Source organism: Chamaea fasciata, unplaced genomic scaffold (assembly GCF_029207755.1).
Source record: "Chamaea fasciata isolate MVZ Bird 193981 ecotype frontalis unplaced genomic scaffold, bChaFas1.0.hap1 SCAF_5, whole genome shotgun sequence".
Classification (NCBI taxonomy): Eukaryota; Metazoa; Chordata; class Aves; order Passeriformes; family Sylviidae; genus Chamaea; species Chamaea fasciata.
The window spans coordinates 52267523-52403550 of NW_027094090.1; the positions used below are offsets into that span (position 1 = coordinate 52267523).

A 136028-nucleotide genomic window follows, 5' to 3' on the forward strand; every position below is an offset into this window, starting at 1 on the left:
GACACATCAAATGTATTATAAATTTGCTCTCAGCATAAAAAGCAGATTAAAACATTAATTTTTGGTCTCAGCATGTTTTTCATTCAAGCACATTAACTGTCTTTTTTTCCCTGTATGTTTTCAAAAGAATGACTTGTTTGTAACAGGTTTAGGCAAGCTGGTGTTGGAAAGGGAATATGACCCTTCCTTTTATTAAATATCAAGATCTACACTTCCCCTGTTGAAAGTAACCACCACTAGATTTATTTATACCAGAGGAGGGCAACACAAAACTCAGAGCACACAGAAAAAAAACCCAGCAGTTTCCTTGAGAAGTAATAACCATCTAACCAGGGCAGCATCAGCTAATCCTCTCAGCACTGGTGGCTTTTTCCTAGCCCAGGTCATATGCCTGGAGTCACACACTGGACCTGAATTCTGATCACCAGCATGGGGAAAGAGGTTCAGGACAGCTTCCCAGGAGGAAAAGGCCACACTGCTACCAAATCCCTGCCCAGCCCCTCCTGCCCAACCACCCCTGCTCTCCACAAGCCAGATCCTGGGTTTAACTGCTCAGTAACAATTCATTCTACAATGAATGCATGTTTTATGTGTTACAGCAACCTAAAATGCTGTGAAGCAAGAATGAACTTCTCAGATTTCCCAGTTGATTCATGGAAGCCCATTAAGGAATCAAGCAAGGTGCCTATGGGGACTTGCAAATGAAAGAACCAAGTATTCTTTACTTTAATTTTTCAGATCAGCATACCCTTGGCTGGGGAATCAAATGATCTTGGTAGCTCATTGGCACCACACATTGTATTTTTCTCTGCAAAAAAAATCACGAGCTAATTCTTGGTGCAGAAGGGATTGGTCTCAGGGCAGTTGGCACAGCTCTGTCCTGCAGCAGCTGTGCAGTATTATCATTTTCAAACAATACATCAGCATTGTTATCTAAGGATCTTCCCTGGGCTGCATGATCCAGAGGTAGACACAACAAATTCTCCTCTGTAAATGTCAGCACTGGCACTCAGTGAGCTCTGGTTTCCCATTAACACACAGATGGAGGATCAGACCAGAGATCAAATGTCAGAGTTACCGATGGCAGGAAATTAAATCAGTTTAGACGGAAGTAAAAAAAAAAAAAAAAAAACAAAAAAAAAAAAAACCAAAAAAAAAACCAAAAAAAAAACCAAAAAAAAAAAAAAAAAAAAAAAAAAAAAAAACACCAAAAAAACACCACCACAGTGAAGCTTTTTTTTTTCCTAATTATATCTCTAGTGTTATGCAACATGACATAAGTTGAAGGTCAAGAGAGCAAATGGAGGTTTTGAAATGAGTTCTGATTTAAATCCCCCAAGAAAGACGGAGGATGACCGTTAACAAATCGTGGCTACCTCGATGCATCCAGAGGAAACTGCTGGGAATCTGGGGATAGAGGCTGGATAAATTCACCTCGGAGAGCCTGAGGAGTTTGAGATGATGCAGCCGTCAGAGGTGGTGGGAAGCTGAATTCACTGCTCACACCCAGAGTGGCCTCTACCTCCACCAGCTGCAGAGCCCAGCCAGCATCTGCCCACCTCTTCCTGCAGACAAAGTGCAGATGTGTGACTCCCTCTCACAACATGCATGACAGGGATTGGCATTCCTGCTAGCCAGAGTGCGTGTCAGGGCTGCAATTGGAGCTGGACATGATTTGGCACTGGCTTAGCGAGGAAATAAGGGCATCTTCCTACAGCTGTGTAGAGCCCCTGTTCCTGCACAGCCTCACACCAGCATATTGTGCTGAGTGCCTTTTCCATATTGGAGCAAATGAGCACTGAAACATTTATGAAACACTTGGTAAATTCAGAATTCATTTTTGCTATCTATTCATTTGGCATCCAATTCATATCCTCTTGTCTTGACAGCACTGGCCACCTCTCTAAAGCAGCTTTTGAACTTCAGATGTGTCTCAGCCTTCCCACTCTGGTGGGTCTTTCTCCTCTCTAGTTTCCCAAATGACTTCCCAAAACAGGAAAACAGGGAGAATCCAATAACTTTCAAAGTCACCTTCAGGAGCAAAGAACGCAGAGCCCAGAACAAACCAACACACGTTTAATTTTTTTGAGGTATTGGGGGGGCTCAGAGAAAACAGAAGGCAGGATCTGGAACAAGAGCTACAGCCCTAGAATTACACAGTACACCAGCTATGGACACACATTTACAATTGCTCAGGCAGTGTATATAAAATCTTGCATGAACAACACATTTGCTAATGCATTTGTTAACACAGCAAGTATCAAAACACCAGTGCATGCCCATGAACAGTGGCAAACAGAGCTGGGAATCCAAAAACCACACTATGGCCTTCTAGGAGAAGAAAATAAACAAAAAAAAAAGACAGCTCAAGATCTTGGCCATGTTCTTCATGCTTCTTTGGGTCTATATTTGGAATACAAGCAGTACAGAACTCTCATTATAGTCTTCGTATGTCCGTTCACAATATCTGTGGATACACAAACCAGAGACAACAAAACCAGATGGGAAGTATTAGCAATCCCTGGAACAGGATGAGACTGCACCTGCCAAAGACAATCTCCCACCTTTCCCCAATTATAACGTGAACTTGGACAATTGAATTGCGACAGGCAGCAAAATGGGAACTACAGAGGTAGAAACTAATAATTAATTAAATTAACTTGAAGAAAAGGGACTTCTGCTGCACTCTATTACTGGAAGACAATTAAGAGCAAATAAGAAATTAAGGGCAATTAAGGGCAGAGTAAGAAATCCACTAGCAAAGAACAGAGTAGATAATTTAATAGGGCTTCATATCTTGAGGTTTTTTATGATTATTCTGTGTCAGGAATCATGTTGGAATTACCTGACACTTCATTTTTTGTTGTAATATTTCCATCATGTTTTGCTGCCTTTGATGCATTGGGTTTTGTTTGTTTTTTCAATTTTGTTTTTATTATTTTTTTTTAATTTAATTTTCAGCTTCTTTTTTCTTGGCTATATAAACTGCTTTTGTATTTAAAAGTTGCCGTGGAAGAGGGTAATGGATTCAGAGGGTTTACTGTTCATCCTATGGTGCTGTAAATCACTGGGAGAAAGACTAACAAAGAAACACTAGTAAAATTAGATCCTTGAAGAGTCTAAATAGTGTAACTGTAGCAAGGACTCCTAAATCATATTAAATCCACTCACTAGCTGAGAATTTCCCCAGCGAAACTAAAGGACTTGCAGATGTTGACACCAGTATTTCTTATGCTGATCAGCTCTGTGTTTGAGGCAGTGCAGAGCAGCCAGAGGGGAGGAAGGAAAGCACACATTTATTGCTTTTCACACAAAAGGTGGATCTCAGCATGGAGACCTGAGCCCACACCAATTACTCTGTTTATGTTAACATAAGTAAAAGCTCGTTAGCTTTCCAGGCTCCTAGCTCTGTGCAGCACAGCAAAAAGCCCACAATTCATGAATGCCCAGCTTGCAAACTTCTGACATCACCAAAGCAGTAGTGGGAAAAGAGAATGAAGGGAAAAACAAAGGAAGCCCTAAATCCTCTCTTTCCCTCTCTATGATGCCACGTGTTACATATCCAACACATGCACCCACTCACAAATAACTAACAGGGAGCTAGAACCGGAAAAATGATTTTTATTTTTAATAAAAATTCGACTTCCTTATTCAGCAAGAAGCTTGTAGAGGAATGCTGGGATTATGTGCCCAGCAAGAGGTCAGACTTTGCAAATGCAGCACCACCCAGTAATTAACCACATCTCTCGTCCCACCGGGAGCTGGCACCAATTTTTTTTTTTCTGTGGAGTATTTTAATTGGAAAACTGGACTCATCCAAATGGAGCTTTTTTGTTTGTTTGTTTTTGTGGCAGAGAAAAAAAAGAGAGGCATGCGAAAGTCGCAGGGGAACCCCGATAATGGTGGGAAGTTGGCAAGCGCAAACGCAGATGCAACCAATATGATCAATGCTACGTTTCTCCCTTTATTGTGTGTAAGATGGCAGATTTTATACACTCTATGTGGTTTATAGTTACAGGTGAATTCTCATTGGCACACGGCACAGGGAAGAATGCAAACACTTATTGTTTAATCAACTCTTAAGGCAGCTACTGTGTCGACACTAATTACTATACTTGCTAACTACTACAAAACCCTCTGACCCTTGCCAACACCTTAAGTTACAGTTCTAACTGCGCCACACTCTTGGCACTGATTTTCCAGGTGCGCCACTAACTCCTACAGGCCTCAGTGCTATGACCTAGAGGCCTCAGCACTGAGGCTCAGTCTGGGTGATTCAATTACAGCCTATATCTCCTACAGGCATGCACTGAATCACATTGTTTCAGTGATGGAAGTATTCACTTGATTGAAGGAGATCAAGATTCAGCTTCCAGGTCTGAATCAAGCATAATAGCAACTAAAAACCTGTGACTTTCATATTCAGGAGACTGACCCACCAGTCTTCTGAGTTTGAATAGACTGATCAGTTTTTTTGATTTTCCAGACATATTCCTCAAGGTATCTTCCCTCAGAAACAAGCCTGCTTTTAATGCACTGAAAGTTTTTATGAGACAGGAAAATAGCTTTGCCTCCAGCTCAGCTGCTGTCATTTCCCTAGGAGCTGTCACTGGTTTAAATCTTTAACAAATACTGAATTACTAAACAGCTTAAGTTTAGTATAAAGTTACTAAACTTACAACAATCCAACTTTCTTATTATAGAAATAATGATTTTTTTAAAAAAAAAATCTTGTTACCTCTACCGTTCATTCTGCATGAGGAGCTGTAGGGCAGCCATATAATGCAATGTGTCAGTGTCATTTCCAGAACCTGCTTCCTGCAATTACCCAAACTTTTGCTAAGCTGGGATGTTAAAAATTCTGTTCCAGGTAATTTTGCATGTCATGACTCACCTTCAGAGTTCACAGGAAAATTCAGAAGACCTCCCTCTGCTAGCAACTCCAATGCCAGGTTAACATTGTGGAGCTGTTGGAGAGAGGGATATATTAATATAGCTGACAATATTATATAACCAAAAGAAGGTTTTAAAAAGTATTTCTCCAGTAGCTGAAGATACTGATTCATAAATATGTACTCATATTCCTCTCCTTAGTTTTGATGAAGTGCTTCTTCAGAATTTTTACCAATTATCATATAAAATTAGATGCTAAAATCCATCTCCAGCAAAACATATCCCTTGAGGTGGGCAGAAGAATCCATTTATTTAAAAATAGACCTTGCATGTGAAAGACTTGTGTTAATAGGGAAAACAGGCTAGATTCCTAACTGGATCTAATGGATGCATGGAGTCTATTTCTGGGTATTTTTAAAAAATGCCCATGTGCTTACCACACTTACAACAAACAAAAAGGAAAAAGTTCTCCATGTTTCATTCAGAATTACAAAGATCAGGTATTTTTGTTAGCTAGAAGTTTCTGCTGTACTTCTAAAATGTCTATTCACATTAATAGTAGTGATGATATCCTTAATGACACTCATCAAAATTAAAGCATATGGCTATGAATGAAGGCTGAGGGTTTTTTTCATTTGTCCTTACTGCTTTTTCTCTCTTCCCTACATAAAAGCACACATAAGCAGTAATCAATTTTTTAAAAAGTAATATCCCCCTCTAACATCTTAAGGGTAGTTGTTTTCTTGGCTGGTATATTAGCAAATTCCCTTCCTCTAAAGGAGTAAGAAGACCTGAATGAACTTCAGATTCTCCCTCCCTGCCTTCCCTGAGCTACTGAGCAATTTATCCTTTGGGAGGCTGCTCTTCCCTGTGATGTTGTGACAAGAAGCACAGAAGTCCCTGCTGCATAAGCCAAGCAAAACCCCTGTGCTCTGAAGTGAAGCAACAGATTTATGTTTCACCTGGTTCTCTGGTTCACAAGTAACTGAGACTGCCTGTTTGGATTCGGCTTTGTTTTCTTCCTCTGCTACAGACAGGAGAGATTAAGACCATGCAGTTCTACACAATTTGCTGATTGGAATGAATAAATCAGATGTTTCCTTGGTGAACCAGCAGAGGCAAAAAAGCACATTTCTCTCTCTTTAATGTGTTGGGGATTTTGAAGGAATGACAACATGCACATTTCAAAAAGCATTTTCAGACAGAAATAACCATTAATTACCCAAGAAAGGAAAACCTGGGAAAAAACGGTGCTTTGTCCAGCTGTGCTCCCTGACTCAAAAAAGCTGGACACTTTTTTAGAATTTACAACTGCACAGCAGCCAGGACATCTGGGGTGTTATCAGCTCTGGGCCTGTTTTGGCAAAAGTACTGAGTTCACAGGGTTTTGATAAGCACACGAGCCCTCCATCATCATCATCATCATCTCCTAACTGCACAGATATCACCCTTAGTTTCAGCCTGAACTGTTTTGTGGTCATATCCTTTGTTACAGAAAACACATGCCTTTCTACACTCATGAGCACCCAGAGCTGCCCTTCTTTACAGTTACCTGTAAACATTTTTTTTGCAATAAACACCCCAAAAAACCTTGCAGCAAACCCACCCATGTGCAGTGTTGTCTTCTTGCACCTCAAAATTTAGGATAACATCCTGAATTTCAGTCGTGGAATGGTTTTGGTTAGAAGGAACTGTAAAAGTGGATGCACCACACTGACCCCAACAGTGCATGTGGTTGTCACCATTCCAAAAACAAATGAGATCTTTTAAATCCCAGCAAAGGCTACATCTTTATACTTTACTGCACCAATTAATGTCTAAAATGACAGGGAGTTAGAAAGCACAGGGGATTTGAAAGACATGTTTTGTGTACAAACGACAGCTGAACTATGGTCGATCGATATTTTTAGTTGTAGTGTCATCCCACTTTTCATTTTGTAATGAGCATCCGAGAAGAAACAAATGGGAAATACCACTTTGACAAACTGTTCAACAGCAAGTCCAGTCCTTGGACATAATTTTGCTAAAATGAAATAGCTACAATTTGTAAATGTAGTACATTTTATGTAAAGAACTGTACCGAAGCAGTACCCAACCCCATTCTATTCTTCTCTGATGCCAGTGACAGGCAATGTGAGAACTAGGAAGTCTGAGTTTTGATTTGCACCAGAATTTTAGGGCTATCTGATTTCCAGAAAGACATCTGTGAGGCTAGAATAAGGTTGAACCAAAAAGAAAATGGTTATTTATGAAATTTTAAATAAGAAAATATTCTGTCTTCCTCTGAATAAAGCTAATGGAAATGTTAAAAATTTCTGTCCAGCTCAATGGGAACAGACCAAACAATTTTGAAAACTGAGTGGAAAAGGAAGAAAAAGAACTCTAGGGAAATGCTTTGATTATGTCTGATTCAACCCTTAAAAATATTTTTTTCCCTGTTCTTAGATTTAAAAAAACACTTTTTTTTCCCTAATACCTTAAACAGTTACCAACTGACAGCAATGAAATTTTGACAGCATTTGAACCTAGGTGTCAAACAACTGTGCTTTTAAACTTTCTGATGAAAAGTTCCATGGGAATATTTATTTGTTAATGTAGGACCTCTGAGAATTTTTGTTACAAATAAATATTGCCCAGGGGCATTAACTGTGCTAAGGTTGGGAATAAGACAAAAGCTTCATCTGTGCAGGGAAGCCGTAATGCAAACCATGCCAGAGGAAAGATTTTCTTCTCCGGCAGCTCTCAAGCAAAAAAGATCTGACACATTTCACTTCCAGAGATTTGAGCATAAACCAGGAAAAACAGCTACACTTTTAAAATTTTCAGAGCTACTCAGTGGCCCAAATGAAAAAAAAAAGCCTACCCATACCAGAGCCAATCTGAAAATACCTCAAATATCTCAAAATATATCAACATTCCAGACCTGTAGAGGAGGCAGCCCAGCACACACTTCCTTCTGGCTGGTGATAGCTTTTACTATTAAAGCACAGATGAAATCTGCCTGGTAGAGGTGGAAAAAAGTGCCAAGCAGGTCTGGCTGAGTATGTTACAGCCCCCAGCTTTGGGGGAGGAAAGGATGTAAACTCTCAAGAGCTTCCCAAACACAGAAGGGGCCTTCAAAATGTTCTGGCTGTCTTGATTAAGGTACATTTTTAGGGCAGCATAAAGAAACTCACATGGATCCAGTTCTGCCAAGCAAGAGGTGTCATCCTCTTCAAATCCTGTTTGCAGGACAGACTGGTAGAAGAGAACATACCCATTCCCTACCACAGAGAGCCCTGGATTTCACCATAAGGTTGCAGAAACATGGCCATGCCAAACAAATGCAAGTAACAGGTGTTTGCCTCCCATGAGATGCTAATTTTGAAGAGGACACCGACCTGTTCTGAGATATTTTGACAGCACTGGGCGCCTGTGTTGGCACTGCCCCAAACCCCCCTCCTGCAAACACTGTGGGCATGGGACTTCACACACAGCAGCAGCAGTGGAAGCAAGAGGCAGAACACACAGTTTGATGGCTCAAAGTCTAAATAATTACATAACAACCTACCATCTCCATGGTGCTGGCCGGAGTCAGGAAGAAATTCCTTAAATTCAGAAAGTAACCCTCCAGTTGTCCAATTAAGAGAAGAAAGATAACCCCATCTGAAAACTAGATAAGAAATACTTGAAAATTATTTGGCTTTAGAAAACTATTCCAGTAAATGCCATTCTAGCAATAAAGGATTTTAAATGTTATTGGAGCAAGCAGAGGGTCTAATGACTCAGCTCCCTCAACCTCTTCCACAGTGAATTTCACATTTAGTTAGATAAGGCTCCCAAATTCATACTTGTGAAAATACAACCTTGTAAAAGGACAGTTATTAAAAAAATCTATTCCAAATACGAAAATACTTCAGATGAGCACAAATACATAACTATAGATAATAGAAAATTGTGCCTAGTTATGTATGACAAAACACTTGAAAACCTTCTTCTCTTACAGTTGCTCACTGGAAAAATCCAGAAGAACACCCCGTTCACCAGAGTCCAGGGTGCCCAGCCCAAATTCTCTTGCAATTTCATACTGTAAAGAAGCTCTGCATTCAGAGGATGAGACTCTGAAAATGTGATGAAAATAAGGCCTTTATACCATGAAGCAAATGCTGCATCAACAATCACTAAATGCAGCAATCAACTTGGCTTTCATTTTAATGTTCAGGACACCTTGATTTCAATCCTGACAAAGAGAGCACCCTTAAGAGTTGGACGGACTCTGAAAATTATTCCCTGTAGCATTACAAGGGCAGCATTCAATACAAAGGCTGTACTTTCGCATAAATTCTTAGCTTCAGAAACTTCACAGACCAAAGCTTAATATCTTAACCTAAACCTGGAAATCGTTATGTTGCCAAATTTCAAATTACTGTAATAAAAGGAGAATTCCTAATGGTGAAAGGAAACACCCAAATGGTGTTTGGAAACACTCAAATGACAGAACATGGGTAACATGCAGCTCAGAGCACACTACCTGAGATTCGATGTCTTTTACATTTAATCCCAATTTTCCAACATGCTGGTCAACAAATTGCAAAAGTGCCTAAAGAAAAAAGAAAGGGGAAAAAAAGGCTTTTCAGTATTTAAGTTCAGCCTAACAGATTTTGATGTCTACTAAAAAAGTAAATTACCTTTTTTACAGCATCCAGTTTATCTGGAGCACAGCTAAATAATTCATCAAAGGCATCATCTTCTGTATCAAAACAACATTAATTGGTTTTATTTTGAATAACTGAGAGACCAGAGCTTTAATGTGGTTCCAGAAGGAGAAAGGTATTTGCAACTTACAATCCAAGGAGGAAAAGAGTAGCAGGGAGGCAGAGAAAGACGCTGCTTTTATATTTATCAGAGAACAGGATGACAGGCTTTCATTCAGTCTGACCACATCACAGACAACAATTTACTTCATTCAACTCTGCAATTTTCACCTGCAGAGGTTCTCAGTTTGTGCTGCCACCAGTCTGAGCACTGGCTAAGTTTCACGTCACTGGGGTTTATCTCTTTTCACTTACGTTTTTTAACCCTGAACCTCTGGGATAAAATGCAGGGAGCAGAAGAGCTGTATGTTTTCCTGCTCCCCCCAAACAGAAATGCCAGTTACACCAAATTTGCAGAAAAACACCAGCCTCCTTCCTTCAAAAAAACACAAGCAAGATGTGGAAATGCTGCCCTTCCTCTGAAAACTCAGAGACGTCAAAAATGGTCAGTTCTGCCACCCAGTTTAAAGCAGGCGACGAGTTGGTGCCAGCAGAGCTGTGCCAGAGAACTAGCAGGAATCCAAAGACTTCCAAGGAAATGAGATCCATCCAAGTCCTACCCTTACCTCCCCTTTCTGCCCCAGGTGCGGCAAAAACAGGATCCACCTCCTCCCCCAGCCACAACACAGCTCCGGTTCAAGCATGAGCAAAATATTTGAAAAAATACTTGAAACACCACAAGAAACGAGAGAATTCTGGCAGCACAGTTAAATGAAGAAGCAGCTTCTACAGCACAGAAAAGAAAAGGCAGCTTTGCTTAAGGGAAATTCCTCCCAAAAGACAGTGACAGAAGAGCCTCCTTTGTGTAAGGGATTCCTCAGGTTTCTCTGTTCTGCCTGTCTGGGGGATGCTGCAGGAGCAATGTCAGGGAATGGGTGAATCCATCAAACAAATCAGAGAGAGCCCTCTTCTGGAGCCACGCTTTGGGATTTCTGCCTTTGCTACGAGAGCTGGGTCAAAAATAGAGAGAGAGCATCTTGAAGAGTGAATTGCAGATTTCTCTTCCCAGCAGAATCGGCCCACTGCAAGAAACACCTAATTATGGGCTGGGTTTTTTTCTTACTTTTCTTTTTCTAATTTCATTTTCTTTTGTTGCTGTTGTTTTTTGGGGCAGGGGGCTGAGTGTTGGAGGTTTTTTCACAATTTCAGCCCACACTAGAGAACACTCAGTGGAATAAGTGATAAATACATATCAAATTATACAGTTTGCACCTCTGCAAAGGATGAAAATGCCAAAATAAAGGGCACAACAGAGAATTCAAATGGTTGCTTTGGTTCTCTGGGGATGCAATGTGCTCCTTTGCAGCAGAGAAGAGCAGCTCACACTGAAGCCTAAGCAGTGCCCAGACCTTCTGCAGGCTTTGCAAACGGGGCCATTTTTCACCTCAAGTGTTTCCCAGCTCTCAAAAGCCCTAAGGGTAAAAGCTCTGGGGATGTTGGTTTGACTGAGCTGCCATCTACAGCTGAGCACCAGTGGATTTCAAAAACTCATTTGCAAACCGTGGGAAGGAAAGTACAAAAACCAGTTGTAATGAGAACCACAGCTCTGAAGCTTTTATAAGTAGTTCCGACAGTGAACATGGTCCAAGCTGCATTGTGGCCCCAGCCAGGTTTCTTTTTTGGGTCATCGACCCACCCTCATGCCCTTGTCTCCCCTCCCATCTGTTGCCTGCAGTCCACAGGCGAAGTGACCACCCAGTTTCCAAGCCGTATTTTGTTGGTATGAACAGGCATTGACAGAAGACATTTGGAGAAAAACACCAGGAAAAGATCCATGAGTCTCCATCAACTTTAGTGGGAGCATACTGATTTTATCATGGTGTAAAAATGGATCAGGACATGGTGTATAAAAGCACATAATGAAACACTGAACTTGGCAATGCCAGCACTTACTTGACTGCGCTTCTATATTCTCTCTGGAAGTGCAATAAAAAGCAAGAATTAGAAAAATGATTTAGCAGAGCTGATCTTTTTCATAAGCTTTGCTTATCTGCTATCCTGTAAAGCAGAAGATAGAGTTCAAAGTGGCATTAACTTTATGCCAGAGTGCTTTCCCAACAGACATTTTTAAGTACCCTGTATATCTGTGTAGGGTCTTGAAAGCATATGAGATTTTAACTGGCCCATACACCAATGAACATTTATTTTACAAGCACAATCATCAATATCCTCTTCCAACAAGCTGCTCATGATATTAGAGCTTGAAGATGTTCTGGCATATAAAAAATGATAGTAGGAAAATCTGTTTCTACTTCTTAGAATTATGTCCACATTTTTTCAGTATATAAATGGTATCCTACTTAACTCCTTTAATAATGACAGTACCTCACACACTCAGCAAGCTAAAACATTACTTTCACAGTGAAAAAAGAAAAGGATTGCCTCATTCCTCTTTAAATAAAGACAATAGCAATAAATTAGAAGTAGATTTAAACCTTTGTGGCTTTAGAAAATTTCCAATTTAGTCTGTCACAGGTAAATTTACAGTCCTGGAATTTTGTTACTGTATTTGCTATGAAATTCCGTGTCAGTGACAAATGCTAAGCTTCGGGAATAATCATGTTTATTGGTTTGGAGAAGTTTATATATAGAATAACTAAAAGTATTGCACCATAATGCCAAACATGAAGAGGGGAATTAAAGAAAAAGGGAAGAAATCAGAAAACTCACATGCATGTGCATGCCTGGGCTTACACCTTTTTCATCATCATGATCCCAGCTCCTTTTTGTAAAGGGGGAACACACCCACAATGTTTCTTTTCTGATTGACAGTGTAAAAACCAGACATATCCCCTCTTACTTGTCTTCTGTGATATATTCCACTGCATTTGATGTCTTTAATCCTCTGGAGGTGGTCTGTTGAAAGGACAATAAACAATGTTGGGTTTGTCTCAGAAAAAAATATTCCATGAACAAGTTTTCATGACCTGTTTGCTGCCTTAAATGATTATCAGAGGGCATTTATTCAATAAATCCAGTACAATTAATACAGGTACTTTGAGAGATTTCTGCTTCCTTCTGCTCTCTTCAGTCTCTAACGAGAAATCTCTTACTTCCCCATCACTCCTTGGTGTTTGCTGCTCTTCTCTTTCAGGCAATGAAAAACATTCTGTGTTTACATACACTAGTGGTACTAATTTTTGCAATTATATCCCAAATTGTGGGATATTCAATATTTTCCTAGTGTCTCAGAAATGACTTTAAGAAACAAAATAGAGGAAGAAATCGTGTAGATCTCTGCTTATAGAGAAAAATACTAAGATGTGACCCCAACAGTAAAAACTCCTGTCACCTAAAGAAGGAAATCTTCAGCATTAAAAAGAACTTCATGGTTTATGAATACAAGCTTCTATTTTAAAACATAACAGCAAAATTTCTTCATTTTCCTCTTTACAGAGATCAACAGCTGCTTTCAGTTTGGACCATTCCCTTGTTTGACTGGGGAAGAAAAACAGCATAGTGCTTTTCCCCTTTTAAAGAAAGAGAATCGGAACAGAAAACCCAACAAACTCAGAAACTGAAAGGTGTGGCTCACAGAAAATGCGAGCATCTCCTTCACAGCTGCACACACACTTCTAATTCTAAGCAGGTTGGCCTTGTGAAAGGACTCTAGGAGCTACTGTAGCAAATACTGAAGTTACAAATACCTCGATGGTGATTGTCTCCACTTGAACGTTTGGAGGCAGAGCCAGGGTGGGTTCAAAGTGCTTTGCTATTGCGACCAGAAGATGCAGAGTGCTCAGTAAGTCCTTTGCCAAGATAGCTATTGAGTGTAAAGGAAGAAAACAATGCTCAGCATGCAAAACACATGAACTTCCCTCCACCATCATGAATTCTCCCTCTGCAGAGGACCCCAAAGTCAAGAAGGGCCATAACACAGCTGGGACACCAGACTGGGGTTTGTATAATATCAAAATTTAGCAATAGCACAGCTTAAAAGTGACACATACAGAGATGCTGATCACTCTTAAGTGATCCACAAGTCACACACTTACAGGGGGCAGACCCAGGCAGGGTCAGATATTTCTGCCTCACGTTTGATTCAACTAGTAATTGAAAACAATTTTTTTAGTTACTGTTCTGGCAGCACATTGCCTCACAGCAGCCTTATAGCACAGGAAACCTGTGATGGATAATTTTCTTCAATTTCACTTCTGCACCTACATTCCACACTCCATTTCAGCTGACTTTCTTCCAGTTGCAAACACTTGGCCACAGCTTCCAGAATCACAGAGAGTTTCTGTCGCTGTTTCTTTTCTGTTAATGCAATCTTGTCAACATCCAGCTTGAGAGATCCTAAGTTTTCTTTTACAGAGGGTTCATAGGAAGAAGAAGGATGCATTTTAACATCGTTGTTGGGAAAAAGAAAATAATTAAAAACACAAAATGACAGTGAAGCATACAAAGTCTTGTTTTAAATGTTAAATATCGTTTAAGAGCTCTGCAAAAGGGAGAGGACTCAGGTCACTAGCATCATCCCCCAGCCCAAGCACTTTACATTCCTTCTACAGAAATCCAAGGAGTGAATCTTTCCTGTAGATAATGTGCAAAGTCAATATCAATTCATATAGAAGAAATCTGAGCTCATTGCTCAGACAAGTAAACCATGAAAATCAGCCAGTCCTGCCCATGCTGCTGCTCTCAGCCTTGGTGGAAAGGAGGCAGATTTAAAAGGCCTCCCCAAAGAGAGTGAAAAGTGAAAGAAGAATGTAGTAGAGACAGGAGAGATGGAGAAATAGAAATAGCTAACAGGCTTCTCCGGGACGTCACATTTTATACAAGCACCACATAGTGCCAAAAGCCTCTTAGATTTTTACCAGTTCCAGTACCAGAACAGGTCTTTGGACCCAGAGCTTTTTTTTTGTTTGTTTGTTTGTTTTTTGGTTTTTTTTTTGTTTTTTTTTTTTTTTTTTAAAGACAGGAAAATATATACTACAATGCTGATTCCATCCAATGTTGTGTTCCTGGTTTATGAAATCCTCCTTCATTTTAGAAGCACCGAATTTCAGACTTCATAGTTAACCTTTTTAATATGTCAACTAGCAGGTAATGAGAATCTCTTAGAAGCAAAATAACCATGTAAAACAACTGGGAAATTGTTCAGAATTGTGATTTTCACAGCTGGTCCCCAGTGCAGCAAGAGGTGATGGCAGGTCCCCTGCGACTGTGATTCCTGAGGTTTATTCTCTGATTGGAAAACTCCTCCATGAGATGTCTGCAAGAACTAAACTCAAAGGAGCACCTCACCCAGGAGATGATGAAGTACCAGCCCATCATACAGGTCTTCCTCCAGACTTTTAACTACTATGTGTTCCTCTTTCAGAGTTCTGTTGATCCACTCAGTCAAGAACTGCGGGGGAAAACAAAGCAATTATATTCCTGTTGTTTAGACAAGAGAGCACTCGGTGCTATATTCTGTTCCACCTCTGTCTTCAGCCCCTCATCTCAGATCTTGGTTTGCTTTCAATCTCCTCTTCCTCTGTGCTTTTTGGATGTTTTTCATAGGGTTAGTTCTTCCTAATTTTCAAGTGAGATGGACACCTCGCTACTTATATTCTAAGGAATTCTGTCATATAGCTGGGAAAAGACATCCTCTTCCCAGTTCCACCAGGGAAAAAGCTTCACAGTACACTTCCCATCCCCTGCCTTCCTCACACATCACAGAATTCACACAAATTTAACTGCCAGGCAGAAGTTTGTAAGAAAAGAGGCTTGGCTCTTTCTGTGGGTAGTTTCTTGCACTCATTCACGCTACTAGCACTCCTCCCTCTCATCTCTTGGTTTTGTTTTCTTTTTCTTTCTGCAATATTGTACCACTCAGTCCCCAAGCACCTCCTTGGAACTTTCTTACATGGCAGTCCTCCCACTGGCCTTCCAACATCCTTCCTGCCTTTGCAAGGGGAAGCTGCTCAGGAAGCCAAGGTCTGGCTACAAAAGGAGAGGAACCACATGTGCTCCTAGACAGGAGAACAAAGCAGCCCCTCAGCACTTCTCCAGGCATGTGTTTTATTCACATGTGCTGAGAGAAAGGGAAGACGGCCTGGTGAAGGAGAACAGAAAAGCAGTAGCCCCAGCTGGCTGCCAACCTGAACATCCCTCATGTAGGGGGGAAGGGCATTGCTTTTATTGCTGTGATTGTTATGAGTGAGTGTCTGGAGTGGATAATATCCTTCTCACTTGCTGTAAACAGAGGAGAAAATTTGTAGCAGATTCCTGTAAGCTTGCCAACATTAACAAAAATGTAAGAAGGGTTTGAAAAGAGAAGTCTCTGAGAAGCTTGGAACTGCACAAGAAATAAAAAGGCCTGAACTGAGAAGCTGGCAAACTGTAATACACATCCTCTGCTAAGAAGTAACAAGAGCAGGAAGCTGTGCGCTGCAGCTGATTCTTGGGGACACTTTGGATGTGCAAGGGGTAGAGCAGTACCCCAAACACAAGAGTACAGCCAGATGGAATTCAGGAAAGCAGCAAGTACTGCTGAGCACAGACCTATGGCATCCCTGCTTTGCTCTCCCAGCACAACACAGCCACATCCACAGCCTGCAGCTCACACAGCTCTGCTTTCTGCCCAGCTGAGGGGGCCCCACTCAGCTGCAGAGCAAAGCCTCATGTCTGAAAATGAGTAAACAGGGAAAGTAGAAAAGGAATTCTTTAAGAAGTTTGCTGCTGGCTTCTGAATGTAACCATCTCCTATTTTACATGCAGCCGGATATTTATAGCAACTACAGGGAACTATTTCATATTTCTCAGTTCTCCAAAGCCACCTGAAAATGAAAATGCATGAAACAGTCTCTCTCCCCAGTGAGTTTCTTTGCTTCCCTTATTCTTCCCTTGAAGGCTCCTCCCTGTCCCTGTCTCCATTCCAAATGTTTCCCTAGAGAAGCCATCAAATCTTTAGATTTAGAAGGCAATCAAGGGGCACTGATGGGCACCCAGAGGACTTGGTCTCCCTCAGGACACAATTTCCACCTCCTCATCATCCAAAGAAAATGTGTTAGACAGTGATGAACATCGTTTCAGGAATCTCTGACAGGAAATGGATTAATCATTGAAACTCACAGAAACGTTCCTAACTGAGGAAAACTTTTCATTTTTGGCAATCTCAAAATAACAAATCCAGTCTTTCTGTAGAAAACATAGTTGTATTTTGCAGCTCCACCTTTCAGACTTTTCCTTTGGTATAACAACACCATGAAATCTTGACACAAAATCAAATCTTTTTGATCAAATGTGCATGAATACCTAATATAGAAACACACCTACTTACATGTTTATAAATGCTACAAAATACAAGCAACAGCACATACCTTAAGCTGCTTTTCATAATATTTATAACAATTTCAGCACCTCCATACTGCAAGGAGTGGTGGTCTCATAAGACACTTTTCTTCCAGGAAGTTTCATTACATGGACTGTGCCATTAGAGAAATTGAAACAGTGGTTGAACACACCGAGGGGACTTTATTTCCATCTTATTTTGAAAGTACTTGCCTGTAGGATGGGATTCATCCTTCACAGTTACCTCAAGCAGGCAATGTACCACACAACACCCTGAAAGCTCTCACCCTGAATTCCTGGTGACTTGCATACTCTTCATCCCATCCCCCTCTGCCCCCTGCTAACCTTGCCAGCTGAGTCAGCTGCTGGGGAAGGCTGTTGCAAATCAGTAGAGGAATCCTACAAGCTACCATGGCATCAGTGCAGCAAACCTGCGCCATATCTCTCTTTAGTCACAGCACATGCTGACATGGCTCTGCCTGTGGTCCCAGCCCGGTGTTTAGGCTGGATTCTCATAGCTGCTACGTTACCACCACAATGAAAGAGCAACTGGGTGCTTCTGATGTGGCTCACCCACACAGCCCAGGCTGGGAGAGATGCCACCTCAGAAGACACTCAGGTTTGTGTCTGCGCTCCACACCCAGCAGTGTTCACTGCATTAGAAGTTTGATCCTGTTTAGCCCCAGTCACCCTGATGCTGTGCTGGAACAAAAGCTTTGCTTCATTTGTGTGGAGCCCAAATGCCAAAAGCAGAGCTCATTCCCATCTGTAGAGAGTGGGGGACTAGGGTCAGAGAGCTGTGGCAATTTACAGGGCCAAAAGAGATCAAAGAACCAGGTTCTTTGTTTCCTTTAACACAACTTGAGGTGAGGGTTAAACTGTACAGTAAAAAGAAATTATACCAGTTTCAATTCTTCCAGTTTGGGGTTGTTGCTTGAGGTCGGCTTTATGAGTTTCCTCTTCTCGCCTGTGGAAGGAAGCAAACAAGATCCATCACAATTATCAGATATAACTCAAGCAAGTTTGCAGCTAAATCTGCTATTAGTTTGATATTCCCAATATGGCTAATTGCCCAACGTAGAAACAATCATTTTTCATTTTAACTAATTCCTTATGAGCAAGAAACTGGTATAGCAGACTACTAAGCCTGCAGTTGGGAATTATGCACCAGTGTACTTCAAATCAGTACAATCTAGATGGACAATTCTAGAAAGAGGAAAACACACTTGGCCAGATCCACGTGTGTGAAACTTAAATTTCAGTTAAAGAACAAGCTGGACTTTGCGTTGCTTCTTCATGATCTGCCCCTAAAGAGTCAGCAGCCAAATTACACGCACAGAGTTTACTCATTTCTGTTACAGCCATGGGATCACTGCTGAAAAATACACAGTTCATTTGTACAGCGCATTTTCTGTTTGGCCCTTCAGGCAGTTCTTGGGCCTTTTTTCTGTCCTGGTTCATAAAGCACTTACCTTTAGCAATGACATCCTCAGTTAGGAATTGTTTAAGTGTAGAAGGCTGTGTAAATGCATTTAAAAAGTCTGGATCCATTGTCTTTAACCACTCCTGGTAAACTGGTAAAAAACATTGGGGGGAAGGGAACATGAGTAAAGGCACATAAAGATCCAACTTAGTGCTAAGAAAACAAATGAACTGAAGGAGGGGGGGAGTTTATCACTTACTATGTCACCACTAGCTGCTTTAAAAAAAACCTGAAAATATACTTAAGTGTGTGCAAAGAAAAAGAAGTTAAAAACAATTTTCATTTTTTCCCGTTATTCATCAAAATGTAGGGGAAAAAAGACCTGAAGACCTGAACTAAAACTTGCTGTAATTATGTCTAACTGTATTTTCCCTGTATTAGATAAGTAAAATCCTGTTTCAACTGAAGTGAAAGAGAAGTTTTCAGCCCCTAGGTATTAATGGATATATGCTAGAAAATATAAAAATGACCAATACTTAAGGTAAAGAAAAATCAAGAACCCAGTAGTTCAATTACTGAGACAACTTACTAATACAAGCAGCTTCCTTTATTAGACCAGCTGGTATAGCTGTGGGGAAACGAGGGCAGCTATTGGCATCTGAATAGTCTCTTTTACAAATTCTAGTATAGTCATAGAATCATTTAGATTGGAAAAGACCTCTGAGATCATTGAGTCCCAGCTGTTCACCCACCACTAAACCAGGTTCCCAAGCGCCAGATCTGCATTGCTTTTGAATCTCTCCAGGGATGGGGACTCCAACCCTTCCCTGGGCAGCCCCTTCCAATGCTTGACCACCCGTTTCAGTGCAAAACTTTTCCCCCATATCCAACCTGAACCTCCCCTGGCACAGCCTTAGGCTGTTTCCCTTTGTCCTGTCCCTTGTTCCCTGGGAGCAGAGCCCGACTCCTCCCTGGCTGTTCCTCCTGTCAGTTGTGCAGAGCCAGATGGTTCCCCCTGAGCCTCCTTTTCTCCAGGCTGAGCCCCACAGCTCCCTCAGCCCCTCCTGGTGTTCCAGCCCCTTCCCCAGCTCCGTTCCCTTCCCTGGACATGCTCCAGCCCCTCAATGTCTTTCCTGCCCTGAGGTTCCCAGCGCTGCCCCAGGATGTGAGGCGTGGCCCCAGCAGTGTCCAGCACAGGGGACAGTCACTGCCCTGGCCCTGCTGCCACACCATGGCTGGCACAGCCCAGGTGCCTTTGGGCTCTTGCCCACCTGGGCTCCTGTCCAGCCACTGTCCCCAGCACCCTCAGAGCCTTTCCCAGCTTTCCAGCCCCTCTGCCCCAGCCTGGAGCTGCAGGGGGTTGGTGTGGCCCAAGGGCAGGAGCCAGGACCTGGCCTTGTAGACCCTGTGACCAGTGGCCTGGGCCCATGGATCCAGCCTGTCCAGATCCCTCTGCAGAGTCTTCCTGCCCTCCAGCAGAGCCACACTCCCATCCAGCTGGGTGTCATCTGAGAAATGACTGAGGGTGTACTTGATCCCCTTGTTGACATCATCAGTAAAGATATTAAACAGGACTAGCCCCAGTCCTGAGCCCTCGGGACTCCACTTGTGACTGGTCACCATCTGGATTTGACTCCATTTCCTACCACTCTCTGGGCCCAGCCTTCCAGACATGCGAGAAGCAAGATGGCTCTTCATAAACTAAATGCATATTGATTTAAGTGCCAGAAATCAGAATTACAAACTGCAACTGTGCTGAGGCCTGTAGAGGTGAAAGAGTTTACGGGAGGATGAGGGCTCTGGACACCTACAGCATACTAGCTGAGTAAGAGAACTCATTCTTCCCAATAGTCCAAAAATCCCTGGAAGTCAGAGCAGAGCAGATGTGATGACCAGGAAGACTTTTACTGCTGGGCCACTGTAGAGGAGGGGATGCTGACAAGTTTTGTGCTTTTTTAAACAGAAAATGAGATGCTCCATATTAGAGGTTCCCTCAGGAGAGGACTCCCACTCTCTACCCAGGGTGCCCACATTGGGAGCCCTGTTTCCTAAGGCTTCCTGTGAAATGAGTGGGAATGGCCCTTTTAGAAAACAATCCAGAGCATTTAAATGGGTGGCCAATGCTAGTTTTAGGAATGGAGTTCCCTCCATTCTGATATCAGAGACAGCCTTGGCTGCTGCTGCAGGTGCCTGAAATGAGATGCTCCCACAACCCAGAACAAGGCACCTGCTGAAAATGCTGTGGGGCACAGAGCATCTCCAAAGTGACATTCCTCTGCTTGATAGCTTCATACACCAAACAGCACCGTGCTGCTCTGAAGGCTCTCACATATTTCTTACAGGCTCCAGTCAAAGTGCGTTACGAACACGTATTTGAACACAGATTTTGCCAAAGCTGAGAATATCAGTAGAAAACAGCAACTGGATGCCTTTGCACATCTATCTGTTAGAGCAAATTGGTACAAAATTGCCAGCAAGGCACTAGGAGAAAGGGTCACAAGAGAATTCATTTCATTATGGTGGCAGCAAAACTGAATGCCATCTCTAAAACGGTGCTTGATAAAAAAAGGATAGGAGAAATTGAGTGATGTACTGCCTGAGGAACAACTGAACTGTCTGAGATAAGACTGCCCAGATGAAATTAACTGAGAGAAGTTAATTAACAGAGAGAAACCCGAGGACAACTTACTTTTAAATTAGGTTTGTGACAGCTGTGATGCCTTGGGGAAGTCCAGCACATGAAAGGAATGGTCTGTGTAAACCACAACTTACTCTCACTCAGCTTTGCAATATTCAACTTGTGTATCTCCTACTTCCTTCAACTATCAAAGTGGTGTGTGCTGCCTGCCACACCCTCAGGCTCTTTTTGGCCAAGGAACCTGAACATCAGAAGCCGCTCTAAAATGTGGAAACTTGTAAGAAAAGGCCTGAAAATCAGAATTTGCAATAATGTAGCATAATACCCTCTAGGGCCTCAGTCCTGTGTATCAATCAGAGTTAAAATTGCTACCCTGTGTAAGATCACCTTGCCTGCCATCCAGTCCCTTTCAGTACCTTAGGGAAAAAGAACCAGAACCCCAAAAACTATAAGCAGTGCAAGGGTACAGAGACACTTCTGCAAAACACTTTATAAGTCTGCAGTTCAGCTATCCTAAAGCAAAGCCGGGGGCCTGGTCACTAGAAGCTGCCAACACGTTTACTCCCCATGAACTCCCCACTCACCCCTTGAACCTGTGTCTCTCTCACCACTCAACAATGAGGACTGGACTGTGGCCCGACGTCTGCTGAAGTTCCATCTCCTGTTTCTTGCTCTGACCCACCAGCTCCCCCTGAAGGCACCATGCAAAGACCCACTGATCCACATTTTTCACACCGCTGTGTTAATGCTCTGTGTCATTCCTGCCCTACTATCCCAAACTCTCCGTGTTCATCTCTTTCTGAAACCAAGAAAAGACAGCCTACAGTAATCCTTCCCTGCAAAACCAGCTGGTCATCCTCAGTGCTCTTTTCTAAGCTTCCTCCAGCACGATCACAGCCCTCTGGAAGTGCTAGGAACCAGACCTGCCCAGATTTAGAGAGGTGCACTGCAGCATTCACAGTGGTCTCTGCTCTTCTCCTCCGAAGTCCTGTTCGCTTTTTTCACCATTGCTGACCCTTTATTGGGAATTAGCTATTAGGTCACCAAGATCTTATTCCTACATAGCAACACACAATTGAGAGCCCACCATTTATTGTGTGTCAGCTCACATTTATCAATATTGATTTCCCACAAGCATTTCAGAGCCTGAGAACTGCAGTGCTTCAGCATTTAATAGACTCATTGCTTATTATTCATAATTAGCATTCACAAGCAGCCCTCCATGTGGCAGCATATTGGTGAGGCTTGGTCAGCCTTTCAGAGAGTTACACACTGCAGGAACGACATAAAATGGAACATGCCAGGGTTGGGACACCTCCTTGGGTGAGGTGTTTAACGAGAAACAGGAAAGGTCAGAAGAGTTGGTTCTCACACACAAATTTCCGTATTTGCTGCAACCAGCCCCTGCAGCCCATCAGTCAAATTTGCTGCTCAGACCTGCGGCTGACATCCCATTTTTTCCAGCTGCCACGCTCATGCACAAGACTTTTATCAGTACTTGGAGTACATTGTAAGAGACAACTGCTTGAATCCTGACCGTACAGGCAGTTCATCATGGCATCTTTAAATAAAATTGATGCTTAACTATGGGCTATTCAAAGGAAATGGCATTCCCTGAACAAAGCGCTCATTTTCTGAGAACGCCATGGATGCGACAGGTTTTGCTTTAAAGCTGAGGGGTGTTTGATTTCTTGTGTACCACCTGCAGTGGCTGCCAAGGAGTGAAATGTTCTTAGGTCAGGAGCTAGGCTATTGCACAAACTCACAATGTCACAACTACTGAGAAACAACTAATTCTCAAGTTGTGTCACAGCAGCTCACTTCTCCTCTGTGCGTCTTCAACAGGGTCTGGCTCCCAGATATCTATCCCAGATATCCACCACACAAAGCACTAATGGGGGTCTCTGACTTCCCAATCAGCTGTAGAAAATTCACAAGGCGCTTTCCAATGCTACCAAACTGCTTCATTTCCTGTTTAACAAGACAAAAGCCCTACTCTGCCTAGCTCAAACACATTTTCTAAGTACATCCCACGAAGGAGGGGGGAAAAACCCAAATGGGAATGTTAATAGCGATATTTCCACCTTTGGGAAACCAGAATTAAAAAATGAGTAAGGAAAAGAAGACAATGAACATGGTGTGCACAGTTTAAAACTTATTTTCACTTCCCTGTGTAGTGTCAGACTTTTCGGCAGCCATCTTTGCTCATAAGCATGAGGAGAGATGTTAACTTAGTAAGAACCATCCACACAAAGAAAATCTTCTTGTTAAGAACACTAATTATGAAAAAAAACACCCAAGGGAGTCCCATTTTCCAAACTTACTATTCTCTCCTTCAGTAACTCTCCAGAAGCTCTTCCAAGACCTTGTCCCAGCAGTCAGGGTGCAATTTCTGGGGAAGAGGGCTGAGGCCAGGCTCGGAGGTGTCCCACGCAGGGCAGCACAAAGCACACAAAGCACACAAGGGGAAGTTGTGCCGCAGAGCTCTGCTCTTAAAAACGAAACCATGGCCCCATCCGGAACTTAATTGTCTGTGTGCTGGTCCCTGCGGCAGAGGCTGAAATAAACAGGAATACAAGGGCAGGAAACATGCAGCCCTGCAACACCAGAAAGTATTAACAGATACGGTCATTCTTAGATGGCACTGCCCAGCGTAACTGGGCTACTCTGCCTCAGGGGAGACTCACAGAGCACTTTTGATTTGTATATAATAAAAAAACTGGCCAACAGCAGGCAAGATCATGTTCCAATGCACCTTTTCCTTGTGCTCCTTCAAGTATTTTATAAAGCAGATCAGGACCACTCTACCTAGCTGGCAGAAGGAGAAACCTAGAAAATTAATTCATTCGTCCTTAGAGAGGACGTTAGCCACACCAGGGCTCAAAACCCTCATGTGAGACAAGAGGTATCTTGAGCAGGCAGTGCTGCTGCTCTTCCTCCCTTTTTACATCACTGATTAAAGAGGAAGAGCTTCCTACAGAAACCACCATTCCTGGGCCTTTCCTCCTGGTATCAGTTGCATTTATTATCACACCTTTCTTCCTCCAAAACCCAATGTAGTGACCAGTGCACGGAGTATCCAGACTTCTGCAGAACAGCAGTAGTCAATCCTGTATGAGCTGCATTTGGTTTCATGTCTATGATGCCTAAAGATTTTTCTTTTCATACATTTTTCATGTATTTGTAGCTTTGCAGACTCTTAATATATGGCTAAATAGTTCCTAGAATTTTCCCTATCCTTTCTCTTAGATTTTAGAGTAACAAGCAAACCCTTTTAACATTCCTGAAATTCTGTTGAGTCTTATTCTCAAGAAGAGAGCCTCTAACAAGGACATTTTGTTTGGCAATCAGAATCTGAGGAGACATCACAAGAAAATAGGGCAAAGAAGCCCCTGGGCAAGCTCCAAGAGGCTGTTGACCCAGGGTGGGTGTTTCTGTAAGTTCTCAAAGCACATCTCATGCACACACCCTCACTACAAATACCTGGCCGCCACTGAAGAACAAATCAATGATTCAACAGCAATAACAAGTTCTGAAAATGCATTTTCCTGCTTCTCCACACAGCCCTGCTGTATTCTAGAGCCACTCTGCACACCAGAGCAAAGGGAAACTCACCATTCATAATTTCTTCCCACAGATTTTTCCATTGAGAGAAGAGAAAAAAAACATAGAAAACATAGTGATCATTATTTTTTTTTTATTTGAATAAATAGTACAACTGTCAAAAACCATGCATAAACACTCCTGTTGTGAATTTTAGCAAACATAGCATTGCATTGTAACTTGCTTACAGTACACAACTCTTACCACTAAGATGGATGTCTCCAGCATATGACAAGTCCAGAATTTTATCTGCAAGGCTGGTTTTTAGTAGTTAGGAATTCAGAATAAACACTGTTAAAAACAGTAGAAAAGACTCTTAAAAAATACATTAATACTGAAAGCACTGGGGTGTGGGGAAGAGGAGTAAGAAATCCTGTAAGATTGAAATCTATTTAAAAAATCTGCCACTGTCAGTTTTTCACCTTGAAAAACAGAATGCAGCTGAGGACTATCTGAGCTTCTTCTGTGGTAATACAGCTCACCGTAACTGAGTGCACCAAGTAAATGCACCTAAAAGTCAAGTTGTATCGACTGGAAAAGACAGACATTCATGAAGTACTTAAAAATGTGGGAGCTTTAATGCTGCAGAGTATTCAGCATTCCAGATGAATTCAACAGGATTCAGACTGGTACCCATATGTAAAACCCCAGTATAACACAAAGACATCATGAATAACATTTTTAACACTGACTCAGCTTTCTGAGAGGCAAAGAATTATCACGCATGTGTCACAGAAAGTTATGACAAAAGCAGGTGTTCAGAGAAGCTTTACCTACATGGCTCCTCCTGGAAACTAGGCCAGCTGGGATGAAGCCACATTTCAGCTCAATCTGCCCTGCTCACTAATCTGGTTAACAATAAATACAGTGTCTGCAGAACAGTGAGCTGGCCAGACAGCCAGGAGCCAAGGAATGAAAGAAGTATTTTCCCTGTGCAGCATCTACCAACGAACAAGACCACAACGGTATGGGCTATGACTCCTGATGCAGGGAGCAGTCCTGGCTGACAGGGATATTCACAGAAGGAATGCTAAATGAGACCCATGGTTGTAGCAAGGGGACCAGAAACACATAATTCAACAAAACTGACACTCTTTAACCTGTCACAGCCTGCTCACATGCCCTGAAGATGCCAGCTGTATGATCCCAGCTCAGAAACAGCCATTCCCCTTTCCAAAGCCAAATTACCCTCACCAATCCATTATTTTTATCTTCTGTTTGCTTTTGATATTAATACTGCTTGCAATCTAAAAAACTACACTCTCTGAAGGACTTTCCCAGCAACTCAGAGCACATAAACAGAGCTTGCACCTCCACATCACCTGAAGGACGGGGGTAGGAATGACAACCTTTTAACAGGCTTGCTTCCTGCAAACAACCCTGCATTAAACAAAAAGCTTGAGAGATCTTTCAGTTCAGTAACCTTCCAGCCTCATGATCCCTTTATTTTTCAGCACAAAGTTAGACCAATTTCATTCACGTGCCAGAAGAGCCGTCCCACTAGGCCTTAGCACCTGCACAAGTCTCCTCTGCTGGTGTGGTGGTGGGGTTTAGTGGCCCCATCTGAACTGCACTTGTTCCAGGCTCAGTACAAACAGTGAGAGGTCAGCTCCTTCCTAAAGTACAGGAAAGCAAAGATTCCCCAGAGAGCCTTGCAGAGCACAGGAGATCCGAATTTTCCATGCAAAGAAAGACGGGAGAAAGTTGCCCCCCCCCCTTTTTTTTTTAGAGGTGTGAGGGGAGGTGATCCAAGTAATCCAAATACTAGAACTCAGAGCCAAAAAATACAAAGCGAAGAAGCAGTAGCTAATTTCTCTCCCTTTTAGATGAAAAAAATGTTTGAAAAAGGAAGGAGAAAATCCCAATTGTAAAATTATACCATTCAAATAGCATGTTTCCTCTTGAACCTGAGCTCAAAGGCAAATAACATTTGGTGCAAAAAAATCAAGTTTTAGGGAAAAAAGATGCCAACTTACAATACGACTCAACTGAGCCCATGGAGCAGAGCAATTCTACCTGCTCTCCTTCAGGGCACTCTGCCTAGTGTTACACCCAAAGGAATGGCTGCCCATAAAACAAAAGTTGCTGCTGTGATACATAAAAGCAGCAATGAAATCTCTCACTTATGTGCTCAAAAGAAAAGGGTGATATTGAATGTATATTGCACATATCTACTTGGGAAATGCCCATCCCATTTCCTCCACAAAGCTCTCCACAAAAATCCACTCAGAGGGCTCCTGTTCCAGCACATTCCCTCTATTAGTTTCAGGAAGGAAGAAGGACTAGAGAAAATGCACTAATCCTGCCTGTGCCTGTGTGACCAGCTCCTGACCAACCTGACTGAAGCTGCCTGCTTAACAGGTGACAGTGGCCCTAGCAACCAAATTTCTCCTAGAAAAGAGATTAAATAAAAACAAGATATCAAAAGATTAGTTGGTCATCCCATTGCAAGACTTACTCTGTGTAAACACTGAATGGAAGTAACACTGAGTAGAAAGGGGTGAACACAGAAACTGAAGCTTTTGCCATTAGCCTCAGACAGCACCTGTAATTCCCCTCAGCTCAACTCACCCAACAGAACACACAAACCCTTATGTAATAGAAAAGGCTCAGCTTCAAAATAAATTCTAATGGTGATTTTCTATTGTTAACACTCTAAGCTTGGAAAACCATCAAATGCCAGTTGCAGCCAAGGAGTATGCAAAAGAATGTCTTTTGCAGAAGCAAAGAATCTCAAGCCATGAGGAAGGTCTCATGTTTTCCCTGCTTATTAAAGTAGTTAGTGGTATATTTCCTTTCTCAAAAGAACATCTGTGGATTATAGCAAACAACAGATCCATTTGGCAAAAGTGTGAAATACCTACACGTTTTCAAGTGACCTAGAGAATACACATGCATCATTTTTAGTGGGATTGTCTTACAAACAGCTATGGAGAGAACACATCAACTGTAGGAAGAATGCATGAAGTACATAGCATAAGGCACAATGGGAGCATGCAGAGGGCGTGTTTATTGTAACTTCTGCCTGAGGAGGTTGAAGGATGAAGAGACCTCAGCAGCTTTCAGGATCACTCAACATTCTTGTACTTTGTGAAGAGGTTGTACAGAACCCTGAGGGTAGACTTCAGGTCCAAGTTGACAACATCTGTGGAAGAAAGGGAGAAAATCCTTAATTTGTGTTTTGTTTTCCCTCATTCGTCCTGACATGAACAGAAGTCCCCACATCTCTGAGCTGATGGAATTGTGAATAAAAAAAAAAAATTAAAAATTCAGAGTTCTGATCTTCCGAAACCTCTTTAATGTCCTGGATGATGTGCTTCAAAGCAGCTTTACAATCATACAGCCACAGCTAACTTCTCTCTGGGAAACAGAAGGTAATTCCCTTCCTCAGCTAAAACTGGCTACGGAGAAAATCTGCTTCTGTCAGAGACCTGGGATAAAGGCTCTGGGAAATACTCCTGATTACTTCCCTGGCCACAGAAGCAGTGAACAAGCAGTCACACACATCCTGAGGTACTGCACCACATCCACAGCTCTGCCATGATAGGTCCATGAATTAATTGTTAATACAAAGCCTGAATCCTTAGCAGACTCCAGACTTTTTATTATTTCATAACCATTCTTATCACGCTAGGACAGGGAACAGGTCTGGAACAACTCTCAAGAAAAAGCTTTCCTGTTAGCACCTCTCCACCTATACTGCAATAACATGCCAAGAATGCAGGGATTCTGGGGGAGGCAGAGCACAGGGAAGGCTGAAGTGGTAGAAAGAAAGTCCGGATATAACATGTAAGAAATGAGTAGGAAGAAGCAAAAAATAAACAGTGAACAATATATACAGAAGCAAGGAAGAACAGATAATTAAAACATCATCAAAAGTCCTGGGAAGACAGCAAACTGTTAACAGACCAAGTACGATTAAGGTGATATCCAAGGGAAACCCCCTCTGTCTGCTTTGAAGAATCATTGCCAGGACCTCTCCACCCTTCTTTCCCACCCCACACTAGACACCAATAACCCCCACACTTCATCTGATACATTCAGTAATCTCTCAAACATTCTTTTCATCCTTTTTTCCTGTATTATTTTCCATATTTCATTAATAATTTTCAGTTCCCATTTGCAGAAGAATCTTCTCCTGCCCCAAAGAAAGATGCTAATTGCTGTGAAGTCATGCACCTTGAAAAAAGCAATGTCCTATCTGTATAACTGAAATAAGAAATTTCTAATTTTTCCAGGTATCAGAAAAAGTTGATACCCAAATTAAAACAAGGCAACCCAGATTAAAACACAAACTTAACATCTAATATTTTCTTAATTACTTTTCATTTTTTCATCTTCCAGTAGTGGAAATTCCATCTCCATTCCTTGACAATGCAGACCAATGGTTAATTACCACTGTTGCAGAAGTTATATTGTAATTCCAGTTTGCCATTTTCCTAACTTTCAGACCTAGCTATGTCTTTGACTGCTGCATTAAAGAGTACAGAGTGTGCAGTGCATCCTCCCTGTGTGGGCGACTGCACTGTTCCTTATTGATCAGTGTCTAACAGGTATTTCCAAGAATAAGCATATTCTCAGCCTCCTGTTTCTTATAATAAGATAAAACATGCACAGCCATAACATTACCAATAACAGTCAATAAAATATTAACTGAAAGTGGCCATACACTCTAAAAGTAGTTTAAAATATTCCATTCATTTAAAGCTTCCACAGTCCATAACAACCTCATTAGAGGTTAATCCACCACAATGTAATTCTGCTGCAGTAACTCAGCATCAGGTTCTGCTGCTGGCCCAATCCACTGAATCTGGCTGGAAGAACAAAGAAGAGATGACCTGAATGGTCCTGCTTTTGTTTACACCTGTACACAGGCACGCTACATTTAACAAGGCCTATTGCTTGCAAGCATTGCAGAAAGCATGGCATATAGGGATAAAAATTATGTTCTGCTCTAGACAACATTTTTCTTTAAATCCTACAACTAATTAAACTGGTCATACAGCCAGGTCCACCATCTCAAATCCTGGGGGCAACTTTGGGAACCTCACATCAGAAAAGACACTGAGGGGCTGGAGCATGTCCAGGGAAGGGAACAGAGCTGGGGAAGGGGCTGGAGCACCAGGAGGGGCTGAGGGAGCTGTGGGGGCTCAACCTGGAGAAAAGGAGGCTCGGGGGGACCTTCTGGCTCTGCACAACAGACAGGAGGAACAGCCAGGGAGGAGTCAGGCTCTGCTCCCAGGGAACAAGGGACAGGATGAGAAGGAATGGCCTCAAGCTGTGCCAGGGCAGGTTTTCTCAGTTGGGTATTGGGTTGTCAAGCATCAAAGCAGGCTGCCCAGCGAAGTGGTGCAGTCCCCATCCCTGGAGGAATTTAGCAGCTGGGTAGATGTGGCACTTGGGGATGTGGCTTAGTGGTGAACACAATGGTGCTGGTTAATGGGTGAACTCGATCTTAGAGGTCTTTTCCAACCTTACCAATTCTATGATTCTAATCTAAGAGGCATTTGCTACCCAATTCATGCTAAAGGGCCTGGATTCACCTGACAGGTTTCCCAGCCTACTGATGAACAAACAATGGATCAGAGTATGGCATTAATGGAGCATAACTACACACAGTTTTTTTGTACAGCTTCAGATTCTCTGCCAAAATGAATTATTGTTCTGTGAAACACATACTGCAATACATGACTGGCAAGATCTTACAAATGACACCACAGTGACAAGCCCTTCCCAAGATGTTACTGTCCTCTCCAAGGGAGAAGTTTTTCAAGAGGCACAGTCAGTTTCAGGCACAGAGATAGCACACTAGGACACTCACTCCAACAGCTGGGAACTACTGCTGGGAATGGCCACACACAGAGAAGAGGAAGGAAAACACACAAGAGATGGTACATCCTGCAGCAGCAAAAAGCAAAAAAGGATGAGCTAATTTGGCTTTCCAGCTTATATCAATAATTACATTTTCAATCAGTAAAACACTTAAAAGCGTATTTTGCTGCTTATTGAATCTACACAAGCAAAATCTGCTACAGTGTTTTACCATTCATTGACAGTGTTAGGATGTCAGAAAGCCTTATGGACAGGTAACCTCTTCTGGTCTTCATCATTCTTCTCAGCATTTTCAGCATTCTTCAGGAGCACTTTTCATCCCCCAGTTTACAACAACAGTGCTGACAGCACATATATGCCATTTAAAACTGTCTTTTGCCTTCCCCCCCCCCCGCCCCCAACCATCTCCACTGTTTGTTAATCTATTTACTATCACCACTTTGTCTCATTTTAAGTCAGACCAAATGTTTCTTGGGGGGTCTTAATTTTCCTTTGTTCTGCAGAAGCTTGTAACACATACATAATCTGTAACACCAGGAACAAAAACTGCTCATTTAGCAGTCATAAAGTTTTAATTCCTCTTTTTATCCCTAGCGCAAGGAACAATGCAGGCTTCATCAATAATTAATGTTAAAGTCCAGAGACTTAAAGGGAAAACTTGGGTTTTACACTTTTTAGTTCTGATTTCCACATCAGATAAATCAAGAAGATCTTTTGCTACTGGTTCTCCTTAAAAAAAACCCTGAAGCCTTCCAGTTATCTGTCACTGAAATGTGATCACAGGAGTCCAGACTAGCACCAGCTGTAAGAATTACAAGAATCAGACCATGAAAAGCTTTCTGCTTGGATTGTTATTGAAAACACCAGCTGAATTTATAATGTAGCACTGAACAGGTCTTGAATGACTCACTAAAACTCCACTTGGACACCTCAGTGAATCTGCTCCAGACAAGAAGCATGGGCAGGATATACCCCAGGCACAGACAATGAATCCTTTGGAAAACTCTCAAGGGGCCCATTCACAGCTCCACTTTGTGGTACTATTGCTACTTGGAATGGAATTGCACTTGAACTACACCTGCTCTGATGACTTTATACACAGTTTAAAGCCACATGGCACATCCATACCTTCAGGGCGAGCTTTTGGCTTCTTCAGGCCTCCATCTTGCATCAGCTCAAAAGCAAAAGAAACATTGTGCACCTGGAGGAGGTAAAGGATTTAGATTCTCAGAGTTATATAGGCATCAAAAGCTTTTAATCAAGTTTTTTTTTAGATGCTTTATTCTCTCCATACTTGATAATTCAATTTAAATCAGTATTAAACATTTATATGTTTAAGCATAGCAGAACCATAACATGCTTGGTGATGGCAGTCCCTGGACTGGTTGTGCAGAGAACCTGCAAAAGAAGCTAAGGCCAACTGTACATAAGGAGCTCCTGAACAAGCCCCTTACAGGTCACACAGGAGCATCAATTCAGAGGAAAGAAAATAGACAAAAAGGGAAAGTGAAAGAAGGCAGGTGTCTTCATTTAATCTCTCCTTTGGGGAACAAAAACTACAATTTAAAGATATCTGCAAAGCAGGTTTCTTATCTGCATTTACTGAAATTTAGGCAAGGTAATTAGCATTATGAATTCCAAGCAGTTTTGTTGCTGCATATGAACGTTCTGGAGATACATCACTTATTATTCAGGATTTTATTAATCGCCTCTACCTGCTGCAGCTCCTCATTCACTGTGACAAAACCAATCACTTTCAACGTGGTATTTTTTCCCCCCCCACAAAACACAGATCCTACCTCTCCTTCTTCTATTTACAAATCCCCATTCCTCAAGGCTGACTCTCCACACACAACCACACCATGACTTCAGGAATACTGGTTAATCTTTACGAATTTCAACCATAAATAATAAAATTGTAACCAGACACTGGCTGCAACTCAGCACCCTGCATTTCTACAAGGGCAAAAATTGAAGCTAATGGAATAAAGAAGCAGGAGGAAGCTATAAAAGATGTGTGAGACGCAACAGAGAACCATCCCTCCCAGAGATGTACCTTTGCTGAGGGGCTGACAGCAGCAATCTGTGTGGAAGCTGTTATGAAAACCCCATATTTAACAGAGCGCACAAAGCATTCCATCTTTTAACTTTAGCCAGTGTTTACACTCCTGACCTTGCCCCTCTCCTGCTGCAGCTCAGCCAACACAAAACCCGTCCTCTGCATTGCAGAACAAAAAGCAGGGGGCACTTGCAGGACTGCAGCAGGACCAGGCTCGGGGTATTGTGATATACTGACACCAAATATACACAGAGGCATGTGCAGGTCTGGGAACAGCTGCAGACAGAGGCAAACTTCTGGCTGTGACATTAAAACACATCCTGAACAATTTTCTCATTGTGAACACAAGGAGGGGCAAGTGTGGGGCTGACAGCAAGAGACCTACACACAAGAACGCTTCAGGCAGTACTACAATCTAAAAAATTACTTTGGTTATGCAAAGTGTTACACAGTACAGAGCACTCAGTATTGTATTTATTCATCCTGGATATTCGTGAGCTTTATGTGCTGTCAGGTGCCAGGAACAGAACGCCTTTCTTCTTCAACTGTGGGGAATTTACCCATTCGTTTCACAATTTTTTAGTGATTTTAACCATCAAGGGCCACAGCCCCTTAGCTAGATCTCCTGAAAAGAATGTACCAGGTTCTATTTCACTTGGCATAAGGAGAAAGGATAAAACAATTGAAAAATAACATGTGATAATAATGCAGAATGAACACAACCTGGAGTTCCCACCCACCTTTTGATCAAAATTTTCAGGTGTTAAGTAGAAGTTGTGAAGTGGAACAAAATAGTCCTCAAGGAGACCCATGAGCAAAACCAAGTAAACACCATCTGCAAACTAAAGAGAAATATGAGGAGAAAACATCTGTTTATAAATCAGCATTCATCAACAAGAACAAAGGATGCTTGGCCCAAATAATGTGGGTCTGTTGGTTTTTTTTAATTATTATTTCCTCACACAGAAGTGTGAGATAGTTCAGGAGTGTGTTCTTGCTTTCCTCATGTTCATTTAATTTGCTTGAGGAATCCTGCCAACTTCCCAGCAGTAGTTAAAAAAAGCCCCAAACTTCCTGGGAAACATGTTTGCACATTATATTCTACAGAATCTGGTCATTTCAACCCCAATTCCTCTTCAGTTGTGGGTGTTAGACATGAGAATCTTTGTGCTTACTCAAAACTTGAAATTAAGTCTCCCCTGTCACAGGTAGGAAGTCAAATTTCATAAAAGAATCTTTTCCCCCAAGTCAGAATAGATTGTTTATGGTTTCAGCAAACACTAAATAAAATCCTACCTATTTTCAGCCACTCTATTCAGTGTTTCTTACCAGACCAGATGGCTAGTGACTGGGTAAGGGGGATAATGCTAGGCAGTTCAAAGACTTCCCACCTGTGATCCTGATATGGCACGTGACATCCTCTGAAAATAAATTACTGGGTATCTCTAAGGTATGAAGCAACAATTTCTTGTGACAGATCAGATCCAGTTGCCCAATTATTTCAGCAAAGCTGTAAAATAGCAGTGAATGAATGACTGGTACTATACCAAGTCAGGCACAAATGAATTACCCATACTGCTGGTATAATTCTCTGGATGGTGTGTTTATCTTTTTGCCAAGACAATAAGATTACCATCTCTCACAGCTCAATAAACTCTGGAAACAAGACCTGATTCTGCTTAGCCAAGCCCACATCTGAAAATCTGCAATTTACAGAGATTACATCCAAGAAGACAAAGACTCCTACCTGGGTTTCCAACTCTGTTACTTCCAAATTCAGTTTATTCAAGTGTTTGTTCACAAAGGTGATCAGAGACTATTAAAAAAAAAAAAACAACAGAAAAAACAACACAGTAGAAACAGTGATTTCAGACACTGCATTCAGTGCTGATGTGAAAGGATTAACATAACCTTTAAAGACATTTTTAAAACCACAACATCGGTGTTTGCTGCCTGCTTTTGCACAAATAAGCACACAGAACTTCTGGTTTTGTTGCACCAGATGCCAGCCCTCAGCAGATGGTGCTGTTACATGCAGCCTTCCAGCACATCAAGCAAACTTCAGTGTCCTGGGAAAATGCTGTGATGACATTGGTGCCTGAAGATGAAGCGAGCAGTAGCTGCATTTACTGTCCCCACTAAGTTTTTCAGGTCTTTGAAGGTGTCAACAGCACAGTGTTGTGCACAGAACTCCATTCCTGGAGGGATGTGTGCAGTCAGCACACAGATTACAGCCAGGATGTAGCACAGGTCTGCAATTTCTATTCCAGATGCAGATCCTGCCATTACAAACCAGATCTGTGCTAATGGACTGAAGCACAGAGATCTGTCAGCTCACTTACACCACTTCCAGAAGGGACACAGAGCAGAGTGTTACCACTTTTATTGTGTGGAAAGAGTTAAGTGAGTTCTCTATCCACTAAAAAAAACACTTTTCCAGAAGACATTTCAGGTCAGAAAGATAAAAATCTTCCTGAGACTTCAAAGCATTATTTTAAAAGCACACATCTTTTATTAGACACAAAGGGAAGGGACAATTTACAACACTGATCTTCACATACTGCTCTCCTAATAAGCAGCTTAACAGCCAGGCTGAAACTATCTGATGGAACTACATGGAGTCTTATATATTCACTCAAAGCAGCAAGAGCTGGCAGAGAGAGATAAACAGCTCCATTACCACTCTGCTCTGTCTAACACTAAGCCATGTCAAAAATACGCCTGGATGGACATGTTGTGCAAGCCTGAAAGGACAAACCAAGTGACCAAGATGCTCAGCCTTAAAGGACAAACCAAGGGACCATAGGAATAAGTGCTTAGCACCTGGACAAAAGCAGCTCTCTTGTAAAAGCTTTATATTCAGCAAACTTCTTTATCGGGGAATCACATTTCAGGCTACTACGGAAAATATCACCTGGCTTTGAAACAGTACTCCTTGGGGACAAACACCCTTTTCACTACTTCAGATTCCTCTTCTGTTATTTGCTGGATGTTTCTGAATATCTTCCCAAGAGCACAGAAAAAAATTGTAATGTGGAAATTAAAGCCAGGATTTTACTTCTTTACCTTTTTGACTACACTGAGCTTGTCTGGTGCGTGATCAAAAAGCGTGTCAAAGGCATCGCGCTCTGGTTTGGGGGGGAAAAATTAAAATCAGAACACTTGCAACACTTCAAAAAATTAAAATCAGAACACTTCCGACAGCACAAGAGTGGGAAGCAGGTTTCCTGTCCAAAGCTTAAAGGTTTTTCTCCTCGGAAAGTCACATAACAGAGACCCAAGCTAAAAGTCAGCACCCTCTTTTGGTGGTGCAGACTGGGAATTCTAGAGGTAACTAAAAATAAACATATTCACTGGTTTCCCTTTTCTGCCATTCAAAACTGGTACACAAAATATGTGCGTGAAAGAAAAATTAAAATTCACAACAAATTCTGACTATACCCCAGTCCTAACTTAAATAGCTATGGTTGCATCCACATTCAGCATCAAATTCAGACATTAATTTGGTTAATTTAGAATTACTGGTAGTACCCCTTACTTCAGTAAAGCTTAGAACTGAGCTCGAGTGAATTCTGATTCAGTAGTGTATGAAGAGCAAAACCTACAGACGGTATAAAGATTTAAATTATGTTTCCATCTTCAAAGCACTGTCTATCAATATCTAATCCGATCTTTATTCAACATAGTTTTTAAGAGCTTTTCCATGATCAAATACTATTTATTTACAGAGCAAATTTGAATAGTTTTCTGCTGTCAAATAAACAAATACATTTATTATCTAGATTCCTTTGGTATCCGAAGATACATTATTTAGCCCCTATTTTCCAGTGCCTTATTAATATTTAATGTAGATACATTGCAAAAGGAGAAATGACAGTTTTGACATATTATAATGGGCAAATTTAAAAAAAAATTACTTTTTTCATCCTTTACAGGAGCATTCATCTTAAAAATGAGAAATGACTTAATGCCACTAAAAAAAAATAAATGCAAAAAGGGAAATCTCTTGGCAGCAACACCAAAAGAAATGGGTTTTGTTTAGAAGATGAGACAATCAGTTGGTAAGGCCTAAACGTCAAAGTACAGCAAATACAGAGGAGATAAGATCCTCCATGCAAAGAAATTAGATCTGGTCCTACCCATTATGCTCCACATTCGCATGGAGTAACAAAACCTGCCCCCACAACACATTCCAACCTCATGGAATTTCTCAACCCATTGTCTTGATCTGCTGAAAGTAAAAATGACCAGATTTCTGTGCCTGACACAAATCAAACAAAAACAAAACAAATTCAGAGTCAACTTTATTACTTACCAAATCTTCCCATCATCATCCTGAAAGTCAGAGAATTCAAAAACACTAAGTTAGTTCATGAACAACCAATTTGGGAAGACAAGAGAATGGCCCTAAAAGGAGTTCTCCTTCAATATGCAGAGGGCCAACAACTTGTGCAAACCTGGGGCTGAGCACATCACAGACCAGACCCAGCATGCTGCAGGAATACCTCCAGCAGAGCACCAGTCAGGGAAATCCATTATTAATTCCAAATTAATGGAAATGCTAAATTACATTTTACACACAATTATGACTTCTTATCCATACCTTTTATGATGAAGGGTGAATGACTGCATGTGCTTGTGCATGCATTTCCACAAATATCACCTAAACCACACAGCTTACAAGAAGCAAAGCCATCTATCTCACTTCGAACTCTTTTCTCTGAACACATTCTATATGAATGTCATGCAAACAAAACTGCCACATATGAAATACATACACAGCCATATGTGACATCACCAGACATACGCGGATGTTTATCAGCTGAGATTTAGGCCCTGATTGGCACAGAGGAATTTGAAACTATTCAATGAATGTTGGATTCTGCTGATCACTGCGTTTTCCATAGGGGCACGTGTATCTGGATATGCAACACATTAAGCAGTAACCTCTTAATACTGTAATTACTGTGTAATATTAATTAGCACCGTAAAATACGTGTATAAACACACGTGTAAATCTGCAAATATCCTTCTTGCTAAAAAATGTCCAAGCCCCAGCCTGCAGATCACATCTTGCAAACCACATCTGCAGGAGAGCACAAGCTCACTGCATTGTTCAAGGGCACAGGAGAGAGGGGAGGAATTTTGGCCCACAAATCTGAGCCAGAGCTCTGATCCTAGAAAAACCACTGTGAGATCTTTAATGTCCACACAGAGACATTGTGATCTCATTTCTGAACACTTCCATCTGAAAGATCTTCCCCACTAAGCACCACATGGTGCTCCATTTATCTTCAAAGCCGTGGGAAGCTGAGCCAAGGCTACAGGGAGCCAATACACTGATAAACTGAGGGAGGGCTCATGTAAGCCCCTCTTAGAAAAGCTGCCTTCGGGCCATGTGAAGGAAACCCTCAGCTTTCAGTTGAAGCCAAAATGCAGGCCTAACTTTCGCCTTATAAAAAGGACTGTAAAAACATAAAGCAAAGTAAGCTGGTACAAAAACTGGAGAGGGAAGAGGTTTATTTATTTATTCTTGCTGAACTCTTCTCTCCTTACAGCTTTAATTGTACCACTTCAGTTTCAAGAGCTATCTCAAAGAATTGCCTTTTGTCAAACTAATTCTTCCCCAAAATACCTACATTAGCCCTACACTTAATAGAGAAAATAGTACTAAGCAGAAAGAAGATGTGTATATATATATATATAGCTATATCCCGTAGGCAGGGGAGAAAAAAAGGCTCACAAAAGTCACTTTCAGTTAAAAGTTTCTTAAGACAAAAGAATTTCCAGAGGACACTTCTCCCTTGCAGCATACTTTCAGAGACCAAGCATTTCCATGCAGTTAAAAAAGCACCACATGAAGGGATTTCATTAATTTAGCAGGGATGGGGGAAAGATTAAACTTTTCTCTCATCCTTAGAAATGATCTCACACCCTGCACTGAAGCATTTTGTGCTTACTCTGTTGTGGTAGTCAGCTCCTCTGAAACATGAGTGGTCTGAAGGAGGCCTTCACGTTTCTGGAAAGGAAGATGGAATTAGCAAAGGAGAAACTCATCAGGGGCTCATTCAGCATCTTTCACAGCACCAGAGGACAGAACTGGATGAATTCACCAAGTTTCACAGAGGCAGAGGTGAAACAGCCAGCACAGGAGGATTCACCCCCAGAACAGTGGCACTGATCAGGCTGACAGCCAAAGGGACGTTTGGGAAATGTATATTTACTCCTATATGTGCAGCTAACTGCCTCACTAAAAGTTCTCCTCCTCAGACCACAGCCAACATCATGACTGAAACACAATCTAGAGTCTGTCAGCCCCATCTTAGATCCCTGCAGGGCAGCTGGTCATGCCACTGCGTCAACCAGCACTTTGCCACATCTGGCAGACTGACTCTTCTGCTGCACCCAGGCCAGGGCTCCAGAGTGCTGGCACAGCTCTCCTAGAGCAGGCATGGCACTGGGGCCACTGCCATACACCTGACAGGGACACATCCTCCAAGGAAACACAGAGAGCACTGAAAGTTCAGCTGATGATTTCACAGTGAGCATTACTTCCCTGATACCAGGTTCTCAGCTTGGCTTAATTTTCTGCATGAATAAGGAGTCTCTGCCCAAGAGAAACTGCATGTGCTGAGACAGTTTCAAAATACCTCAGAGGGTGGAAGTGTTTTCACCTGAGTGAAAAACTTGCATAGCATCTCCATGGGTTCCTTTCAAAACTGTGCCTGAATGGAGGTATTTCTTTTCTCTCTTCTTTGTGCTCAAAAAGCACAGAAAGAGCTCAGATCTCAGCAGCCATCCAGGAATCAGGTCTGTCATTAGGGGAGGGTTAATAAAGCTTTCCACTCAGGTAAGCAGGGAGACAACCCCCCTGGGCACCAGCTCTGCACACCTTTACCAGCTCTATCATTTACACCAGATGAACCTCAAGCAAGAACTTCTTAGGGAGAACAGCTTTGAGGAGAAACACATCCTTCCCCAGAAGCAGTTTGAGAAACAAGAACTGAAATCTAAAAATCAGTAAGAGGAACTCCTGCCCCTCCACTCCCTCCTGAAGAAATGAAGGCTGGCAGAGCTGCTGGAAGGGAGGGAGCCTGGCTGGAGGCATGGGGGGAGCTGTTACAGCTCCATGCCTGACAGGGCCCTGGGCTTTGTGCTGCCAGGCTGGCCACATCTTCACAGCCCTCTCTTCCCTATCACACTCCTATCTCATCCTGCTCCCTGAGGGAGCCACGGGAACAGAGCCAGGAGCTTTGGGGAAAAAGCCAGCATGACAGCATGGATGGAAAAATGAGGATGCATCTGACAGGCCAGTCTTTTCCTGCACACAAAACAATGCTGTCTTTATTCCATCCCACCACATCTCTGCTTTATTAACACAGCGCTCAGGACCCGCCAGGCACCCTGAACCCCAGGGAGAAGATGGTGTAACCTGTGAACAAAAGCTCAGTAAGTGATGAGTAATGCCTCCAAGTGCCTGATAAGAAAGAGGAATGGATTCCAACACTGGCTCCCCAGCCAGTGGAAAAGAAAGCACTGCTCCCCCCTCCACCCCCTCAGGCAGCTGAACATGCTGCTCTCACAGCAAGCCTAGGTCTCCTACCTTGAAATCCAAAAGCAAATATCATTCCTTGATAAAAATGTTGATTCCTTCCACCACTGGCACCAGACACGTTTATTCGTCATCTTGCCTTGAATCTGACCTTTCTGTCTGCAACTTAGTTTCTCAACTAAAAGGGAATTACTGTAAAAATACCCCAGATCTCCCAGCAGCAACAGGGTGGGACATACTGCAATTTTAAGAATGAGGCCGAGGAAAGCTAAGCATGAAAGATGTCAATTCCTGAGCTTTGCAAAAATAACCAACACGGTGAGCCTTAAGGATGATTTTTACACTTAATTCTGTGAACTTCTTTGTTTTCCTGAATTAGGGTATTTCTTCACCATGCAAGCTTACATTTCAAATGTAAGGCAGTAGAGTCAGCTAGAAAATCTCAGTATTTTCAGTTCTCATTGGAAGCACCACCAAAACCAACAGAGTTTCTCTCCACCCTGCCCTCACTGAGGAGGGCTGGAACAACAGGCACGTGTTGAGTGACACCAGCATTAAAGCATGTATCACCCTTGACTCTTAACTCAGCACTTAGAGTAGCTGCTCACAGGATTTTAACTAGAAGGTCCACCTAAACTCTTGCTCTGCCAGAACCCTTCTTGAATAACTTGGTCATATATTGCCATAGTTACCCGATTTCCTATTTCATACCAAGAAACCAGCAAGAAAACTAATTCTGGAGGTTGATTTCAAAAAGGCTTTCAAGTTACTTCAAACTCTTTCAGGAACTTGGCCCTTGAGAGCAGCTACATCATGGAGGCCATTATGAAATAATGAAAAGCAAAAGTGTTTTTTTGTTGGGTTGGTCTTGTAGTTGTTCCACATAATATGGAAAGACAGATAGCTAAAGATTCTTCCTGCCAAGGAAGGTAAAATAAAGTCATCTCCAAAACGCTTGTGGGTTTTTGAGCAAATTAACAGTGCAGGACCAAAAAAGGATAGTGCACTGTTTGACAGACCCAGATTGAGCTACAGATATTTCTCAGACTCTAAATCCATGATTTTTAATCAGAAAAAAAAAAATATGCAGCACCTTTAAGTCTCAGTCTGTCACCTCAAGATGCTAAAGGATGAGAAGAATTTAATGGAAGGGCAGAATCACCATGGAACTGTGGAGATCTGGATAAATACCTTCTGTGTAGCACAGTGCTGTCATAATACTATCTCACTGATGGATCAGGACAGTGAAAGTAAGAGAAAAAAGAGCCCACAGCACTTACACAAGCTCATAAGGTGTTCTGCACTGCTCTGGGATGGGCTGTGGAAATGCACACATCTTGGCTGAGCAGTAACTTGCTAAACCTCTTTATTTTCATGGTGTAAGCACAGTCCTCAGGGACCTGCACAGTGTGAGGACAGCTCAACAAGCGGATAACGATAATCTAAGTCACCCATGAAAATGAGACTCAGCTAGTTTAGAAAATTTCAGGGTGTGTGTGCTCCTGCACCATACTCCCACAGCATCTTGCAGTTTTCGTGCTGCAGGGTCAGTTCTGAAAGACTTGCACGCAAATCACTTAAACTGTTTATTAACCCCCTCAAATGTATATCCAAGCAAAAAGAGGCATTTAAATGAAAACCTCTCAGCTAACACCTTATGCTGTGATCTAGCGTGACAGAACCCCGTCCATTATTGGGATATGTAACAAGTGATCACTTAAAAACAATTTTGTAATAGTGACAATCTTCTTAATAGTAGTTTTCTTATTTGGATTAGGAACAATATTCACCATTCTGTTTGTCATTAGCATAACAAAGGCTAAACAAAGTCCATTTAAAGAGATCTGCATTACTGTATTTTTAGACCAGATTATGGATGTTGAGCTACAAAAATTCAGTTTACCAAACTATAAGGCAAAAGTTCTTTTTCCAGAACAAATATGCTCTGTTTCACACCATCCCTCACTTTCCACTTAAATAAAGATGAAGAGTTGCAAGCTTTTCCCAGCAGTGGATTAGGGGCTGAGAGAAGCCTCCTCTTGCACAAGCCCAGCGGTGGCCATGCCAGGACTCAAGGCTCTAGATCCAAGAGCAAGAGCCTCTAGGATTAAACCCCCACTATACCTGACACCTTCAGGGGACCTGATTCCCTTGGGGACACAGACGTTGCTCTCTCTCCTGCCTAGTTTCTTGCAGCCCTTATGTTCTCCGGTCATGCTAGTCTCAAGATCCAGGGACTCTGGTGAACCAGATGGTGTCTCCTCTAGATCCCTCCAACAGGAAAAGAAGTGAAAACCTTCTCCACAGCCTTCCCTTTGCTGCAGAGGTGGATGGTTCTGAAGCTTGAACTAAGGAAAAGGAAAGGGAGGCTTTACCTCTCTACCTAGTATTTTTTTTCTGCCTTAGCAGTTACAGAAGACACTTCACAAAAGGTTTTAAGCATCAGGGTGTGAGAGAGCTGCTGACCAGCTTATATTTACATATTCCTCCTTATCTTTCCAAGACAGACAAAAGAAATCTAAAAATAAACCAGTCTCCTATTTACATTCATGTTACTTTATAACTAACTCACTGTTCTTAAATCCTGACTTTAGATCTGAAAGAACTAAAGCAGTTCAAAAACACCTCCTATAGATAATAAACACATTTATTGTGAACCAGGGGGCATCCATCACTTTCTCATTTACATGACACCCTGGACATCTAGGGCATCCAGACAGGCAACCTGGAAAACACCATTACTTCAATATAAAGCAAAATGAAGCTCATCTAATCAACCACCCTGTGTCTTGTAAGGGGATCGAGGTTTGCACAACAGGGTGTGGGATCACTTTATCTTCTTGATTCTTGAAAGGAAACTCACATCTGGAACAGTAAATGGCACTTGCAGAGTGAGTGCCACAGCAAACAGGCACAGCAGGAGCAGACTGCCAGCTGGAACACATCTGCCTGGGGTTCAGCAGCTGGGAGAAAAAACAGGTTCCCATGGGAAGTTTTCATTGGAATAGAAGGCAAGGAAAAAGAAGTACAGATGTTTGAAAGTAGAGTCTTTGTGGAGGGAAAGGAAATGGTTGACACCAAGCAGAAAAAGGAATAACTAGAGCAGTATCTAGGGCAGGGGGGAAGCAGCGAGGGTTCCTTAGGTCAGATCTGTTCCCCATATCTAAGGAAAGCTAACAAAAACACAAGACTGTGAAAGAAATGATGAAAGTCTACCAGGCCTGCCAAGGAAAACAATGTCTAAGTCTGCACATGAAGTCATTGGGGAAAAACAACCCTGCTAAGAGGCATTCCAGACTAGGGAGATTTTATGTGCTGGAACTCCTTCCTGTGCTGTTGAGGCTTCAATGGCTTCTCCGCAAAAACGGCATGGCAAAAAACAATTGTACTGGAGTGACAGAAATTACAAGCCCAATGGTCCCTTATACAAAATCCCATTGCATACTTTGAGCTTGTTGTTGCAATAGCAAAGGGTGGCCCCAAACCTACTACAGATGTGCTGTTCTCAGGGTCTCATTTAAGCACATGCAACCCAAAAATGCAGTCCTGGGCGTGGGACTCACCAAGCAACTGGGACACAATTTCTGAATGACAAGAGACAACGAGTGGGAGCAGCCCAGCACTGCAGAATCCCCTCTGTCCCTCCCAGGAATTGGTACTCACCCGTACAACCACCACCTGCACAGACACGTGCTCAGGCAGCCGGATGGGAGCTCGGAAATGCATGGCCAAAGCCACCAGGAGGTGAAGGATGGAAATCAAATTCTTGCCATGGATGGCTGCAGGGAACAAGGGAGATGAAGTAAAAGTGAGAGGATACTGAGGAGTTATTTTATATGAACGGCTTTGGGGGAAAAAAGGCAGTGAAAAATGTTTTTGGTCAACACAGTCTTTTCATCCTTCTTCCTCTTTTTCCTGAATTAGTAAGGCCTACAATGTAACTTCACAGGTAGCAAAGCCTGGATTCTGCCCTTCCTTTAAGCCTAACTTACAAGTCCAAACCCTCTCTGATCACAGACAGGCAGACCCCACCACTTGCTTTCCACTACACTAGAGGATACTGGGGAAAAGTGCTCTGAGCAGACTTCCTAAGTGATAACACACACACACCGAGGCAGAAAACACAGTAAGAGTCCTTACAGTCAACATTCCACTTGATTGTCCAGCCGTGGGGTCGGAGTAAATCATGGACAGCTTCCAGGACCGTCTGCAACTTCTGCTTCTGACCAATTTCAGATTGTGTCACCTCTGCCACATTCAGTTTACGGTCAGCCAATTTTTCTGCATTTGAAAAACAACCAAAATAAATAAATAAAAAGGGCAGACAAAACTAGATTAAACTGTGTGGAGGTAACAAGCACAGACCACCGGAGTCCACCAGAACTTTTCTAAGAGAATTATTTTCCTTGCAAGGAAAAAAATAGCTGAAAGTAAAGCTTTCACCAAAGTGAGTCAGTTCCAATAAAAATGTGACAAAACCAGGAAAGTCTGGCTGAACATGCTCATCAATCAGGTGTCAAAATACGTAACAACTTTCTGCAAGACATCAAGCTAGCAGCAATATTAATTATATCTCCCAATTTATTGCACTGCAGAAAAGCATTTGGCACAACACACCCTTCACTGCACAAGGAATCTGCACAAGTGTAAACGACATTTTAAAATTAGCTTAGGACAATAAATGGGAAATATTTTGTGTGAACATTTACTTCAGCTTGATAAGCTTTATTTCAGGTTAGCTGAAGGTTATGAATTCGAGCTAAAGCACATTTTGCATCATCAAACCCTCAAGATTCATATGACCCAGGATTAGCTCAGTGGAACTAATTTCAAAAGTAAGTTGGTACAACTGTCATGCTGTTGACACTGTCACATCATAGTTGACTACTTCCAAAATGAAATAATGCAGGAAAATGTGTAAAATTCCATTAGTGAAATTTCAGTTCTGTTTACATAATATAATATTTGTGGCCAAAATCACAGACAACTCATTCTTCTCTTCCTCTGTGTTGCGTCCCTTGCAAAACAGACGGGAGCTAAAATTCTGTAAAAGCAGAAAAAGCAGGGAGCTGAGGAAGGTGGGGTAAAGTCCTCCAGCCATCAAAGCAATGGGAACAGCTGATCTCTGTTCTCTCTCCATACCCATTAAAAAAGTGGCCAAACTCACTGTGCTGGTCCGTCCAGGGGATCAGGACTGTTTGGCCACATTCCAATTATATACTATTACATTCTCTAAAACAAAAAACTTACTTCACCAAAACTGCTTTCACAAAATGAGAGACTAAAGAATCCGAAGACTCTTTCAGAAATGTTTCAGAGTTGTCAAAATTCCTCTTATTCCAATAATGTATATATTTCTGCTTTCAAGTTCAAGAATATACTACTTCTGGATATTTTATCTAGCTGAAAATATATATATATATATATATATATATATTTTTTTTTAGTGGCAGCAATACAAAAGTACTCTAGTAACTCAGAGAGAAAAGACTTGCAGGTTATCAACTAACAAGTGCTTTGAACATCTTGACTATTTCTAGCAATCTCAAGTAGAGAACTTTTATCAATATTATTTTATCAAGATTATAAAAACAAGCAAATTAATTTTTCAGTCACATGTTAGGGCTCCTGCTTATTCACAGCCCAGGTTAGCTGTCAGTCAACAAACAAATTTATTTCCTTTCACATCTGGTATATCATGTGTACTAGGCCATTCCAGCTTCTCTGAGTGGCACTGCTTGCACCTTCATAAAATTACCTAAACCAGGAGCTTCACCTCTATCAGTCATTTCCTAATATCTTATTTCAAACTGCTTCAGCACGAGCCCAGTGACAAGCTGTTGTCTTACACCCTTTTTTGGGGGGCCTGGCTATCAAGACAAAACATCACTCACTGACAAGGAATGGTTACCTATTACTTGAAGTTTAATGACCACACCTTGTTAGTTTTTCCTGAAAGGTGAAGGAAGGAACAATGACACTACTGAAGAACAGCATAAGACGGGGGCTGAGTTGTGGTAGCTCCAGGGCAGGGAATATGCATCTGCTCTCCAGTCAGGGGCCCAAAATGAAGGAAATGAGTAAAAGCTGGTGCAGTTAAAGATCTCAGGCTACAAGATATCCAGATCCATCTTTTCTCCTGGAAGATATGCTAAGTCTGACCAATTTACACAGAACTGCAGAACCATTTGGAAGGTTGGAAAAAACCCTTTAAGATCACTGAGTCCCAGCACTAACCCAGCGCTGCCAAGGCCACCACTAAACCACATCCCCAAGTGCAAGATCTGCATGATTTCTGAACACCTCCAGGGATGGTGACTCCAACACCATCTTGGGCAGCCTGTGCCAAGACTTAACCACCCTTTCAGTCAAAAATTTTCCCAGCATCCAACTTGAATCTCCCCTGGCGCAGCTTGGGGCTGTTTCATCCTGTCCCTCGTTCCCTGGGAGCAGAGCCCGACCCCCGCCCGTCTGTCCCCTCCTGTCAAGGAGCTGTGCAGAGCCAGAAGGTCCCCCCTGAGCCTCCTTTTCTCCAGGCTGAGCCCCCACAGCTCCCTCAGCCCCTCCTGGTGCTCCAGCCCCTTCCCCAGCTCTGTTCCCTTCTCTGGACATGCTCCAGCCCCTCAATGTCTCACATACACAAATATTTAGGTACAACTAAGCACCTTCTAAATGTCTGCAGGCTTGAGGCTGGAGCTGTGGCTCCACAGGGAGAGTGAGGAAGCAGGGACACCTGAGGCAGCTACTGTGAAACCTACTGCCAGGTGCAGAAACAGAGTTATGAAGAACAACTGGATTCAAGCAAATATTCCCCAGCTAAAATTACCAATACAAGGCTAACCCACATTTGGAGGCTCCTGTCTGCAGGCTAACACAGAAGTGCTAAAAGTACTCTGGTTTTGTTCCTCAAGTTATTATTTTTGAGGGGTTTCAACTGCACATAAAGCTGATCAACTAATTTTAAAAGCTTGTGGATGTTCATCAAAGCACCTATCATTTAAGGGACCAATGCAGAAAATCCAGCAACCAGTGGAACCTGCAGCACTAGGTGTTCCTGCCCCACTGTGACACACACACCTCCCACAGCCCAGCCCACTCTTGAAGACACATCAGAGGTGAGCTGAGAGCAGTCAGGCTAAGGAAAAGTGTGGATTTACATGGTATTGGAAGCCTCAAGCCTCCCCAAAAACCACTGCATTACCCTGAGTCTTCTCCACCAAGCTCCGTGCACCAACACACACATTGCAAAGATGGAAGGGAGCTGCAGAATCCCAAATTCTCAATTGAGCGTATCACCTCATGTGTCATTCACACAGTAGTGCACATTTTGAGCACATGCCTGCTGCCATGCATTCTCTTTTTCCCCCAAAAAGTAACAGGACCTCAAAAGAGCTCTCAGCCCAAAATCTTTCAAAAGCAAACTACACTGACAAAATTTTGGACTGCGTGGCTTCTGCTTGGCACCATAAACACGAACCTCTTCACTACTTTTCTACCCTATATTTCAGCTGTCTGGACTACAGTTAGTACACAAAATATACCCAGGAATCATCTGGATTTCCTGCCCTCTCAGCAGACAGCCTGAGGAGAACAGATGGAAAAGCTAAGGCAACTTTCAGTGAAATCAACCATGTCCCTGAAATGTTGAGTTACTGCACAGTCTGCAGCTCTGGAAAAGGTTAATTTGGGGCCCTCCCAGTCCTTGGGGTCGCCTTCTCTTTTGTGGACTCACCCAGCAGCTTTTGCAGCACCTGCCCATCATAAAGGTCCTCTTCAAGCTGTTTGACAATGATTCTCTCCTCCACCAGCACATCATTAATCCAGTCAATTAGAACCTGCAAGCACAGAAAAAGCACTGTCTAAAACCAACTGAAACACATTCCTTTCATTCAAGGCAGTATCCAGGACTATAAAATGGGTGAACTGCAAGCATATTTATGTATCTCCAATTTGCAGAGATAAGACCTGAATGAAAAAAATAGACTAAATGCATCTCGTTGTCCCCTATTGTTTTTAATTCAGGTCTTGACAACAGGACAAGGTATTTTATCCTCAGGTGTTGCAGAATACAAAAGTACAGAAATAAGATCTTGGTCAAAAAGATCTGATAATCATTTTACAATTTTAATAGTTCTCATATGCTGACTACCATAACTATGAAAATCATACAGGAATGATCATAAAGAATCTTTAAAAAGAAAAGGAGCTAAGTTTCCCAGGTGCCAAAGACAATTATTTCAAATTAGTTACAGGAAAACAAGCTTTGACTGTTTGAAGCTGGTAGTAGCATTCTCCTCCAATTTATTACTTGGAAATTTAAATTATTTTCACAAAGACAACACAGATCTGTAGGAAGTGACACAATGTTAACTCCTGCTACTTCCTTGGTTCTCTAAGAGAAGAGTATTGCCAATCACAGACATGAAAAATCCATTGACTAGAGCCAGCTAAAAACAATAAGCTTCATTTAAAGATTCTGTCATCTTTAATTTGCATCATATAAAGTTGCAGATTCTTTAAATTCATTTTCTGATTAGACCCCATATTTCTGCCTCTTCTTGGCAGTTGTGACGGCTAAGAAAGTTCTGGGGTTTTAATATACAAGAGATCATGAAACAAAAGCAGATAAGCAAAATATATGGAGGTATGCAGTGGAAAACACCCACCTTGGGAATCCTAGGGAATATGAACATTTGAATATGTTGGTCACAAGGACATTTAAGTTTTTCCACCTGGCTACTAATGTTCATTCAGCCTAAAAACCTCAAATAAATTTGGCTAGGCTTAGTGTCCACAGAAAAGTTTACAATCCAAACATGAAACACTAATGCCTCACGTACCTCTAATCCATATCTTTAGTACTTCCAAGGCACACTGAAAATACACAGAGCTAAAAGTCAGCTCTAAAAATAGGGAGAGGATGTAAGTGGCAGATTTTAACTGAGTGATTTGGCAGTGCTCAGTTCATGAAAAGCAAGGATCAGCATCAGTGCTCACCTATGGACATCACCTTTCCCCTCTAAGCTGTCCAGAGGGATTAAAACCTCAATAATAAAAATGACTCTTCTAAAGACCTGCCTTTGAAAATAAAGGTTTTCTGATAAGTTATTCACTATTCAGTATCAGCAACTTGTGCCAGAAGTGGTCTTCTCTCACACAGGCACAAGAAGAGGGGAGATGGCTGAGGACATATGAATACACAAGGATGAGCTCTGCAGCAGCAGCAGCATCACCCCATTGCTCCCCTGTGACAAGCCAGCAAGGATTACCACAGCTGGAAGCCAACGAGAAACACAATACTATCTTTCACCTCAGTCCAGTTATACAGAAAAATCAGTCCTAGATAACAAGACATCATCCAGAAAGAGAGATTTTCAAAGGTGAGTGCCTAATTCCATAATTATACAAGCTTGAAACACAGACATCCATAAAAAAATCAACTGAAGAAATCAAAATCATTAAAGGTTTAGGTCTTCTGTGAGATTTACACAACAAACTTCCAAAAATTACCTGAAGCTCAGCAGAAGATATTTAATTATCAGATCCCAGTACTGTTCCTATATGAAGAGGCTGGATTTCAACAAGTCCTCAAGAGATTTGTTAAAGGAAGACTCAGGATGCTAAACTATTTGAAGTCATTAATACACATTTTATTTTGTTTGTCCTGCACTGAATGGTATTGAAGTCAGGATCTAGAAAACGCCAAGGAATTAAAACTAAAGGAATAAAACGCAAGATCCAACATCCTATTTTCAAGAGTGCAGTTACACAAGAACCACAGTACAGGGTCTTAAGAAAATACTTACACTATGTGCTAATTAAATGTTTCACAAAAATTAAGCAATGGAAAACTTTAGGTAAAAAAACTACAAAAAAGATACAAATTAAACAGGTCTAGCCATAATTATTTTAATAGTTTAGTACTCAAATCAAAGAAAAATATCCCAAAGAATATTCTAACTTCTCTACTATTCACATTATAACTCCAGCTCCAGTAGAAAAAAATGAATTTGCAAAAGAAAAAAAAAAATCCAGGTGGTTTTCTACAGCAGCTGTTGAAGACTGGAAAGTACTGTAATGAAAAATATCCCAAGCCTTTCTTGATTTCTTGACTATGTCTTAATTAGAAACCTGGAAAAAAAATTCACCACAGATTGGTATTTTAAACTTTTACAGAGGAAACAGTACATTGCTTATTGAAAGGAAGAACGTGCAGGAACAGTTTCTGACTCTGCCCATGGAAAGTCAGCTCTCTCCAGTTCATTGTGATTTCTTCTTCATAAAATGCAGAAGCACAAAATATTCAACAACCTGAATGTCTCAAAATTTTAGCAGCCTGACACAGGCATGTTGGTGCTTGGTGGGAAGCAGACAAGAGCTTTTCCTCTGCATGAAAAGATGCTTAACCTTGATGTGTCTGGTCTCACACTCCTCTACCCATTCCTTCTTTCCTGTGCCAGCACTTCACACAACTGCAGCTCAATATTACATTTTGGGCTCATAAAAAGCTGCTTTTCTATAATATTTGGGCATAGTAGTGTTGTTTTAAAAATTTAATATAGTATTCTGATCAAAATTTAATATGATATTCCTCACAACCATGCCTGACATTTCATATATATCTGCACCCATCTAAGGCACTTTAGAACTGGGCCAAATGCTCAGGCACGTGCAGCTGTAGCTGTAAAAATTCAGAGTTCAAGGGCATAAGGACCCCACAGTCACCACTGTACAGTAGTGGAAAAAAATGCAAAACAACACAAAATACAAGAACAAATCTGGCACAATGGGAAAACAGGAAGCCCAGCCACCAAAAACAGCACAGAAAGAAAACCCTGGCTTCAATGGCCCACTCCCCTTCAGCTTCTGGGGGAATTAGGAAGCAGAGATCAAAGGTATGAGACTGGCTTCAGGGCTGAGCATGAAAATTAATAGCAAAAATTCATATTCAGGCCTCGTGGCTAAGTACAAAGCCCTGGCATCCTGTAACCAAGGGGAAGGCTTCTTGCTGCCAAAAGCAGATCACAGAGATTTTAGGGAGCTCGGTTACATCTGGTCACATGTGACAAACCACACACCAAAGGACAGTGGCTTCATTTTGGTTTTCTCTTCATCTCAGTAAACCTAAAAAAGCCATAAAACCAGACGTGGGAAAAACTGGTACCTTCCAGGACAGTGAATGTTTTACAACAAATGAGAATGTTTACTCTTTTCAGGCTGTGTCTAGAGCAGCAGTGTTTGGATCTGTATAAAGTTTAGATGAGTCTTTTAGAGGCTAGAAGTTGTTGCAGTTCTAAGCCAATCCTACAGAAAGCTTTGCAGGGAGGAAAATCACCTCACAACTGCGGTTTGCTGCGTATGGTCAAGGCACTTTCAGACAGGACCCAATTCCTGCAAGCTGATGTTCTAAAATTTTGCATTCAATTAGCAGAAGCTCTTTTTCATATTTTTTCTACTGGAATACAGAAAACGGGCAAATATTGGACAACAAGTAAAAGAAGCTTACATATTTCAGACATAGAAATAGAGCATTTTGTGAATACAATATTTATACACATAAATAAATAAAAGAAGTAACTCATCTCTCTTTCCCTGATCTGAATTTTCAGCTTTAGGCCTGTTCAGCCACGTACCAAATTCTCAATACACACAGGGCAAATGAAGTGAGTTTGAAAAAGCTGCTGGCCAGAGAGGGAACTTTGCTGAACACTTCACACTGACAAACTGTGACTATTTTTAGAAAACTGTCCACGGTGATAACAAACACTTTCAGGCATAATGTTTTTTATATGTGCAAGAAGACTTAAAGCAGGTATTTTCATATCCCCAACTAAGCAGCCTTCAACGAGGAGATTCTCCGTATATTTGCTTTACTAAGAGAGAGGAATGAGGCTTTTTGTTGTGTTTTTCATCTGCTGGTCTCAGTACTGCCACAATGCTGTACAGTCTGTCCCTCTAGAGTTACAAAGGCACTGTCAAAATCACTTCCAAACGCCCAATCCACAATGCACATAATTCCTATGACATGAGGTTAGCAGAAATTAAACCAGCATTTGGTGGAGACAAAGAGGCACTAAAGCAGCATCAGCAGCGGATACCTCTGCCGCTTCTTTGCACTGAGATCCATTTACCCCACTGCATGTGACTGCCAGGACAGAAACACTCAGCGTCAGCGATGGCAAACCTTGGCATGTCTAACTCTGGTGCTGGAAGAGATCTGGGCTGGCCCCAGTGAAACTGGGTCCCACTGCCAGCTTTGAAAAGGCACGAGGATCTGCTGCAGCTATTGGCACATTCCTCTCTCAGGGGAAAGAGAGAAAAGGAACCACTTGGAACTATAAAAACCTCAACCTATTCAAGTTCCCACTCCTCACTAGTCTGTGGAGAGCTTTCCTTTTAGGCTCTGTGGGGCAGACACTTTTCTGCTGGCTGGGTTTCTAGAGCACAGCAATTCTCATCCAGCACCGGGGCTTTGGAAAATGCCATTAACCACCAAAGAACAGAAAATGAGGAATAAACTACCCTTTTCTTTTTTTTTTTTCCATTATCCAAACTCTGTAGTATAAAATAAGTTTTCCAGCATAATTCAAACTTCTCCCTGGCTTACAGATTCACACCAACACAGTGTGAATTCACACCAATGCTGCTGAATCTCTGTAAAAACTCTAACTGCTGAGAGCTATGCAAGTAATTAGCAATTACCCAAATTACACAGGCACTCTACAGAACACATCTCTCCTTTGAGGATGATCCCAAGGAAACAATCTCCAGTTCCATGCTGCTCCCTGCACCAGGTGATCCTGTTCCATTGGAACCTCTCTCCTTGTGCAAGTGTGAACTGGCCTAGTGACCCTGAACCTGATTCTGCAATGCACTCAAACATTATCTTCAAGCACTGTTCTGGGCCTGGCTTTCATACCTCCTGAGGGTTTTCAGGTTTTTAATCTGAAAAAATATAACCCTACTGGACCACAGCATCTGGGGAAGACTCAGAAACTTGTAATAAACTCAGCAGGAAAATTCACAATTTAAGAGCAATTGCAGTCCCTGTATCAAGTCTCCTGAATCACAAAGCACATCTGGTTCCTCCACTGCAACAACTCCGGTTCAGCTGATAATATCGCTGCTCCACTAACAGAGAAACCACGTTACATTCTGAGAGGGTGATGCAAGACTCCTGCACCTTTGAGAGAATTGATGGATTTAGGTACTGACAAAGAAAGAACGAGCAGTCACTTAATTTAAAACCACAATGTACTCCTGGTGAATTAGAATAACAGAAATTTGAGCACAGTTCCCTGCTAAACTCAGTCTGATGTGGTTTTGTGATGCTGAACACATCATTGCAGTGGTAATAACAGATCACTGGGCTTGATTTAAAGATGTACCAGATAAGCAGTTCACTCAAGCATTAGCTGAAGCAGTTTACTCTGGGGAAGCAGACAGGGTGTGCGTGCAGGCAGGGTGCATCAGGTTCCCAGCAGGGAATATGCCCAAGCTCAGCCCCCTCTCAGGAAATGGTATGCACTATCCAAAGTTTTCACAGCCACACAGGTATACCTGTATTGTCGTTTCCAACAAAAATTATTTTTACAATTATTTTAAAGAAATGAAGGGAAAGGGTAGTGGGAACTGTAACAGCAGCACAAATACCTTTTTGAAAGATATCACACTTGTTCAGGCTTGCCATCCCTCCTCTTCATTCACAGGCTTGCACTGTGTTAACCCCAACAACTTTCTGCATAGAAAACGTTCTCCTAAACACGAGTCCTTCCAGAGCAAGTCCTCTGTCATGGCAGGCAGGAACTATGGGCACTGCTGAGTCAGGAAGTCTCATTTAACACCAGTACATCTGGGCACACCTTATCAACACCTTGGGCAGGAGTGAGTCCAGTGATGAGACAGACTCAGAACCACCTGTCCCTGACCCAGCACACAGGTAAACTGAGGCCAGAACGTAGGGCAAGAAAAATCTCAGTTCCAACTCTCCCATGACACAAGAGGTCCCCTTCCTTGTCCCCTAACATTTCAGTCCCACTCTTTCTTCTCCTGAAACCTCACTAATGCTTCGCAAAGCTCCTTCCCAGCTTTCACAAACAGAAAGTACCTACATTTTATGTGTAGGGACTGCAGACAGGCTCTGGCCAAGCACTGATCCTTGCTGTGATAATCACAAGGATAGAAATGGACAGTGGAGCTTTACTCCATAACTCCATGAGTACCCTGACATTCAGTCTTTCCTCGTCCCTCTCACTGTTGCTTTTAGCCTTACCTTGTTGTTGACCTTCATCTCAATTTCCACAGCTACACTCCAGTAACAAGTTGCCATTCCTCAACTGTGTTCTTGGGTGACCAGCTTGAAAATTACTCCAGCTCACTAGATAAAGGTTTGAAGAAGGACAAAACATCGATTTCCTACCTTGATCAGTTCCTTGAACTTGGGGTCTTCTTTTGAGTTAGGATCAATCATAGTGCGTTCCTCATTCTCCTCTGTTCAAGAAAGAGAGGAAACCTTAGCGAGATCCACTTCAAATGTGCACTGCAACAACCCCACACCATGCAGGGTCAGCTGATGGAGAAATGGCAGCGCCTACTCATCCTCTCAGCCAGGGGATGTCCGATGACCCAAGTGTCAGGCAATTTTAAAGACACGGAAAGACAGCACAGCTCCACTTCCCTAAATCAGGACTGTCTCCCCTGACCTTCCCCTGCTCTAGCCCTGCCCTATGCAGAATGCTTCAGGAAAATCCCTGTCCTTATGTGGGGACATTCACAGTAACACACCAAAAACCACTTTTCTCCTTCTCCTCAGTTTGAATTTAACTTATAATTGCAGCACCTGGAAGAATACAGTGAGCTTAATGCACCACACTCAGTGCAGCTGCTGAGATTTGGGTTCAGAGTTTGTGCCTCCACTCTCTGGTTCCCCAAAACTTGGTCAAACATGTGCTCCTGAGTGCAGGAACTCCTCAACCTTTGATTAAGCTTATGAAATAAAATTACCCCACTTTGTATCAGTTATGCTGGTGTACAGGGGAAGAACATAAAACAGATTTCACATGTGCAAGGTTTTCTATTTCTTCTGCAGATGAGATGTGTGAGAAGTGCTCTCTCATGGCCAGAAGGCAGGCCATATGCAATCCTATTTTCCTATTGATTTTTTTAAAATCTTTCTCTCTATCAGGACAAAAGAGGGATTTTGGTATCACTGTTGGTCAGGCCATTGTCACACTGCTCAGAGGAACCCTTTAAACCTGGCAGTGACCAGCCCACAGTGACTTCCCTGCAGTGCCAGACTTCACTGCTGTCAGATGTGAAACATGACACATCTTGGACATGAGACTGGCCATACAGTATTTAGTAACCAGTGCCTAACTGGTTACCTTAGACCTCGACCACACGTTTGGGGTCAGTATTTTCCAGGGCTCTTCACTTTTATTAAAAAAATAAGATTGTGCTATCTAAAAACACATGAAAAATTTTCACAAACCAATGAAAAAAAAAAAAATTATTTTGCTGCTTCCCCCCCCCCCCTTCCTTTACTTCCTCATTACAGCCTAGGGTGAGTCAGGCAGTCCATCATAAGGAAGTGACACCCACCACACACCCAAAACACTAACCCTGAACAGGACTTGACCCATAACAGAACATGATTTACCACAGAACTCAGTTTAACATTTGCTGGGGATCATGTATTTTCAGGACAGGCCTTCAGCAGCAGTCCTAAGGGCATACCCAGCTTTAGTGGTATCCAGACAAAAAATCACTGGAGACACTCCTGGTCCAGACATTTCGACACAGAGCAACCAACACTTTGCCCACATCTTAGTAAAAAACTACTTTGCATTTCCTACTACTGTCCTAATCAGAAAATGCAAACGACTAACACTTTCTGCTTCTAACTATTTCATTATTTGTTCTGATGCTTGATTTACTGTTTTATAATTAGTTTGCTTCAACTAATTCCATAGATTAGGAGACATGTGGCCAGGAATAACAAAAGTGGTTTATTTCAACAGATTTTAACACTTTTTGCTATTAAATTATGTTGTTTCTCTTGTAGGGTCTCAGAGTGAGGGAATGGGGATGGACAAGGGAGAGAGAAAGTCCATAAACTACCTCTACTGCTGTTCAAACTCCATATGGCTTTTTTAATTTCTTGTCTACAAGTAACATGCAACCTTTTACAAATGTCACTTCCAATCCTCCCAGTTCCAACTGGGCAATCTACATTCAGCAGTGAAGAAATTATGTGGGGGCAGAGTGGTGCCCTTCACAGACCATCTCTGCAGCGTGGAAACTTTACCTAATAATGTGTCTTCTGGGTGGATGTCCACAGCACTTGGGTTCATTGGTGCATTGATGGCATTTTTACCTTCTTCTTGGAGGTCACTCACTGGAGAGAAGAAAAAAAAAAAAAAAAAACAAAAAACAGAAAGAATGTAATAAATACAAAGTTGGCGTACATGTAGGGGTTGTGGATGGTGTTCATAATAACAGACAACATCTGGTAGATCCATTTCAGAACAGGACCACAGTTTATGGCATGAAGAACTGCGGCCACAGTGGAAAATAAAATCAAAGTAACATCCTTTTATAGCTTCCTATCAAACAGAGCTACCACAGAAGTGGCTGGAAACTTTTAGCAAGAAACCCAATTCTGTGGTAAGAACAAGTTGAGAGTGCTTGTTTCCCCAAAAGGAAGGGGTGTGAGCTTTGTTTGCAGGATGCCCCAACCTAGAACAAACATCAAACTGTAAAAACAAACCCCTTTTCTGATAGCATGACCATCACTCATCACCACCCTTTCCAGTTGCAGAACATGCCTCTTGCTACTGGCCTTATTAAATCCTCAGAGAGTGCCAGGGAGACCTACCAAATAAAGATGAAAACGTATTTAATTCCAGTGCTGCCACTTGATAAAATAGATGTGCCATGATCTGGAGAACACAAATCTGATTTTTTTTTACTTCAAGCTGTCCTAAACTTAAAACTCTCATTGGGAAGCTCAGTAAAGCACGCTTCATAAATAAAATGGATGTGAAAATACTTCCCTACATCCTGACATTAGGAAGGAACTAAACTTGAGAACAAAAACTGAATAGCTCTTCAGTATTTTCACAGAGCTTGTCAGTAAAAAGCACCAGCACTGCTGTAACACTTTCCCACTCTCCAAGGCACATCTCCCCTTAAACTCAGATGACATCAACTGCAAGGCATGAAACCACAATAGCCCCATATTTTCAGTGACAGTTCTGCACAAGCATGAACTAAAATGACTTGTGGCAGCATTTGTGGTAGTGCAGTCTCCTTTGGGAGGGGTGCCACACTCTTTTCAGGGAAAAGGAAAGACTTCCAAACAAATAAGGTTTGCTAGGGAAACTTTTCTCAGGAAAGAAGAGGAGGGACAATTAAATAATGGTCACAGCATCCCTGCAAGCTCTCCCCTTCACGAGCAGTCATTATGTCCCTTTCCCACTGGAAAGACATGCCACAGGCTTGACGTTAGCATGCAGTCTGTGAAGCTTACAAAATCCTGCATCATGACTTGCTGTTTTCCTGCCTCATAGAGGTGGAAAAGACAGATCCTACTGCCACAGAGGAGAGGACAGGGAAGAAGAATATGCTGCAATCCCCAATCCTTCCCTCACAGAAAAATGAAACAGGTGCTTAAAACAAGGTTCTCACTTTTCTTAATTGCAGTCCCAAGAGGTTACTTAATTCTGGTTTACAGGACGATACTGATCACCACTAAAATCCTCATTATTGAGTGCAAGCAACAAACCCCAGTCTAGTATTTTGAGACCTGATGGGTTATGCCCCGTGGTTCCTGACTGCAAACAGAACACAATGTCCTCAGGCTGAGATTTGACCGCCTGAATAAAGATGCTGGTAAAGAAATTCTCAAGTTCCCCTTTTCAGCATTCCTTCTCATTTTCTTGAAAAAGTCCACAAACAAAAAGTCAGAGAGCAAGAAGGCTTCATACAACAGATCAAACCAGCTCTAACAATGTGCCTTACCCAGGCCTGCTTGCATTATCCCCAACTAAAGCTTTCTCACCCCAACAACTCCTACATTGTGATACCACCAGGAGGCACAAGACAATGCACATGGAAACTGAAGTTTGATTTTTAAAACCCTGCTAGGACTATAAATGCCTAAACTTCAATTAAGGCAGACGTATTTAGAAACTACCAGCCTTATTTCTAGATGAAGCACTCTTTATTATCACAGCAGTGCCGTCATTTTGGGAAAGCCAAGTGTTCAGTCAGTTCAGGATATCACTATTCCCAATGCTCTGCAAAGGCAGAGGAGAGCTGCTAGGTTCCTCCGGGCAGTGAATGCATGGCACAGTGTATGTATATGAAAAAAATGATGCACACATTTCAAGCCAGAATACTTCTAAATGCAGCTAAACTAGATTTGTTCCCAAAAGTTCAAATAAGCTGATGCACTTACTCTTTTATTTTAATATAAAAATTATCTCTACTCTTCCTAACAAAAAATACCTTGTTTCTGAGCAATTTACTAAAATGGAAGAAAACAATGCAAATGTTTAAATGAAATTAATGCAAATTTGTCTATTAAGCCCCCATCCCTCATGACGCAAAGGACCACATGAAACCTCTGTGCTTGTCTTCAGACCTTGTGCAGCTGTGCCAGATCCCATGGGACCAAAACACACTCTCCCCACCTCTGCCAGCAGAAATCTTCCCAAAGCTGTCTCCCAAGGAGACCCCAGCACAGCAGGTCCTTGTGAAGAGATTCCTGCCACAAAGGAAGCGTTTCCTACCTCCCTTTTTGCGCCTCCTGCACAGCAGTCCGGCCATCCCAGCCCCAGCAGCAAGGACAGGTCACAGACAGAGCCCATGGGGTGTCTGAATGCTGACGGAGTGGCAGCAACTGGATAAGGCACTGCCACCTCCAGACCGCCAAACCCCCTAATTTGGGCACAGTGACACGGGAGCAGGGACCAAGATCAGCTCCCAGCTGCCGGGGGCCAGGAGGGAGGACACAGCACTTGGCCGTGGGCCCAGCCAGGAATCCCTCCCTGTCCCAGGAGAGCCTGCCTTGGCCCACCCTGGCTGCCTAAGGGCAGGCACCTCAGGGATGGTGTTTTCTGCGCATGGAGCTTCCCAAGAAAGTCACCTGCACCTGCTGGTGAGGGCACAGCTGGGCTTCCACAGCTCGGCCCAAGGGACACACAGGGTCACAGAGGCAGTGTGCAGACAGGCACCTGCACTCAGGAACACGGATTTTCCAGGGCATTCCCCACACCTGCAGCACTCCAGAAGCCTTTCATGCTGCACTAGAACAATTCTGAGGACTTTTTCCCTGCTCACTGTCCCCAGTGTTCACTATCACTGCTGAGCAAAGAAACAGAAGCAGGAACAGGAAACGGAGCCACAATGCTGGAAAGAAAAGAGAACCCACAAATGAGCAGGCAGGGGCAGTTAATAATCAGGATGGAGCAACAGGTACATTTCTGAGAACCCAACAGGTATTTTAATGCAAATTTACAACAAAGAATGGCTTTCAGCCCGTGCCTTCACAAATCCAAAGGTACTGTAAAAGATTATGGATATTAAAAGTTTGGCAAGTGTCAACCTCCTCAGCTTGGTAGCAGCAGCAGCGGCTTTGCTGGGAGGTTTATACCAGAGCCTCCATGCAAGAGGCACCGACTGGCAGCGCAGAGCTGTGCTTGCACAAGTTATAGTCATAGTAGGTCCCACATGAGGTATTACTGCTCCTTGCCTGCCCAGCCACAGGGCTCCTTCTTTTTCCCTCCCCTTCCCACAGGGAACAGCTTCCCCTGTGGTGATGGCACAGGTCTTTTTCTCCCTACCCGATGCTGGTGTAAAACACCTGATTCCATTTCAGAGACCAGTCACAGAAAACCTGTAGCAGGGGAAAGCAGGAAGGGATAGGACATTGAGAATGGGCTCAACGTGCACAGCTTAGTCTAGGCTGGCTTTCAGCAAAAACCCTAAACTAGAAATTTGAATTCTCATGTAAAAGGTCACTTCTCTACTGATCCCCAGGAAAACACCAAGGGTTCCTGGCAGCTCTGCAGCATTTTGACAATCTCCTGGCAGTGTTAGCAGTCAACATGATAAAGGCACATTGGAAGCTGTGCTGGCCTTTCTAGAAAATTAACAGAATGAGCAGTTCACACACACAGAGAATACAGCACTACAGCTGTGAGCCAGGCAGGCTATCTCAGACGTGGGATTACAGGCAAACTGCACACAGCACAAGCAATTAGCTACAGAAAGTTGGAAGTGCCACCAGAGCTGTCAAGGATTTCTCAAAATCCAGGAGATAGCCTTTAAAGTCAGCAGAAGCACCATAAAAAGATGTCCTAGCTCTCTCCTTTTCAAAAGAAAGAGTAAACCGATATCAACAGCTTTCTACTTTCACTCTTAATTTTAGTGTAATTTTAAAAGGTATCAACAACAGCACAGGTCACTTCAGTCTTTGCCATTCACAGCCTTGTTATTAAAAAACTGACCACAAGCCAGTGGATCTTACAAAAACAGATGGAAAATGCAACTTAATTTTAGCTCTGGTTATTTCTGACTGCAAGGCTGAACCCACCCCAGAGAAAGCGGCAGCTGTTGTGACACTGATCCCAGGGTTCCTGTGCCTTCCTTTGCATTCAGCCCAGCTGGCTCAGCAGTGCTGCCTGACCACAACTTTTACATGATGCACTTCCATCTCATGATTCAATCCTAACTTTGGAAGCTCTCAGGCTGCTTTGATGTCCTTGGCTCCAACTGCAGATGTTCCTTTCAGGTAACTTTGTCCTCTTCTCTGATGGGAACAGCACACAGACATCAAACGTGCAACACCCAGCTCAAACTGCACAAGAAGCTCTCTTCCTGCCCCCAAACTCTTACTGTTTCCCCAGTTTCCTTCTTCTCACGAGAGACAAAACTGTGATCAGCTGCACTTTTTCAAGCAGTGACTCACCTGCCTGCATTCATATCCTTACAGTCCAGATCATCATGTGCAAAATAGAAAAAATAGAAAGCCCATATTCAAGACCATTCTTAGCCCTTTCAGAGCAGTGACACAACCCCATTCACTCACATCTCAAATAATGTGGATACAGGGCAGATGCCCCTGATTAAGCAGCAAACCCTAGCACAAAAGGTCAGCTGGAGCTCCTGCTTTCCATGGGAGAGGTCAGATCAGAAGGCAACAAGTCCCTGAAGCCTGTGCAGTGCCAGCCTCTTAACTTGCTCCTCTGCCCATCACAGACTAACACAGGCAGCCATGCCCACAACTGAATTTCCACCTGACAGTCAGAACTCTTACAAAAAGCTGTCTTCAAAACCACAAGCTTTCTAGGCCCATTTAACAAGAGGCAGCTTTGCTAAACTTGCATTTTCTAAGAAAAACCGATAAACTGAAAGGTTTCAGAACCAGGCTCGAAGATGCTGCTACACTGTACTCTATTCTAGAGACAAACCACACAGAGCTCAGATTGCAGATCACTGCACATTTACAAAAGGGCCTGAGATCTTTTCATAGGGACTGCAGGAGAAAGACAAAGTGGCCATTAACTATAATGGAGAATTAATAATCCCAGGCAGATCAAAGGCAAAGACTTGACCAAATCCACATACAGGCACCGTATCAAGGGACAGCATTCAAAGCAGAACTGCGTTAATAAAGCAAATTATTTATATGCCTCAGCAGGCAAGGCATTCACAACAGCCTGACTCTGGTACATAAAGAAATGGAAAAGTGTAAAATAAAAGGGAAAAGCAAAGTCAAGGGCAACTTTTAGGAAAGGGCTGTAGTAACAGCTTAGGTTTAGTTGCAAAGATCAGGCCATACTTGCTTAAAGACATGTGTTAAAATTTACACAGGTAAGTGGTCTACTCGGTGACTGCCAGAACAAAGATCTCCCCTTGATTTTTGCTAAAGGTAAATCATGTATCTAGCATGGTATCTAGCAATAACAGCGTATTCAACACTTGAGCCAGCTGGAAACATTTATAAGAAGTTTGGGCTTTGTTTTGTTTGTGAGGGTGAAATACTGCTTTTGTATTTTCACAAATAATGTTCTTATCTTTCTAGGCAGTTTCTTTGGGGGGTGTCTGTGAAAAGAGGATTTCCATTTTTTTGGCGGTGTTACGTTGCTGTCTTCATCAGGCAGGGATCCATTGTGGCAAAGAGGCACTCAGACTTCATCTTGAGCCCCACATGCCACTCACTCCTTCCTTTTGCAGGCATTACTGGTTCCAGAAGCCACATTATGTCACAGAGTGGGGAAACTCTGTGTCTGAAAACTAGCCAGATAAGAAAGGGGAAAAAAAAATAAAGTTAATTTTCACTGTGTAGACACGCAAACATTAATGCTGGGCAAAATTAATTAAAAGAGCCAAACAAAAAACCCAAACAAACAAAAGAACGAAAGAACCCCAACACTCTAGCTCCAGACAGCAGAAATACCAGTGTGGACAAGAATGGTGTTTTAAAGCATCTGTAAAGGCACACTTAAAAAGATAATAAATGGGTACCCTCAAGGATACAGAGCAGATAACTTCAACACTCCGAGCCATGCACCTGCTTTGTCCTGAATAGATTGCGTCAATCCCAAAGTTTTTTGACTGGGAAAAGCCAGGAAAGAACTGAAGCTTAAGAGAACCCTAAAAGCAGCCAGGGAAAGCTATACTCCTCCCCCTACACACGAGTTCTGATTGAAAATGGGGAAAATGTACTCTTTCAGTCTCCCACAGGTATAATTCCCTCCCAACACAGAAAGGGTCATTTCTCCCCACGAAGTAATGGTGGAGAGCTATGTTCTCCCAAGGACACTGCATGAGCACCAGAAAAACTGTCAGCAGAAAGGGGGATGTGGAGTCAAATCCGACATATGAGAGCAGAGGGAAACACAAAGTCTGGTAAGGAAAGGACTGAAGAAGATTTTGGATTTGTGTCCACTCCCAGCAGAAAACAGTCAAGGCATTTTCAATTTACTGCCAACCATTCTCCATGAAATGCTGTGTTCTCTTAGGAAGCCCTCAGTGTTCTATCAGGCTTTGGTGTAGTCCTACAACCAAAGCTAATGGGCATAGGCAGCTGAAGGAACAGCACCTTCATGTCCAGGAACTCAGCCCAAGATCCCAAATGAAGCAGGTTGATTTCCACAAGATGCCAAGCACCAACAAGGCTCCTTTAGACAAAAGCAATTTCAGAAACCAGAATCAACTCACTGCTTAGGGTATCCATATTTAATGGGTCCAGTGAAAGCAAACCACCATGGGAGGGACAGCAGAAGCTGTCAGAAGCAGAGCTAACAGCACTACTCTGCAATGGAGACACCTAACCCATTCATTCAACTCTTGTCTTCTGCATCGTGAAGAAATCTGGGAGAAAACAGCACTTCAGTTTACAGCCTCCTACAAGCTCTACCTCTGGATCCCACACACACATCTAACCCTGCAAACTTCATCAAGCAGAACACTCAGCTGAAAAGTCACTACTGCAGCTCAGGCTAGCACATTTTACAAGTGACCAGCTTTCCATTCCTCCACCAGCTTTCTTCCACCTCCTCCACATGGTTTGGCACTTCATTTGTAGGTAGGTACATGGATGAATGCCCCTTAGTTAACCACCAAGCCAGTTTCACCTGTCTCAGCTTCCTGCTCTTCCCCGTATCCTTTGCACAGAGGGATGGAAAGGGTCACCACCACCACCAAAAGTAATCTACAGTGCAAATATGAGAACATTTTATGCTGTTTGTTCTTCTGGGCACGTCAAGAGAAGTACAGAGTAACAGACTCACTTCTGAAGGCACGGATGGCGGGTGAGCAGCAGCAGCAAGACTCTGTCTTCCACAGCTGGCAGGACAGAGCTCAACAGCCAAACTCCAGGGGAATGGAAAGGAGGCTACAGAGGACTTGCACTTCAAAAAAAAAAAACAACTGTTGTGTTCATGCAACATCATTCTACAGGAAGAACAAGCCAAGATAAATGGCTCTGCAGACCACAAAAAGTGCACATGCCTCATTGCTGCAGTTGCCCAAATGTCACCCAGAAAGACAAGGAAAACCCTGAAAAACACTTACATGCAGCAACTCTACTTGCAACACACACATTGAGAGCTTGCTAGTAAACTCCAGAGGACCAGTGTAGGGACAGGCCATGCTCCAAACTAGAAGTTTTACCCTAAACACTCAACACACAGTTTTCAGTGTACCATATCCCAAGGTTGCTCATGCCCAGCTCTACCTTCATGGTGTCCTACCTGCACTCAGGGCAGTAAAGCAGTGTATTAAAACTGAGATGAAAGATCTATGTAAGTAAATGCTACAAAATATAAGGGAGTTTTCTCAGTGGTTTCCAGACATGTCATATGGGGGAAATAATTTTACTTGTTGCTTTGAGCACCAGATGAGCCTGTCAAGACAAGCCCTTCAGTGAAAAGTACTACAGACCTAACAGTAAAATCCTGGAACTCAGAGCCCACAGCCAGATAAAAGCCAATCAGTGAAGGGAAGGTACACTGGAGATAGTGACTGCCATAAAAGCATTTAGATGTTTAACTCTGCCGGGTTTAAGTAAGAAATAGCCCAAGCATTTCCTAATAGAGCTGCTGAAGACCACGTAGAAAGCGTGGAGCCTTTCAACTGACTTTCCAGTCCAGTCTCCCAAGCACAGCCCTCAAGGGATATCAAAATGCAACCATGAAACAAGAGCCCGCCAAAGAATCAAATCAAAACAAACCCAAAGCACAGGAAAACATATTTCACAAAGTATTAAAAAGACCTGATGCTGTTTTTATTCTCTCACTTGGCACACCAAAGTTTTACAGGATTTGCAGTTCTAGCTTTCTGTGGTACCTTTCAAAGCTTTTGCACTGATAACACCAGGGCCTGTGAGCTAGAAAAGGTGGTGCCTCAGTGGTGCTGGACATCTTAAAGACTTTCAAGCTCAGTTACAGGTTAGTCCCAAACCAGGGAACAGGACACATCCCAAGACATGAGACAAAGAGCTCACACAACACAGGTGTAGCCAGTAGAATGTCTTCCCTCCTCTTCATGCACCTGTTCTTACTCTGTCCATGACTGCAATGGATATGGAATATTTCACATTCCCCAAACAGAATCATCTGGCCAGCTATGCTGCAACACGCTAAACCACCCAAGCCTCTGAAACAACAATGCCCATCTCCTGTGCATTCAGCACAAGAGTGAATTTTCCCAGCTCAGACAGTTTAAATTGTGTCCGCAGTCTTGAAGAAACCTCTTACCAACCACTGGATCAACAGCAAATGAAAGACACACGCTGAGGATGCCTTCCACCAAGATTCTGGGTAGTTTGGCCCCTACACCTAATGCCATTCACGGGAAGAAAAGTCTCTCACTGAAAGTTACAATTCCTTTTACGAGATGGAAACAAACATATAACCTTCTTCTTCAACCATACAGCAGAGAGTGGACACTAAGGTCAGTCCCTCTCATCTTCCCATTACCATCTGTCTCTTTCCCTGACAAGGGACCCTCAAAAAACTCAGAGTGAAACTCAAAAACTAAGAGAACATAATCAGAGAAACCTTCCTTGGAAGGACCTAAAAAATTCAGTTTGAAGCTGGACTGTTGCTGCATTAGGTTAGGTCAGGCACAACTGCTTCTTCCCTTCCACATGCAAAAATAAAACCCAGCCAGAGTTTGTGTGGTAGACAGCATCAGATCTGCTTTATAGACAGCACACCTGGTTTGCCCCTGGCATGGCAGGCCCATTCTGCAGCATGACATCCTGGATGAAATTAAAATCCAGTTTCCCAATGATAAGACTCCATTACACAAGCTTATTCAATCACCCAATTTAATTACCTATCCTTCCAGTTGCAGAGAACCATGAGGGAAGTAGCAGAAAGAGCCAGGAGATCAATACCTGGCTCCAAGTCTGGTTAGGGTCTTAAATTTTGGGTTTTTTTGATCATGCATCTGTTTGCATGACACAAAGCCTGGTGGCAACAGATGGGATACATCTGTCTCAAAGGGGGATAGAGTCTCTTGGGAGACAGCTCTGAAGAGCAAAGGTGTCCAGGAAGGCTGGACATTCCTCAGGAGAAGAATTTCTAGTTTAGGAGGACTACAAGGATGGCATGAGGTTATGCAAAGAGAAAATTAAGGGGGTCAAAGCCCAACTAGATCTTAATCTGGTTACTGCTATAAAGGTCAATAAAAAAACGTTTCTACAAATGCATCTGCAGCAAAAGGAGTGCTAAGGAAAATCTCCACCTTCTATTGGATGCAACGGGGACCCATAATGAAAAAGGCTGAGGAAAAGACAGAGCTACTTAATGCCTTCTCTGCCTCAGTCTTTCACAGTCAGACTGGTTGTTCTCCTTGTACCCAACCTCTGAGCTGGAAGACAAGGACAGGGAGCAGATCAAATCCTGGAATCAGTTTTGCCCCTCATGGCAGAAAAGATATTGAGTGTGTCCAGAGAAGGGAAAGGAGGTGGAGAAGGGTCTCAAGCACCAGGAGCAGCTGAGGGGACTCAGCCCAGAGAAAAGGAGGTTCAGGGGGGACCTTCTGGATCTGCACAACTCCCTGACAGGAGGGGACAGACAGGTGGGGCCGGTCAGACTTTGCTCCCAGGGAACAAATGACAAAAAGAAGAAATGGACTATGGTTGTGCCAGAGGAGGTTCAGGTTGGATGTGAGGAAAAATGTCTTCACTGAAAGGGCTGTCAACAGCCTGGAACAGGTCCCCCAGGGAAGTGTTGGGGTCATCATTGCTGGAGGTACCTACAAGACTTGTATACATGACATCTGGGGACATGATTTAGGGATGGACTTGGCAGTGCTGGGGGAACAATTAACAATTGGACTCGATCTTCTTTTGCAACTTCAGAATTCTAAGTAGAGCATCAAGATTCCTATCAGACCAAATTCTGTAGGTGTTACCATGCCTAAATTTCCAGTGGAACCAATTCAGTGTAACAATACTGGGAGCCATACATGGGAAAGAAGGCAAACAGAAATCCAGAGGTACAATTTCATAGCCCTGTTCCTGTGGGAGAATGTTGAGTGGAAAGTGCAAGCAGTTACTTTTTCCTATCGTTTTTGAAGAAAATCCTGTCAATTTTGCAAAGCCTCCAGATCCATCTGCTGGACTAAGCAAGCCAGAGAGTAAACAAAACTATTCTATTTTAAAATGACAGAAGTGTCTGCATCTGTTTAATGGCACAAATGCATGCATCTGCCAAACAGACCTAGTGGAACAACACTTTCTGAGGATTACACATTCTTCTATTTAAAGACACTAAATAAGACATGACACCATGCCTCTACACAGACATCTCCTCATCCAGTTCTCAGTCTCCTTCCTTACTCCAAATAAACTGTGTATGCAACCATCCCACAGCTAATTAAAAATTAGCAGTAAGGCCATATGGTAGCTATAATGGAAAATACACTGTATCTTTTTTCAGTAGATTTCATTATGATTCAACCACACAATGAAAGAAGTACTAAAGAAGGAACTGGGATTCCAGGAGCCAGAACAGTTTTCTTGTTTTATAACCAACATGCAGCATACATTGAAAAGAGTTTTTATAAAAGTCTGCATCTGATTGCCAGACAGGTCTTAGGGATTATAAAGAAACCTTTTTTGACCTGGAGAAACAATCATTGAGAGGCAGAATTGAATTCCCAGTTTGCTCACCACCAGAAAAGCCAAAACCAGGATCTTTACCCATGGCCTCCCCTCTTAGCCTAAAGCCTCTGGAGAGAGAGGGCTCTGCAGAGAGTGCAAGGAAACAAATCAGTGCACTAGATTTATAATTAGAAGCCCCATTGTTCCTCCAGGAGGAAGTGACAGTGATTCAAGGGCCTGGAGCATACAGACCCACGGCTCCCAGTACGTGCTGCCAGGTGTGCATGTTCTCTCCACATCTGGTTTTCAGAGCAAGACTTCACCGGATTCAAATTACAAAAGGCTGACACCACGTGTTTTCCATCATCCTGTTCCAGCCAAACCAGACATAACACAACAGAAGTCACGAAATTCAGGTTGCAGCTCTCTCCTTGGCCATCAGAAGAGTACAAATTAGGAAATCTATACCTGAGCACAATATGCTTCATCCTGGAGAGATCACTTGGCCACTGTCTATTAGCTGTGCAACACAGAGGTTTCTGTTCCCACTTCCCATCACTGCTGTGCCCACTCCCAAAGGCAAACAGGGTTTGCTCACATCCAGCTCCTGGTTTAGCCCCCCTGCCCACAGCCTGCCCTGAGCAGAGCTCCAGCACCCAGGTTCAGGAGCTCCTCCTGAGCTGGAAGGGACACACAAAGCATCAAGGTCTAACTCTGGCTCTGCACAGACACCCCAACAATCCCACACTGTGCATCCCTGAGAGCATTGTCCCAACACTCCTGGAGCTCTGGCAGCCTTGGGGCTGTGACCATTCCCTGGGGAGCCTGTTCAGTGCCCCACCACTCTCTGGGGGAAGAACCTCTTCCTAAAATCCACCCTAACCCTCCCCTGACACAGCTCCAGCCAGTCTCTGGGTCCTGTCCCTGGTCACACAGAGCAGAGATCAGGGCCTGCTCCTCTGCTGCCCCTAAGGTAGGTTTCCCTTCCTTCTTCCTTGCCCACCTCCAGGTCTCCTGAAAAGACTGAGAGGAGCTGGAGGGCTGAAAAGAGAACAAGACTCCAGGGTTGAGAAGGTACACACAGCTCCTCCTGCACTGCAGGAGTGACAAGGATCACAAACCAATGATGTTACAGGTGAGGCAGAAAACTCCTTCTCCTCGTGATACATGTCAGAGTCTCTCTATGGTCACATTCCCCTTTGAGACATCACATCCCAGGAACCCTGACAGAAACAACCTCAGGAATCTTGCAGGCTGAGATTTCTAGTGATGCCCGAGAGATTTGTACACTTGACTGGCTGCATTTGAAAGCTGACAGCAATTTGGCATCCAAATCTCACATGGGCAGCTCTAAAATAGCAGCTCTGCTGGACTTCCACAGCTACAAACCTGAATCTGCTCAGCTGCGACCATGAAACTTGTGCGCACAAGGTACACACACCAAAGTTCCTTCCAGCTGAACAGCAAAGCTGTGGCTGCTGAAACACCAATTCCTACAACCAGCAGACTCTGCCTTGCCCTGGGTTTGCCTCAGACCACATAAGCCTGGATCCCTTAGCAGCAAGCTGTTCTGACATGTTTTTGCAATGAAAAAAGCTTGCCAGCTAATCTCCCAAATCTCCTAACATCAAAGAACAATCCAGAGCTCAGAGCAGTGCATTGGAAGACTCCACCAGCTCTGTCTGTTTCCAGATCCACTGGCCTGTAACAGTTCTTGAAGTACATAAAAAGGTATTTAGCACTGTCATGCATAACTATACTCTCTCTTCTGGACTGCCCTATTGGCAATGTGCAAAATCACTAGGATGCATGCATCTTAATAAAGTGATCTAAATATCCCAACTCTTACAAACACGAGCACATAATCAGTAGGATTAATGCATTTATGATAACGCACTGCAGAATTATGCCTGATGTCCCTGCATAGACTCACCAGTGAGATCAAGAGTCCCTCCTTCACAGAGACTTTCTCTAAGTGTGGCTTTGCAGCTCCACCCATTCCAATCAAGTCCATGTGCAGCTCTCCAACAAATCAGAGTCTCACAGGGCTCATCCACACCCTCCTTGGAACAAAGACAACCAGATGCCCCCTTCTAAAAGTCTCTCCCCAGATATCATAATTCATCCTTTAGAAGAAATCAAAACAGGTATCACTGAACAACTGCTTTGAAATAAGGGTAGACTTCAGGGAGAAAAAGCATTGGCATTCTGGTTTTGGAAAACTGGAAGTGTTGCTAACCACCCCGCTGAGGTTTTACAATGAAGTTTAACAGTATTCTTACAATGAATCTTACTTTAAAGGCTGCAATTCTGGAAATAAAATTACTTTAAACACCCGTTTTTCTTAAAGGAAGGCAAGGCATTCCATCAACACTACTGAAGAGCTACAGAGCTATTTTGTGTGTCTTGCTGCATCCTGTGTGGAAGAAAACCTGGAGCTGCAATTCCAAACTCTCTTGTCTCACCCAGAGACTGTGCCTAAAGCTGCACTGGATGAACCACCCCAGCCTAAGTGCAGCTACAGGAGGAAAATGTGGGGATTATGATACTGTTAAAAGCACAATTCTTGTCCATGTAAAGTTCATTTCAGTTGAGACATTGACACAAAATATATTCCCAGTACAGCTTTTGCCAGAATAGAACACAGAACCCAAACCAGCACTGCTCTACCAAGAGTGCAACCAGACCTGGTCAGGCCTGAGCCCTACAGGAGAAACAGCAATTAGGCTACAGAGGTTCCAACTGGAAATTTAGGTCTGTTTAAATCAGTGGTAGAAAGGATAATAAATCGAGGTTGAAATATGAATCTGTGTGTGTTTGCACAGACTTTCTATATATACACACACATTTGGAACACTATGTAGCTTCAACATAACTATTACTACTGCAGAAAGGAACTGCAAATTCCTTTCTCAAAGAACAAGTAATTCTACTTAAGCAGCACTCATCTCATCTTCTTTGGGGGTATTTCAGCAGCAGAAGCATACCACAATGCACAGACACATTTCTCCAGCCAAGCATCCTCTTGGTCTGCAGCAAATGTACTTGCGTGAAGCAGGACGATAGAACTAGACCCCACACATTTTGTGTTTGTCTCTCCATCTGCCAAGAAATTCACTGCCACGCTCTGTGAGTATGAAAAGTAAATTAAGAAGGGGGTGAGACACCATCAGGACATCTCACAGTAACACCAATGCACAGACCTCAAGAACAACACTTCAGCCTCCCTTGATGTTGTAGTGGTTTGAAAGCAAAACAAATGAGAGGCTCCAAGTCAGAGATACAATTTAATAAGAAAAAAGGAAAAAAAGTAAAATAAAATAGATGCAATAATACAAAAGACCACTGACAGAGCCAGAATACAACCTAAGCAGAGTGATGGAAGCAGTCCAGATGAGGTGGTCTTCCGAAGCAGTGATCCTGTAGAAAGGTCTGGTAGCTCGGATCCTCTGGTAATCCAGTGGGTAAGCGCCCCTCTGGTGTTGAGAGTCTCAGCTTATATCCAGCCTGGAATGCTTGGTTCCTCTCACTGGGCGGAGCATCTCACAATGGGATGGTGAGTCATGTGATAAGGCCTGATGGGCCCATTAACAGGAGGTAGTGCAGGAGGGGGTTACCTGTGAGCTGTGTAGCAAAGGTGCTGATGGGCCCATTAACAGAAGATAAGCCAGAGTGGAGGAGGCAGGGAGCACTGCCTCACCTGGTTTCAACAGTTCATGAAGATGGTGACAGAATACACTTCAACCCAGGACAGATGTACACAAACCCTTCCCCTTATACAGCTCCTGCTGCAATAATCCTGCCCTCTGCAGTATCCTCTCCATCTTTAACTCCCCTCTCCTACTGATTTCACCAGGCACAAATAAGTGGCACTTTTTCCAGAACAGTTTTCTTACCCCTGTACCCACCCTCAATTGTGTCACTGGGACACAGCACTAAGCAATTGATCCTGTTTTATTTCTCTGACTGACTCCCCCACACTGGCAATATACACACAAAGATACAATAATAGAAAACTTATTCAGCCAAACACCTGCTGCCCAAATCTTCCATATAGTGTGTTATGAGGAAAAGAATACCAACCTTTGCAAGGAGGCTGGGAGCAAACCCCCTCCTTTATTTCAGTACAGCAACATCACTCTGACAAACAGGAAAGGGCAGATTTTTTCAATTTCCTTTTGCAGATGAAGTTGAAATACAGCGCTACCTGAAACAGTATCTTTTACAAAATCTGAAAACAAGCTAAGGAATCATCTGGCTTAAAAACCATATCCTCTATGGGCCCTGCCAACACCCCAACAGTTTTCTAAGGTATTTAAAGCAGATTTTGGAGCTCTTGAACGGGTGACACCTTGAAAGACCAAAATCACAGAATCATGGAATGGTCTGGGTTGCAAGGGACCTTAAAACCTATCTCATTCTAATCCCCTGCCATGGTCAAGGACATCTTCCACTAGTCCAGGTTGCTCAGAGCCCCATCCAACCTGGCCTTGGACACTTCCAGGGATGGGGCAGCCACAGTTTCACTGGGCAGCCTGTTCCAGAGCCTCACCACACTCACAGAGAACAATTTCTTCCCCATATCCAATGTAAACCTCAGATACACCAAGACAGAGGCATGGAACAGTAAAATCAGGCAAACATAGATATTTGCAGATTTCCACGTGGCCTAAATGGAGGACAGGGAGAGAAGGAAAAACCAAAGTGGTCACAGAGCACTGGAAATGACACATCCCACTTTTCTAAGGACGCGCATCATGACCATAAGATTAGGAACACACATCTCCCTCCATGCTATCCCATGGCCTTTCCTGCCCTTTCTCTGGCCACGTCCCTCCCCAGTGGGCTCTCCAGTACTAGCATGGTAGGGTTGAGCTCATCTGCTGGTCCTCCTGCTGCAGAGCTCCACTGAAGTGTTCCTATACTCACTGGTGACCCATTTTGACATAGCCTGCAGGCATTATTAATCAGCAAGACTTTTCTCGCTGGGGCATTTTTGCCCAAGCTAGGGGTTAAAAATATTCCTGGGAAGGAAAAGGAAGGGAGGAGCCAAACAGACAGTGAGATCACCCACCCGCCTTCCATAGGAAACCAGGGTAAAAACAGCTTCCCCACGAGCCGCTCTTTCCCTTGAGTCAAGGCTGCCTAAAAATCCTCTCCAAAAATACATTGCAGCAAATTTTGAAGTAATTAACAACAACAACAAAAAAAATTAAACTTAGATGCTCTGGTTATCAGCTGCACATCACGGTTATTTATGACCTGTGATTAAAGAAATGAAAACCACAAATGAAAACTTCTTCAGTATCATTACAGGGAGCTTTGAGCTGCGTGGCTCAGGGGTCGTGCACAAAAAGGAAAAGAATTTATATGAGTGGATTTTAGCTCTCACACAGACCCTGTTAAAGGTCACTGTATAAGCACAGCTGGGACAGTGACAGCTGCAATACAAAGACAGTGACAGCAAGCAGAAGGTAAAAAAGAGCCCTCGGGCTGGAGCTTTTGGTGCTGATGGAGGCAGAGGAAGCAAGGATGATTCAGGCTGCGGCAAATGAGCAGCCAGCATTCTCATCTGCCGTGGAGAGGGCAGGATTTACTTTGGGAAGATCATTCTGACCTCTGCTGGTCCCCTCGGGCAAACCCAACAGAAACCTGGAGGGAGGCCAGGAATTCCCAAGGGCTGAGCACACGGGGAAACGCTGACCACATCTGCTCCTACCAACTCACTGAAGGAACATCACTCAGATGATCTCCCAGCTTACTTCTGCTCCACACTCATATTAAAAAAATTCAGTTTCTAGCCCTGAAATTTGCTCCTGGGGCTGCCCAGGCCCCATCACAAGCCATATTCCAGCCTCTCTCCCCCTGGTGCAAACCCCGCCAGCTCATCACTCTTGGCCCCCCTCCCGTTGCACAGCCGTGGCTGGGACAGCCTCCACTGGAAAGCTGCTCCACACAGGGAAAAAAGCCATTTCTCTTCACAACAATGGCACTGGGCTGCCTGCAGCACTAGGGAATGTCACACCCATCAATGACTCCTCAGGCTTGCAGACAGTCCCACTTCAGACTGAAAGGAATACTCACACGAAAAGCTGCCCCTCGTGTTGCAGCTTCCTCCCCATCACACCAACAGAAGCAGGGCTGTGAGGCTTTGATGCGGTTCCCCACTAAGTACCAGGCACAGCGACCAAAAGAGGCCCTTCCATTGCCACAAGGAGCCGTGGCCACACAAGTGGGTAAAACCACAGGCAAACTCAGCAAAACCAGCGCGTGACTGCTGAAAGTGGTCACCTCAAGAGCACAGCACAGTGATGTTGAAATGCCTAAGAAGGGAAGCTGCCAACCTGTTTCAGCTCAGAAGACACCTTTGACATACACTTTTTTGGAGCACGTGCTCAGCCTCCCTGCCAGAGATGAGTTTTTTCTACCATCTTCCTTCGGAAGCAGATGAGATCATCTCAGGAAGGCACAACGGCTTCTGCAGCTCCTCAGCAGAACCACATCAGGAAAGCTTGATTAAAAATAGATAATAAAGGAAATGCCAATAAGCCACACCAAAACAGGCAGCAGAAGGAAAGGGAAACAATTTCCCTGAACCAGGTTTCAAGGCCTAATGTTGCATTGTTAAGTATTAAAAAGCCATCTTCTGAATGCTGCTGGCAATTCATAGACTCAATATGGACAAAACATGCTCAACAGCCAGCAAAAAGGAGGCTGAATCTTGAATTACATCCCTACCCTACACACAGCAGACACTTGAATTATATCCCTACCCTACAAAGCAGGACAAAACCAAGGCCAGCTTTAACCAGCCATCCAGTCACAATTGTGTTAAGCCACAGGGCAGGGACACATATTTCCTGCTGGCAGATGCCAGGAGTCTGGGCATAACACAAAGGCAGATTCTCCACCGAAACCAGTCCCGGTGAGTCGGGGCAGCTGAAGAGAACAGCGCACACCATACCGAGAGGACAATGCACTCAGAGGAAGGGCACACTTTGAGCACTTAGGACTGGGCCAGCTTTATCAGGTCTAGCAATGAGACACCTCCCTTTCTACAGCAGCAACAACGCTGCTATCTGTGCACAGCCCCTGGCAAGGGTGGGCAGCTCTGGGGAGGCCTTACAGATGTGCACAGATGTGCCCCAGGTCGGGTTGCGCAGCAGGGGCTAAGCCCCTCAGTGGGGATGCTGGTCCATTGGGCTCAGGCTGGGGAGCTTCTCCAGGCTTTCTGCAGCGATGGGAAGGAAGGCTCTTGCCATGTGACATTCCACATGGACACACCCGAACAGCCTGGGGGGCGTGTGCCCATGCAGAATCCTTCAGAGCGAGGTGGGTGGGATGGATGTGTGTGGGCACGGTACCCACACCAACATAACGCCTATGGATAAAGCAGACCTGGAATGAAACACGGGACGACTTAACCATTCCCTCGTGGCTTTCTCAACTCTCAGACCACAAGGAAACGACAGTCACAGTCTCGCTGGTCACCAGGAATTTAGTTTAGTGCAAAAAACGTGTTCCGGGCTTACCTTCCCGGACATGCGACACGGGTTGATGTCCCGCTAGCCATCACTTCAGTCTCCCCCATTGCTGCCAGCCTCCCCCCACTGCTATCAGCCGCTCCCAATCGCTGCCATCCATCTCCCATCGCTCCGGTCTCCCCCATCCCTGCCAGCCGCCCCCCGTGGCTGCCAGCCGCTCCCCACCACTGCCGTACGCCCCGCACGCCGGTCCCCAGCCGTGTTGCGGCTCTCGGGGACGGAGGGCCGCCGAACAAAGCCCGGCTCGGGGGCTCCGCCGCTACTCCTGGGGAGGAACGGGACGGGGACGGGATGGGGCGGGACGGCGGAGCTGCCGCAAGTCGCGCCGGCGCCGAGCACGTTGCTTTCCTTCCCTCCGCGCCGGCGAACTCACCCTCCTTGGCTTTCTTCTTCCTGGCCAGAGTCCCGCCGAGCTTGCCCAGGAACGACTCCTCTTTCTTCATCCTGTGCGGCCGCAGCGTCGGGGACCGGACGGGCGCGGCGGACATCGGCTCTGCCGGGGGCTCTGCCGGGGGAGCCCGCCCGGCCCTACCCGATCCCGCCCGGCGGCTGCGGAGCCCGCGGAGCCGAACCAAGCCCGGCAGCGGGGAATCACCGGTCCGAGCGAGTCCGCGGTGTGCGCTCGCAGCACTGGGGGCGGGCTGGGAGCCGCCGCGGCCACAGCGCCCTGCCACGGCCGGGAAGTCCGCGGGAGGCGAGGGCGGGACGAGCCCCGGACACCCCCGGGGGCGGGCACCGAGCCCACCCGAGCATCACCTGCGGCCGGCCGGGCCAGCCCCCCCTCCGGGGCACCTGGTGCGCCGGAGCCACGCGGGTGCCGGGAAAAGTGGACAAAAAGCATTGCTGCAAAGCGACCCTCCCGCTCCCACCACAGCCGGACCAGGGTGGTGTTAGGCACGAAAGCACACAAAGATCAAACTTGAAATGACGTCCTTTCTTAAGAACAGTTTTATATATTCCACATTTTGCAACAGTTGGGCACAGCTGGGGGCAGACGCTCAGCACGTGCAATTTGTCAGCAATTCCTCGCCGGCTTCATTCAGGTGTGCCTCCTAATTTTGCAGCCATGCGCCCCTTCTGTCAGACCAGCCCACCTTCTCCTCCTGGCATGCTGCCGGTCAGGTCTGACATCTTTGCGGGAAGATGGAGAAGGGGGCCGTCGGCTCTGTGTTTGCCAAGCCACCACCTCCCAGGTGTCCCCGCACTGCTGCTGCCATCAGCACGGTGCGTGTGCACAGAAATGCCCCAAACCAGACGCTTGGTTGTGATCCCACAGGAAGAAGTTATTCCTTATCATTTCACAGCAGCCAGGAGCATGATAAGGGGGTTGTGGAATACACGTTAAATAGAGGTCCTGAGGAGTTTATAATGTTAGGGTCTGATCCTGTTTAAGCCCCTGAAGGGGTCCCACTGATTTTAACGGGACTGCTGGGTCCCCAAAGCCACAACCAACCTTTGTCTGTGCTCCTGCGAGCAGTCTCCCTGTCAGCAGCCGCTGCCCAACAAAGGACCGCATTCAAACCAACACAGCTTGGCTCAGGAGCTGCACACCCAGCTGATATGGGACAGATTTGCAGGCTTGACCTGACACAGAAACAACACTGCAGGACACATCCCGAGCAGAATGTAGCAGAGATTATTTTGAGTTAGTTTCACACGAGATTTAACCCGAGCTACTCCCCTCTGTCACCCAGACCCACTCTTGTCCCTCACCTCCAGCTGCTTTCTACAGTCACTCTGGCAACTAAAAGAAAAACCCAACCCAACAAGCAAAAACCAAAATCACCCAGCCCAAGCTTTCCAGTGTGACTGAGCACGAGGTCACCCAAGGGCAAGTGCCAGCAGACGGGAAGTGGAGGGCACACATGACCAGGCTGGAAAGACTCTTGAATGGCAGTGCAGACTTCTGTGAACTTTATTGAAACTGCTTCTTTGGAAGAACAAAAAGATTTCATTTCCTGCAACAACGTGTGTTGTTGCCCGTAGCAGAGGCTTTTAGACTGCAAATGAGGATTTACCAGGGGTGGGATCATTACCAGTTACAAAACCACTTTGCAAAATTAAATAATTAGCAAGGAAATCAACTGCATTCTCCTGGCATAAGCCACATGAGACCTTTTACAAGTGCAAACTTCATTTTCAGTTCATCAATAATCTGAATTCATACAAAACCCATACATTAACGTTGATCTGCATCAGGACTAGCAGAGTGGATATTTTCATTTCATAAAATGCATCCTGAAGTCTTAGATTACATTTAGCTTTAAGGCAGTGTGGAAAAAGCATTTTATCCAACCTCTGGGGGGAAAAAGCCCCATAAAAATCAATCGGTTCTCATACCAGATTTTCTTAGAATGAAATTGCAATCCAAAAACGTGTGAGTACAAACTTTGAGCAAGAAAGCAAACAAACTGGTTAATTTACACACATGGAACAAATGGTAAATAAAACTTCACTGACGCCAGTACAACACTCAAGATACAACCACTCTAAAGAAAATGTCTTTTAATAATTGAAATAAAGCCACGCCGACAGATCCATTCACCTCTGACTTTGATGTCCTATCTATAAAATGCTTCAATGTGTAGCTAAGTAGAAAAAGCATTCAGTCTATTGCAATGAAAAGGGAGGCAGAGTTGTTTGAGACAAGAGAGAGCCCATGGCAACAAAAAGTCAAATTACACTTCAGAAACACCAAAACAAAACCTGGAGCCTTTTTAAGACTCATCAAACAAATAGGACTCTTCTAAACAGGAAATGAAGAGCTTCCACTGCTGGTTTGATCAGCGTTAGTGTGCAGTGATTTAACTGGTTAATGGCCACTAACAGGGACACAGCTGCTGCTGCACCAGGTCAGTGGCCTGCAGCTCAGAGCAAGCCCAGCTACACGGTGTAAACCCTCCATAATGAATGAGAAACCAGCCCCTGCAGCCAGAAAATTCTCACTGGTACCTTCCTCTCATTAGGGATGAGATTCCTATGTATTTCTATGAGAATATATTCAATATTCCAATAATGAGTGTATATTCATTAAGAAAACTGCCAGAGCATAGACATGTAATTTTAGGGAATTAGACTAAAAATACTAAGTCTTGTTTAAAATCTGTTTTTATTTTCAGCACTGAACTGCTACTTTAATATTTAGCTGAACACTTAGAAGTCTGAATCCACATTTGCTCATTTTAACATGGCTCACCTTTTTGATAGAGGTGTTGCTTCCTTTTTTTTAACCTCATAGCACTTTGCACTGCTCTCAAAATTTTAGACTACCTGAGGTTACTGTAATTAGATGTATCACAAAATAAGAGTGACATTGAATATATGGTCTCTCTTGGACAGATATGGAAGCAAGGCAAACCCACCCACTTCTTAAACCAGCAAACCATTGCAGTCTTGTTCTATCATAACACCACCTGTACTGACTTTGGACAGATACTTTAAAGACAGAAGACACAGTAATTTTTGTTCCTGGTCTGCCAGATAAATGAAAATGTGTTGGGGGTGTGACTGCTGGGGTTTGGTTTGTTATTTGGAGTTGGTTCTTTCAGGGGGGTGGCAGGGTTAATAATGTTATTTATTAAATACTGAGGTAGGAATGTACCACCTAACTGATGCCACCGTTTTGCGTCAGAGTGCCTTCTATTATGTATTCTATTTAACTGAAAAGCTTGTACAAAGTCCATTTATTCCATGCAGATGTTGGCTCTGGGTTGCCATTTTTGCTTAACAAGAGAAGAAAGCACAGGATACACTCAACACAAAGTCTCATCCCAATCACAGTAAAATCATCCAGCAGCATTGCCGCTGCTAACAGCCATTTAGCACTGCTCTCACAAAACATACATCCACCATCTCAACAAGTTTGCCATGGTTGAGAAGCTCTGCAAAAATTTTCCTGGAAAAGATTACCACAGAAGCTGTGGCTGCAGGCTCCAGGCCTCTTGAAAACAAGACAAGAATAGCAGAACAAACTGTACTGTACACTCAAATTCTGAAATTTTGGGATTGTTTTCTTATGTTCTCCCATTCAAAGTTTAGGATAATCTTCCAGATAATCTGACCAACTCCTTAATAGTCCCACAAAGGACTCATGGTGTTTTCTTTCCCTGTACCACCACAGTAAAAATTCACACTTTTTCATGTGAGGGCTTACCCAGCCCAGAGAAGGAAGAGCCAACCTGACCTCCCCTCATTTTTCCCGGTTTGATCACACATAGGAAAGACTTGGAACACTTCCCTCAAAGGGCACAACAGGGACAGTTGTTTCTACACAGGTACTGACAAAACCAGCAGGTATTTTGCAAAGGTAGGAAGTATTAAACCTTAGTTGCTACACCTCTGCAAAGACTGGCAGCAAGACCTGTGTGAAAAAAGGCACAGAGTGACAGCAAAGGTACTTATGTTGAAGCACACTTCTGTATTATTGAGGTCAGCACTGTAATTTATTTCTAAAGCTTGTATTTTCAAATCAACAGTTATGGCCTAAATACAGCAGCAAGCCTGCCTCTTACATTCTCACAACCTCGCAGTTTCCTCTTCCACCTTCACCCAAGCCCCCTAGAAACTTACTCATTAACAGCACCTGAAAACACCAGATCTTCCAAATATAAAGAGCAATTCCAACTTTTTTATATGAGCAGAACAGCTGGAAACCACCCATGGTCTTAGAAGTGGTGATGGAAGTATTTGCCACTCTTCTGACATGCTACTGCAACCTTGCAGGCTCGTGGGTGCCCTGACACGTCACTGAGACCCTTTAAACCTGGTCCCAAAACAGTCCTCTCCTCCCCAGGCCTCCCTCAGCCCCAGAAAGGGCTGCAGGCAGTGAATTAAGACCACAGCTGAAGGGACTTGGCAAGCCTGGTGAGACCTACAGCCTCAGCACTGCTCATGTGAAATCAGGAGGCCACAAGCACATCCCAGGTGTGCTGTTTGGGGGCACTCCTTGCCACCTTGCCATCCCTAACAGGGGCATACCTGAAAAGCAAGAGCATCTTCACTACTCCACAGGTCAACTGATATCCAAAACTGTCCATTTAAACAAACACCAAGCTTCTGAATCACAGTTCTGACTGCAGGCCTTACTCCTTTCATCCTTGCAACTCAGGCCAGAAACACAACCGCCAAGAACAAGGATTCAGATCTGCCCAAAGCTGTTCTCCCACTGAGCACGACACCATCCGCTACTGGAATTCTGATTTCTACCTTATCCATTTTAAGTATCTGGGCCTGTGCAGCAGAATTTAAATTGAAATATATTAATCATACCGATATTCCATAGAAGCAACCACATAATCCAGATGCTTCTTCCAGAGGAATTCAGACAAACTTTCTGTACTGGACAGCTTTTGTGCACTTGTGCTATGCCGTAAGAAAATGTTACTTTTCAACCTAGTGCAATGCCAGTAGGAAAACAGTGACCCAGGTGGAGCCTCATGGAACATGATTTTGCTCTCTTTATCTGACTGGACAATTCTCTGGAGAGTGGCACAGGGAGGTCTGTCAGAAGATGCGCCCAAAAGGTCTCTTCAGCCATTAGCAGTTTCTTCCATTCCTCCCTTGATTCTCATAGAGTTCTCTCAAAGCTTAATTGTGGCCTGGCTGCTGTGTGGTGTGCACACTGACTTTGGGGCTCTTCCCCTAGGCCTGTTCAGCTCAGAACACTGCTGAGCGCTCTCAAACAGCCAGCTGAGCTTGGGGCTCTTGTGTCATATTAAAATATGGCACTTGAGCAGCCTTGAGTAAAACACAGTTGCACAAAATAGAACCCTTAAGGCAGCAGAACACAGCTAACTTTGAACTCCTAGGAGAAAACCCTAACAGTATTTTAGTATCTAAACATTCACATTAAAAATATTTTTATATGTCAAAATGTCGATAGTGCTGTAAAAAACTAGTAACGTTTGCTGACATTCTTAACATAGTTTCATATTTTATCTCATAACAACAAAAGAATCATCAAAAATGCTTGGTTAAATATGTACTTGCTACAGTATCTGTAAGATAAACACACCAAGAAAGTTTTTTTATATCAAACTTTGCTATTTGAAACAGCTGACTTCTGTCACTCACACCATTTTGAACATCTGTAAGCCTACTGCTGCTACTTTATAAGGAGGGAAGGATGTTCAAACAAGCAGAGCTCTGCAAATCCAGGCAGTCCAGTTTTTAGCCTTCATATTTTAGAGTATTATCAACTAAACCAGACTTAGTTACTGTATTACACCAACAGCAAACATACCAATGCTAAAGCAATGTATAAAACTGTGATCTCTTTAAGAAGAGTGGAGTCTGAGTGCTGACTTGATTGGGAATGAACTTTCATGGCAGTCCTGACATATTCAACAAAGTCAAATAGAGCACCAGCATGTCCAAAGCTGTCTTTAGCTGAGCAGAAAAAATCAGGGGGTTTAACAGCTTGTGTATTTCTGTTCTACTCCCCCAGAATCTTCTTTGTATTGTGATTTTAAACCTGCCAACACTTACTAATAAAGAAATGTGATGTAGATACAGGGAAAGTGCACTCCAAGTTCAGATTCTCTCAGCATGACCAGACAGAGTTGATACGTATAAAAATAATCAGTATGCAACTACCTCCAAAGATCTTAGGACCAAAGTAGTGAACAAGTCCATCCTTATAAACTGGGATATACCCAAAGTGATAAAGCCAGAGGTGACTTGGAAGTGAAATTATCACCTCAACAAGTCAGGAGAGAGACACAAAGAGAAACCAGGTAATTTCACAGGTTCATATGTCTGGAGTCACTTTTTGCAACTGCTACAAAAAGCAACTGCTTTTGCAAGACATAAATCAACAGCTTTGCTGAGAGTATTAAAACACTCAAAGTTCAGAGCCCTGAACCTTTCAAAATTATAATTTTAGTATTTACTATGCTAGACAGATGAATTTTTACAGAATGCAATTCAGATTGTAGGAGGCATTTAAACAGAGGTGATTTACAATAGTGAAATATATTCAAATCACAACATTTTGATTCATTTAGAACCATTAAAATGGTATCATTTTTGACTCATAACAGCTTTTTCAAAGGCTTGTGGTTGGAAAAGGGAAGGCTGTGCAGACCAATAAAACTCTAACGATATGAACCATATCCAAGAGCCAATATCTGGCACAACTCTAATACTTCAAGTAAAAACCAACAACTAAAAGCTGTAAGATGGACTCCCACAAGCACTCTCCCATCTTTGATAAGAATCAGAGCTACAATGAACCTTTAGAGCATAATTATTTAATGTAGTTTCTTGTGGAGTCCAAGAGGTAAATCACTCAGCTGTGTATCTGCATTTCAAGGAACAAAGACCATTTTGAAGTATGTTACAGTCTTGATTTCATCTCCGGAGCACAATTTCATTTAGCTACGTAAAATATTTCTGTATTATAGAAATCTTATTCCTGCTCCAAACTGAACACCGTCACATACCCTGAAAAGAAACAAACAACAAAAAGTGTAAGTGATACATACTGATGAAACGAAAATCAATACTCCTTATCCCCAAATTCTCAAGGTTTTAGCTGATAAAGGCTTTTTAAAATAAACGTTTTGACAATTTGTCATACATATGGAGCATTTACACTTCCAAATAAAGCCTGTAATTTTGAAATTGCTATTATACATTCACATTGCCCATAGAAACATAATCCTGTTCCTGTATGAAAGACTGAATATCTCACACAATATTCACAGACAAGAACAGGCCTCCTGAAGTTTTATATTGCATATTACAATATTTGCTTGATGCAGGATAACTGGTTGCTAACAAATTAATTTGTTCTTCTTTTCTCTTTTTCTATAAACTTGTTTTTGTTTTCCAAGCAAAGACATTAAACTAGGTATTTATCAAAGACATCAAATGAGGCATTTATCCAATCATTTGGGTTTAGAAGGCTTAAGAAAACCCCCACAAGAAATGAAGCTGCTGCACAGCTATTTGCACATATCAACAGCTGCTCTCAAGATAAATGAATCTGGCACTTGAGAAGCTAAGTTTTAACCCAACTGTGAAACCAAGGTGAATAAAGCAGGCTGGGAAAGCAGCACCAAGACATCTCTGCTGGTATGGACTAAACAAAACCACAAGGCAGAGCTCTCTCTGAGAAAGCAGACAGGAGTGCAGGGACCTCTAGAGAAGCTGGTGTACCAAACCAACCTGTCTCCAGCCTGTACTCCCATGGGGAAGCAGTAGTTGAGCTCCAGCCTGGCGATGTTTCCCAGGCGCAGCACTATTCCAGCGCCGTAGGACCAGCGGATGCACTCTGCCAGCCTCTGCAGGTGTGCCCTGGGACCCTCACCTGCAGGCAAACACCAAGGGATCAGCAGCAAAGCAAGAGAGCAGAACTAGAACAAACATACTGGGATTTCAGCTGGACTGTTGACTGGTCTCTATGTCCCACTATAGGGCACCTACTAGCAAGAAGGAGGAAATGAATGTTAAAGACTTCAGTGTCTTTACTGCTCCCCTCCAGTACCAGAAAGAAACTTACAGGAAAGGTGGAGAGACTCTATTGAAAAGGGTCTGCAGTGACAGAACAAGGAGGAATGGCTTCACACTGACACAGAGGAAGTTTAGACTGGATATTGGGAAGAAATTGTTCCCTGTGAGGGTGGTGAGGCCCTGGCACAGGTTGCCCAGAAAAGCTGTGGCTGCCCCATCCCCAGGATTGTCCAAGGCCAGGTTGGATGTGGCTTGGAGCAACCTGGGACAGTGGAAGGTGTCCCTGCCCATGGCAGGTGGGAGAACAAAATGAGCTTTAAGGCCCCTTCCAACCTAAACCATTCTGGGATCCTATTTTATGATTTAGTGGATCTCTACTATTTTTAAGTTGATTGAAGTATCTCCCTCCCATATGGATGTCACCTGTCATACATCAAGTAAGGCAGACATCAAATATCACTATATTCTAAAACTGACTGAAATTATATTGAAGAACCATACATTAATGCACTAAAACGTATCCTGAACAGAGTTAGGGATGGCGGAAAAAGAGCCCCATCAGCTACCACACCCTCATCTAACGCCACCACTTTTTCTTTAGTTCACCCCAGTACGCACCAGAACCCTACTAAAACATCAACTTTCATTCTCCCTTCAAAATGGTGTGAGATAGCAAGTGTTAGTTACACACTGGTCTGCAAACATCACCTGTTCACAGACACTACCATTAACCTCCTGGCTTTTTTTCCTTGTGCTGGAAATTATGGGGAGAGCTAAATAAACTACTGGCAATCTGTCAAATATAAAAGTTAAAAGCAGCAGATTTTTGACAGGCACCAAAATATAAGCAGTAAACAAAGTGATTCTGAGTGAATAGACACAGAACAACTCCCCTTTTTACTTTTATATAAAGAAAAAAGGGGTTTTTTTAGTCTTTTGAGTCTTACCATAGTTGAGATTGCACAGATTTCCAGCATTAAGGAAGAAATGTGTTCGGAAAAGATCTCCAAACCCTCCACGGCCAGGCCGGAAAGGCAGAGGGGTGTAGAGGTGCACCCCTCCAGCCCAGTAGGCTTCTCCTCCCAAATAATCACCTGCTTGGGCAAAATGTTGGAATAAAGGCATTTACTGTGGAACGTATTAAAAGAATCACTTGTTAAAGGTACAAAAACACATCTGTAAGTTGTTTCACATTCCATAAGTTTACATTCCACTTCTACCCTTTACAACTCTTCCCATTTGCTTCCAATCCCTCCAAACTCACTCTTTCAAACTATTAGTTTGAAAAATGAGCATTTCCACATTTCTTTAAACTGTCCAAGGGAAGTGTACTTTTCTTCCTTCCCTCACCAGAACAGCCTGAGGCAGGCACCCACCCATGGAGTTCATCAGAATTACCACCTGACCACCTCTGCAATACTTTCTTTGGTTTTAAAAATGGGCAATTCATAAAACTGAACAACTAACTTCAAAAGGAACTGGATATTGAATCCACTGATAACAGCAGAGTAAGGAATGGAACAGAAGAAGCTCCTGGCCCTCCAAACGCCTCTGTTGAGGAGATTATCTTTCCCCTAAGTTACCTGAACACAGGTTGTATCAAACAAACTGTTGCTTTAACCATGTTTTGGTAACTTTTCCAGCTTGAAGGTTGCTTACTAATTAAAATGACACACTGGAAGTGTGCAAGTATGAACACACACATGGTTTACAAAATCAGTAATTAATCACAGCTTAGCTAAGAACTACCTGGCTTTATCCCATTGTGAACTGATCTGTAACAACAGATCAAAGCCATAACACTTCTCAAAGTACAGAATGAGTGCAGTTATTTTCAGGTTATACAAAGTTTAAGGACTCTCTGTGACACACTAATATTTACAGTATTGTCAGAGGAGAGGGATTTCAAAGTGTCAGACCTTCACTCTGGGGTCCAATGCTGTACATACTGAATCCACGCACACTTGTTGGTCCACCAAGGTAAAACCTAGTGAATACAGAAAAATTTAATGCTTCACTTAAAGGTAACTTTGTAACAGATTTAGTAATGTGATCTTTAAACACCAGCATCAGAAGGCAAAAGTGGCTACAGAGTGAACAGAGTCACGACATGGTTTTGTGTCTGAATAAACCTATGCCTGCTACAGAATTTTGCAGGTGGTAAATACCATTTTGCAACCATAAATACGGGCAGCAGAGCTATTACACAGCAAATTATAAATTTTTACCAGCCCAATATGAAAATGGCTTGAGTATGAACATGCAATTGTAGCTAACTACAAACATTTTATTCTCCTCAGAACTACTACTGTTTTTCTCTTATGCAGTTTTCTATATACAATACCTCTGTTGACTGGAAAAAAAGCACCATTTGAAAAACTTGCCTGTCAGCTATACTGGATGGCTTGTCTCCAATAGGTACCAGCATTCCACCCCAGAATGATGCTGAAACAACCTTTGGAGAGAAAAACAAGTTGTTTATTAGTATTTATTCCTCAGGCAGAGCTCCCATCAGTCCCCCGGAGTTACAGCTGCTCAACCCTGTGGATATAACACCCTGTACGGTGGGTTTGCAACAGGATTTTTAGGAAACTCTTGATGGCTGCTGCCCTCTTCCTTTTATGCAGTGTTCTGCCTTGAAAACATCAATACAGCACATTTGAACCAAATGCTACCTCCACAACAGCTTTAAGGGAGCACTCAACCTCATCCAGCACCTCGTCTTGAGAATTTTCATGTCTCGAATTAAGACAACACTGCTGCCATCAATTATTCCTGGCAATTTGAAACCCACAGGAGACTGAGTCCAACAAGCAGCTGCCAAAAATGTACAATTATGATCTGTCTGTAAATTAACCTTATAATTACATAAAACCACCGTCTGCAACTCACTATACTGACATCAAATAGACAGAGTTACTCCTTATCTATAAAAAGTAATTCTTGCAACTCAAATCACAGAAATAAATAGATTAAATCATTTGCTTGCTGCCTGTGTGCCAGGTAGAAGTATTACTGATAGACAGTGAGATCTATTGTCGATATCTTTGGGATAGAAATTATTTTAACCCCTGACTTTTAAATCTTCCTGATGAAGTTGTTGTTTAATTCCCCATTCACCTCTGAGAATTTATTGCACTATCTCCATGTGATAAAAAATGTCTTTCTAAATGCAGTTAGAAATATTCCTGGGATATGCTGAAATTCTTATTTCAGTTTTTCAATATTTCAATTCAAAACCCTATTTCCACCTAATACTAAAACAATGCTGGTGAAATCTTCCCATTTTTCCCAATAATCTTACACACAAGAAACAATTACATGCTATGACAAGATGAATAGTTATATATTCATCATTTCAATTAAAAAGAAAATTATACAAGATTATACAGAATATTCACGAAGGTTTCAAAACTTCTAAGTTCTTCAAAAACTTCCAAGGACTTTGAAAAATCCGTCCTAAGGAAGACCACAAAGAACAGACATGACCAGCATTACTTCTGGAAGGAAAATCATTCAGATTTTGAATGAAACAAGTTCTCTCCAAAATTCCCACCTTTCAAGTGATTGTGCACAGTTAAAAATAAATTGAGTTATCTACACCAGCCATTTTTCACAACCTTTTTCCTAATCAATTTTGAAAAATTATCATAAGACATAGATTTAATAGTCCCAGAAAAATCTCAGGTCAATTACTAAAATATCTTTAAGAAAATTACCGAATCCCAGAGAAGTTGCTTATTCAACTGCAATTCAAAATCCTCTTTCAGAAAGGTCACATCTCCACCTGTATAGCCAGCCAGCTCCTGCAAAGACATAAATTTATGGAAGTTGCAACAGGTATTACATGTTTCTTTCCTCTAACAGTTCAGCATGTGTGCACCAGCATAGGCAGTGTTTTTCTTTACAAGAAATACAGAAACACTGACATGGTGAGGAGGCTGAATTTTGGACTGAGGCATGCACAAACCTCAGAATAATGAGCAGCATTTTTTCCTGTTCCAAATATTAAACTAAACTATTGCCTTCCAAGCCATTTTGTAAATGAAGGCAAGTAGAATGAAGCCAGAAAATTCAGCACCAAAAACCAAGACTGTATTTCCCTAGATCTGAGAAGATTTCATGTGGTAAAGAAAGGAATGACACAATTTGTTATTTTCAGCTCTCATGAAGTGACTGAACTAACTCAGTGTTAGAGGCAGGATCTAACAAATGACACAGTACCTAAACCCTGAATTACAACCACTTTTCTCACTCACAACAGTTCACTGCTGTTTTTAGTTCCAGTGGCACTTCAAATCTGGTCCTAAAGCACTAAAGAAATGAATGCTTCTGAAGTATTACCCAAACAGCAGAAGAGCCAGCTTTCAGAAAGGCTCTGATTGTAACAAGAGGGAAAAGCATTTTCTGTGCCAGAATGATACATGCATATGCCTTGGAGAGTCATTTTTACCTAATCTTTCATTTTTAACTCTCAGACTCAGAAATTTTGTAAGCAGCAACAGGACTGTAGCCTGGTAATCTGTGATGACAGTGTTAGAAAAGAAGGGCTAATTAATACCCACTGAAAGTGTAGTGCAAATACTATCAGGGATAGTGTCTCTCAGCTAATAAATAATTTAATGCTGATGGAGAGGCTGTGCTCTTTGACTAATGGCATACAAATGAAAATTTTCTACCCTAAAAAAGGTTCATAATTTTAAAAGGCACACTCAGAAAACAGAAAATACAATTACCAGTCTGCATTATCTCCTAGTCAATTTTAGATTGATTTCTAACTTTAGACATTTTTAACATGAACATCAACTAGATAAATTAAGACTTACTAGAACACACAGACAAACCCCAATAACAGCACAAGTGATTCAAAGCTACCTGATTAATTTTCAGCAGAGCACCTCGTTTTGGCAAGATTGAGGAGTTCCGGGAATCAATTACCATGGCATGCTGAAAAGAACAAAAAACTTTGTGTTACGTTCTCGTATCTGTATATATCTCGTATCTCGGAGTGACACCATTATTTTCCTTCCAAAACACTGCAAACAGTGGAAGACAACCACAGCTCCAGCTAAGATTAGTGTAGCTACATGGATTTGGGAACAATATCCCTACAGACTGGCTTTGTTTGACATTTACAGGCCACAAGAAATGCAGACATTTGTACGTTCTGCCCATGGCATGCACCAGAAACAGAGCAGCAGCCCAACTGCAACCCACCAACTTGCAAAGAATTTATCTCTTACAGTCTGTAGGCTGCAAGTGAAAGATGGCAAGTGACCAGCAACTGGAATGTTTACAAAAGGCTTAGGATGAGGAAATTTACTCTTCCTGTCTGCTACAAAACAAAGCAATTCTGCAAAAAGAGGTGGCAGGTGAGACAGAGGAAGAACAAGCCAAAGCCTAACAGTCAACTGTGATTCCTTGTTCTCCCTTTGGGCTTCCAGGATTACTCCATGGCAATGACCAAACACAGCAAAAGATGTCTGAAGGAAAACACATTCCTTCCAGAGACAAAAAGTTCATTTTGTATCACTCCTAAGAATGAGATGAATTTAAAATATTATCATGAAAAAGCCTTACAGAGAGAGAAGATTTTAGAGAGTGTCCACTTTCCTCTCGAACAGAAAAGGATGCTGTTCTAGCAAGGCAGCCAAGCTCTCTCCACACACCTTCCCACTTCACTGTGTGATTGGTCTTCCAGAGGGGAAACTATAAGAAAGAATTGAGAAAGTCATGAAAACAGTTGTTACAAAATAAAAATAAGTATTTTTTATATTTGACTCGATGGCTTTCTTCCCAAACTTTCCGAAACAGAGAGAAACCCTTTTCGATTTCAGAGTTATGCTAATTCTGCTCCAGCCAAGAGAGTTAGATGCACAATAATTAATCCATTCCAAATGAAAAATAGCTTGAATTGGGCTGATACAGTAAGCTAGGCAGCCAGCTGCCTCTCTGAAATGATAATTTAAAAAATTGAAGAAAAACATATTGGCATTTTTGTATGGCCAAAATGAGATTGAATTGTAAGAAAAAGTCCAAGGTGCACGACCTCTGTCATTTTCAAATCACTGACCTCTTTCAAATAAAGAGAAGTCAGCCCTGTGAAGGAGTGATTCAATCATTCCAAAAGTATACCAAGTATTTCCAAGAGCTCAACTGAAATGTAAATGAAGCATGTGTTGTACTTGTGCTACACTCACATTTAATTCTGTTGATACTCCTCTGTCTGTTTCTCGAAGGGAACTCCAAGGGAACTGTCCAGTTACTTTGTATACATTAACTGAAAAACTGAAACACAACATTAGTGGTAGGTTTGAAAGACAAAAGGTACAACTCTGAATAATCACAAAAATTTAAGTTACCAGCTCTGTTACCACACCCTCAGGAAAGAATAAATGTAATTTTTACTTAATGGAAGATCTTATTAATTGTTTTATATTCCTTCACTAAAAATAGAAGTAGTGAAAAATGCATCCCCTACTTTCTTTCAAAGTTCCCAGGCCGTGGTTTGAAGAAGGACAGGCCGTACGAAGTTTCCTTTGTTCCATAGGAGAACTGGAAGGTCACCTTTTCTGCACGTCCCAAGAGGTTTGGAAACTTGAGCCCAAGCACCTACAGAAAAAAAACAAAGAAACTCCCAAAACACTAGACAAGCAAACAAAAACCTCCCCACATCACAACATTTTATATCATTTGCTGTCTAGCATCTTAATCATATGCTGAAGGCAAGGAAATTGTGAGAATTAGAAATTAAGATATTTAAAAATACTTTTAACTGAATGTGTTTTTTTTCTCTGATAGTTTTCTCTCTGCACTGGCAGAGAGGGCAAGATACAATCAGTGCCAAAAAAGTGCAAGATAAAAGCCAACAGTGCAAGATACAATCAAACATCCAAATTACATTGCTGTTCAGTAGCTGTTGACTTAATCTGCACTCTCACTGAGCCAGCCATCAGTACTGATGTTACTTCAAGCAAAATCTCCATCCTGTCTCAAAGCCCTGGAGAACAAATCTTTGGCACAACAAGCAGCTGCTCTGCCACTGCAGACCACCCCCCCCCATTGATCCTCAGGAAAAAATCCTGTCAGGGAGGGCTCATCAGAACCAAAGCAAGGGAAAATTATCACTATGGAGCCACTTCCCTGTAGTCTTGTTTGGAGCAACAAGATCCTTTTGCAACTGGACCTGATGGCACTACAACACAATCCTACAATTCCCCAGCAACTATGGAAACACTTCTGCCTATTCTGACAGCTCTTGGCCCTCTGGCAGAAAAACTGGAGCAGGTTTCCTCCCTACACAGACACTACCACTGCACTATTGTTGTGTGTTCTATTGCAAAAGAATACTAATAACCTCCCAAATCCTGACTGCCTTTGTCTGACAGCTGTTGGAAGCAAACCAGTAACCTGAGCTTTGTAATGATGGTTATTATGCCATCAAGAGAAAAGGCTTTTAGTATGAAGTACCAGATGTATAAGTTTCAGCTGAATTTAAGGGATTAGAATAAATATATCTATTCAACTCTTAAGGAAACATAATCTGTGTTGCCAATATCAGTGTATACAAGTCATGCTTTTGGAGCATTCACAAGTTTTACTGCTGTGATAAATTAAAATGAAATAGAAGAAGCTGAGCACAAAAAGAGAACCCCAAGCAGCTTCCAGTCAGTTCTGAGCAGCACTGGAAGCAGCAGGTAGGATTCCCTGCTGGTTTGCTTCAGGCCACAACACGCTGGACCTGGCTCCTGCCAGTGGAGCTGCATAAGCAGCTCTCAACTCACCCAGTTCCAGCCCTCCTTGCACATGCAAAACACCATCACCTGAGTCATGTGGGAACTTATCCAGGTTAAAAATACCCCTAAGAGGAAAAGGATCAGTCCCTTGATCTAGCTTATCCACCAGCCCCAGGCACAGCTGCCCTGTGCAAGCGAGAAGGCAAAAAAGGGGTGCAGGATGAGCAGCTGAAAGCACAATCTGCTCACAGACCAGCAGTACAGCTGGTACTTCCTGTGGCAATTGGTAAATATTGTTCACACAAGATTTTAATCTGATCCATCCTTAATTGAATCATATGGAAACAAGTTCCAAAGTTTGCAGAATTTGTGAAAACCTTGCATTCTACAGCCCCAAATAACTGATACTGGGCTGAAAGACAAAAACAAGAACAATTTCTAAGTCAAAGATAAAGCTTTTTGACTAAGAAAAATACTTCAAGTATATCTCACAGAAACAAAATGCCAAATTCCTTATCAGTCTCTCCAGTAGATGAAACATCTTAAATAGTAGCAAGAAATAACTGGAGAAGTTTCAAGAATTAAAAAACTAACATGCTGAGCTGGAAGCTACAGCATTGTCCCCCAGCTCAAGATAGGCTTTTGCTGAATGAAAGCCTGACACAAAGGCCTGACAAAGCCTTAGTTAGGCTGGATCTCCAAACTCCTTCCTAGGCTTGAAACTGAAAGTAAGAGGAAGATCAAAAGACATTACTAATAATTTGAAATAATCCATACCATGCTGCCTTCATTGTTGCCAACCATGGTGTTATAGCTCCCAGTTAACCTTCTCAATTCCGTTACCTCAAAGGTCACATCTAAACCATTTGGAAGGGCATCATCTCCTAAAGAAACAAATGAAGTGCATGTTATCCCTAAAGAGTTATTTTTAAAACTGCACACAGGAGGTTACTTGAATTATCTGAAAATTCAGTTAAGGCATGATAAAAGTCTATGTTGCAAAGTGGAAATGGCTTGAGAAAAGGATGTTTGGATGTTTGTTTGATTCAATCATAGGATAACTGGCTTTAATCTTTAAATGTCAATGTGATGTGCAGTACGAGTACAGGACAAGTTTTTGAGCTTTCCCTCATACGTTCCTTGAAACTGTGGATTAAGGAAAGTTTACCGTAATTATTTTAAGTGCTGAAAATTCACTCATGGACAAGTAATATTTAAATACGCATACATATATATTCAAACACACGCAAATAGATTTCCTTCACGGGGATAACCGATGTAGATACATTTGTATCCACAGCACATCCACGTGTTCATTTAAAATATATATATAAGGGTATACAAGACTAAGTTACACACACAAAAAATGTCCAGCCTATTACACAGGGAAATATATATTACAGGTATGAATATATGAGAAAAAAGGTGAGGATTAAGGAGGGAATACACACCATGACAGGTGTCAATCAGAACATCCACCTGTCTAAAGATTCCAAGACGAAGCAACTTCTCACGAGCTTCATGTGATTTTCTCATCACCTAGAGCAGGAGAAAAGTAGCTCAGTCATAGAATCAGAGGATATTTGGGTTGGAAGGGGCTTTCAAGATTAACTAGTCCCTTTGAGCCTTTCAGGTTAAAAAATAACAAGGATAAATCAGTTAACATGCAGCTAAGTTCTAAAATATTCACAGATTTTGTATATAAAGAAACATGTGTGCACCTTCAAAATAGAACACTACCACTTTAATACTTGCATCTGCAGAAATAATTTAAACCCAGAGCATGTGGCTCAATAACTTCATGCCTTTTGTTAGTTTGCTTCCTAATTACTTTAGTAGTTCAAACTATTACTCAAATAGGTTCCAGTAGTTAGAACTTATTTAGGGGGCTCTTGACAGAGTTGCCCCATGCCTGAAGTGAATAGCCCAAAGCAGAAAAAGGAGAGAAAAAAATTTAATTAATTATTAAACAGCAAGTCTGTTATTCACTGCAACACTTACATCAATGAGATTTTTTGCCTTGAAAACATCAGCAATTTCATACATGATGATGTCATCTTTGGTCCTTCCAAGTCCATCGAAGTGTACATGCTGAACCACCACCTAAACACAACAAATCTTCACACACAAGTACTGGATTTGCATCTAATAACAAGGATCAAGGTCACCAATGCACAAAAATCACTCTGAGAAACCCTGGTGATTCCTTGGGCTAATTCCTGCTAACCTACATTATCAGAAATCAGTGCTATCTAAGATTCTGGGGCACTGTTCCCATAACAGAAAAATGAGAGAAAAGAGATCTCCAACACCCAAGCTAACACTGGTTGTAGCAGAAGAAACCCTGACAGACTGCAGCTGCTGGAGTTTTAGTTGTAAATGTTCTATGGACAGAGAAGCAACTGAAGAAATCACACAAGTATTAAGTACATAAGACAGAATTATGTAGTTACTTGACTGATTTTGTAGTTGTTTGATACTTCTTTTACCAGCTATACATAAGCAAAGAATTAAAAGAAGAAAATCAAACAAGTGTACAAGCCACGAATATTTAAACTCTATTAAAATCACCACTACTACAGAAGCAGTGCAGTTTCAAATGCAGCTGAAAATCACTCCCATCATGAGATTTTATACTTGCATCTTGATACATAATCACCTGAGACAATTTTACTGCAAAAAATCCCAACACCTTCCACGCTACCCAGTACAAATGGACTACAGAGATTGCATTTCCCTCATTTCTCCAACCTTTTCAGTGAATTATAATTTTAGGGGTAAATCTCAAAAAGAATATGCTTACAATAGCTGTCAAGGATTGGAACAGGCTGCCCAGAGCAGTCACCATCCCTGGGGCGATTAAAAACCATGTGAATGTGGCACCTGGAACATGGTTTAGTGCTGGACTTGGCAGTGCAGGGTTAACAGTTCTGTGATCTTAGACGTCTTTTTCAACCTAAACAATTCTATGATTCTATTCCAGAGTTTGTGAAAGAGACTATGCAGATTATACTACCTCAATCAGAAATATCTGTATGACTCTATGGATTCATGTATAGTAAAACAGCAAAATATCAGCAACCTACTATTACTGCCAGTTGCTTAAAAAAACCCCACCAAGGTGTTTATTTCTCTCCACAAAAAAATCAGGATATTGCTCAGGCACTTACATCTTTGTTTTCAAGAATTTCCTGCTTGGTGTCAGGTTCAACTTCAAGCAGATCAGTTTCCTCTCCCAAGGCACCAAAGTCTGGCCCAGCCATTGGAAGAGGCTCCAAACTCTGAAAGCATAAAAGAAAACTGCATTTAACAGGGTACACAGATTTGCGATTTGTGCCTTTTGTAAATGAGAAAAACACGTGGTTCTCAACAGCGCACTCATCAAATCCTAGGGAAAAAAGCAAAAGAGAACTAAAATGAAAAGCAAAAAAGCAAATGAGAACTAAAGAACACTTGACACCTACCTGCTTGCTCAAATTTTTAACAAAAGCTAAATAGCTTCCACATTGAATGATTTCTGAAAAATACTCTGCATTCTTCAAAAAAATAGCTTTAACTTTTAAGATAAGCTTCCTATGTAAAAAAGAATTCCACCTTCTTAAAAAAAATCAGGCTGTCACATTTCCGGTTTAGTTTTTAGGAGGTAGAAGAGTTTGAATGTCGAATAGAATAAAAAGGGTGTTCTCAGAATGTTAGTTTGTTTTGCATGTATTTATTTGCCTTTATATTTCAGTATTTCTTTTAGAAGTAACCTTTCAAATAAAGCTTGAGAACCTCAGGCTCTGACCATCAGAGCCAAACAGTTTAATCAAACACAGCATGGCTTTATTTATTATACCTGAAAAAGTCCTAAAATGAGACTTATCAGAATAGCTGCATTCCTGAATAACAAATTACTGTTGCATATCAAAATCCAGTTAAAGGAAGACAGAAGCTTCTCCCACTGTCACAATTTTCAGGCAAGTGTGAAGCACTCTGTATCCACACAACACCGTCTAGCAGTTAACACCACAGATGGACACAAAACAGAGAATACAAGCGAAAAATCTCGAAACAGAAATTACATTAGTCATGGTATTTATGTACTGTGGAGCCTTAACTGAAGGCAGCTCCCTGCAGCTGTTCTTCAGCCTTAAAACTGAACACTTAGACCTCTACATTCCTTGTATAAGCACTGGTAGATGGTTTTGGAGAGTTGTGTATCTATTAACGATGATTTCAGGCATGTGAGGCCCTCAGCAGTCTCCAAGCAAAGCAAAGCTTCAGCCTCCAAGGGGCGCTTCTCTTTGCACTGTGTTTTTTCAGCTACTTGCTTTTGGGTTTGGTTTGGGTCGTTTTTATTGTTTTCATCTCCCCAGTCTCATTCTTGCCAGCCCACCCCCCTGAGGAGATCAGCTCTGGGAAAGCCTTAGCAAAGACCTGAAAAAGACCCAGGTTTTCAATAGGAGGAAATGTTGTACTTAGTAAGAAATTTTTGTTCCCTGTGAGGGTGGTGAGGCCCTGGCACAGGTTGCCCAGAGAAGCTGTGGCTGCCCCATCCCTGGAAATGTCCAAGGTCAGGTTGGACGGGGCTCGGGGCAACCTGGGCTAGTGGCAGGTGTCCCTGCCCATGGCAGGGGGGACGTGTGACCAATGACCCATAAGGGTCGCTTCCAAGCCGTCAGTATCTACGATCCTAAAAAAAACACCCAGGTATGAGTGGGAAGGGAAGGCGCCTCCGAGCACCGGCACGGGCTCCGACGCCTTCTCCCTGCCCCGGCCCGACTGTGGCAGAAGCGGCGGGCTCGGCCCGCGGAGCGGCTGAGGCGGGACACGGTCCCCGACGGCAGCCCCGGCCCGCTCCGGCCGCGGCCGCGCTCTGCCCGGCCCGAAGGTCGCAGCGGGGAGCGCGGGGCCCCGCGACCTTCGGGCGGCCCCGGGGCGAGTGCCCGGGTCCCTCCCCCGGCGGGTCCCGCCCCGGCCGACACCCAGGGCCCCGGCGCTCACCCGGGCGTGCACGGTGCCCATGGCGGCGGCGGCGCGGCCTCAGCTGCTCCGGCGGACTCGGGGCGCTCAGGGCCGCAGCGCGGGGGCGGCCATGACGGCAGCCCCGCCCGGCGCCCATTGGCCGGGGCGGCGGAAAGGGCGGGGCCAGGGGAGCGCTTCCGGCAGCTGAGCGTCACCAAACCCCGGGAACGCGGCCCCAACCCGGGGAGTTCGCCCTTAATCCACGGATTCACCCCGAACTCACTTGTCTGTTCCACCCTAAACCTGCGGGATTCACCCCAAACGCTCGTGCGTCATCCCAAACCCACGGGATTCGTCCCAAACCCGGGGAATCAGATTGGGCACTTCCAACTGAAAGCTCCTGTTGTAAATTACTTAAAATTGTTAGTATTGTGACAACTACTATTATTACTACTCTTATTTTACATTAAATTGTTATCTTTAGATTTTTCTGTACTTCATTTTTATATTTGTATTATATATTTATAGATAATTATACATTAGTTATACATTACTGATGTATTTTATATCGGTTTTAAAGTATCTCTAATAAATATTTTAGTGTTATCTTCTGCCATTCATAGAATATTTAATAGGTTATTACATGATTTCTATTTATCTAAGTTAGTTTTAGCTCAGAAAAGACGCATCCTTTGTTTTCTCCCTTCAGACCCAACCTTCTCCGGTTTTAATTATTTCTGTTTAAATGCAACAAGGTATTTGTAAAATAACTGATTGCAGAAAACAAACAAAAAGCCCATCAAAACCCAAAAAAAAAAAATCCAAAAAAACAAAAAAAAATACCCCACCAAAACAAATAAACAAAAAACCCTCACAAAACTTTAAATCAAGGTGACACTCAGTTCCAGCTGGAGTATGAAGAAACATCTCTCAAACTTCAGAGTAGTACTCTTAAAAAAAACCACCTCAGAACCATCAATGACATCAACACATTCTGATTTAATTTGCACTAGGGTGAGTTACACTCAAGAAATCTCAGAGACCACGGGAACAGAAAAGACTGTGTTTTTATTTTAGAAAAAGGAGACAAAATGGGAGCTGTGCCCAACAGAAAAAGCGGTTAAGGTTGATTTAAATGGAGTTAATAAAAGTATTCCAACAAAGAAAGCAAAACTTGGCATTCTTGCTTCAATTCTAACACAAACTGGTAAACTAATGAATGAAGACAATTTAAAACAGATCTTGTATACTTTAATTGTAGTTAGAGTAACAATTCCTACTTCTTTTTTTTTTTTTGCAAGTCTGACAATATATACACTCAAGAAATGAACAGAAGAGTTGAAGTAAAGTAGCACCAGCCTTGTAGAGTACAGAAATAGAGAGCTCAGCACTTCCTCCCCAGCCTAAAATCCATTTGAATATAGTAAAATGCAGCACTCCAAGCTTAGGGAAATCACAGCTGAGAGACTGTCTGAAAAGCAGACCCAATTCAAGTGCTATACTTTTCCCAAAGCTCACACTCCCATGTCCCAGCTCCTGAGCATCACAATCCAACTCCTTCCCCCGGACAAGAGGCCCTGAAGCAGCTCTTCCCAGGGTTGCACAGAGTTCCCTCTTTTGATTGAGAAGCTTCCCAAGGTCACAGGCTCCCCCCAAACACACGTGCAAATCAACTTTAAAGCCATTATTGTTTCCTTCTCCTCAGAAATTGTACAAGACCTGGTAAGCCATCAGGACAGTAATTAATCCTAATATCACTTTCCTTCCCAGATGCCCTCAACCACTAATGCATTGTCTTTGTTAAAATCATGCAGAACCTTTGTAGTGGAAATGGTTTTAGCTGCCAACTCTAAATAGAGGTATGATTTGGCTAAATTTTCAACCTATTATTTGAGACCTCTGCAGAGCTCCCTGAATATTGACACCTCCACCAGGTTCTACACTTCTGCTGCTCCTGACAATCTTGGGAAACTTCCTTTGGGTTATCAAACCTCACTGAGACAGGAGAGACACCTTCCTTTTTCTTCCTTTAGCAACAGGGAAGCAAAAGAAGGAAAGAAAACTCTCTGAAACTGGAAGGGAAAAAATAATCAGGAAACAATTAGAGAGACCACCTAAACATCATTCACCACTTGCTATACATTGATTTTTGTTAACATCTTCTGTAAAGTTTAACACTTTCTCCACACACTGTTTGCTACTAACCACCGTTACTATTTTACCTATTTTTCAATACTTAATCAAGTATTAAGCCTTTATATTAAGTTCCAAAACAAAAAAAGTCCTCTGAAGTCACTGAAACTGTACTTGTTTATACTTCAGGGGAAGGTGCCCCATTTCTCATGCCATTTTCGCCTGAAGTATTTCAGGAGGGAAAGAGACACAATAGGGACTGCAGAGTAGATACAACTACCTAGAATAATACTGTTTGTACAGTATCTTGTGCAGACAACTTTCCATAAACACAACAGTATGTTTAAATATAAGGCAAATGGACACTGGAGGCCACTTAGAAACTCACTTGTGTATTCCTCTTAAGGGAGTAAAAATCCAATTTCATTTAAGTGCTATAAAAGTAATCCTAACACATAATATTGTTAAGAATTACATTTTTAAAAAGGTCCTCTTATCTATGCTTGTTTGTCTAACAATCTGTTCACAGAATTTACATTTTAATGCTGAAAGTAATTTTTAAAAAGACTGATTTCCAGAGAAACACTGTTTAACTACAAGTCTCAGTACAGCTGATTTAGCTGGTGTTTTGACAGAGCTATAATCTGTTACTTAGTATAGCAGCCACTGTTTTTATAATCCTTAAAACAGTAAAATTCCCAAGGCAGATTCGTCAGGAAGCTGTAAACAAGTAATTTCCCAAGACTTATTGGCAACAAAGGAAGTGACCCCTAGTCCAGGTTTTAAGTTTCTCTGCCAAATTTCAATTTTGGAAACTGTGGAATCTACTTCCCAGTTAATACTCTGGAGCAGTTTGGAAACTTGTCTCTGAGGAAGAGTCAACATCTATTTCCATTGCAGACTCCTCAGGATTTGGGAGGAAATTAGGATAGGACTTTAAGTCTGGCTGGTCCTGGCTATCAGCAGGAGCATTTTTCAAAGCTGAGTGCATGAAGCATGAAGATTCCCAGAGCCAGCTCTCAATGTGTGCAGCAGAGTGAGGCATTTTAAGGTGGCAGTATGAAGAACGAAATTCCACAGTAGATGGGACAGTTTGACGTTTTTTTAGCGATGCATAATTGTCTTTCCTGTTTAAAAAGAAGGAAGGAAAGGAATATTAGTGTGTCAATGGCATTTTTGTCATATTTACAAGGAGCAAATACAGTTGTTCATCTTCCCAAAGGCCATCTCTGCATTCCACTTTACAATCAGCTTGTCATCACCAACCTGAACAACTGAAAGAGAACTTGTGTACACTCTAAACCAGCACCTGAATCACCAGGTTTGCCTTTTCCAATTGGAGAAACAGGAAACTGAAGTTTCATCCAAGAATATCCTATTTTTAAAAAATTTTTCTCTTCTCTCTTGCAGTGCTTTTGGGAAAAAAAGACCAAAAACCCAAATAACAAAAAACCAAGCAAACAACATGCACAAGCCCTCCCACAAATAAAAACACCTCAACTTGCCCCACACAGACACTTCCACACAGCTTGAGCTGCTTTTCCACAAGAAATAAAACAGTGTTTGTGTTTAGTCACGATACAATGACCAAGGAACCCTTCTTAGAAGCTATTTCTGAGACAACTTTGTCATTCTGTGTCTTCCCAAAGCCTGTCTCAGATGAAGAGACTCAGGACTGGTAAGTCTGGAATATGAGAAACTGCTAAATAAGGGTAAAAACAGGAAAGTGACAATCCCCAAATTCATTGTGGAAAGGAATCAGAAATATCATTAAGAAAAGAAGGAAGAAAAGACACTGGATTACATTTGCTATCAAGTAACTGAGGAGAGGACAGTAGGATGAATAGCAAATTCATACCAAGAACTACATTTTTTGCTCAGAGAGATGCCTCAAAAACCAACTAGTGTTATTCAAGAAAAGAGAGAATTTCTAAAACTGTGTCATTTGCATGCAGCAGCACAGCACTTTACCTGGCTGTAGAGAAGAGCTTGCTTTTAGCCTGGGCATAAACTGTGGCAGCAATCTGAAAAAGCTGCTCCTGCATCCATCGAACGTCAGCGGGCATGTCAGGAAACCAGTTCACCAAACTGCAGGCAAAACCAAAACAGAACTTCTGTAATCAGGAGATTTTTAATAAGAGTTTTACTTTTACACACCCTGTCCCACATCCAAACCAGCTTTTTTCTCCCCAGATCAACTCCCCTAACCAAGGTGTCCATTTCTCCTCAACCTCTCTGAATTCCCATCCAGCCCTCTCATCTCTCTTCTACAGGCTAAGAAAAGGGGTAGCACAAATCACCGCATTCTGAGTGGCTGACCAGTGTGTGAATTCTACACCCTGTGACAAGCACAGGAATCCTGCAAAATATTCCTGTCCCCAAGACCTTTGTGGTAGGAACTTTCTGCTCAGTTTCAAGCAAGGTGGAAGAGGAAGGAAGAACAACAGAAAAGCACAATGGAAGAACAAAGAGAAGGCAAAGCAAGAACAATGCCCCAAATGTACTTTTTTTCCCCCCTTATGATACCCTTAACAGGGGTCAGCTACATCAGAGTGGGACAAGGAAGAAAAGCCCACAGAGAGATCTGGGGAAACTTGCTTCTTCCCCATCCACCGAAAATGGCACAGAAGTGCCACATTCAGTGGTACATAAAATACTTCACTGAAGTTCTGTAAGGTTAGATTACCAGAACTGATTTTTCAAAATTTTCTAACAATAGTCATGACATCCGCTGCTCAAAGACTGGAATTCTCTTAAGCAAGCATAAAGCTTAGGATTTATGGTGCATTCATTGAGCATAACTTCTCCTTGACAAGAATTAAAACTTATCATATTAAACCCTGCTTCAAGAGCACAACTTTCAGTCAACCTAAACAAAACTGGTAAGAAAACTGATATGGTGAGTAAACAGTGAATTTCACTCCGGACTTCAAAAAGCAGCACAAGAAGGATGTGGAGAGTTCAGATACCCCTGCAGAATATGGTTATGAAGAATGTAACCCTGGAAAGCAGAACTAAGGGTACTTCTTTTGAGCAATTACAAGGGAGCTATTAGTAATATGAGTATATGCTATTTAAGAATCTTCTTAATATGTCTATTTATTTAGCCTTGGATTATATAGGCTTTAGGAGAATGCATCAGGTAGGTAGAAATAATTGGTCTTTCGACAGTTACCACTTGAATTACAGTCCCAGAATGCCTCCAACACTGAATAAGCTCTCAATGAGTACATTTCCAAACTGATGATAATTCTGAAAGGGTTCTTTACAAGTTCCTTACCGTAAAGCAACTGAGTAAGCAGACTCCACTGGGAGTGTGTATGGCAGCATCAGGTAGGATATCACCCTCATAGGGAAGAGTTTAGAGAACTGAGCATAGAGTCCATTCTGTTCTTTACAAGCTTCCTGCAGTGCTTAAGAATAATTATTAGGGAAAAGATGTTACACTATCTGAAAGCAGTTTCAATAACTTTCTCAGAGTTTTGTAATATCCAGTCAACATTATCAAGTGTTACTAAAAAAGGCTCAGTTAGAAAATGAAAGAATTCATCTCAGGGCACTCTTACCATAAACTTTCTCTTTGGTATTTTAAAATACGGGAACACAGACTCATGCCACAACATTATCCAGGGACAAAAAACAGTATCCAGAACTTCTAAGCAATAGATCTAAGAATTAATGTAAAAAAAAAAAAAAAAAAAATCGAAGTTTGCCACTCAGAGTTACAGGAAACAGCCTGAAGCATGCACCTTTACGAAGTCTGGGAGGTAGACTCTCAAATATGCTCTTCTCCAAAGGCCATGGATTTTGCTTTAGGTGATCATTTAAGCTGGTAATTTTCAAAGTTTCCACTCTGTTATTTTCTGTCAATTTTCTTCTCTTCACATGGTCAGTGTGTTGTTGTGCATCCTCATGAGGGGTTTTTTTTGTGAAGGACAAGTGGATATAGATTGAGTCATTCAGAATACCTGAAAGAGTCAAGAGCTTTCACTTAGGTTTGATCCACAGGTCTCCAGAGTACCAGTACAGCACCTGAGGTCTGTGTGTCTGAACAAAGACCTGTCCTGAGGGAACATCGTCATCTACCCCATGTCAAATGCACTTGGCTCTTAGGATCCCACAAAAGTTTAATCACAGTGATGGTTCTTCTGGAGATTTAGGTCTTACTTTAAAACAGGTTCTAAAGAAAAGGAAAAAAGTGAACAATTAAGTGAAACTGCCCTGGAAACATACAGTCATTTACCAGTGTTGCTTTCCTGCAAGGAAGCAAAGGATTTAAAGGAGAGGAGGAAAACAGATTTAATATGTATTTGAAAGAAAACACCTAAAACACATCAAACATTTGGGAAATTTGACATGGCAAGTATCACATGAGTACTTTGAGGCGTTGCTACAACAGGGTTGAAAAGGAAAGCAACTAGATTACAATATTTTTTTTCAGTTGTATCCAAAATACAGATCTAAATCAACATGGGTTGCATTGCAAAACTGGCGCCAATTAGGAAATAGCACTGATAATTACCTCAGAAACAAGCACTAGATCATGATTTCAAAGAGAAAAACACAAGAAGTGTATTTACACTTGGTTTCCCGAAAATCTATAAAATTACATATGAAAAAAGACTTCCAAATTTGACTAGAATCTATACCTGCATACAACAGAACCTATATCCTACTTGCAAGTACTAGTAAAAGACAAATGTCAGAAGAATATACAGTCATTTTAACAAAGGAAAATATTTGAAGTGTCACAGATGGGGGGGTGGGGGGAATTAATTCCTACAGCTGAAATAACTTAATATGAAAGCTAATGCATAATGAATGACCTTGGAAAGGTTATCATTATCACTGATTAAGCTTGACGCAAAACAACCCTGTGACAGAATAAAAACAAAGTTGATCACAGTTTCAGCAGTGTGAAAAGGAGGACAATACTGCAGAGAAGACATGGGGCAGAGAGACTGAGGAGGAACTGCAGGGAATGTCAGATATTAGTGTCAGATGGAAACTTGCACACAGGAAACCTATGGGTGCAGGACGGCAGCAGAACCCAGCTCAGCACAGACAACCACAAAGCAGAGGCTCTTTGTAGAGCTTGTGCTTTTAATCACCTGATAAAAGCTATAAAGCAAGACTGTCTCATTAAATAATAATAATAATACATAAAACAACATTATGGAAAATCAAGCTGTTAAGCAGAACTGTGAGGTTCTTCAGTGAAGAGAATTGTTTCAAGACAACTTGAATATTCAGTAACCAGGCATCAGCAGAGTACATCAATGACTGCATTACATCCTGCAGCTGGTACTATCTGTAATACTGCAAAAGTCCCATTTCCATTCCCATTCCTCTGATCTGATCCAGAACCAATTTGCTCCTGCATCCAAAGACTACAGGGCCCAGGCACATTTAACACATGGGTTAACTTCATCCTAATATCAAGTTACTGTTTCCAACTTGTTTGTCTCAAAGCTTGCAGAGCAATTACATTTATCAATATAAACCATGTTATTAGAATTCTACGAGTAGAGTAGTGGAACTCGTAATTCTTCTTCCTAAACTTATGTGGGTGTCAACAACTGCTCCATTTTAAGGTGTCATCTTCCAAAGTCTTTTCTCACACAGAGGGTCTGTGTGTGACTGTGTTTTTATTTTTGTTAGCCAGCTCCTGTTTCTGGACTACCAGAAAATCACTTGGATGACAGCAGAGAGGAGGCAATAGAGATACAGGTTTCAGAGGAGTGGGAAGCAGTAGCCTATTCTCACCCTGCACAGTTAAGACAAAGCCAAGTAATAATATGATTTGCCTAGAACTGGAATTCTTTGGAAATTTCACTTAACATTTACTTCACACAGATTTGACAAAACCCCAAAAGTTCAACTTTTGTGTGGCACTGTTTGACTCAGGTGAACTATAACTATGGCATCTCTACAAGAATGAAACTATCATGATCCCTCCAAAATTCTGGAAGACCAACCCCCTTCTTAGCTACACACAACCCTCACCCTTTTTGTTTGTTTAGATCTGGAGTTTTTTGGTTGGTTTTTTAAACTCAGGTTAAGACCATATAATCAATAATTATCTAAAAGTTTAACATACCATTCTTCTTCAAGAATTTAAGAGCATCCAAATATCCCTGCTCACAGATCTCTCCGAGTACCTGCAAATATAGAGTAAATGAGTCAGACAAATAAAAAGGAGTTTCAACTGCAGATCAACAGTTGGCAGAATGAAAAGCCATTTTCATTCACCTTCCAGTCTTGTAAGAAAAAAGCCACCTTAACAACTGCTGGAATACAACAGATTCAGGTTATTATGGCTACTGTGATGATACATACATGATCAGGTACATTAATTTATCTTACAGATGCACTGAATGATGGCCTTCAAACAGATTAGAAGATTTCCCTCTCCTCTTGTTTCCTTGATTAGCTCTTCAGAAGCTGCTAGCAGCAATGAAACAGGGTGTTTGGAATATGCCAATTCCCTTCCTTCCCTCCCAGTGCTTCTCACTTCCCAAAGCTTTGAAAAATAAGCCGTGCAATTCTGATGCTCAGGCGCAGACTTATCTTCCCTATGAAAATATCTTTTACTAGATGGAATACCAGCTCACCTACACAGGGGTACTAGTAAAAAAAAAAAAAAAAAAGAAAAAATAAAAAATAAAAAAAAAATAAAGCCTGCATAAGTAGAATTTAGAATTTGTCTTGAAGTGGTCAAAAACGCCTCAGTTAAAATATATCTGCAGCAGTCGGAAAAATTGCTTCTTTGCTGTTTTATATCCCATGCCAGTTGAAAAGGTCTTATTTTTTTATTTTTTTCCAACTCGCACAACAGCAATTCAAGAGCATTTCCCTCTTCAGATCTGTAACTAACAGCAATGAGCAAAGTTTAAAGGCAACTTGCCTGTGCCAAGTATCAGTTAAGACCTTTACAAAACCATGAAACTTTAGAATGTCTTCTAATTTCTTAGCAGGTAAACATGAAAGGACTACAAACTGACTGTAGTTAATTTCCCACTGTTGATTTTTTGATAGAATCCTGTGATAATTCCCAAATAAACACTGAAAGCCAGTAGCAGGATTTGCATTTTTAGCCCGGAGAGAGATTAAACCAAGGAGGACGTAGACAAAACAGGAAAACATAGAAACAAGATACACCTCCAGAGAAGTTTGTGTGACTGGATGGAATGCTAAGACACTGCAGTCTTCTGCAAAAGCTTTCATGTGGAGAGGTGAGGCAAAGGAAGGCAGGGGCTGACCTTGGGTTCAGGTGGAAAGAGTGCTTGTGTTAAGCGGTAAAAGTTGCCCAGGCTGAACTGAATGCTGGTGTTGGTCACGTTCATCTCGTGGAAGTTGGCTGACTTCCCCTTGGGACAGATGTCACACTCCCCAGCAAAAGGGGACACTGTGATGGTGTTCTTACACTCATAGCGAGGCAAGTTGTCACTGATCCCTCCGTCCACATAGCGCTACAAAAAGGAACAGGAACAACACATCTCAAGGGCTGACAATGTCTGAGCAGCAGAGGCCCCCACACAAGAATGAAACAGCACTTAAGGCTGTAACTTTAGCCTGGTGCTCCCAAGCTAAACGTTTTGAGTGGCATGATCTGTTCTCTAATGCCAATAAACATTCCTACCTACAGTTCCACAGGCAGTGCAAGCATATTCTGTTTGGGATTTTTCTTTATGTTTTTTTTAAAGATGATAATCCTACACAACATGCAGAGAAAAGCAGCTCCGTGCTTCAAAGTTCAGGTTCCAAGATATTAAACCATTCTAACTTAAAAATATTCTTCATAATTAGAATTTGATAGAAAAGCATCAAAAAAGGACATAAGGAAAGTGTGAGTAACAATGAAACAGTGCTTCAGAAACTTTGCCAAGTCACAGACATCTACACATGCTTTGTGTTCAAGTTCCAGGTTATGCTTTTGTCTCCACACTGAATGGCCCATTTGCATACTTTTAGTGCATCACCACCTCAGACACTTTAAAGTTACCCCAAAGCTCTCTGTTTTGTGGTAACTACTGTCTAGTGCAGCAGCTGCAGTGGCTACAGACAACCCCTCCACTCACTCACAGCAGCCAGCTTTCCAGTGGGCCACAGGAAACGGGTTTGCTCCCAAACCACCAGCTTTGCTGGTTCAGAGGCTACATTTTCCTCCTTCCTAACAGGCCAGCAGAACTAAGATGTAGGTCCTTATCAAACATACATGCAACAGAGCAGCGATTTGAGCAGGAGCCACCTGGATTATCAATTTCAGCTGCCCTGATACTCAGGCCCTTACCATTGTGAGAAACACATTAGGAATTAGGAAGAGGGCAGCTCATGGCCTGTCAGCTTCCCAGGATACCCTTTGGACCCAGCAGCATGCAGCTCCTGCCAAACTTTAGGTGTGTAATGCAATCACTAAAGTACAAGTGAAATCCCCAAGTTGTTCATGACATACATAAAATACAACAGGTCTGGCAAAGGAGGACCCTTCTCATGAAATTATTAAAAGGTGCCACTGCTCTACTGATCTAAATGGTTTTCATTATTTGGAGTATCTGCTCAGCTGTTCCTCCAAGTCATTTTTAAATCTAAAACCACTGCTGTGTTTGAAAGGAGTAAAAAACCCAAACAAAAGCCACCACACCCAAAAGCTTTTGGATGGCAGTTAGATACACCTCTTAAATGTTATCCTTAAGCCTTTGTTTTACCATATACAGGCAGGAATGCCAAGCAGTAAACAGCACAAAGGTGCCACAAAGTTTACATTTTTGACACTCTGTTGTGCTTAAGCCTATAGGAGTCATGTCAAGCATATGTAAACGTGGTATTCTTACTTAATTCCACCCAAAATTGCTTCCTGAGCATTAAAATCGTATCAAAATAATTGCAAAGATTGAAAGAATAGAATGATGCCTTCCTTTCCTCAAAAAATGGCCAAATAAAGCATCACTTGTATGGTTCTGCACTCTGCACTAAGCCTTTTAAAATAACGTTGTCTGGTGACAAGAACTGAGCAGCCAGATTAGCCTGGATCCACCTAAACCTTGGATTCAGTCCAACGTCCTGTTTTTCATAACACCTTTAATCTGGAAGAGTTTAAGGAGACATACGAGGTTTAGAAGTACAGATAAAGAAAATTCCTATACAGTTCTAATCACTTTTGCTTAAATTTCAGCATGAAGAAAGAAAAGAAAACATGTCACCTCTGTTCTTTACCTTTAAATACTTGCAAATTGCCTTGAGAACAGGGTGTAATCAACCACTGTTAAAGACGTTTAAAGTTTCCTTTCTTCCTTCCCTTCTCCTTGTGCAAGGAGCACCACAGTTGGAAGGAAAGCAAATGCAAGTGAATAGAACAGGGTAATAAAAAGCCACCGATGTCACTGCCTCGATTTGAAATGCAGATCTGCTTCCAGACCTGTAATTACAACACCTACAACAAACCATGCCAACATCCCTGCAGTTTTTGTCTCTGTAAGGGGGGATTTCAGAGAGCCCAGTACAGTCGTGAAGTATTAAGAGGCTTTTTAAAAGCCTTCTGGCATTAAAAAGCCTTGTTTGCACCTAACTGAACACAGAACTTAAATCCAGTTGTAAGGCAGATCTCCCTACAGCCAGAACACGAAGATATACAATAAACTATACCAAAAGATATTTTTATGAACAATTATAGGTGACTCTCCTTGTAAATTTGTGCAGGTGAAAGAGCATCACTTCCTTCAATAAATATTTATCCATAGGTTCCATACTTATTATCTTATCTTTTTCTTTTGTTAATGAATTTTAGGGGGCAAAGGAGGGTCAGAGTGACAATATGTGTGTGTTAAAATACACATAATATCTTCCACACATTCAGTGTTCCTTTTTTCTTTTTGCAAAGGTTTTTTTTTTTTTTTTTTGTAGTTTGCAAAGTACTAGAAGCTATGATGAAGGTATTTATTTTACAGTAGGATAGCAAAAAACCCCACATGCATTCTTAATATTTTCAGAATAGCCAGAACTATTGTTAGATCTTAACAAGAGAGACTTACCACACCTCTAAATGATGGTGGAATGAGGCCACAATAAATAGGGACAAATGAACTACAGATTAAAGCCTGTAAGAAAAAGAGACCATAAAAATTAAATGTTAACTGTTCCATTACTGACATAAACATTTATCTTTAGAAAATAAATTCTTATTCTCTAAGGCTATAGTTTCATTAGATCCACTGCACTTTTAAGGCATTTATTCTTTTTTATGACTGATCCCTTGCACCTCCTCCCTAAAACAGTTCACAGACACATCGACTGGGAAAACGAGTACATGAATCTGATGTAAAAAAGCTTGAATCCCTCTTTAAAACACTGTCAGAGTAACAATACCTGAAATGCTTAAAGCAGAAACCCAACAGGTGATGTTAAAGGGACCTAGGATTATAGAAGGTTCTAAAAGTTACCAAAAAGAAACATACCTGTATAACTTCTTCTTTGGAGTTAAAATTAGATATCAAGGCATTTTTGCCATCTGATACTCTGGTGAGTGAAATACACAGTCTGCCTGATGACAACTGGTGCGTGTTCTCTGGAAGATTTCTCATCAGCCCATCTCTTATTATCTTTATCACATTAAAGGAAGGATGAAGAGGACCAAGATTTCGCTTTCTAGCTTCTTTGGCTAATGCCAGAACATCTGCACAAGCCTGAGCTGGAAAGAAGATGCATTGCATTTAACAGCAGAAACACAACCCACACTTAATAAAGCATATCAAGAGCTCCAACTTATCTCCCTTACAGCTAGAACAAAAATACGAGAGCTTTCTAACAGATTAGGTAACTGTCCAACGTGTTTAAGGAGTTTAGGAGTTTTCTGAGAGACAAAGAAATCACTTTAAACTTTCAAAAAGATCTCCCAGTGAAGATTAAGCTACTTATATGTCATTAAGATGTAGACTCTAAGTGTAAAATACCCACATGAGATACTTGCATTAGGAATTATTCATTCCAGAAACACATTTTTTGAGGGAAAAAAAAATTATGAACCAAACTTAAGGTTTCAGGGCACTATTTCTCCTCACTGATACATAAACACACTAAAGGGAGCATGATTTGTGACCTGGTAGGAATGCCAGGAGGGAAGTTTTGAAAGCAGTGGGAAAGGAATGTGGAAGAGATCCATAATACATCACACAGGTCTCCACCTAAATAGGTCCATTTTTACAGTAACAGACACATAATAATCTTTTCTCCAATTAAATCTAGGTTTGGGAACTTCAAATCACTACAGAAGACAGGACTGTTCCTGAAGAACACTAAAATCCTTTCAACATTTAGTCACAGGAGGAAGAGCAGCACATCCACCTGCAATGCATTGTTTGAACTTAGAATGTGACATTTCTCCAGGGCACACTTTGAGGAAATTGCTTGTCAGTTTGGTAGAGGAGAGGGGAGGAAGGTCAAAGTAACACCTTATCAACCTGAGTGATAGGCTACAAGGTCTTCTGAAAATATTTTCAGAACTTACATACTTGAACTTACTAGAACAGAAAAAATATAATTTATCAGGTTAAATGTGTGCACTGCACTGGCAATAACTCTGCTTAAGCCTTTGAGCTCATATTAATTTCCAAAAATATTACCTTTCTACAATGTTATTTCCTCCTCCAAATAGCAATAACTAAACGTTTATCATTCTCAACCAAGAGTCTGCATCCAAAAGAGCATCTCTAAAATATCTGAGGTACCAGACACACTCCATCTTTATTACTTCAATTCTTTCATTCCATCCTCACAGAGGGAAATCTTGGGCCACAAATCCACTGACACCACCTGTAGTAGCCTGACACCACCTACCATCCCAGAAGACAGCAAACAATTTAGACACAGCTCACTGTTCATGGTCAAATATATGTTTACCTTAGTAAAACACATTTTACACGCAAATAAAAAAATTGCACAAGTCACATTCTGACAAGTGACAAAGCTACTTCCAAAAGCAGAATCAGGCAGTCCTAGCAGTTCTAATTTTCCCTGCATCCAGATATTCGTTACCAACTCCATTTTTTTTTCTTTATTTAGCAATGCTCAATCTTCTAAACTTCCTAAAACCAGCCGTGTTGCAGGAGTCTGAGATACTGAACTACCAGAACTCTGGCCAGGAAGAGCAGTCTTGGAGCATATGCAATAATTACCTTTTCCAAAATAAATACAGTTCTGAAAACTTATGCACCAAGCAACTTGCCTGTTCTAAAATACAAACCAACAGCAAACAAATACATGCAATTTGATTTAGCAGTTACCCATCATTTCCACACAAAGAATTTCTATGCCTAAAGTAGTTAATAGGAAAAAAAGGGGGGGAAAAAAGCCGACATATTTTGTTTATTTTAACATATTTTAGACCCAGAAAGGGCTCCAAATCAAGGAGAGAAAAAAAAAAAAAAAAAGCAAAGCTCTATCTAAGAGTATGTGATATTAAAACACTGAAAATTTACAAAGCTTTTTGCTATTTAATTTAACAGACTTCAAAGTGGTCCAACTCCTTTCCCTTCTCTCTTCGTTTTCCAACATGACTAAAATACAGTTACTTCTTAGGCTGGTGTATTCCAAAACAGGAACTTCTCCAAAAGGGACTAAGGGCCAGAGCTCAAGTCAAACTGGGATTTTAGGCAGGTCTTGATCCATCTATTTTATTTTAGAAACACAAGACAGCTAAAGAAATTAATCTTCCTAATAAATGTGAATTGTTTCTTGTTATAGTCCTGCACTCCTACTTTTAATTGTTCATTTACTATTCGTTTCACAGAGTAAAACCTGAGAAGTTTACCCCACAGAGTAAAACCTGACATTATATATTCACAGCCTCCACTAAACTGGCTCTTTTTATGTGCCCCACTGGAATGGATGATCACAGCACCATCAAAATACCAGATCTCCAGGACATCCAAGGAGTGCAACTTCAACATTTCAGTTTGGAAAAGCCTGGAATGCACTTCATCCTCAAAACAACACTCATGGCTAAGCTTCCCAACCTCCCCCAAATTTAACGAGAGAAACCTCTCTGTCAGTCCACGAAAGTATACTTTTCTTCCCCCTTCAATGGCTAATGATTATAATTATCCACATTTGAAGTGCCACAGACTCCCCACCTATCCAGAAGGTAATCTGAATCAAAGAGAAAACCCTTCACTTAAAACATCTACATCTTAAAACATCTACAAGGCTGCAAGAAATGAAATATGCTCTTCAATTCCAGCCACAACCCCTGCTCACAGATTTGCACCCCCTGTTTGTGTGCACCAGCACAGGGCTGAGTCCTGCCCAGCCCCAAACATGTCCAAGTGTGGAGACCCCACAGCCTCTCGGGGAACCTGTTCTTTTATACTCTCACAGCAACTGTCTTTTCCTTACACCTCATCTGAATTTAGCAGGTTCCAGCTTGTGCCTGCTGCCCTCTCATCCTTCTGCTCACCTCTGGGCAGAGCTGAGCTCTGTCTACCCACAGTAAAAGGCAACTGTGAAAAAACCCCACAGGACTTATTACACCTCTAGCTGCAGGAACTACCAATACTGCACATTAAAGTATATCAGAGTAAGAGAGGCATACAATAAAAACTCACAAAATGTGTCCTATCATTGTACAACAGTGTTTCTTTAGAGCTTATTTACCATCCTCTGCTTTCACACAAGCTCACAAAATACCGCAGCTAGAAACTCAAGAGAATTAGCGTGGGAATGCCTTATTAGTTTCATCAATTTACAGCAATTCACAGATTTTAGAATGTGGGTGGTTTTGAATTGTCTTCCAACATTCCCAAGTGATTTTTTTTTTTTTTTTTTTTCCCTCAGTGAAAACACACTTGCCCATGGAATCTGCTACCTTGGACAGTGACCACACATATATTCTACTAGTTAGAGAAAATAAAAAATCTCAGTTGGCAAATTAAATTGGTCATAACTGGGAAAGGTAATAGTTTGAAATCTACAACTCTTAATTATTAAAGTGCTAAAACATTTAAAAGCTGTTATTAACTCATACTGTCAAATAAACAATATACATTTTCTGGGCTTAAGTGTGCTTCAAATATCTAAGACAGCTTCCTTCTCAAATCACTTACAATGACTTCAGACATAAAACTGGGTATGTTCCAAAAAACAGCTGTTGGGGAAAATTATTATTTGTTTTAAAAGCGGGCTTATAATAACTCAAGTGTGTCACGTCCAGACATTACAGCAAAATTAAATTAAGCGGCACAAGTTTACTGCTGAAGGTTTGAAGAAATTAAGCTTATGTCCTAGAGCTGCAGCAGGGACAAGCACTGCTCTCCTGTACTTACAGGGAACTTCTGCTTGTTTTAGTCAGTGGATTTTGTCCTCAGAAATTTAAAAGCAAAACCCACAAACCTCTCCAAATTCAAAAGAGGTACTCATTGTTCTCTTCCTCTTCTAAGACGAAATCTGAGTTTACAAAATCCTCTAGTTCTAAACCAGTCAAGGCTGCTGCTAGCAAAAACAATCAGTGTGGAGTCATGAACTAGACAAGCATTACTTAGTGGATTTCTTCAGTATAAAGACAAAATCACTTTCAGATTTACAGATATTTCATACAGTTTCTTAAACTGCAGTCCAGTCGCTATCCTAAACACCTTAGTATTTTGATAGCTTTTGTTCAGTTCAATTCATTAGAAAAATGTACACTCATGAGCCCTAAATAGTTAAAAGTAAAAGGTGTATTTTTCCTACAGCTAGAAAACAAGTGTGTATTTCACAAAGCACACTACATTTAGTTTCAAACTAACATCTTTATCCGACATAATCACAACACAAGATTACTTCTATTATTCAAATGACAACTAAAATCAGTGATTTTCACCAATCCGCTATTTCTAATCATACACCTAAGCGACCTTTGCAACACACACCGTGCCCAGATTAGAGAGGAAAAGCACGTTAAAGCTAACCTAAGCCCCGACCTTAACTCTCTTAGCCTTACCCCAGAAAGGAGCAGCTTTGGAGGAAGCAAGCTAAAGCTACCCGGCACCTCCCGTGCAGGGAGATGCTCTATTTCCCAACGAAGCGCAAACACTCTGTTTACAGCTGATGACAGGGCCTGGCCGACTTGCTCTGGAGAGTGTCAGGGCTCAGCCGCCGGCCGCTCTCCCAGGTAATTCCCGGACTTTGGACAGCGGCGGTGAGAGCAGCCCCTGACGCTCTCAGGGACGGGAGGAACCCCGACCTTTCGGCTAGTGAGGGAATCGGATCGGGCATCGCCAACACCATTCCCTGCGCCCGTTCGGATTTAATTCCCACGGACACACGGTTTAGGGGTGAAGAGAAGCAGAGAATCGGAGCCGGCCCGGCCCGGCCCGGCCCAGGAACCCCGCTGCCCGAGCGCTCCCCGGGGCCGCGCCCGCCCTCCCGCGCCGCACCGGGCCCTGCCCGCCGCACCTGCCCCTTCCCCGGGGCTCCCCCCGCCGCCCGCCCCGCCCCGCCCCGCTCCCCCCGGCCCCACCGCTGACCCAGAGAGCCGCCCCCGACGAGGACGGCGCCGGCGAGCGCCCCGGCGGAGGCGCCGTAGATGTGCCGCGCGTCGCGGATGACGTGCGGGGCGCGCTCCTGCAAGCAGGTGGCGGCGCCGATGTGGTAGACTCCCAGGAAGCCGCAGCCGGCGAAGGACACGCTCCAGCCGCCCTCACGGTCCAGCATGGTGGCCGGTGGGCACAGGGGCGCTCCGGTGGCAGTGGCCGCTACCCGGCGACTGAGCGCGCTCGGCGGGGCCGCCCTGCGCGTTACACGCCGGCCGCGCCCCCGCCGCCGGCCGCGCCGCAGCCAATCCCGTGCCGCCGCTCGGTGGCACAAGGCGCCCCAGCCAATCAAAGGGCAGATGCAAATGAGGCCCCGCCTCCTCTCACCCCCGCCCTAGGCAGGGCGCGCTCCCGCGGGTGCGAACCGCGCCCCGAGTCCCGCGCCGCTCGCTCCCCTCGGCCCCGTCAGAGCCTTCAGACCCCTCAGAATCTTCGGATCCCCTGCCTCGGGCGGCCTCCGCCGGCCCCCCAGCCCCGCCTGTCTCCGAATCCCCGCCCCGAGCGAAGCGGCCCAGAGGGGCGCGGCCCGCCCACCGCGCTTCCGAAGCCGCCCGGCGTGCGGTGGGGTCCGGAGTTCGTGAGGGACAGTGGGTTCCATGGTCAGTGAGGCACAGTGGCTCCGGGTCCGTGAGCTGGGGTGCCGGCAGCCTGCCGGGCGGATCGCGCCCTGTGATCCGCAGGTAGGGAAGGAAGGGATCTGGGATCTGCCAGGCACGGCGGGCAGCGGGAGGCGGCACCGCTCCCCCGGCCGTGGGAGGTGCAGGCTTAGCAATCACCCCGATTATCCAAGGCTCAAAGGAATCCGCTGTGCCAGCCTGTGCAGGCATTCATACCGCATGATGTTCTCTGCTTAACACTCCTGAAACTTAAAGAAAATTCGTGATTATAATAACACTAGTCTTATAACAGGAAGATGATAGAATAATCTGCTTTCAGGTTGCAATTTCAATCTGCAAACAATTCTGTGTTCATGTTCTACCGGCATTTTACAGAAAGAAGTTCAAGCAAAGCAGCTTGAATAGCATCATCTGGCAGAGTTTCGGTAGTGCCAGCTGATTGATGCATCGAAACTAAGTGTCAGGTACTGGTGGACTTCTGGAGGTCTCATAATCTTTAAGACTCTAAAGACCTCGTGCTTTCAGCTCTGCAGGCTTATTTTCCTAAACAATAGTTCAGATAATTCTGTGTGGTGCTGCACTGCAAGCCAGACATATGCTCTGAATCCTTTTCTGCTCAAGTCCTCTCAAATCCATCTGAACACATCCAGGTAGGGTCTAGCTCCCTGTAAAATGGGGCAGGTTTCCTCTAAAATTTGTAAGAACTGGCATTTGTGTCACCACAAATCCCTGAGTTCCCACTAGGCTCACCCTGCAGTGCTGGTAGAGATTGAGTGGTTCAGAAGGGAATTCACAACAATTGCCTTGCCCAGAGGGAACTCCCCAAAAGTCGACTATGAAAATAAAGCAGAGAACAGCACATCTGAAATCCTCCAGGATTTAATTGCCTCACTAAGAACTGCAGAAATCCTTTTTAGCTACCTGTATGCAGCATTGCATCGTAACAATGGGATGTTATAACATCTCAGAAGAGTCCAAGAGGAGTTCATGCTTTCCAAATACACCTAGGAGTACACCTTATGTTGTGAGACCTTTTATTTATAGAAAGCGCTGCCATGAGGAGAGCAGAATTCAAGCTCTTCTTCAGTCTGAGTGGACTTGAAGCCATAATTCTGCCTCTAAATGAGCACCACAAGCACTGGGCTGTATTTCCATTTTTTCCACTTCTAAGTTACCTCTCTAGCCACTTCTGTCTTGTTGAGCCATTCAGCTTCATTCACTATTTCAATGAGCAGAGCAGGGAGTGTCCTAATCCCAATCCTGCCTGGTTTTAAGGTGCTTCCCATTATTTAGGGAAAAGGGTGGTATGAAATTGAACCTCTTTCAGTTCACAGGGAAGGAAGAACCTGAAAAGACAGATGAAACCACATCTCACACTTCCTAGAAGAGTCTTCTTTCATTAAAAATGTGATTGTGACTCCTGTAACTTTTCCATTCTCTTCTAAAGGAAAGGCCCAGCTGTGCTATATTTTGTATTTGCTTCATGTGTGCTCTCATGCTATTTACTCAGACTTTAAGTGTGGAATAGTACCATTTCTTAATCCATGTTTTGGAAAATGGACACTGAGATGTTCAGAGAGTGTAATTTCTAGACATCTACAGAAATCTGACAGAGCCAATTAAATGGCAGGCAACCAGGGGATTTTCAGAACATTATCACATCAATAGGTTTTTCAGGACTAAGCCCAGTTTTGCTAGTAGACATCAACTCTGTTTGAAAATGGTTTTTTTAATCCCTAAACTGTCACTGGAAGCCTGTTCCTGAACCACATTTCCCAAATAGTCAGGAGGAGTCTTATTTCTCCTGTAAAATGGCCAGTTCATGACCACTGCACCTCTGCTTTGGGTCCTTTCACATTATTATCTCCTATATAACACTGACAATGGTAAGAGTGCTGAATTTTATTCCCTTTATCCCCCATTCTGTGACTCTCAGGGAGCTGAGCTCCTCTGGCTTCCGCTCATGACACAGGTGCTACAAATGCTCCCCAACCAGTAAAGCAACTGATCCTTCAGACGGGGCTTCTCTAGAGCTCTACACAGTCCTTCCTAGGGAAGCTGAATCACAGATTCTGATTGCTTGTGCTGTGATGAACTGGTAAATCTAGGTCCTTCCCTATCTCAATTTACATCAATGTTTTTAAATGTATTGCAATTCCCCCAGTACACAATACCAAATTTGTTCCCTACACTGGTGTCCCACATATGCCCAGCCTTTTTCAGTAGCTGTGTCTTTCTGGGCTGATTGTAACAGATAGTGTAATTTCTCTACTACATCATCTCTAGCTTAGGAAATAGCATCTCTTGGAAAAAAAAACAAACAAGCAAAAAAAAAAAACCACACGGCAACAAGCAAAAAAATTTACGCTGAGGTGCATAACAACAGGATGGATCCCATCCAAGAAAGGTGATACAACCTCGTCACAAGCACTACCAACCCTACTGCAATTGTACAAGATGCAGTTTTGAGATTCATATCAAGTTTATATCAAGTTTTTGATCAAGTTTATAGTTTATATCAAATATTGTTGACAAGTACCAAGTGCTGTTTTTAATCAAGTATCACTCCATGTACTATATGCTGCAATCCATGTTGCAGACACATCTGAAATCTTTTTCTGAATCGAGGCCATCATAATTTTCCAGTAATTTCAGGAACATGAAGTAAGGCCTGAAAGGCCTCATGAGGAAAATCAAATGTATTTCAGTGGGGTTGTAATCTACCAGGAAACTTGCAATGCAGCTTGCAAACTTCTGTAAGCAGACACTGACCCAACCCAATGTCTGGCATATAAACTCAGCAGACACACCTTCTGTTTGTCATTTAACCACCCTTCATCCTCTCCATTTAGCAGCTGTGTTAATTATGATACAGGCATGCCATTTTCCTGAGATGTGGACTAAATAAAATCTTTCATGCAAAAAGAGAGAAACTAGTAGTGCACTTCTAAGGTGCCTTTAACTCCTTAGAAGAAAAGTACCATTTAAGTACCTGCAGGTAGTTGAAGGCACATAATTTATGGGAAAAGGAAGCACATAGGATGGAGCACCAGCAGGAAATGACACGCAGTACTGGTCAGGTGACAAATTATCAGGTCTGAGATCTTGGACAGCTGTGTAAATCTGACAACAATTTCTGTAATTGGACAGAGAAGGAAGTCCAAGAAGTTACTGCTAAGCCTTGCTTGGAAACAACGAATGTTTTCTATGATTTTTTTTTTTTTTTGCTTCATTAAGGGATTTATTAATAAAGCATTTTAAAAGAGATTGATGTATCACAATAGCCTTTTTCATGGGGAAGGTGGAAAAGGATAGATAAAGGTGGTCCCATATCAACAAGTCTAGTTTCAAAATTGGAGGGGAAGTCTGATTTACTGAGTGCTAAGCCAGATCTACAGCCTAGAACTTCCTCAAATGATAACAAAGTGCCTGCTAGAATTTCTGGAGCCCAGGACATTTGCCACTGCAGTCTGTCATGTGTGTGTGTCCCTGTCAAGTGACCTTGTCAAGTGATCATCTACCTAATCTAAAAATATCAAAGCTTCATCTCTGCCTAACACCTTTCTGTGAATGCTCTGCTGTGAAAATTTTCTGCAGAAACACAAAGCATTTGTTGGCAAAGCTTAGGTGCCTTTGGTGAGTAATGCAGCCTTGGTTCTTGATAGAAAGTCTTGCTCTCCTCTGCCTAAAAGAATCCAAAAAGCAAAACCAAGGGATTGCTTTATGCTGCCTTTGAGATCTCTTATGTGGGATGCTGCAAGTTTACTCCTCTTTTTTCAGTGCATGCAAGGGAGAAAGAATATGAGCCCTGCTGTCTTTGTTATTCAGGTGACTGCTGTTTATGTTCCTTTGAAGATGCTAATATTTCACAGAAATTATAATCAATTACAGATTCTACTTTTATAGTATCATCCTACCCGGGCTGGATAAAGTAAGAGAAATTCTACCCAATCAATGGCTAGGAGATGGTTAAACAGCTTTTCCTCTTTAAAATGCATGAGGAAACACAGGGCAGGAATGGAGAAGTGTTGAGTTACAGAGGGAGAGGTAAGCTGAGGACAAATACAGACCATAACCTGGACAAGGAATTCATTACATTCCCAGTGCCACGGCCCCACATGCATGCTCACCACTGGCAAGGCTCTACACTGGGGAGCAGGGACAAAGAAAGGACACTGAAATCGTCCTGCCAAGAGAAGTTTCAATGGATTTTAGTCTGTTTTCAACATCAACTGAAATCCCCTCACTACACTCTATTGTAAAACTCACAGAAACTACACTTGGCACAAACATCCTTCCTGTTCCATTACTGGCTTCCAGGTCTGTTCAAAACATATGGAGCAGCAAAGACTCAGGCACTTGGTGTGGATTTTTTTCTCCTCTCATGTCTTATGGCCCATTAAGCTTGCAAAGGTCTCAGATTAACTACTCTCAGGTTACTTTGGCAAGAGGTCATTTCAGTGAAAGCTGCTGACCTGCTTTTCTCTTGGGCCTGATCTTCTAACATTTGAGTATGGATTTGAGAGTTCTGGTTAAGGTTCTGGTGACTGTTTCTAAGTCATTATTTTTGTGTAGAGTAAAGCTGAAGAAACTTGAGAGTATGAGCTCAAAAATTGGTTTGTACATGTCTGATACAGTAGATGATGACAGTTTGAGCAGTTTTACTGCTGATTCCAAACTTCACAGCATAACCCTTTGAACTAGGCTAAGAGGTCTTTTCTCTGACTTGCAGTTGTGACTGTGGACTAACAAGCTCCAGTCTGGGCAAAGGCAAATCAACTGTGAAGATATGTACAAAACCTAAAACCAGATAGACAAAGCAACCTCTGGTATTTTCCAGAGGTTTCTGCAATGATCTTTTCCAAAGGAAAAGAAAATCAAAAATCAAGCATCCATGTCACATAACTTTTGCCAGGATCCAACTCTAAGTCATTCTGTAGAAACAGAGCCCTGTGCTCTTTGTGACTGAAGCATGGGGGTTGTAGGTCTAGCTTTTGAAAAAAATTCTTTACAGGTCCTCTTTCAAGTTGTATGCTCTTACAAAACAAGGATCTTCATTTTGGAAGCTTTATTGGAAGAACTTCCTCTGGTTGCTTTGTCTTTGGTACTTAGCGTGCTACTACCTGGCTTGTAGTTTACTCATGCAAACCATTTTGTGACTTGCTGAACCTTAAAATACAGGGGAGGTTCTCAGATCTAGGTGCATCCTGCGCCCTAAAAAATCTGGCTGTTGAAATATAAATTCTGCTGCCAGCCATTTCTTCTTCTGGGTGACGTGGGAGGGAGAAAAGTGGTAAAGCAAATTTAGAAAAGATGATCCAAAGGATGTGTTAACTAAAAGAAATCATACTGAGCACATTTGCCTTTGGCCAACTTGTTTGCAAACAGGTCTCTCTCAAGAACATGCTGTGATAGCAGGCAGAGAAGAGCACCACACAAGGGGCACATGCTGGGCATCACTGGCCAGGGTCTGCTCAATTACAGAACATGTAACTCACTCACTGATCATCAAGAGCTTCCACCTCATGTTAAAGGACTGACAACAGTGACTGAGTGCTGGCACCAGAGGCTTGCTTTGTCAATTTATTGGAAAAAGCCTCCAGCACTCAGCACAGTTTCATATCCGAGGCTGGTTGGAAACCAGTGTAACTGGTTCAGGTAGGAGAAGCAAAGAATTTTCATATCTCGAATTCCTTGGTGTGAGCTGTGTTTTTCCTTCTCAAAGCCAAAGAGAAAAATCCTGCGAGTTAAAATTTGCTTCTCAGGTCTGATATCAAAAGCCATTGCCTTTACTCTTCATAATTTCAAAACCTTTGCATGGAACAAATAACTTAGAGCTATTTCACATGAACATGGTCCAAATACTGTTTCAGAGGAATATGGCCCATTTTTTAAAAAATATTTTCACTTTATTTTTGTTTCATAACTTTGTGGCTTGGTATGCACATTGCAACAGTTCCTTGCAAAAGATCCCACGCAGCTTTATACATCTGCTAATGAGATACAGCAATGACCATGCCCAATGCTCACTTGCAACCTTGTTTTTTTATTAATTACTTTCAGCCTTGACCTAAGAAAGTACTTCAAACCTGTAATTGCCCAAAAGAGTAGGTGTTTGTCTTCCCAACTCTAAGACAAATAATATCTGGGGAATTATTCTAGATTTAGATATTTACACAAGGAACACTTTCTCTGGCAGAATATTTCCCAAGAATTGTGATGCATTTGAATCTTGTCTTGCACACAGTGATCCATTAGCCAGGAAATGTACATGATTGTTCTATATTCACCTCTTTACAGAGGTTCTCATTCTGCAGAGAAACAGCTGGTCCTTCATTCAGCACCCCTGAGAGGTGGAAACTCATGAGAAAAGTATGAAACTAACATTTGTAATAAAATTAAATGATTGTTTGTGTAAACAGAGGCCAGTAAGCCGCTTAGCATTAGCACCTTCTTAACATTTGAAAATGCCTTAAGAAATTCTAGAGAGGAGATTATGGAGCTGAACATAGCTGAAGATATTGTCAACAGAGTGTGTGGGTGGGATGTAAACATATGGGCTGTGCATAAATACAGGTCTTTGTTAGCGTAGTCCCGGTTCTCTTGATTCTTTAAATACCAGGGATTTGAAATTCCTGAGTTTTTTTCCTTCCAGTTGGAGAAGGGAAGGAAGTTGTACGAAGCCTGTCACACCTTGCAGATGGCTAAATCAAACCACAGGCTGGTTCACAGAACCACTCGATGCCACCATAAAAGGGACAGGGACTTCACAAGTGCCACAGAAAGTTGCCCAAAGGACTTCATACAGTTTGCCTTGGAAAGCAAAAAATTCTAGTCAGCTTTTGGGCAGCAATACCAACCTAGGCAGTCAGTGCCAACCCTCTGCCACCCTTGGCTGCGCTCATATGAGCATCAGTGCTCAGTGGACTGAGTGGAGGAGCTGCAGTGCCTTAACAGGAAATAACATTTTTCCCCTCTGTTTCCCTCTGTGTTTGTCTACTTAAAGCTTTCTGCTGCTAAACAGCAAACCACCCGTGGCCTCATCATGGAAAAGCTTCCTTAGGGCTTTACATAAGCCAGGTGACCTGGGGAAAGTCATTCCCTGGCATGTAGCAGGGAGGACCTGAGGTGGGGGGGGAGACAGCCTCAGCAGGGGTGATGTCCCAGTGTGCTGCACAGCATTTAGGGACCTTTCTGCTCGCTCAGCTGTAATGCAGGTTTGAGGGATTTAGTGAAAGGTATCCTTGTGTTGTGAAGGTGTTGGACCACCTGCCATTGCCCACTGTGGCCTGTCACACTAAATTCATTCTGTAGCCACCAGGCTTCCAAAATATTGTGAGAAAAGGAAGAAGAGACAATTCAGGAAGCCTGCCTTTTCCCTAAAGGTATCCAAAGTTCCTGTTTGTGGAGCTGGAAATTTGGAGCAGCTATTCCAGAATACAGCTTGAGGAGAATGGCTAAAGTCATTAGAGCAGGCTACAGTTTCACTACTGTGTTTCAGGAGTTGTCCTAAGTGACCTTTCTCAGCGTGGAACTGTTTTAAACTTTAAATTACAGCACAAGAAGGAGGATTTGGGGAAGACTTTTTTATCCTTTAGCTCTGCTTCAAGAGGAATAGAGAGCTTTTTCTCCTTCTTTGTAGAGGAAGGATGCTATTTATGTCCAGTGAGGAAGACATGTAAGATGTGCATCTCTCATTGGGTCAAAGTAAACATCTGTTCTCCTTATCCTCCTGTGAATTATGTTAGGTAGCCACCTGTGCAAGGCCCTGGCTGCTGTGAATTTTGAAGGATTCACCATTCTTCCCAAATGGTGCACAGAAAATTTAGACACAGCCTTAACACTAGGTAAACTTTATGCCAAGGGATCAAGTGTTTCAAGAGAGCTGATGAAATGGTGAAGGCAACAATATTCAATTCTTTTGGTTGGTCTAATTTTCACCTAGATTGATTGGTTTCATTTTCATGTAGATATGATCCAATTTTTTAGTAGGCTAATGATCAGTATAGCAGAAACTAAGAACCTGTTCAACTCCCCACTTAACCAGGAATTCTAACAAGTTTTAGGAGGATATGAGGGCTCTGCAGAGGGATCTGGACAGGCTGGATCCATGGACCCAGGCCACTGGTCACAGGGTCAACAAGGCCAGGTCCTGGCTCCTGCCCTTGGGCCACACCAACCCCCTGCAGCTCCAGGCTGGGGCAGAGGGGCTGGAAAGCTGGGAAAGGCCCTGGGGGTGCTGGGGACAGCGGCTGGACAGGAGCCCAGGTGGGCAAGAGGCCAGTGGCACCTGGGCTGTGCCAGCCATGGTGTGGCAGCAGGGCCAGGGCAGTGACTGTCCCCTGTGCTGGACACTGCTGGGGCCACACCTCACATCCTGGGGCAGCGCTGGGAACCTCAGGGCAGGAAAGACATTGAGGGGCTGGAGCATGTCCAGGGAAGGGAACGGAGTTGGGGAAGGGGCTGGAGCACCAGGAGGGGCTGAGGGAGCTGTGGGGGCTCAGCCTGGAGAAAAGGAGGCTCAGGGGGGACCTTCTGGCTCTGCAGAACTCCCTGACAGGAGGGGACAGCTGGGGGGGGGCGGGGTCGGGCTCTGCTCCCGGGGAACAAGGGACAGGACAAAGGGAAACAGCCTCAAGCTGTGCCAGGGGAGGTTCAGGTTGGACATCAGGAGGAATTTTGTCTTGGAAAGTGTGGTCAGTCATTGGAAGGGGCTGCCCAGGGAAGAGGTGAATCCCCTTCTCCACCCAAGGAAAGAGTGGATATGCCACTCAGTGCTGTGGGCTGGGTGACAGGATGGGAATTGGTCACAGTCCCTATCTACTGGTTTTGGCATTTAAAAATAATTGCCAGGTCCAGATCTTCAACAGCTGCAAATCATTTTATTCACTTTTCAAATGTGCTCGTGAATTTGTTTTCAAAACCAGTAAACTGTTGTGCTTGAATAACACTTTTATTTGGAGTGCTTCCCTTTACTTCACTGATGTTTTTCAACGGGAAAAATAGTATAAAATTTGTACCAGAAATTGTACAGGAGTCCTGGCATCTTTCTCAGCTCTGCTCTACTGGAAGACCAAGGACTTTTCTCTTCCTGTTACTTTGTATTTCATCCCTTTTGTCCCTTGTCCTGCTCTCTATTGCTCTGCTCCTTCCTCCTCTTCTTCCATGTTTGTTTGCTCCCTGTCTTCCTTCTCCCGCCACTTCTGTGGTTTTAGGCTTAGCCAACACTCTTAGCTAACTTCAGAAAGATAAAAGTGAACAGTTAGCTGGGTTAGAAAGCTGAATTGGAGGGGGTAAGCAGGTACCAGAGTGGCTCTGCCTGCTTGGCATGAGCCAGCTGGTGGCTTGGTTTTCTCTGTAGCCTTACAGTGGGGTCAGTGCAGGCTGCAGGTGCTGAGGCACATTTCCAAACATTCTGTGACTTGTGGGCAGCCCCTGCTTCTCTCTCCTGGGTGTGCAGGGGAGAGGGCACAGCAGTGTGCCAGCTAAAGCTGGTTACTGGGTCAGGGAGCTGGCTCTGGCATGGGGAGGGACTGATCTTCACCTTACCCTCTGCCATTCCCCAAAAACCACACCATGGGAACCAGGCTGCTGCTGTGCCTGTTCTTTCAGAAGTCCAGAGCCTTTTGCAGTTTCCATCTGTGCTCTGACAAGAGGTGGGGGATTTTTTGGCCTGTGCATTCTCGTCCACCCAGTCTGCTCTCTGTATATCCCAGGGAGATGTTCCTGATGTGCTCCTGATGTCTGTACACATGCCTTCTGAGAAATGCTGCTGAGGACCATGCTGGTTACACTTTTAACCATCTTAAATTGTTTATAAAACAGGAATTGTCATCTTCTCAGGCCTTAAGTTCTTGTCCATGCACTGGGAAGGTACAAAATAATTTTCTCTCCTTTCCTAGCCCATTCTAATTTAGGAATCTAGGCCACCATGTCCCACCACTTCCCTTTACTCCCCATTTCCCCCATTCCTTCCCAGCTGCTGAATGTTTGCTTTCTGTAGGAAATTTGGCTGTGATGTCATTTATGTTGTGAAGTAGCCAGACTCTTAATTCCTAGCTGGTAAAGGCAGAGAAATTCTTAACTTCAACTTTACCCACAGTGATAGATCTGTCCTGACTTGTCGTGTGGAATGAATAATACTCCAAAAATAGGAGTAAATACCATGTCCTTTCCCTAACTAAATACTGGCTTTGGTCAACCGAAGAAACAAGTTTTATTTGCTTCAGTCCAATTCAAAAGCAAAGCATGAAGTTTGATCTCACTGAACAAGTTCTGAAAAAGAAAAGTCCCTAATTTGATTCACCCCTTTTCCAGAGAACACTGTCACTGCCTGCCTGCTGCCCACTGATTTCCACTGAGCCCTCCTGAATGTGCACACACCCAGACAAAGAGCAGTCCCTGTTAATTTAACTGCTCTTGCTTTCAGCAAAAGATGATGTTCTGACTGCCAGCAGATCAACCCCTTCTTTGCCGCCTCAGAAAGGGGATAATTTATATCCTGCTGCACAAGAGACAAGGCTAATACTGATTATTCCCAGGATTCACAGCAACGTCACGGGAAGCTCACAAAGACTGCAGTACGTGCAGGCAGAGGATTCACTCTCCTGTAGCAAGTTCTCAGCTTTTATTCTCCAAACTCAAGAAATAAGCATTTTCCTAGCACAGCTGAAGTGTTCCATCATCTCTGGATGCTCTGTGAAAGGGAGGAGATAATTTACACTAGCTCAGAAGAAACACAACTGCTTTACTGCCCTACCCCCTCAATGCTAGGCATGCAGAGCATAAGTGAAGATTAACTGGGAGACTAGGAGGAAGAAAGAATACAGGTAGTTGAGATAAGCAATCTTATCTTTAGATGACCTCTTTTAATCTTATTTGTTGCCAAGATCAACATAAGCCCAAGTTCTGCATATTCAGAAAACAAAACTGCAACACATATAGTAGTGTTAGTCTTTATTTTGCATTAAATTTCCTGGGGGCATTTCAAAGTTCAACCAAATCATCATGCCTTATAGACAGGAATTTGCAGTGTATCATCAGGATAAACTGTTTCTCTAGCATAATTAAGGGCACATATTTTGTTTTTCTCTACTCAAAGATGTCCTTGTGGCTTTGCCTACCTACATTATACTACAAAAAATAATACACAGATATATCTATCTATCTATCTATCTATCTATCTATCTATCTATCTATCTATCTATAGGTACTCAGAAAAACGCTGAAAAATATAAGTAAAATATAAGTAGACACCAAGGTTAGAAAAGTGAAATGCATAATGTAAAGCGTAAATGTGTCCTTGCCGTTAAACTGTTGGTGCTAAGATTGTGATAAAATAAAACCTCAGTTTATAAACACCTCTGATGTAGTGACAGACCTAAAACTGTATTTTGGTGCTGATACTGTTAGTTTTTCTGTATATATATGCTCATGGTTGCATTTCACATCTCATGGTTTCACAGGCTGAGGTATGTTTAGTAACATAATTGAGATTACAATAGGGAACAAATGAACTAAAGCTTCCCCTTTCTATTTGCTAATGAGACATGAGGAGAGGTTATTTCTTGAGGAGGTCCTCAACAGCTGTGTGCTGTGAAATCCTTGAATTCCCCCCTTTTCCTTGCCTTTCCTTGAAAGCTTTGCCCTTTTCCTTTGCTCTACGCCTTTGTAGGCAGCAAACTCCTTGCCCTGTTGCTAGAACATCAGGGAGCCCTCCAGCCTTCCTCCAGCACGTTGCAGCCCTGACCCCATTAATCTGGCCAAAAGGCTTTCAAAGTGGAAACACTGATAGTCACAGGACTTTCTCCTGTTGTCAGGGGCAAGCAATTTATTATCTTCATGAAAAATATCCGTTAGCAACGGGTAGGTTGTGAAAGCAACAATACCCCAAGGGCTGTCTGACCCACGGAAAATTAAAAATCCAGAAAAATATTTTGCATAGAAGCCTTCTTAAACAAGCATTAAGTGGTTTATTGAGTTTACAGCTAAAAGTATTTTCATGTAGGTAACCACTGATGGGTCAAAAAGATTAGTTATAATTCTATAATTCTTTAAAGGAGTATGTAAAGGCAAATCACTTCTCCTGGATCAGTTTCTAAATTGGTGGGCTAGGGGTGTAATTAGTTTGAAAGAGTCTTTAGACAAGTCTGCAGTTACCAGTCACTTTGTAAAACACGATTTCATATAATATACATTCAAATCCCATGTCCCACAGACAGATCATGGGGAATTTTCTCCCATAGTTCTATGGAAAGGTCCAGCTGTCAATCACTCATTGATGAATCCTAGAAGTATAAGGGGTCTCTTGTCAGATGGTGGCCTGTTGTACAAACCCTTCCCACCACACATCCCAGACAGCTCACAAACACTTTATTCAGCCTGAATTTTAGAGACCTCAATTTCCTCTTACAACCCAAGACCTCAAAAAGCCTTTCAAAATGCAAATAAAAATGACAAAACATTCCTTCGATTCCCAGTCCTATGAATTGTCTATGATATCCCCTACTGAGGGGATGACTTCATTCCCTTCCTTGCTATCTCTTGTATTGGTGACTTTAGTGAACCCAGAGCTTCAGTCTTCTGCTTAAATCTACAACATAATTCCTTTTTCCTTCCTGAGAAATCAAACCAGACCAAAGGTGTCCTTAAAATTTACCAGATCTCTTGACTGAATCCACAACATGCTGCTCCCTAAATAACTTAGGGAATCCGTTCAGTATTCTCATCCTGGTCACCATGTACTACTAATTAAGTATTAGATTATAAAATCCTTTTACTTTCCCAGAGTAGAACGAACATGAAATTGTCTCCAAGAAAACCAGATTTCTGTGCATTTCCCTGTGCTGTGACCCATCAGTAGTGCACAGAGTCTGGGTCAAACAAACAGTGCCCTGCAGTTCCAACAGGGACCAGTTTTATGACAGAATGTTTCTAATACAGATATTTTTCTGCTTTTCCTAAACTTTGGTCTGTATAAATCCTATATTTAATCCACTGACATTCTGCCTATCAGAAGCCTGACTCCCTAACAGAAAATCATTTTCATCTCAGCCCTCGCTGTCAACACCTTTTGTTTCCTGCTCCCAGTAAAACCTCTGCAGGAGACTGCAGCTTATCCTCTGTCATCCTGGTCTGTTCTGTGACATGGGTGAGGAGCCACAGAAGCAGCCAAAACAATGTAACTGAGAAGCTGGCACAGAAGCAAATTAGCAAGAATGAACAACTGAGGTCGGGCAAAGAAGGAGATGGGGAGGTAACTGACCAAGAGAAAGTATAGTGGAACAGCCATCTGAAACTGTTCTTCAGCTTTTTGTGGGATCTGGGATACGTGCTGTCACTGCTTCAGAACAGAAATGGTTAAAACTTAATGCACACAAAATGTCTGCTTTAATTGAGATTGAGGTTGAGACAGTTCTGATTCTGTTGAAATTTTTTTTTCAAAAAGCATTCCTGATGTCAAGGAGGTTTGATTAATTTGTAGTTTCCTGGAATGACAAAGTAAGCTACATCTTCAGAGGAATGCTGCAAAGCAGCAACCAATGCAAACAAGCTTGTCAAATGTACATTTCACAGAAAAGGGTACAATATAGAGGAAGATTGTATAAAATGACCTTTAAATCTTGGAACAACTCTTAAAAATACTAGAAAACAGGCTAGAGAGCAGAACATTGCATTCAATAATGTAATTTTCATGAGTTCTTTGAGGCATGTATCTCAAGCATATTTGAATCTGGAAGTACAATCTACATACTAATTAAAAAATCCTTGCTGCAGCTCATACGATCCAGTTAAAATCTCAGAACACTGTTTGGCTCATAGTTCGTTTTCTGCATTTCAATAGTTTTATTTTTCTATGTAACAGCAGATTCAAAGGACCACAGAATGTTGCCGCTGTATTCATTATTATTAGTGCAACATCAAAATATAGCTTCTATTTTTCTCATTCTCTTTTGCCTTCCTTTACAGAGAAGGAACAAAAAGCAGACTAAGACCTAACTGCTCCCTCATTTTGTGCAAATCACAAGAAATTACACAAATAGATCTTTTGTTGCTTGAGTTTTTGCACTTAAAGCTCCGTTTTGCCATGATCTAATGGGCAATATCTCACTAGACATTTACAGGAGGAAAAACATACTGCTCAAGTATTTAGCTGACATAAATTGTCATAGAGCAAAAAGTGGATGGTGTTACAGTATCTACAATTAAAATGTGACATGTGGTCCAGTAAATACTGTTTTACTTTACCGACAGCTTTTTCCTTTGTGATGCCAACAGCAGCAGCAAACTGGAGAGCAGGTTTAGCACAAATTAATGCAGTCCTATTCCCAACAAAGAATTTACATTCAGAGTAGCTGGAAGGCACATACACAGGCAATGTGGGTGCTGGTTTCTCAATTCCAAAGCCAGACCTATTAAGCCAAATTGTCCTAGCTTATTAATCTTTTTCCAGTTTCATTTACATGTAAGAGCATGGAACAGTAATGCTGGTATAAATCAAGTGAAATCAATGCCAGGAGTAAGAGAACTAGAAATGGACTCGGTTTGTTGGGCAATAAGGAACACTCCCTTTCAGGTCAAATTTTCAAAATCTGGCAGGCTGAATTTCTTGCTTAATTCCCACAACCCCATTTGACATGTGCCAGGCTTTTGTAAATGCAACAGTCTAATTAAAGGATAGTTTAAGCAAGAGTTACAGAAGTTGCATCATGCAGCTTCTGGATACTCCGTGTTGATTCTTCAAAGGCATCCAAAGAAATCTCCTTTGCTACTCATCTCAAAGTATTGGCAAAGATTCAGTGAGAGATGAATCTTTCATGATTTCTACCTATTTGGTATTTTGGTTAATAGAACATCTTCAGTTATGTGTAGCAGACCTTCAGTTACAGCCTGAGCTGTATTTGTTATGAGTACTCAGTGCAATTCAAGACAGTTTGAGAAACTCTCTACGTGTTTTTTTTTTTAAGAACAAATAGGAAAATGAAAACCACACATTTAATAAAAAAGCATCACCTGCAGGGCCCTAGAGCTGGATACTGAATCCCAGGCCGATCACAACCATACCATTAAGCCAGCCAATGACTCCAGCACTCCGCGCAGCACCAGGGGGAAGAAGTCAAAGACTCCTGACCTGCACTTCTGAATTTTCCCTACTCCAGGTCCCAAAATTTTCTAGCACACAGGTTCCACAGGAAGCATGGGAGGCCTTCATTCTCATGCAAGCCCACCACTTAACCATGTCCGTAAGCACATCTACATGTTTTTTAAAAAAGACTCCAAGACACTAAGATATTCACTGCATTTTATAAGTACAGAAAGAGAAGGTTTAAGAACTTGAGTGGAAACATGGAGTAAATTAGTGCAAAACTGGGATTAGAAACTAAGACTTCTATTTCCCATCACCATGCTTAAACTTCAGAAAAATATTCTCTCTCCTGGAGCACCTCTGGTTTGTGTTGGTTCTCTTTTTAGAGTCTAACCTTCCATCCCTAATTCCCATGATCAGTCCCATGGAAATGAATGAGAAAAGGCTCAGGACTGAGCACTTAAATTGCAGTCTTAATATTTTGTAGCCCTTTTTTTGTTAACCCAGTGCCTGTGCTCTCTTAGCACTCAGTACTTAAACTGTGATTATAAAAGTAATTAGAAATAATCATAGGTACCTATATTCCAAAGGCTCCAAATTATATTTGGCTAACTGAAGTTATAATGTATGGTGTAAGAAAAAACACACATAATTTGTCCACCTAATTAATAAGTCTGAGTAAGATAATGTGGTGTTTCACACCACTACAAGATAAGTCATATTGCACCTGAACATATGACATGCTCTTGAAATCCTGTGACCTGTCTCCTCATTATGGGTCCACCCACAGGAGATGACTGCAGCCTTCAGCAGAAGACACGTTACATCTGAACTATTTTCGGGTGCTTTCAGCTGATGATGTATGCAGAATAATCATGATACTATCACATGCCAGCAGATACTGTACCACTGTCCTTGTGACTGATTGCCTGAAGAACTATATCCTTAGTAATAAGTATTAGGATTGGGGTGGAGCTGGAGGTGGTCTGGAACCAAGAATTTCTTAACTTTGCACTAGTCAGCTTGTGGATTTGGCAGCTGAAAGATGAACTGCCTGGTTTCCAAACACAGCAAGTGCAAGTAAAAAGCCTTCTCTTCCACTCGTGCATCATTTCAGAACTTGCAGGGCAGAGTGGGCTTGAAGCCTGGCATGCAGAAATGAACTGTAGAATGTGGTTTGTTAACCTCTTACAGACTCCTGAGCACAGTGAGGACACAGTGAAGTAACACTGCTGCTCTCACAGAACCAGTTGTGGTGCCTTACACACAGGGAAGGTCCAGTGAGGGTTTTTTAGTAGCCACTCCTGAGTGATTGTTGTTCCTCCATGCCTTATGCAATCCTAATGCAGGTAATGCTGTAGGCATTGCTCACAACTCTTCCTGCTCCCTACTGAACAGACTTTTTGTGGTAATGTCATGGTTCAAGACCCAAGCCCCTGGCAGCTGCTCACTCGCTCCCCCAGCAGTGGGATTGTGGAGAAAATGAGAGGGGTAAAAGCTGGGGAATCCATATGTTGAGATAAAGACATCTTAATAGGAAAAGCAAAGGCTGAACACACAAGCAAAGCAAAACGAGTTAATTCCCTGCTTCCCATGGGCAGGCAGCTGTTCAGCACCTCCAGGAGAGTAGGGGCCCTGTCCCACAGAATAATGACTTGGAAAGACATACACCATCAGCCCAAATTCCCCACCCTTCCTCCTTCTTCCTCCCCCTTTACATACTCAGCATGATGTCACAGGGTCTGGAGCATCCCTTGGGTCAGTCAGGGTCACCTGTCCTGGCTGTTTCTCCTCCCAAACTCCCAGGCACCCCCAGCCTTTGAGGGGCAGGAGAGGCCTTGGCTCTGTGCAATCCCTGCTCAGCAATAACAACATTTCTGTGTTATCAGCCCTGTGTGCAGCACAAATCCAAACCACAGCCCCATTCCAGCTCCTGGGAATGAAACAAACTCCACTCCAGCCTACGGAAAGAAGACGTGTCCTGAAAATACTACAGTGGCTGCCACCAAAAAGTCTCCACAAAACATGGGAAAATTGCAATTTCTCAAGTGCTAACAGCTATCCTGTCTGCAATCCACTTACATAATAAGAAGTGGTTGCTCAAACTCATACTTTTAGAAGCATAATACAAATGAATGTTTTCTCATTGTTTCTCATCAGGGACAACATTAGGTATTTGTGTTACTTCTAAAGCACCTTGCTTTCAGGTAGGCTAATTCAGAAGGAAAAACAACTCTCAGCCCACAGGGCTAAAGAAACCACATCCAGTTCACCTCCTATCAGTTCCTGTCGTGCTGTAAGCATAACAACCACAAAATTCCCATAGAACTGGTTTGGTTTTGGTTTTTTGTGTGGTACTGAATCATTACTGGTCACATCAGGTACCTCTAAAATAAATTAGCTCCACATGAACTAGCTGCACAACCTTTATTATGCAGCAAGAAAGAAATTAGCATGTCCAAAAGCCACTCAGTCATCTGCCTTTCCTAGTGCACGAAATCCTTACAATTTATACACATTATGAATATTTCCAGTCAGAACTAGAGAAGATTAAGGTGGAAGTTTTCTTTCCTTATGGCTTAATCCTAGACATAAACAGTTACACAATAAAAAATATCCCAAATTAAAAATTTGTCTGTTTTCTGAATAAAAGTTGCTCTTAAAAATAGCCACAAATTCAACACACAGGAGTATTGAATGGAGACAGAAATGTACAGGTAGCTAAAGCCCACTGGGGAAAATATTTACAGCTATGCAATTTTAGGCTATGCAAGGTATCCCATACCATCTTGTCTAGTGGAATTACTGTTGCACAGTTTGTGCTTGGGGTTTACAAAAACTGCAGTTTTGAACTTTCAGGAAACCAAAGCAGTGCTGACCTATTCACTGCTCCTCTTCCTCTCATGTGATCTTTTCTTTGAGGCACTGAAAATATCAATGCATCCCCAGTCTCTTCTCCCTGAAGAAATCAACTTGCTGTGTATTTTCTTTACTCATCTCTTTGTGTTCCTGCCCTCATTTCTTGCACAATGTACATGATGCAAAGGAATCACATGGTTTTCCAATTCTGTTGAAGCTGGTGGTACAGCAAGCTCATCTTGTCTGGAAGTTTCTACAGGGCCTGTTGGGAAAGGTGATGTTAAGGGTAAAGATGATACATGATGTCTACATGTAGTCATGATCTGAGCCTGCTGAATGTGAAATGATCTAGGGTATAATTTTAGGAACACTGTAAATTTGTTAAAGATATTTTCTGGTTAGGACGTGGCTCAGAGCTGCATTTGTATTACTCCTGAATGTAACACGGAGTGTCTACTACAGCCTGGGGCACACAGCAACTGGTTCTGTGAAGCACCAGCTAAGAACATTTCAGAGAGAAATACAAACCCTTGCACCCTGATCACACTGATCAGGATCACATCCAAGAAATCATGATTTGCATCAATCTTGTCTCCTAGAAAGACCATGTATCTTGTGATTAAGCAGTGGGAGGCAAGAGATTTATCTCCAGACAGCCTCCTGAGGTGAATTACATCCTTGCACCATTTTGACAGGTAAAAATAAAAGCAAAGGGGGACTGCATTGTTTAAGGTTACACAGAAATCAGAAAGATGGCAGAAAAGGAAGCATATTCTTTAACATCCTGGCTATAAGGCCAGAGCACTCATTCCTGGTTACAGGTACAAGAAACAGAAAAAAGATGGTGAATGCTGATTAACAGCTTGATCCTCAGCCTCATTGACATCAGAAGAATTAAATGCTGTGTTAGGATCATGTGCTCAAACCTCCCACGGTTGTGGCTCACATTTGGTGTGAGTCAGTGAGAAACATTCCTGAAAGTTCATGTGTCCTCACTGAACGAGTATCAATGGCCACCAGGCAGCAGTATTTTGCAAACACCAACCTGGTGTATTACACATCACATGCTGTCATCAGGATAACACTACATCAGCTTCATGTAATACCTACAGGAGCCTTCATGAGATGTCATGTCTAAAGATGAACTGCAGTTAGCTTTTATCTCCCTGTGTAGCTTATCCTTCTGTGAACATGCCCCCTCCAGCCTTGATGCAAGCTTCTATTAATGTGGTTTAATACAAAGGTAAGGCAAAATATTGCCAGGTTTAGCTTTATCCATCAGATGTATTTCAAAAGCTGAAACTCCATTTTTGTATGAGCATCAGTGTGCACACACCTTAAGACAGGGACATTCTTTACAGTATGTTCAGCTTTAGGCACATCTGGCAGCAGCAGGAGGGAGACACTCCTGACTCTTCAGGAGTTCAAAGGTGTAGGAGCACTCTGTGTAGTGACAGACCACAGAAATACAGACATAGCAAAGCTGCAGAGGAACAGACAGGCTTTTTTCCAGGGTTCAGTTCTACTTTCGCAAGTCTGAAAATAACATTTTCCCAAGGCTGGTGTCTCACTCTTGTTCTAAGATCTACTCCTTAGTTTCCTCTTAGTCAAGTTTCATACAGAGATGGGTCTACTGAGGTAGACAGTTTACATCACTGTGAGGTCCCAGTTTACATCACTGTGAGACAATCTGAAGTTTTTTCACCTCCACCACTTTGCAAGCTACATATTCTGATTCACTCCATGAGTCCTGTCTAGTTTGAGGGCAAGTGAAACACTCCAGGATGGTTCATCTGTTACAGCACATTTGATTTTTATTTAGCTTTAACACTGGGTCATCCTCAGGTCATCTGCATAAACTCTTGGGTACCTGAATGAGGGTCTGCCAGCCTCACCCTGTTTGTGATTGATGAATCTACTGACTGCAGTCTGATTTAACAGGGAATTCCTAAACAGTTTCCATGCATTTTGTGGTTCAGTTGTCTTGGGATGCCCAGCAGATCTGATGTGACTCAGGTATGTCAGATCTGAGTAAGCACCAGGTCAGTGATCTGCACACAGGCATGAAACTCTGATGTTTAATAGCCACATGCATGCATCAGCTCTGCAATTTGTGCACTACAGGTCCAACATCTTCACTTACTGCACCTGCAACATGGAGACAGTCATCCCAAGTGCAGTTAATCCAGGGTACTTGGTTTCTCAGCCATATTCCATTTGCTCTTTCATCTAAAACATTATATTGTTGGGTTTTGAGGGTGGGACTTTTTTGTTTGCTTTTGCTTTGTTGTTGTTGTTTGGGGTTTTGTGTGTTTTGTTGTTGTTGTTGTGTTGCTGTTGTTATTTTTTTTTCTAACACATCCCTGCAAAGCATTTCCAGTCAATGAAATGGTGTTTTTGAGGCTGGATTTTGACATATTTTTCCCACCTGCCCTAACCATAGCTTTAATATCTGCAGTTTATTTTTATTATGAACATATATAAGTAAACTACAGTAAAAGATTTGATTTATCCATGCTGGTGGGTAGATCTACAAAGTCTGAAAGCAGTTACTGCTCAGTCATTTGAGCTGCTACTTTTCTTGAGGTTGCTTCTCTGAAAGAGAGAGTTTGACAGGACCCACAAATTCCACAATTTAGAAAACTCAATTGAAACTAGCTGTTGTAATTTACTCCCTAGTACTTAGACATGTATTTTCCAAGCAACTGTACCTTCTTCCCTTACTTTGCTGCTTCTTTATATGCTTATTTTATTTCTTTCAAATGTACAAATCTGCTACAGATGGTTTGAAGCTTTTAAAGAATTTCTCTTATGTTTTAGCACCATCACAGAAAGACACATAATTAAAAAATAAAGCAGCTGTTATGAGTAGGAATAAGCTAAACCAAAGTTCTTCACTGATGCTTCCAGAACTAAGGGAAGTCTTAATTCTGTTGAAATACTCCTGGCCCTTCATTCATGCCAGACTAGGCAGCCACACCAGCCTTTCTTTTGGTAGCACAAACGCATTTTAAGGGAGGTCAGATTGTTGGGTACCGCTGAGTGCTGAGGCCTGAGCCCCACGTGAGGGATGCCTCAGGCTACAATGAAAGCTGTTACCCCACTGGATACACAGAGGTGGCGTGCAAGAGATCGGGATGAGGGAGCCAGAATCCTGTATGGAAAGTAGGTGCTGGCTTAAACAGGAGTAGTGCAAGGGGCAAATCATCTGTGTTGTTGGAAAAGCTGGCGTGCTCCCTTTTCTCACTGCTTTACCTGCCCCCGCCATGGATCATGCCTAGTCTCGGTGCAAGGGTGGGGATGAACCCCGGTGAACTCGGCGGCTGTGGATCATCCCTCTCCCGTGCACTCCCCAGCCTCCCACTGCCCTCTCCGAGACCTTGGCACTGCCACA

At 42.5% G+C, this 136028-nt stretch overlaps 4 protein-coding genes across 7 annotated transcripts; all 4 read right to left on the reverse strand.

Moving 5' to 3' along the window:
• Positions 1-2060: 2060 nt before the first annotated feature.
• Positions 2061-23479, reverse strand: PARVG (parvin gamma). Its single transcript, XM_066183669.1, has 13 exons — positions 23350-23479; positions 18437-18538; positions 17867-17931; positions 14934-15036; positions 13851-13991; positions 13334-13449; positions 12487-12542; positions 11580-11602; positions 9561-9622; positions 9404-9472; positions 8444-8545; positions 4895-4967; positions 2061-2467 (listed from the first exon to the last, which is right to left on the reverse strand). Exons 2-13 carry the CDS (start codon positions 18513-18515, stop codon positions 2388-2390), a joined length of 969 nt encoding a protein of 322 aa, XP_066039766.1. The 5' UTR covers positions 18516-18538; positions 23350-23479; the 3' UTR covers positions 2061-2387.
• Positions 23480-24711: 1232 nt separating this feature from the next.
• On the reverse strand, positions 24712-75906 carry PARVB (parvin beta). Of its 3 annotated transcripts, none has more exons than XM_066183670.1 (13): positions 75614-75906; positions 56378-56467; positions 54491-54561; positions 47804-47906; positions 44212-44352; positions 43735-43850; positions 38480-38538; positions 36835-36854; positions 35586-35647; positions 34267-34335; positions 33260-33361; positions 31589-31661; positions 24712-27773 (listed from the first exon to the last, which is right to left on the reverse strand). In XM_066183670.1, exons 1-13 carry the CDS (start codon positions 75726-75728, stop codon positions 27697-27699), a joined length of 1098 nt encoding a protein of 365 aa, XP_066039767.1. In that variant the 5' UTR covers positions 75729-75906; the 3' UTR covers positions 24712-27696. The 3 variants fall into 3 exon arrangements, with proteins under 3 accessions (XP_066039767.1, XP_066039769.1, XP_066039768.1); XM_066183672.1 differs by lacking the exon at positions 75614-75906 and adding an exon at positions 63873-63968; XM_066183671.1 differs by lacking the exon at positions 75614-75906 and adding an exon at positions 58866-58950.
• A 1222-nt stretch (positions 75907-77128) lies between these two features.
• Positions 77129-96533, reverse strand: SAMM50 (SAMM50 sorting and assembly machinery component). Of its 2 annotated transcripts, none has more exons than XM_066183674.1 (15): positions 96417-96533; positions 94601-94711; positions 93432-93533; positions 92882-92969; positions 92208-92314; positions 90176-90306; positions 89895-89982; positions 89275-89403; positions 88570-88641; positions 87414-87500; positions 86079-86149; positions 85614-85681; positions 84642-84788; positions 83410-83551; positions 77129-82683 (listed from the first exon to the last, which is right to left on the reverse strand). In XM_066183674.1, exons 1-15 carry the CDS (start codon positions 96435-96437, stop codon positions 82638-82640), a joined length of 1410 nt encoding a protein of 469 aa, XP_066039771.1. In that variant the 5' UTR covers positions 96438-96533; the 3' UTR covers positions 77129-82637. The 2 variants fall into 2 exon arrangements, with proteins under 2 accessions (XP_066039771.1, XP_066039770.1); XM_066183673.1 differs by having other exon boundaries at positions 84642-84791.
• An 858-nt stretch (positions 96534-97391) lies between these two features.
• On the reverse strand, positions 97392-114194 carry LOC136289664 (1-acylglycerol-3-phosphate O-acyltransferase Pnpla3-like). Its single transcript, XM_066183675.1, has 9 exons — positions 114008-114194; positions 108965-109197; positions 108542-108607; positions 105773-105982; positions 104611-104671; positions 102260-102478; positions 101791-101923; positions 100482-100598; positions 97392-99637 (listed from the first exon to the last, which is right to left on the reverse strand). The coding sequence occupies exons 1-9, from the start codon at positions 114192-114194 to the stop codon at positions 99346-99348; spliced, it is 1518 nt and encodes a 505-aa protein (XP_066039772.1). The 3' UTR covers positions 97392-99345.
• Between the last annotated feature and the right edge of the window lie 21834 nt (positions 114195-136028).

Excerpts from the sequence above, each read along its gene's own strand:
- PARVG (XM_066183669.1), bottom strand. The coding sequence starts at position 18,515 with ATGGATCCAGACTTTTTAAATGCATTTACACAGCCTTCTACACTTAAA. Across the intron at positions 17,932-18,436 it reads TGAGGATGTCATTGCTAAAG|GCGAGAAGAGGAAACTCATA; the intron begins GTAAGTGCTTTA and ends TTCCTTCCACAG. Across the intron at positions 13,450-13,850 it reads GCTGAAATGGAGTGTGGAAT|CTATCTTGGCAAAGGACTTA; the intron begins GTAGGTGCAGAA and ends TACACTCAATAG.
- PARVB (XM_066183670.1), bottom strand. The coding sequence starts at position 75,728 with ATGTCCGCCGCGCCCGTCCGGTCCCCGACGCTGCGGCCGCACAGGATG. Across the intron at positions 43,851-44,211 it reads AATCAAGTGGAATGTTGACT|CCATCCATGGCAAGAATTTG; the intron begins GTAAGGACTCTT and ends TGTTCCCTGCAG. Across the intron at positions 34,336-35,585 it reads AGCTCAGTGTAGTCAAAAAG|TCTCTGATCACCTTTGTGAA; the intron begins GTAAAGAAGTAA and ends TTTTTTTAATAG.
- SAMM50 (XM_066183673.1), bottom strand. The coding sequence starts at position 96,437 with ATGGGCACCGTGCACGCCCGG. Across the intron at positions 85,682-86,078 it reads CCATCCAGTATAGCTGACAG|GTTTTACCTTGGTGGACCAA; the intron begins GCAAGTTTTTCA and ends TGTATTCACTAG. Across the intron at positions 82,684-83,409 it reads GGAGTACAGGCTGGAGACAG|GGTATGTGACGGTGTTCAGT; the intron begins GTTGGTTTGGTA and ends GTTTCTTTTCAG.
- LOC136289664 (XM_066183675.1), bottom strand. The coding sequence starts at position 114,194 with ATGCTGGACCGTGAGGGCGGCTGGAGCGTGTCCTTCGCCGGCTGCGGC. Across the intron at positions 101,924-102,259 it reads ACCTCCCAGACTTCGTAAAG|CACTGCAGGAAGCTTGTAAA; the intron begins GTGCATGCTTCA and ends ATTATTCTTAAG. Across the intron at positions 100,599-101,790 it reads GCTTACTCAGTTGCTTTACG|TTTGGTGAACTGGTTTCCTG; the intron begins GTAAGGAACTTG and ends TTTTGCCTGCAG.